The following is a 144,179-nucleotide window of genomic DNA, read 5'->3' as shown; positions in this document are numbered from 1 at the left end:
ACAGTTCTTAGAGTCTCTGTCCCAACTCACATATTCCTCAGAAACAACCAACTCAATTCTAAAATGTCTTGCTCTACATAGTAGCACAATCTGTTACTAATGTCATGAACAAAGCACATATTTTCTATTCTATTCTATTCTATTCTATTCTATTCTATTCTATTCTATTCTATTCTATTCTATTCTTCTTTTCTGGAATGGCTGCATTGTTCTCTCCATATCAGAGGTTAAAACTGGGAGCAGACAAAGACTAGGTCTGAAAGTGTTCACCAGCCTTTATTTATATAGAGCAGTATGCAAGGTTGTTGTTTCCAAGCCCAAATCCAATTCCCTGATGTGGTGGGTTGAAATTAACCCCCAACTAATTTGAGAGAATTACCCCCCAAAATCGAATTGCCAGACCAGCTCAATTGGAAGCAAATTAAGCTGTATTTGCAAGCAAAATGACAATCTAGAAGTATGAAATGCAATGAATATATACAAAATATACTATATTTACATAGGTTTGCAATTTATAAACAACATAAGAATCCCCCTGGACCAATGGATGTACCTTGACCTTAGTAAGGCTTTTGACACTGTACCCCGTAGCACACTTGTGAGCAAGCTCAGGAAGTGTAGGATAGAAGAACAGACAGTGAGGTGGATCAAGAACTTGTTACAAAATAGAGTGCAAAGAGTGGTGGTCAGTGGTGCCAAGTCCAGCTGGAGAGCTGTAACTTGTGTGGTCCCACAAGAATCAGCACTGGCTCCAGTCCTGTTCAAAATCTTCATCAATGACATTGATGAGGGGACAAAGAGTCTGCTCAGCAAGTTTGCTTATGATACCACACTGGGAGGCTTGGCTGATACACCTGAAGGCTGTGCAGCCATTCAGTGAGACCTGGGCAGACTGGAGAGCTGGGCAGAGAGGAACCTAATAAGGTTCAACAAGGATAAGTGCCCATGACAGTTTTAGGCTGTGCCTTTAAAATTTAGCTGCAGACTTTGAGCAGAAAAGTAGAACAATATAAATAAATGTTATTGGGTGTAGAAAGGAAAACAAAAGATGACTCTAAACAAATTCATTGGGCAAAATGTATGGGATAGATGCAGCTGTACCATAACAGTCTTTTACATTTCACTTCCATTCCCATTCCTTGTCTTTCTCTCTGGCTTGGCTGTTCTGCTGGGGAGATAAATAATACTTCTGGCTGGCCTTGAAGATAAGAAGTAGCATTCTTTCCTCTCAACTTCTCTTTTTTTTTTTTTTTTTTTTTTTTCTTCTGGTACAGGCAGGGGGGAGGTTTACTGGGGGCAGCAGTGGAGCAGCTTACCTGCTCTCTGGGCAACCAGAGGGCTGCCAGGGAGGTTTCTGTGTTGTTTGTAATTGTAAATATCTGTACAATATTGTAAATACTGTATGTTTTGTACATATTCATTGCATTCAATTGTACTTGGTGCCATGGTCTAGTAGTCAGGAGGTGTTGGGTGACAGGTTGGATTTGATGATGTTTGAGGTCTTTTCCAACCTTGTTGATTCTGTGATTCTGTGTTCTGAGTGTAGTTTTTGCTTGTAAATACAGCTTTCATTTGCTTCCAACTGAGTTAGTCATGCTAAGTTAATGTGATGGGAAACTTCAGCCCACTATGGTGCAGAGTTCTGCAGATGAAGGAAGAAAGAACTGCAGTAGTACAGGTTAGGAACCCTGTGCAGAAGGACCTAGGAGACCTGGTAGATAAGAAGTTAACCATGGGTCAGCAATGTGCCCTTGTGGCCAAGAAGGCCAATGGGATCCTGGGGTGCATTAAGGGGAGTGTCCAGCAGATCAAGGGAGGTTCTCCTCCTACTCTGCTCTGCCCTAGTGAGGTCCCACCTAGAATATTGCATCTGGTTATAGGCTCCCTGGTTCAAGAAGGACTGGGATCTACTTGAGAGAGTCCAATGGAGAGCTACAAGGATGATTAGGGGACTGGAGCATGTGTCTTGTGAGGAGAGGTTGAGACACCTGGGGCTGTTTAGTCTGGAGAAGACTGAGAGGGGATTTAATAAATGTATATAAATACATGAGGGTTTAGTGTCAGGAAGGAAGGACACCCTCTTCTCAGTTGTGCCCTGTGATAGGACAAGAGGCAATGGTTATAAACTGTATCACATCAAATTCCACCTCAACATGAGGAAGACTTTACTGCAAGGTTCACAGAGCAATGGAGCAGGGTCCCCAGAGATGCTCAGGAGTCTCCTTCTCTGGAGTCCCCTTCTCTGGAGACTTTCAAGGCCTGTCTGAATGCATTTTTGTGTGACCTGTGCTAGATTCTATGGTCCTGCTCTGCAGGGGGATTGGACTTGAAGATCACCAGAGGTCCCTTCCAACTCCTAGCATCCTGTGATCCTGTGATCTTATGACATTACAACATTTTAGTTTAAAATCCAACATTTGAATGACAGTGTTTAAGATGATAGAGAACTGGCATATTTTAAAAGATGTACCAGTAGAAATGCTTTGTCTTTTTTTGTGGTTCTTTGGTGCAACTGTGTGAAGCCTGTTGAATTCTACCGATTCAGCCATGCAGAATATTGCCCAGCAGACACAACCAAATTAATCCACTCATATATTCTTTAGAGGCTCTAGTTTGAAGTGAATTAATTTCCTTTGCTACCTCACAATATGCCCTGTGCATATCAAAAATATCCTTTGAAGATTTTAAAATGAGTAATGTTCAGTACCCCCCCCAACAAACCTTTGATTCGAGGTATGTGGATATCACATTTCATGATACCAAGTCAATAGGAAGTCTTTGAAATGTCTAGAAGGCAATTTGGGACAGTTAGGTGATCAGATTTGTTTGAATCACCTGAGGGAGCCCATTAGGATCTGGTATATAAGAAACCAAGGAATTATCTTAACTTGATTCTCTGTGTTAGACCCTGTATATTCCCCTTACTGTCTATGAATGTGTCACTTCACTACCCCCTAGTTCCCATGCACACTAGTCTCATGCTGTCTTTTTAGCACATCTTCCCACCAAGAGTGCAGAGACTGTTTATTCAGAGGGTTGAGGTAAAATATATTTGTGATTTAGCTATATTTAGCTGGTGGTAGACCACAAAATGGGAAACTGATGCCAGGAGGCACCACTTGCCATGCCTGGCAGCTTTTATGAATACAGAAACAAGGATATTTGCATATTTATTTCCTAGAACTTTATATTGGATGGAAAAAGAACTACCAGCTTTCTAAACTTAGCACAATGCATTCTTATTTTACAGCTGGGACATTATACACTAGGAAAAGAATTTTATTTCTCTTTTCAGTACCTGTATGTTTATTCTGCAGAGCAAACACGAAATATCAGGGCATTGCTGTAGCTGTTTAACATCCTTATTTGATACAAGTGCATTTGAAGACTCTTGATGATTAATATAGCCACACTGTGCCTCTTTCATCTTAGAGGATGTTGGTACATTTTAATAAGAACAACATATTATGAAGAGGCCAAATCTGTAATAAATCATTTCATGATAATTGCACTAGGTAGCAGTCAGTTATTTTTAGAGGCTAGGAAAAATGTATAGAGATTTTTACTACATTAGGAGTTGTCAGAGGGTGAAGAGAAAAAATTCATTCTTGAAGAATGCAGTGTGAATTAAATTTTGTTCCAGGCCTCAATGCTGTGAGAAAAAAGTAGATTCAAAACAGTACCTACAGGACTCATACATATGTGACACAGACCACAGATTACAGGAGCATAGATGAATGCTTCTGTCAGCAAAATACTTTATTTTTCTGTCTGCAGATAGTCAGGATAGCACAGCTGCAATTTGGCAAGTAAGCATTAATAATCAGAAAAGCAACTTCCATTTATCTTATTGCAGTCTGAAGGCTCCCAGCATTATGAATGAGTAGACCTATCAAAATGCCAAAACAGAGATGAGAATGAAGCTTCCGCGTGCAATTTTGGCCTTCACTTAGCAGAAAGCTTGCATAAGATTTAGATGGTATCACCACTTATATTTTAGTTCCTTCCCTTGAAATAAAAGGCCAATGTCTTTTTGAGGTTCATGCTGTGATAAAATAACACTAATAAAATAATCTATTCAAAATAACACCACCAACGCAAGAAGATTTCCTTCCATCATGACTTTTTTTATTTCCATACATAAAGCCAAGTTCTGCTAATCTTCTGCTAGGAAGCCACACCAGGCATTAAGCAAACAAGCCACATTTGCATGAGCCAGATTTTTTTATATTAGTGTGGATCTGTCAAAACAATGCTGAATCCATTCCTCCAGTAAAAACGCCCCTCCAGAAACTTGGCCAGAAACTTGGAGTATCTGTCTCTTTGGGAAAATCATTTTGCCTCTTGTGAATGCCATTATATCCTACTTAATTATGAGAGAAAACCAGATTTATTGAATACTGATAAACATTCATTTTGCCAAAAATTATTTTGAGGGTGATTTAGAGAATGATAGCACATAGCATTACATATTAAAAATAAAAAAGCCAGAAATTATGCTTTTCACTTTCTGTTCCTTTCTGTACTAATTTTCTGTCATAAGTGACATATATCTCAGGACTTGCTGGAGTGTTCTTGAACAAAACATCTAAACTCCTTATGGTGACCTCCTTCCTTATTCAGAATTTTCATAGAATCATAGAATTGTTAGGGCTGGAAGGGACCTCAAGGATCATCTAGTTCCAACTCTCCTGCCATGGACAGGGACACCTCACACTACATCAGGTTGCACAGAGCCACATCCAGCCTGGACCTCAAAACCTCCAGGGGTGAGGCTTCCACCACCTCCCTGGGCAACTTGTTCCAGTATCTTACCACCCTCATGGGGAAGAATTTCTTCCTAACATCCACTCTGAATCCACCCATTTCTATTTTTGTTCCATTCCCCCTAGTCCTGTCCTTACCTGACACCCTAAAAAATGCCTCCCCAGCTTTCTTGTAGCCCCGCTTACAACACTGGAATAAGCCTGTGAGAATTGGTCCTATCATCTGTTTATGATGCACAAAGTATTTTCCCTCATTTGATTAAAATAAGTTAAAAAAAATACCATCCTAAACCATCACCACCAAGCTGGCAATATACAGCTGCTATGACACTAATAGAAAATTTACTGTTTTAATGATGTGTACATTTTCTTTCAGGAGTAAATTTTGCAGTAAGTTGGCATATTTTTGTAAGCAAGCTTCATGCAACATAAAGGTATGTAAATTCTTCAGAAAGTGTCTGAGATTAGTTTTGGTTCTGTTTCACACATTGCATTTTTCAAAGGCTGAATAGTCATTCATCTAAAGAAATCTGAACATGAACAAAAATAATAATAAAGAAACCCCCACTATTAAAAGATGCTGTTATGAGGTTATGACTGTGAGAGTTCGACTTTCATCCTGTTTCACACTGATCATTGTCTTGAAGGTTGAATATGGTTTTATTGGAAGTTGTTGGAAAGACCTGAACAAAAGGACAGAGATTTCAAAAGGCTGCATTCCTCTAATTTTGTAAGCCAGTATGGACAGCCACAGAGGAAGATGTTCATGACTGTCTATCTCACTGACAACAGCTACTTCTGTTGTGAAGCTTAGCGCTAGGAGATTCAGAGGCCAGTTTAACTGTCACAGATACCCAAGATACCATGATAAGGGCTCTGCCTGAGTAGGATGCACCCTATAACTGCTGTATAAATGTAGCATCTCTGCTCATGTGAGTCTTCAGGAATTTATAGATATTTACTCTAATATTCCTATAACTTATTAACCAATAGGAAGAGGAATCAAGGAAACAAGTTTTTTTTTTTTCGGATTTGCTCTGCAACCTATAAAGGTAAAATCATATAGATTGTGTGATGCACACTCAAGGTGGTCACTTGTGCATGTTCTGCAAGTGAAATTATTGCAAGTGTACACACCACAAACCATTAGCCATTTTGGCTGGAGAGCTTATTGGGACCGGCACCGGGACCGGTGTGCTTGAGCTGAGATCTTTCTCTTTTGGTTTCTTTTCGGGGCTTTTTGGGTTGGAAGGACCCCTGGCAGATGGTGAGGACTGGTAGAGTCATCTTCTCATGTGCCTGCTCAGGATCCTGTCACCAGATGCAGGAATTTTAAAACCTGGAGGGGCTGAGCGCGCGACATCATTTTGGCTGGAGAGCCTCCTTGCCCGACTGCATGTGCCGGCTCAGCTGACAGAGTACAGAAGCCTTTGTGGTAGCTCAGATAAATTATAGTAGTTAGATAGAGTATTTATTTTTAACAACTAACAATAAAACCCCTGAACCATGGTAACAACTTGGCCAAAGGCTATTAGAAAACCAGTAGGTACCCAGACAGAGCTGGTGCACAAGCACGCAGGTGTCCAGGCTGCTAGCTGCAGAGAGTGCTGGAGCCTGGCACTTGGAATGGAGGGGGAAGGAGACAACACCTGTGTCAGGTGTGACCAGGTGAATTTTCTCCTCAACCTGGTGGCCAAGCTAAAGGATGAAGTGTCAAGGCTCAGGCCTATATGGGAATGTGAAAGGGAGTTAGGTATGTGGGAGCAGGCTTTGCAGACCTCCCCTGTTGAGGGAGGCGTCCCCGGAAACAGGGTACAGGGATGGATACAGGTCCTTGTTAGGGGAAGCAAGGGCAATCCATCCCGGCCCTCTTCCCCTCCCCTGTTGCCCTTGCACAATAAGTATGAGGCCCTGCAGGCTGAGGGCAATGTGGATGAGAGGGCAGAAGGGGAGCCATCTAAGAAAATGCCTAAGGCAAAGCAGTCCCCACCAACCATAAGGACCAGCACCATAAAGAAAAAGAGAAGGGTTATAGTTGTTGGAGATTCTCTCCTGAGGGAAACAGAGAGACCCGTATGTCATCCTGACCCACCCCATAGGGAAGTCTGCTGCCTAACTGGGGCCTGGGTAAGGGACATCACAAGGACACTCCCAAAGCTAATCCAGCCCACTGACTATTACCCATTGCTGGTAATCCAAGCTGGAAGTGACGAGATTGATAAGAAGGGCACCAGGATGATTAAAAAGGAATTCAAGGCCCTCAGACAATTAATTGATGGGACAGGAGCTCAAGTGGTGCTCTGCTCACTTCCCTCAGTGGCAGTGATGTACACTGAGAGGAACAGGAGAACCCATGCCATCAACAATTGACTCAAAGGATGGTGCCAGCAGCGGAATTTTGGGTTCTCTAATCAATGGGCAACTTTTACTGCACCTGACCTGCTGGACCTTGATGGGGTGACTCTATCCAGCCAGCATGGATTTAGGAAGGGCAGGTCCTGCCTGACCAACCTGATCTCCTTCTATGATCAGGTGACCCATCTGGTGGATGTGGGGAGGCCAGTGGATGTAGTCTACCTGGACCTCAGCAAGGCCTTTGACACTGTCCCCCACAGCAAACTCCTGGCCAAGCCCATAGCTTGGGAGGGAGCACACTGCGTTGGGTTAGGAACTGGCTGGAGGGCCGAGCTCAGAGGGTGGTGGTGAATGGTGCCACATCCAGCTGGCAGCCAGTCAGTAGTGGTGTCCCCCAGGGATCAGTGCTGGGCCCTGTGCTCTTTAACATCTTTATTGATGATCTGGATGAGGACATTGAGTCCATCATCAGTAAATTTGCTGACGACACCAAGCTGGGGGCAGGAGTTGATCTGCTGGAGGGTAGAGAGGCTCTGCAGAGGGATCTTGACAGGCTGGACAGATGGGCAGAGTCCAACGGCATGAGATTGAACACATCCAAGTGCCGGGTTCTGCACATTGGCCACAGCAACCCCATGCAGAGCTACAGGCTGGGGTCAGAGTGGCTGGAGAACAGCCAGGCAGAGAGGGACCTGGGGGTGCTGGTTGACGGTAGACTGAACATGAGCCTGCAGTGTGCCCAGGCAGCCAGGAGGGCCAATGGCATCCTGGCCTGCATCAGGAACAGTATGGCCAGCAGGAGCAGGGAGGTCATTCTGCCCCTGTACACTGCACTGGTTAGGCCGCACCTCGAGTCCTGTGTCCAGTTCTGGGCCCCTCAGTTTAGGAAGGATGTTGACTTGCTGGAACGTGTCCAGAGAAGGGCAACAAAGTTGGTGAGGGGCTTGGAGCACAAATCCTATGAGGAGAGACTGAGGGATCTGGGGTTGCTTAGCCTGGAGAAGAGGAGACTCAGGGGTGACCTTATTGCTCTCTACAACTACCTTAAGGGAGATTGTAGACACGCGGATGTTGGTCTCTTCTCCCAGGCAACCAGCACCAGAACAAGAGGCCACAGTCTCAGGCTTCACCAGGGGAGGTTTAGGCTGGAGGTTAGGAGAAAGTTTTACACAAAGAGGGTGATTGCCCATTGGAATGGGCTGCCTGAGGAGGTGGTGGGGTCACCATCACTGGAGGTGTTCAGGAGGAGACCTGATAGGGTGCTTGGTTGCATGGTTTAGTTGTTTAGGTGGTGTTGGATGATGGGTTGGATGCGACGACCTTGAAGGTCTCTTCCACCCTGGTCTATTCTATTCTATTCTATTCTATTCTATTCTATTCTATTCTATTCTATTCTATTCTATTCTATTCTATTCTATTCTATTCTATTCTATTCTATTCTATTCTATTCTATTCTATTCCATTCCATTCCATTCCATTCCATTCCATTCCATTCCATTCCATTCTATTCCATTATTCCTTATATTCTATCTAAAAAGGGCAAGACGATACTAGCATTCGAGTTGGCAGGGTTCATTGGGAGGGCTTTAAACTAGGTCTGAAGGGGGCAGGTAAGGAAATCAGTCTCTGTGGAGAGGAGAGAGAGGGACATAAATTAGGGTTAATTGAGAAATCAACACTGCAGCTGAAGTGCATATACAGCAATGCACGCAGCATGGGTAACAAACAAGAGGAACTGGAAGTCTTGGTCCACCAAGGAGACTATGATATAGTTGCTATTACAGAAACATGGTGGGACGATTCATACAATTGGAGTACTGCACTGGGATCTTACAAGCTCTTTAGGAGAGACAGGCGAGGGAGAAGAAAAGGAGGGGTGGCCCTGTATATTAGAGAATCCTTTGATGCCTCAGAACTTGAGGTTGCAGATGAAAGGATTGAGTGCCTGTGGGTTAAAATCAGAGTAAGGCCTAACAAAACTGACATCCTGATTGTAGTCCACCCAACCAGGATGAAGAGGTTGATGAAATATTCTATAAGCAAATGGAGGTTGTCTCAAGATCATCAAATCTCATCCTTGTGGGTGACTTTAACCTGCCAGACCTCTGCTGGGAACTTAATTCAGCAGAGAGGAGGCAGTCCAGAAGTTTCCTAGAGTGTATGTAGGACAGCTTCCTGATGCAGCTGTTTAGTGAGCCTAGCAGGGGTCAGGCTCTGCTTGATCTGCTGTTCTCAAATAGAAAAGGGATGGTGGGAGATGTGATGGTGGGAGTCTGTCTAGGGTTCAGCGACCATGAGATAATGGAGTTTTCGATATACAGGGTGTGGCCGTTTGATGCTGTGCCTTTAAGAAAGGGGCACACTGGCTAAATGTTTGTAAAATATTTTGGTATTCTAAACAAATTTCATTGGCCAAGGATTGTGGGAGGTCAGATTGGACCCGGGGGAGCTGGGAACTTTCTCTCAGTCTTCCTTCCTTTGCTGTCCCTTTCGGCTGGATCTGCTTCTGGGCTTCTTGCCAAGAGATAAGAACTAACTCCTTCCCTGTAACAGGCCTGTCCGCTTCTTCCCTTGTCCTGCTAACCATCCTCGTCTCTTCTTCTACCTCTTTGGGGGAGAAGGGAGGTAGGGGGTGAAGAGGGCACAGGGGGAAGCCCCCTCTGTGGGGGGTCTGGTTGCTGGTTGAGTTCATTTGCTGTATATTCCTGTATATATTGTAAAATACCTGTATTTGTTGTGTTACACAGAATCTGTTTCCTTGTAAAATATACTCTCATTTCTCCGACTGGGTTTAGCCGTGGTCTCTTTCTCAGTGGGGGAGGGAAAGCAGAGCCTTTCCTTTCAAACCACCACACAGGGAAATAAGGAGGAGCAATAACAGAACCGTCACCTTGGACTTCTGGTGGGCAGACTTCAGCTTATTTAAGCAACTGATTGGGAGAGTACCCTGGGCAGCAGCCCTCAAGATCAAAGGGGTCCAGGACAGTTGGACCTACATCAAACAGGAGCTCTTGAAGGCACAGGAACAGGCTGTGCCCACATGCTGAAAGATGAGCTGCTGGGGAAGGCGACTGGCCTGGATGGGCAAGCAGCTTTTGAAGGAATTAAGGGGAAAAAAGAGGCTGTATCACCATTGGAAAAGGGGGGGAGGTAACTCATGATACGTTTAAGGACATTGTTAGATCGTGTAGGAGAAAAATTAGGGAGGCAAAAGCCCAGTTAGAACTCAAGATGGCCACTTATGTGAAAGATAATAAAAATCATTTTAATAAATTTTATTAATGCTAAAAAGAGGGCAAGAAGAACCTCCACTCCTTATTGGACCTGGAGGGAAACATTGTAACTACAGATGAGGAGAAGGCCAAGGTTCTAAATACCTTCTTTGCCACAATTTTCAACATTAAGGGATGAGGACTCTAGGATAACTGGCCTTCTGAACTGGTTGATGGGGTCAGGGGACTTGCTGAACCACTTGGATCCCCACAAGTCCATGGGACTGGATGGGATCCATCCTAGAGTGCTGAGAGAGCTGCCAGATGAGCTGCCCAAGCCACTCTCCATCATTTACCACCATTCCTGGCTCACTGGAGAGGTCCCAGATGACTGGAAACTGGCCAGTGTGATGCCTATCCACAAGAAGGGCCAGTTGGATGAGCCAGGGAATTATAGGCCTGTCAGCCTGACCTCAGTGCCAGGCAAGATTATGGAACAGATAATCCTGGGGGCAATCACTGTGCACCTGAAGGATGGCCAAGGGATCAGGTCCAGCCAGCGTGGACCTGATCTCCTTCTATGATCAGGTGACCCACCTGGTGGATGTGGGGCAGGCTGTGGATGTAGTCTATCTGGACTTCAGCAAGGCCTTTGACACCGTCCCCTCAGCAAACTCCTGGCCAAGCTGTCAGCCCGTGGCTTAGACAGCAGCACTCTGCACAGGGTTAGGAACTGGCTGGAGGGTCAAGTCCAGAGAGTGGTGGTGAATGGTGCCGCATCCAGCTGGTGGCCAGTCACTAGTGGTGTCCCCCAGGGATCAGTGCTGGGCCCCATCCTGTTCAATATCTTTACTGATGATCTGGACAAGGGGATTGAGTTCATCATCAGCAAATTTGGGAGTGGGTGTGGATCTGTTAGAGGGTAGAAGGGCTCTGCAGAGGCTGGACAGATGGGAAGAGTCCAACATGATGGCATTCAACAAGTCCAAATGCTGGGTGCTGCACTTTGGCCACAACAACCCAATGCAGAGCTACAGGCTGGGATTGGAGTGGCTGAAGAGCAGCCAGCAGAAAGGGACCTGGGGGTACTGAACATGAACCAGCAATGTGCCCAGGTGGCCAAGAAGGCCAATGGCATCCTGGCCTGCATCAAGAATTGTGTGGCCAGCAGGAACAGGGAAGTCATTGTGCCCCTGTACTCACTCTGGTTAGGCCACACCTTGAGTCCTGTGTCCAGTTCTGGGCCCCTCAGTTTAATACAGAGAATACATAGAATACATAGAATACATAGAATAAACCAGGTTGGAAGAGACCTTCAAGATCATCGCGTCCAACCCATCAACCAATCCAACACCGCCCAAGCAACTAACCCACAGCACCAAGCACCCCGTCAAGTCTTCTCCTAAAAACCTCCAGTGATGGCGACTCCACCACCTCCCCAGGCAGCCCATTCCAATAGGCAATCACTCTTTCTGTATAGAACTTTTTTCTAACATCCAGCCTGAACCTCCCCTGGCGCAGCCTGAGACTGTGTCCTCTTGTTCTGGTACTGCTTGCCTGGGAGAAGAGACCAACATCCATCTGTCTACAACCTCCCTTCAGGTAGTTGTAGAGAGTAATAAGGTCACCCCTGAGTCTCCTCTTCTCCAGGCTAAGCAACCCCAGCTCCCTCAGCCTCTCCTCGTAGGGCTTATGTTCCAAACCCCTCACCAACTTTGTTGCTCTTCTCTGGACTCGTTCCAGCAAGTCAACCTCCTTCCTAAACTGAGGGGCCCACAACTGGACACAGTACTCGAGGTGCGGCCTAACCAGTGCAGTGTACAGGGGCAGAATGACCTCCCTGCTCCTGCTGGCCACACTGTTCCTGATGCAGGCCAGAATGCCATTGGCCCTCTTAGCTGTCTGGGCACACTGCAGGCTCATGTTCAGTCTACCGTCGACCAGCACCCCCAGGTCCCTCTCAGCCTGACTGCTCTCCAGCCACTCTGACCCCAGCCTGTAGCTCTGTATGGGGTTGCTGTGGCCAATGTGCAGAACCCGGCACTTGGATGTGTTAAATCTCATGCCGTTGGACTCTGCCCATCTGTCCAGGCTGTCGAGGTCCCTCTGCAGAGCCTCTCAACCCTCCAGCAGATCAACTCCTGCCCCCAGCTTGGTGTCGTCTGCAAATTTACTGATGATGGACTCGATGCCCTCGTCCACATCATCAATAAAGATGTTAAAGAGCATGGGGCCCAGTACTGATGAAGGACATTGAAACTCTTGAACATGTCCAGAGAAGGACAACAAGGCTGGGGAGAGGCCTTGAGCACAAGCCCTATGAGGAGAGGCTGAGGGAGCTGGGAATGTTTAGCCTGTAGAAGAGCAGGCTCAGGGGAGACCTTGTTGCCGTCTACAGCTACCTGAAGGGAGGTTGTAGCCAGGAGGGGGTTTGTCTCTTCTCTCAGGCAATCAGCAACAGAACAAGAGAACACAGTCTCAAGTTGCACCAGGGGAGGATTAGGCTTGAGATGAGGAGAAAATTCTACACAGAAAAGTAATTTGTAATGTGCTGCCCGGGGAGGTGGTAGAGTCACCATCCCTGAAGGTGTTCAAGAGAGGATTTGGTGTGGCACTTAGTGCCATGGTTTAGTAGTCATGAGGTCTTGGATAACAAGTTAGACTTGATGATTCTTGATGTCTTTTCCAACCTTACTGATTATATGATTCTATGATTCTAACCCTTTTCCCCATTCTAAGAAATTTTTAACCCATTCCAGTGCTCTCACTCCTTAGCCTTGAGCTGAGGGATGCAAGACACTTATATGCTGCTAATGATTATTTAAATTTTTTATTCATTTTGTGGCTTTGAACAAAACCTCTGTTTCTTTTTTTTCCCTTTATTTGATACCTGCCTTTATGGAATATGTTGTATTCTGCAACTAGATTGCCATGTCTGGAAAATCTTTGAATCACAACATGATTGGAAGGGACAGGTAAAGGTCATCTAATCCAATCATCCTGCAATGAGGCAGGGCCATTTGCAACTAGATTAGGTTTCTCAGAGCCCCATTCATCCTGAACTTGAATGTTTCCAGGTATGGGACATCTACCAGCTCTCTGGGCAGCTTGTCCCAGTATTTCACAACCCTCATTATGAACCACTTCTTTTTCATATCTAGTCTGAATCTACTCTCTTTTAGTTTAAAATCATTATCCCTTTCTTATCACTACTAAATCAGTGAATGGACTAGGAAAATTCAGAATTCATTCAAGTTCTAAAACTAGCAAATTCTATGCAGCACTAGCATCCTTATTTGTCAAAGACTTAATGTTTCTTACATTAAATAATTTAAACAATGTAATGAAATTAAGACTCATCATGGAAAAGTGCTCAACACAGCAACAATTCAGTAGAAGTGGGCAATTGTTCTGAAAATTCACTCGACAGCAAGCAAACCCTTTTCTACTTTCTCTACTTGGCCTTGGCTGGTATCACATAAAACTGTGTCCTTTCCTGACGTATTTCCAGATTTGTGCTAGAAAAAAAGTAATAATTTATTGGCAAGCATGCTTAAAGGTTGTTACTTGCAACACCCACATTCCTTCTGCTGCATACAATCCTTTCTGTAATGATAACAAAATATTACAAACCACTCTTTGGCTCTGCAGCCACTAATTGTGACATTTTTCTTTTGCATCCGAAACCTTTGTGGTCTTCATTCTGGATGTGCTCTGCTTCACAACACTGAGAGAGATTTCCAGTTTCTTAAGAAACAACAACAACAACAACCAAAAAACACCACTGAAAAAAACCCAACACAAGCAAATGTGAGTTTCTTGCCTGGCAGATTTTCCCCCACTGAGTTCCCACAGGTCTGATTTTAAATACTGTAATATTTACCCAAATAAATGTTGTGCATTATTCTATCAAACCATTCAAAATTGATGATGAATGTTGCCTTATGTAGCCAGCCTTGCCACCCTATAGAGAGTTTTGCAGTGCCAACATCTGTGTCCCTCCTACAAGGATTCTGGCTGCAGCATGCTCTGACAGGGTCAAATCCCATGACTTTCCTCCTTTGTTCAGTGCTCGGAAAATCTTGCATGCTTAGCATCTTTTCCAACATATGCAGTGGATGTGAACCCTGCTTTTCACTATGTTTGCTGGCTTGACTTACAGCAGTCTATCCCAAACAAACAGTCCTAGGCATGAACCTTTATTATGTCAACAGCACTTTTGAAACTGAAACCTATGGCCTAAATGACTCGCCTTGAGCCTAATGAACATGTTAATCTGCTTCTCCAGACTCCAAAATTCAAGTGTTTATTTGTCCAAGCACTATGGAGGTCAAAGGGAAAAACAACTAATCCTTGGAGAACTCACCCCTAATAGACTTCTGCTTGTTCTTTAACCTTCTTCTCCACTCCAGAAAAATCAGCAAGAATCCTGTCTTCATAAGAACAGAAATACAAAATACTCACTATCCCAGGAAGGCACTGAGCAAATTCTCAAAAAGTCAGAGAAATAGTTGTGTGCTATTGCTGCAGCATCACAGAAGAGTGGCTTATTCAAGCAAAACAAAACAACAACCTCAATAGCAGTGAACGTAAGGCCAGGCCATGGGAAAGTTTAACTGCCTGGAAAGTAGACAAGCTAAACTCTTTGAATTCAATTCAGTTTAAAAAATAAAAATAATAAAAAAAATATCTATAGTATAAAACCAACTTTTGTAAGTCTGGGAAGTACAGAAAAGGCAGCAGTCCCTGATACTGAGACTCCCCGGCAATGCCCTGGGTTCCCAGCCAGACCCTTCATGTCTCCAGATACCGACAGCTTCCAAAACATTGTCTCACAGCTCTGCATGAGTGTGTCTAATACTACTTGAGTTCTGCAATGCTCAACTGATTCTCTGATCCTCTGTTAAATTGCAGTGGTAGGCATCAGTTTGGAGTACAGACTTAAGGAGATTTTACCTTCTGCTTTGGCATATTCTGCTCACATGCCCAAACAGATTCAAATCTTAATGTTTCCTAAACACAACATTGAATAGCAAACCAGGAGCAGACATGCTCCTTCTAAACCACAAATCCTGAAGAAAGCTCCTTCCTGCTCATCTACTGAGACACTGAGGTCTGCTGTGAGAAAGACCTGAGAGAAAGATTTCAGCCACCATTCACCAAAGAACTGATCAGTTTCTGTCAAGCTGCCTTTTAAGAGCTAGAGAATCATGTTTGCTCTTATACAATTGAACATTTCTCTTTTGTCTGAAAAATACCAGAATTGTAACTCTAAATGGCATCGCCTCAAAAGAGAATTAAAGAGTACAAAAGCTATCTGGCCATATCAATATTATCAAGAGAGTGATAAATGCTGATAACCATGATGACAGCTACTTGTTGCCTCAGCAATGAAGTTTAGGATATTGTCTATGCAGATTATTTACCCATGAATACTTGGGATTTCAATTAATTAATTAATTAACCAATAATAATCTGTCCTTAGAAGATTAGGATATTATATTCTGACCCCAGATCTGGAAATACTAACTCCCTAAAGGACCTTCTGATACTGACCTTTGTACAGACACAGGACAATCTGGCTAGCTGAAGAAGCTTCAACTGTATCAGAAGGTGGCATCTCATACTCAGAAGCCTTATGTTACCTTTAGGAAGAAGTTCTTCATAGAAAGAGTGATTCGCCATTGGAATGGGCGGCCCAGGGAGGTGGTGGAGTCACCATCACTGGAAGTGTTTGAAACTGGATGAGGCACTTGGTACCATGGATTAGTTTATCAGATGGAGTTGGGTGATATGTTGGACTCAATGATCTTCAAGGTCTTTTCCAACATGGTTTATTCTATTCTATTCTATTCTATTCTATTCTATTCTATTCTATTCTATTCTATTCTTTACTGTGTTTCTAAAACAATTATGGATAAGAACTGTTAGCAAAACTGATCACTTTCTTCAGTCCTTTGGGGCTTTTTGACCACTTCAAAAAAAGGAACCCCTCACCCTCCTTCCATTCCAGCAAAAAATACCTCTGGTCACTAAGGCAGTAGGGGATCATTTAATCTTTATTTTGGCAACAAAATATCTTAAAATGAGTCACTAAAGGTATACATTATTATCTTAGATAATGTAGGAATAAACAGTGGAAATCTGGTATATAAGTTAAATATGAACCTGATTTCTTTGTCACAACAGTGAGGTGCCATGTTAAGTATCACAGTATTACAGTATCACCAAGGTTGGAAAAGACCTCAAAGATCATCAAGTCCAACCTGTCACCACAGACCTCATGACTAGACCATGGCACCAAGTGCCACGTCCAATCTCCTCTTGAACACCTCCAGGGATGGTGACTCCACCACCTCCCTGGGCAGCCCATTCCAATGAGGAACGACTCTCTCGGTGAAGGACTTTCTCCTCACCTCGAGCGTAAACTTCCCCTGGCGCAGCTTGAGACTGTGTCTTCTTGTTCTGGTGCTGGTTGCTTGAGAGAAGAGACCAACTCCCTCCTGGCTACAACCACACTTCAGGTAGTTGTAGAGAGCAATGAGGTCTCCCCTGAGCCTTCTCCTCTCCAGGCTAAACAATCCCAGCTCCCTTAGCCTCTCCTTGTAGGGCTTGTGCTCAAGGCCTCTCACCAGCCTTGTTGCCCTTAAGTAGAAACATTTAGTCATCTTTATTAGCAACTGAGCTGGCAGTTTAATTGACTACCATACTGAAATATGTTACTGAACTTGCAGAAAGGTCCATGAACTTTGGAGTTATGCTGTAATTTTTATAACTGGTAAAACCCAGCTTACTATTGTGTAGTATAGTTTCAAAAAAATGTGAGTACCCTGAAAATGTTCAAGTGCACTATACAAAATTAACCACAATTCTGCAGTAGGGCATCTATATTCCTATGCTCTTTGTTGAATCTTTTTTTTTTTTTTTTTTTTTTTTTTTTAATCACATGAATACTGTGTATACTCAAACTTCTTTAGGTCCTTGGTTGATGTCATGGCAAAGTGCATACTTTTGTCTGTATTTTATGTCTGCTCTTGGCTTAAGTGCTCAGTAGAAAGTAACTAGAGACCACCATTTGAAAACGACTTCTGTGGAGTGACTGATCTGATCCTTCAGTTCAATGACTGATAATGGTTGTAAATGGGGTTTCCTATGTGAGGCACACAGAATATTTCTTTATAGTTCTTTGTTATTGCTCTTCTGTATGTTACTGGAAAGCAAGAATTCATTGGTTTTAAAAAAAAAAAAAAGGAAAGAAAAAAGGAGAGAGAGATAGAGATAGAGAAAGAAAGAACTCATACTGTGGAGAAACTTGGCTTTAAACAGGTCATGGTTGTAATCTCCTGCTCTAATAGAGATTTTCTGCCTCCTCCCATTCTATAGCTCCATGTGTGTCCCATTACCATTGTCATTTTTCAGCACTCCTTACTTTTCTCATCTTGTCAGTCTTACCTGTCTATCCTTCACTGGTTTCACAGATGGAGGACCCTGCCTCCTTTTGCCCACAGGTTTACATTTTCAAACCTGTCCACCACAGTGGTTTGGTTCCCGGCTGTAGTGGTGTGTTGGGATTTTGCAGCTTTTTGGAAGCTGGACAATTCAAACACCCACCATACATAGAATATACATAGAATAAACCAGGTTGGAAGAGACCTTCAAGATCATCGCGTCCAACCCATCAACCAATCCAACACCGCCCAAACAACTAACCCACGGCACCAAGCACCCCGTCAAGTATTCTCCTGAAAACCTCCTGTGATGGCGACTCCACCACCTCCCCAGGCAGCCCATTCCATGCACGGAGTATCCCTCTCTTGTATATGCTGTGAGGTTCTGTGAGGCCTGTGCCAGTCACACTGGCTTCAACACAAGTCTTACTCACAAATCAATCAGCTCCTCTGGAATATCAGAGACTGCTTTGGAGTGTACCTATCAACAAAAGTAAGCAGAAGAGCTGAAAACAAGGGATGGAAAATTCCACATGACTTTTTATTGAAATTTCACATTCAGCTAATCTTTCAAAATACAGTAAAAGAGTAATTGCACAGGCACAGAGTGTACAGACTTCCCAGCCAATTTTAAACAAGTTCTCACAGAACTGGTATTTGCCTTATACTTGCAGGAAATATTTATTTTCTAAATGTGTTTCTAGCTACTTTGCCAATGGGGTAGAAGTAAAAATAATTAGCAAAGATAGTTTGCGAAGGTAGAACTGATTGCTTCATCCTTACCTTTGTATGTTCATATACAGTAGAATTAACCATTTTTTTGCTCTTCTTTTCCCAGTACAGGTCAGTCACCTCTCCACTGTTCACTGACAAGAAAATTCTGTATACATCAAAATAATTTTGTGAAGCTATGTCATCTACAAGATCTTGTTCTTTGAGCTGGTGTTTCAAAATAACATGAGGATGCTGAAGACGCTCATTTGTACAAGAACATGTATAAACTTCAGCTAAACTGTTGAAGTATCTTCGTCTCTGAAAACTGAAGTTCTCTTAACCACTGACATCAGCATTGTCTGGAGTCACTAACTCAAGTATTAAAAAAGACAGTATAGATAGTGAAAGCAGCCTGATTTCAACAGCATGTTCAGCTGGACCAAGGTTTTAAATGAGTCAGCACTGAACTCCATATGCTTGCCATGAACTTGCTTGGTTCATAAGTATCTGTCAAAGAACATTTTACATACAATACAGTACAATTAGTTGAGATTACCTTCATGTAACCAGTTTTCATGGAATCATTAATTCCTCTCATGTCACTCTTTTCCTCCTCTGCCTTGACTTTCAGCATTACATGGAATCAACTCATGAAATATTCTCACTGGAGTAAATGTGTAGTCAGTGGCTGTTCAAACCACTATAATTTTCTGCTTTCAAAAGCCTCATATTTCAAGACCTCTCTTTTCTAGTGGAAGATCTCCAAACACTTTCCCATTCAATAAAACATGCTTCAACAAAGAATGGAGCATAGGCCAAGCCAGCTTTCTATCATTGCTGCTTTTAATTGTTTAAGAAATTATCATGTGGTAAACATTAAGCATCCACTTTTGCTCTTAAAATCAAGCCAAATCATCTCAAAGACATGTTCTTGGCTCTAGAAAGTTTAGGCCACCAAGTGTGTTCTGGGTTAGAAGCACAGACTATAAAATGGCCTTTAATTTGACAAGGATGGTAAAGGCCAACGTCATTAAAGAGTACGGTCCAACAAGCGTTTTTCTTACATTGATTCTCTGGAAAATAATCAAATATATTACTAAGAAGTATACTCTAACAGTGAAATTTAACTGAAGAACTTACGTTTAGAGAAGCGTTACAGATATATTATCTGGGATAAATTAAAAATATTGAAGAATTATATACTTGAAAAAAAAAAACCAACCATCAACGCACGCACACACACACACAAAAACGCAAACCAAACTGATTTCAATAGTCCTGGAACTGTTTATAATATTGCAACACATTTTTCATGGGAAAATGGAAACATGTTTCTCCACATTCATCTCTTAGGAGGTGAGAGACATAGGTTCATATGACTCAGCTGAGGACAGAGCAGGGAAAGGACCCTCAGCTGGTGAGGCTGCCCCTCCAATACTGTGTTCAGATTTGGATGCCTCACTACAAGAAGGACACTGAAGTACTGGAGTGGGTCCAGAGAAGAGTGAGGAGTATATGAGGGAACTGGTATTGTTTAGTCTGGAGAAGAGAAGGCTGAGAAGTTATTGCTCTCTACAACTACACGAAAGGAAATTGTACTGAGATAGAGGTCAGTCTCTCCTCCCTAACTGAGGTTGGAAGAGACCCCAAGGATCATCAAGTCCAAAGATCACGTGATAGAACGAAAGAAAACTTCAGGACATGATTTAACAGCTGTAGTGGCCTTAGGTTGATGTTTGGACTCAATAGTCCTAGAGGTCTTTTCAAATCAGAACAGTTCTATCATTTTATGATTCAACTGGTCAAAGTTAAATGAGCTCTTGAGATCATTCACTTTCCCATTGGAAGCTGGATTTTTTCCATTCAGATCAAATAACTTTTAAAATAATGTTTAGAGAAGATAAAGTAGTTTGCCAACTTTCCAATTTTTGTAGCTTTCTTGCTGATCTCAAGAATATTTGAAAGATCTCTATAATAGTGAAAAGGACTTGAAGAAAAGGAGTGTTACTACAGTAGGTAAATATAGATCCAAATCAAACATTAGGGCAACATGGTTAAATATACCATGACTGGCCACTAATAACAGAAGTAATCTTTGTATGGTACTTCTAATGTATTCATCTGAAATCCTAGCTTCCTGTGTGGGCAAGGACTTATTGCAAATTTGCCTTAGCTTCAACATGGATAACACTGCCAGAAGACCCCTCCCTCCACAATTGTATATGGAAATGTTTTTTACAAATATTTCCATTCCTTCTCACTTCAGGAAGTATATTCTTGCAGATAACTATTTGCAAAGTATCTTACTAGGGTAGGAAAATTGAGACAGTAAGCAAAAATATGCACTCTTCAACAAAGCAATTGACACTACCTTGTTTTTAAGTTCCTATTCCATACAGCCAACTACAGTCTTGGTTTAATTTCCATAGTAATAAACATCTTATTTTGTGAGATCGATGATCCATTTATATCAAATACTTTCCCTCTGACACTGACAATAGAAGGTGCTATTCAGGAAGAACACATGAACCTAATTGCTTGCAGTAGTCCATTTCCTCATACTTCCCTAATAATATGATTAGGGATAGTAGATGGAACATTCCTTTTGGACATATTGTCCAGGATTTATTTGTATCTCTCTGTAAACTTCAGAAAAAACATGTTTGAAGTCAGACTCTATAATTCATATGCCATTAGAAAGTTGTTTTAAGACAATCTTTCACACATATGTATATACAGACACTTTTATGTACACACATTTGTATGTGCAGTACATCCTGAACAGACTTTCACAGTATCTACATAACTCAGAGTAGAATAGAATAGAATAGAATAGAATAGAATAGAATAGAATAGAATAGAATAGAATAGAATAGAATAGACCAGGTTGGAAGAGACCTTCAAGGTCATTGCATCCAACCCATCAACCAATCCAACTCACCTAAACAGCTAAACCATGGCACCAAGCACCCCATCAAGTCTCCTCCTTAACACCTCCAATGATGGTGACTCCACCACCGCCCCGGGCAGCCCATTCCAATGGGCAATCAAGCTCTGTGTATAGAACTTCTTTCTAACATTCAGCCTAAGCCTCCCCTGGTGCAGCCTGAGACTGTGAAGCATTCTATAGACAGCTTAAGGCTGTCTCAAGATCTCCTGACCTTGTCCTTATGGGCGACTTCAACCTGCCTGACATCTGCTGGGATCTCAACACAGCAGAGAGGAGGCAGTCTAGGAGGTTCTTAGACTGCATGGAGGACAGCTTCTTATCCCAGGTGCTGCGTGAGCCTACCAGGGGCAAGGCTTTGCTTGACCTCCTCTTCACCAACAGGGAAGGGCTGGTGGGTGATGTGGTGGTCGGAGGCTGTTTAGGGGCCAGTGACCATGAAATAATAGAATTTTCAGTATTCAGTCAAGCTAAGAGGGCCAGCAAGAAGACCTCCACTCTGGACTTCCGGAGGGCGGACTTCAGGTTGCTCAAGGAAACAATTCAGAGGGTTCCTTGGGAGAAAGCCCTTAAAAATAAAGGGGTCCAGGAGGGCTGGACCTGCTTCAAGAAAGAGCTGATGAAGGCTCAGGAGCAGGCTGTGCCAATGTGCCGGAAGAGGAGCCGCCGGGGCAGACGGCCAGCCTGGCTGTGTAATGAACTTTTAATTGAACTAAGGGAAAAAAAGAGGGTGTATCATCTTTGGAAGAAAGGTGAGGCAACCCATGGAATGTTTAAAGAGGTTGCTAGGGCATGTAGGAGGAAAATTAGGGAGGCAAAAGCATATTTGGAACTTAAACTGGCCTCTGATGTGAAGGACAACAAAAAGTCCTTCTATAAATATATTAATAGCAAGAGGAAGGGCAGGGACAACCTCCACTCCTTGGTTGACATAGAAGGAAATGTTGTAACACAGGATGAGGAAAAGGCAGAGGTACTTAACACCTTCTTTACCTCAGTTTTTACTACCTGGAAAGAACGTCTACCAGACAGCTGGCCTGCAGAACTGGCAGAGGGAGCCAGGGAGCTGCATGGTTTCCCTTTGTTCCATGAGCAAGTGATAGGAGCTCTCCTCAGCAGCTTGGACCCCCACAAGTCCATGGGACCAGATGGGATCCATCCTAGGGTGCTGAGAGAGCTGGCAGATGAGCTGGCCAAACCACTCTCCATTATTTTTCATCAGTCCTGGCTCACTGGAGAGATCCCAGCTGACTGGAAGCTGGCCAACGTGGTACCCATCCACAAGAAGGGCCGGTTGGATGAGCCAGGGAATTACAGGCCTGTCAGCCTGACCTCAGTACCAGGAAAGATTATGGAGCAGGTCATCCTGAGTGCAATCACACAACACTTAGAGGATGGCCAAGGGATCAGGCCCAGCCAGCATGGGTTTAGGAAGGGCAAGTCCTGCCTGACCAACCTGATCTCCTTCTATGATCAGGTGACCCGCCTGGTGGATGTGGGGAGGCCTGTGGATGTAGTCTACCTGGACCTCAGCAAGGCCTTTGACACCGTTCCCCATAGCAAGCTCCTGGCCAAGCTGTCAGCCCATGGCTTGGATGGGAGCACACTGCGATGGGTTAGGAACTGGCTGGAGGGCCGAGCCCAGAGAGTGGTAGTGAATGGTGCCACATCCAGCTGGCAGCCAGTCACCAGTGGTGTGCCCCAGGGATCAGTGCTGGGCCCCATGCTCTTTAACATCTTTATTGATGATCTGGACGAGGGCATCGAGTCCATCATCAGTAAATTTGCTGACGACACCAAGCTGGGGGCAGGAGTTGATCTGCTGGAGGGTAGAGAGGCTCTGCAGAGGGACCTCGACAGGCTGGGCAGATGGGCAGAGTCCAAGGGCATGAGATTTAACACATCCAAGTGCCGGGTTCTGCACATTGGCCACAGCAACCCCATGCAGAGCTACAGGCTGGGGTCAGAGTGGCTGGAGAGCAGTCAGGCTGAGAGGGACCTGGGGGTGCTGGTCGACGGTAGACTGAACATGAGCCTGCAGTGTGCCCAGGCAGCTAAGAGGGCCAATGGCATCCTGGCCTGCATCAGGAACAGTGTGGCCAGCAGGAGCAGGGAGGTCATTCTGCCCCTGTACACTGCACTGGTTAGGCCGCACCTCGAGTACTGTGTCCAGTTCTGGGCCCCTCAGTTTAGGAAGGATGTTGACTTGCTGGAACGAGTCCAGAGAAGAGCAACAAAGTTGGTGAGGGGTTTGGAACATAAGCCCTACGAGGAGAGGCTGAGGGAGCTGGGGTTGCTTAGCCTGGAGAAGAGGAGACTCAGGGGTGACCTTATTACTCTCTACAACTACCTGAAGGGAGGTTGTAGACAGACAGATGTTGGTCTCTTCTCCCAGGCAAGCAGTACCAGAACAAGAGGACACAGTCTCAGGCTGCGCCAGGGGAGGTTCAGGCTGGATGTTAGAAAAAAGTTCTATACAGAAAGAGTGATTGCCCATTGGAATGGGCTGCCTGGGGAGGTGGTGGAGTCGCCATCACTGGAGGTTTTTAGGAGAAGACTTGACAGGGTGCTTGGTGCTGTGGGTTAGTTGCTTGGGCGGTGTTGGATTGGTGATGGGTTGGGCGCGATGATCTTGAAGGTCTCTTCCAACCTGGTTTATTCTATGTATTCTATGTATTCTATGTATTCTATGTATTCTCTTGTTCTGGTACTGGCTGCCTGGGAGAAGAGACCAACATCCGTCTGTCTACAACCTCCCTTCAGGTAGTTGTAGAGAGCAAGAAGGTCACCCTTGAGTCTCCTCCTCTCCAGGCTAAGCAACCCCAGCTCCCTCAGTCTCTCCTCATAGGGTTTGTGTTCCAAACCCCTCACCAACTTTGTTGCCCTTCTCTGGACTCGTTCCAGCAAGTCAACATCCTTCCTAAACTGAGGGGCCCAGAACTGGACACAGTACTCAAGGTGCGGCCTAACCAGTGCAGTGTACAGGGGCAGAATGACCTCCCTGCTCCTGCTGGCCACACTGTTCCTGATGCAGGCCAGGATGCCATTGGCCCTCTTGGCTGCCTGGGCACACTGCAGGCTCATGTTCAGCCTACCATCAACCAGCACCCCCAGGTCCCTCTCTGCCTGGCTGTTCTCCAGCCACTCTGACCCCAGCCTGTAGCTCTGCATGGGGTTGTTGTGGCCAATGTGCAGAACCTGGCACTTGGATGTGTTCAATCTCATGCCGTTGGACTCTGCCCATCTGCCCAGCCTGTCGAGGTCCCTCTGCAGAGCCTCTCTACCCTCCAGCAGATCAACTCCTGCCCTCAGCTTGGTGTCGTCTGCAAATTTACTGATGATGGACTCAATGATATATTAAAAACCCAAGTATTTCATTCTTTGGCCTTTTTCCATTTGAAATACCACCCTATTTAAAGCAGAGACAGAAGGAGTTATTTAAAAGATGCATAAATTTCACAGGTAATGTTGCCTCATCAGTAACAATAAAAGGGCATGTGTCACTACTGGCAGTTCTTAATTTGAATGCCTTTGAAATAAGATCTGAAACTGCAGTGTTGCTTTAGTGGCTGCAATTCCTGACTTGACAAGGTAGCTGAAATTAAACTCTGAAAGAGAAGTGGTTAGGAAATGCTTTCTTTTTATATGCTGATTTTTAAGGACACTGAAATTTTTACCAATATGCTTCTCTTATTTTTCATCTCCAAAGAGATTCCACACTTAGAGGACTTCCTCTGAGGAAAAATGTACACAGGAGATAAAATGTTAGATAGTGAACTAAAAGAGGTATACCTAGGGAGTATGTAAAATCTATACTGTATTTTCCTTTATTTTGCATGAATAGTCTTGTTTTGAAATGGGAGTATGTCTTGGCACTGCAGATGCTTCCTAAGACTTTCTTATTTAGTACTTATAAATACTGTTCTTTTAGCAGACCTATCTTTTAATGGAAGCAAACACTAATAACCCTTCAGATACTTAGTCTTGCAACAGTTGTACTAACTGTAATAACTATACAGCTACTGTCAAAGCTCTATATAGAGAGGGCACCAGAAAAGAAAATAATCCTCACCACAGAGAAAGAGGTCTACAAGGAGGTTCACTGAGAGGTATCCATGAACAGGCAGAAGAAGTGTCAAAAAAGGAGAAATTTCAGAAAAAGCCAGTAAAAACGCAGCACTCCAAATTACTAATATGCTTATTACCAGCAGACATTTTAATCTTATTACTCTTTTCAAGCTATATAGCTTCTGTTTCTCAAAGTGAAGATAGCCATTACAACTGAATCTAATGGCTTCCTACCACTAAACCCAGAAAGATCCTTTTCTTACCACTTTCCCCCTAATCCAAGCTGATGTTCCTACTCTTTTTCTGGAACTTTTCCACTGGTCAGCCCCTGTGGTCCTGTGTTAGCAAGATAAATCAGTTCATGGTGCAGTCAGTCATGTGCCAAAATCTTTGCAAAGACGAAAGGATGACTTCACAGCACAAGTCAAGGGAACTGGAAACAGTCACAACAGGGAAGGGCTTTTTTCCTTTTGGTGATAATGAGCCATGAAGTTGGCCCAGCTGTAACACCTCTTCAAGGGCTTTAATTCTGGAGCTGCATATTTTAGTAAGGCCTGACCCAAGCATACAAAGGTCATATACTGCTTCCTCTACCATAACTCAAAATCACAATCTAGGCTAAAAAAAAACATTAAAATATATATTTAAAATTTATGCATTCTTTTATTGACCTTCTGAGAATATGTTTTACATTCTAGCATTATTTTTTTCTTTCAGTGTCAGGAATGAGATAATGAAAACAGAAAACATAACAAAGCCTTGAGAAATAAGAGAAATTATTGGGGGTTTTGTTGTTGTTGTTTGTTTTTTCAGGATCAAGCTAATTATCATAAACCCTATGATAAAAAGCATGCTTTTTCTGTTTTCCATCACATGAAGTGAGTCAAGTGTTTTTGATGTCGCTCTTACTGAATTACATCAGGCTGGAGAAAGTTTTGCCTACAGAAACATTTGTTCATTTCTGTAGAAAACAGCTTCACAGAGCAGGAATATGGGATAAGTTTGGATTTTTCCTCTCTACCTTGTCTCTAATCTTTCCTCTGTTCTGCAGAGCCAGACTCATACTAGTCACATTACCATACAAGTATATATTAATACACAATGATGATGAGTATACAGTAGAATTGTTTCCGATTTATAGCAAACAAATTAAAATGAAGGCTATATATTTTATAGAAAATCAAATATGAGTTCATTTTTATTTTTAAATAATCTTCTTTTTTTTTTTTTTTTAATTAGCCTGGTCTCCAGATGGTGAATGATTGTTTGCTATGCTAAACTGCACTAGCCTTGTTTGCTAGGCTGAGCAGGACTAGTTTTTAATTACATCTTTAAACACACAGTGTATTGAAGTGGAGGAAATGAGTTAAAGCTAAAAATTATATATTGGATGAAGCATTTAGTATGAGACTGCAGACAATTACAAGAATGTCTGTTTCTGGACTGGAACACAATTGCTCCATTAGCTCAATGACAGAGACATGGTCTGAAAAGAGAGACAGCAGCAGTTGTCTCTCACAGCATGCTTTCCTCTTTAGTTAGTGAGATATCAAGCACAATTGAAGTGTATCATTTCACTGTCTTTACCCTAAGTGAACTCTTCGTACTAGTGGTTAAGAAAGTTTACCACTGAACACAATATATTTTGCTCTGTAATTTACTAAGTGGAAAGTGTATTTTTGAGCCAAGCATTTAATAACCTTGAAGCTTCTAGGTGAAGTTTTATGTACACACTCAGATAGTGAAACTGAAACCTCTATTTTTCTATAGGTGTTTGTGTGTGAAATCTGTGTTTTAAAGAGGTTTTTCAAATTAATAGAGTTGTATTTCTGTATTTGTGGTGAACTGAGCAGCTCCAGTTCGCAAAATCTGAGGCTCATTAAATGGTTATGTTAAGGAATGCAAGATAGGAAGGGATCTATGTAGCTGCAGACTGTAGTATAATATCTTGCTCATACAGTTGTTAAGGCTTCATTTCCAAATTGGAGAATAGACTGGACTAGACTAGACTAGACTAGACTAGAATAGAATGGAATTAACCAGGTTGGAAGAGACCTTTGAGATCATTTGAGATCTGGTTCTGCACATTGGCCACAACAACCCCATGCAGTGCTACAGGCTGGGGTCAGAGTGGCTGGAGAGTGGCCAGGTAGAGAGGGACCTGGGGGTACTGGTTGATGGTAGACTGAACATGAGCCTGTAGTGTGCCCAGGCAGCCAAGAGGGCCAATGGCATCCTGGCCTGCATCAGGAACAGTGTGGCCAGCAGGAGCAGGGAGGTCATTCTGTCCCTGTACACTGCACTGGTTAGGCCGCACCTCGAGTACTGTGTCCAGTTCTGGGCCCCTCAGTTTAGGAAGGATGTTGACTTGCTGGAGCGTGTCCAGAGAAGGGCAACAAAGTTGGTGAGGAGTTTGGAACACAAGCCCTATGAGGAGAGACTGAGGGAGCTGGGGTTGCTTAGCCAGTGATGGTGACTCCACCACCTCCCTGGGCAGCCTATTCCAATGGCAAATCATTCTTTCTATGAAGTACTTCTTCCTAATATCCAGCCTAAACATCCCCTGGTGCAGCTTGAGGCTGTGTCCTCTTGTTCTGGTGCTAGTTGCCTGGGAGGAGAGACCAACCCCCACCTGGCTACAACCTCCTTTTGGGTAGTTGCAGAGAGTAATAAGGTCTCCCCGGAGCCTCCTCTTCTCCAGGCTAAGCAACCCCAGCTCCCTCAGCCTCTCCTCATAGGGCTTGTGCTCCAAACCCCTCACCAGCTTCGTTGCCCTTCTCTGGACATGTATCCTCATTCCTTCTGTAAAAGGCTATTTCAGATGTGATGTCTCAAATCATGACTATTCCCTGGCTGCATTTGTTCACGGCCACTTCATAAACTGCGTAATTTAAGACTAGATTTGATTTTGTAATTCCATTTTACAAGTAGTGAAGATGCACAAGCTTATACACAAAAGAAGTTTCAATAGCATTAGAGGTAAAAACAAATCAGGAGCAGCTTTTAAAGAGCAATATATACACACAGCAAAAACAGGGCATGAAGCCAAGCAGTTAACTATTTAATCAGTAATTTAATTTTTCTTCCAACTCTGAAACAGAGCAGATGTCATCTGAACCCTTTTGAGTATCAGAGGGAGCAGGATGAGTCCGGGGTTTAGGTGCCCTCCCGCTTAAGCAGCTCATAGCATATTTGTTCCCCTGCGCAATAGAGAAAAGGTGTTTTATACAACCAGGAAAAAGAAATTTGTACTGATGGGACTAAGGCCAAGTTTCTTCCAGTTTTCTTCGGTTTCAGAATGCATCAGGAAAGAGAAGATTAAGAATTTGTTTATCATAATGAACTGGAAGCAGTATATCACTTCTCCAGAACTGATTAACGGGCTTTGCTGACCTTGCCATACACACATACATGCACAGCTGATCTCATCAGCCTCACTGCACACACTCCCAGGGTATTGCACAGGCAGGCATGACAAGGTCACTACTCTCCTCCTTTCCCAGGGAATGAGTTGTTGACTGAGCCACCACCCCCACCCCCCTTTTTTTTTTTTTTTTCTTTTTTTTTTTTTTTTTTTGTTAACATCAGTCTTCTACCATGAGCCAGCAAGGTGCTTTTGTGGACAAGAAAGCCAGTGATGTTATGGGGTACATTAGAAAGACCATGACCAGAAGGTCAAGGGGGGCTCTCCTGCTGCCTTACTCTCATCTGGTGAGGTTACACTTGAAGCATTGTGTCCAGCTCTGGAGTCCCCAGTTGAAGAGAGACAGGGAACTGCTGGATAAAGTCCAACAGAGTGCCACAAAGATGTCTAGAAGACTAGTGTATCTCTTTTAGAAGAAGGCCTGGGACTGTTTAGCCTAGAAAAGGGAAGACGGATAGGGGATCTGAAGAATATTTATCTAAAAGGTGGATACCAAGGGGATAGATGAGTATCTCCATCTCTGCAGACATTCAAAGTGAGGTTTGATGGGGCTCTGTGCAGCCTGGTCTAGTCAAGGATGCCCCTGTTGACTGCAGAGGGAGTTGGACTAGATGACCTTTGGAGGTCCCTTCCAACCCAGACCATTCTATGATTCTATGGGGATGGACTCTTTTCAGTGATGGCCACTGGTAGGACAAGTGCCAACAATTACTTGGAAGCTAACTACCATTTTAAAAAGATAAAGTCTTACACTGAATAATAATTAGCAAATAATGGTCCATGTCCCCTTGTCTAATGTACATCAGGGTGAGATTTCAAAGAATAGAATAGAATAGAATAGAATAGAATAGAATAGAATAGAATAGAATAGAATAGAATAGAATAGAATAGAATAGAATAGAATAGAATTAACCAGGTTGGAAGAGACCTTCGAGATCATCATGTCCAACCTATCATCCAACACTACTCAATCAACTAAACCATGCAACCAAGCATCCTGTCAAGCCTCGCCCTGAACACCCCCAGCGACGGCGACCCCACCACCTCCTCAGGCAGCCCATTCCAGTGGGCAATCTCTCTGTGTAAAACTTCCTCCTAACCTCCAGCCTAAACCTCCCCTGACGCAGCCTGAGACTGTGTCCTCTTGTTCTGGTACTGGTTGCCTGGGAGAAGAGACCAACCTCCACCTCAATAGAATAGAATAGAATAGAATAGAATAGAATAGAATAGAATAGAATAGAATAGAATAGAATAGAATAGAATAAACCAGGTTGGAAAAGACCTTCGAGATCATCAAGTCCAACCTATCACCCAGCACCATCTACTCAAGTAAACCATGGCACCAAGCATCCCATCTTCCTAAACACTTCCAGTGATGGTGACTCCACCACCTTCCTGGGAAGCACATTTCAATGGCCAATCACTCCTTCTGTGAAGAACTTCTTCCTAACATCCAGCCTAAACCTCCCCTGGTGCAGCTTGAAACTGCATCCCCTTGTTCTGGTGCAGGTTGCCTGGGAGAAGAGACCAATGCCCACCTGGCTACAACCTCCCTTAAGGTAGTTGTAGAGAGCAATAAGGTCTCCCCTGAGCCTCCTCTTCTCCAGGCTAAGCAACCCCAGCTCCCTCAGCATCTCTTATTGAACGTGTAAATCTGAGAGATAAGGAGAAATAGAGTTTACTACAGATCCCCACAGAGAAAGATTGATCATCAATATCTGTAGCCAGATTTGGTGGGTCTTTATCTCATTAGCATTTAGAAAAACCTTTACTCACAGCCTTAGAGACCGAATTTCCAAAACTGCTGAGCAGGCCCAACTGCTTGCTTACTGAAATTTATTTAATTTTTCTCCTTAATGTGTGCTCAAGAGTAGGAGCAAATTTGAAGTTTCTCTTTCACTAGAACACACAATAGCCCCTAGAGATGATTGGGGACAGTTCTGCTATGACTGCCCATTCTTTTTAAGAACCCTGGTATCCAAACTCATGGGGATTACAAGGGATTCCCTGTTATCCTGAGATTTCACAGGATATAGGAGAAAGCAAGTGAGGGGAAAAAAAGATTACAACAGAAGTAAGATGTTTTTGTGGTTTTCCCTTTTGCATGGTTAGAAAGATTCATGAGGATTGCCCAAATACCTGGCTAGGTGTATACTATCAAACAAGAGAGGACCAAAGAAAAAGCTAGAGTACTGTATTCACAGTTGCCCAATCTACTGAATATATACTTGTTAGCAGAATTTTTCCAATGTCAGCTACCACTCACACAATCACAGAATTGAAGAATGTTAGGGGTTGGAAGGAACTTCCAGAAATCATCTAGTCCAACCCCACTGCCAAAGCAGGATCACTCAGGGCAGGCTTCACAGGAATGCATCTGGGTGGGTTTTGAAAGTCTCCAAAGAAGACTTCACAACCTCTCTGGGCAGCCTGTTCCAGGGCTCTTTCATTCTCACCTTAAAGAAGTGTCTCCTTGTCTCAAGGTGGAATCTCCTGTTGTTCTTGCTTGTACCCGTTGTTCCTTGTCCTATCACTGGACACCATGAAAAGAGACTATCACCTTCATCCTGATGCCTTCCCCCCAGATATTTATACCTTCTCTTCTCAAGATGAAACAGACATAGTTCTCTGCATCTTTTTTTCACAGGAGAAATGTTCAAGTCCCACAGCCATCCTCATGGCTCTGTGTTGGACTCTATCAGGTCCCTGTCTCTCTTGAATTGGGAAGTCCAAAACTGGACACAGTGTTCTGGGTGTGATCTCATCAGGGCAGGCTAGGGTGAGAAGAGAACCTCCCAACACCTGCCACAAGGGCACGTTTCCGTCCCGTGGAGAACTTGCTGTCCCTGAGGACTTCAAGGTCTTTCTTCATGGAGCTGCTTTCCAACACGACAACCTGGTTTTATTTCTCCCCAGATGCAGGACTCTGCACTTGTCCTTATTGAACTTCATATGGTTCACCTTTGCCCAACTCCCCAGCCTGTCCAGATCTTGTTGATGGCAGCGCAGTCTGCCAGTGTGTTAGCCACCCACTCCTGTGTTTTATCATCAGCTAAAATGCCCAGTAAGAAAATGCCTGGGAGGACAAGATCCATAGGGGATCATTTTGGATAGCATGGACAAGACCAAGAGAGGTTTTCCTTCCTTCAAAAGAGTTCCCCAACAGTACCAGAGCCCCAGGGAGTATTGCAGTGAGTCAAAGAATGGCAAGTTTCCTCACTGATCTGTGTTACCATGGACTGCAATCAAGGTATGTGGCAGCCCGGGCACTTTTGCCTCTGACACAGACAAACTGTTAATTGAATAGTGCATATCCTTTAAAAACAATCTACGTCAAGTGATGAGATAATTCACAGGGAGTTACTTTTTACCTCTAGAACATCTGCCATCCTAAAAACAGTTAGTGGTAGTGTTTCATCACTTCCTTCCTACCATTTTTCTTCACATCTTTCATCAATTGAGCTGATACAGCATGTAGCCTAGTGGACAGTGTGTATGTAGAACGGTGAATCTATCTGAGCAGCTCAGCTACTGATTGGATTGTTTACCTTTCTTCTCAAAGGCAGAATGTCAGATTCCGCCTTTTCATGACAGCAACTCCCACTAACCTTAGTGATATTTGGACCCATTTGTACCAGGACTGAACTTCATATTTAAACATGCATTGTATGGTTTTGATTATCTGTTGACTCCAGCTGAATATTCTTGCTGAGTTTATTCTTTTCATATGTGTTTTCTGGATGTCCTTCTCCTAGCAATTGCATAAACATGCATTACTGAACAATTTGTATAGATCATCATTGCTCAAATTTAATGCAAGCTGGATACTGTAAGTGTGATTTTTGTGATAGATAAAAGAGCATCTTGAACTTCTATTACTTGTGGCCTAATGTTTTAAGCACAGGTCTGCCTAACCAGAGTAACAAGCACAGCAGTTTTGACCAGAGATTCCTCCAGAGCACTGAGAGTTTTCAGAGAAGGTTAACCACCATTTCAATGCTTTGTCATCTTCTGAGAAACAGTCAAAGAATTATAGTATGGTTTGGGTTGGAAAAGCCTTTAAAGATCTTCTAGTTGCAACCACTCTGCCACGGGCTGGAACATTTTCCTCTAGGTGATGTTGCTCAAAGCTACATCCACCTGACCCTGAAACTTCCAGTGATGGGGCATCCACAGTTTCTCAGGGCAACCTCTTCAGTGCCTTACCATCCTCATAGTGAAGAACTTGTTCTATCACTACATGCCCTTGTGAAAATTCCTTCTCCGGCTTTCTTGTAAGTCCTCTTTTGGTACTGGAGGGCTGCTATAATCTTGGGAATCATATCTTCTCTGCAGTGTACAACTCCAGTTCTCTCAGTCTGAAAGAGATGCATGTTATCACAAAATTAGCAACTGTCTCAGAAGACCTAGCCAGCCATGATTTCTGCTTCCAGATGATGCTTCACTTGGATACCCAGGAAAGTAGTAACACATCAGGCTTGACTATGCTCCAGAAGTGCATGTGACCCAGGCTGTGCAAAGACTAGTTCTGGTGGGAGCAGATGCATGTGGAACAACCTACATCCTTTGCAGACAGTGACCAGAGTACTGCCAACCATACCTGGCAGGCTGTCCCCACATACTCTCTGGACTGTTCAGAAATTATAAGCAGAGTTCCCTTTACTCCTGGATTCTTTGAAGACTGGTTAAAGACAAGCATAACCTATTTCTTTACTGATGCTTAAATTAAAAACTTCTCTAACTCAAGTAAACAGTTGCAACATGAGAAGTTCTTCCACTGTGAAAACAATTATATATGATAATGTGCATGATCTCCCCAGTACAATGAAACTCCTCTGTGATGTGCCTCCACACTAAACTATTGCAATATGAGTCAGTTTTGGGGTTGGGGTTTTTTCGTGTTTTTTTTTTTTTTTTTTTTGGTTTTTTTTTTTTTTTTTTTAATTATGTGTTGCACATAAAGTGTGTCAATTTTAGAATATCTTTTCCTATCATGCTCATCACTTCAGGATGTGCTTCAGTGAAACAAATATCAGTACATAACCTTTCTTCTGGATTATGAACAAGACTTTATTTTCCTATCTGGTGCCTTCCACCACCAGGAAATACACTTGATATTTTTCCCCTCCCCTCCCCTCCCCTCCCCTCCCCTCCCCTCCCCTCCCCTCCCCTCCCCTCCCCTCCCCTCCCCTCCCCTCCCCTCCCCTCCCCTCCCCTCCCCTCCCCTCCCCTCCCCTCCCCTCCCCTCCCCTCCCCTCCCCTCCCCTCCCCCCCCCCCTCCCCTCCCCTCCCCTCCCCCCCTCCCCTCCTCTCCAAACCTCTCCTCTCCAAACCTCTCCTCTCCTCTCCAAACCTCTCCTCTCCAAACCTCTCCTCTCCAAACCTCTCCTCTCCTCTCCAAACCTCTCCTCTCCAAACCTCTCCTCTCCTCTCCAAACCTCTCCTCTCCTCTCCTCTCCTCTCCTCTCCTCTCCTCTCCTCTCCTCTCCTCTCCTCTCCGAACCTCTCCTCTCCTCTCCTCTCCGAACCTCTCCTCTCCGAACCTCTCCTCTCCGAACCTCTCCTCTCCTCTCCGAACCTCTCCTCTCCTCTCCTCTCCTCTCCTCTCCTCTCCCAACCTCTCCTCTCCTCTCCTCTCCTCTCCTCTCCTCTCCTCTCCTCTCCGAACCACTCCGAACCTCTCCTCTCCTCTCCGAACCACTCCGAACCTCTCCTCTCCTCTCCAAACCTCTCCTCTCCTCTCCAAACCTCTCCTCTCCAAACCTCTCCTCTCCAAACCTCTCCTCTCCAAACCTCTCCGAACCTCTCCGAACCTCTCCTCTCCTCTCCAAACCTCTCCTCTCCTCTCCGAACCACTCCGAACCTCTCCTCTCCTCTCCAAACCTCTCCTCTCCTCTCCAAACCTCTCCTCTCCAAACCTCTCCTCTCCAAACCTCTCCTCTCCAAACCTCTCCTCTCCTCTCCTCTCCAAACCTCTCCAAACCTCTCCTCTCCAAACCTCTCCTCTCCAAACCTCTCCTCTCCTCTCCAAACCTCTCCTCTCCAAACCTCTCCTCTCCAAACCTCTCCTCTCCTCTCCAAACCTCTCCTCTCCAAACCTCTCCTCTCCAAACCTCTCCTCTCCTCTCCAAACCTCTCCTCTCCAAACCTCTCCTCTCCAAACCTCTCCTCTCCTCTCCTCTCCTCTCCTCTCCTCTCCTCTCCTCTCCTCTCCTCTCCTCTCCTCTCCTCTCCTCTCCTCTCCTCTCCTCTCCTCTCCTCTCCTCTCCGAACCTCTCCGAACCTCTCCGAACCTCTCCTCTCCGAACCTCTCCGAACCTCTCCGAACCGAACCTCTCCTCTCCTCTCCGAACCTCTCCTCTCCGAACCTCTCCTCTCCGAACCTCTCCTCTCCTCTCCTCTCCTCTCCTCTCCTCTCCAAACCTCTCCAAACCTCTCCTCTCCGAACCTCTCCGAACCTCTCCTCTCCGAACCTCTCCGAACCTCTCCTCTCCTCTCCGAACCTCTCCTCTCTGAACCTCTCCTCTCCAAACCTCTCCTCCTCACCCTGTCTTGACTGAATTGTACAAAATATGCTTTCCCTGAGTTTATTTGTTTCAATAGAACATCTTTCTTTGACAGTTTGAAAACTCTGCATGTATTATCTTCTCCCTGTTGCAATCCATCCACATGTTGATTTCACAAGAATATTTTGTAATACTGCAACAAGAGAACAGAAAAGTATCGGTAAATTTGTCTTAAGCCTCAGAAAACTGTTGCACTCCTAATGCCACCAAAGACCCTTATTTGGTCTGTCAAAAGTACCAGTACATAACATGTGCCCAAGTCAATATGGCATAGGTCTTAACAAACCAGAATCTTCTCTTTTTTGGCCAGATCAAAATGGAAATAAGGTTTTCTACAGTTTAAATTATGGCCAAATACAAAGATAGTGTTGGAAGTATGTTTCAAAACCATTATATTGCTTTGGAAATGTGGAAATTTGGAATACCATTAGTGCAAGCAGGCTGCCAGGTCTGAAGGCTGCTTATGTCAGCTTGACTGCTTGCCTGCTTGCCTGACACTCATCCAGACAGCCAAGGGGCCAGTCAGCCAGTCTTCCAGACACCCAGAGCTGCTCAGTCCCCAAGTGCTGGTGTTCTGTAGCCTTCTCTGCCAAAAGACACAAACTGAAGTTTTGTTGGCATCTGTATGGCAAAAGGAAAATTGCTTTATTTTAAAAAACTACGTTGAAGACCATTCTCACTGAGAGAAACAGGCTTCTCTCTTAAACTAAACTTGCTTCAATGTCATAGTATTGGCAAGCAAGAAGTAATTCTGGGTTTAGGGTTGAAAAAATGGAAACCTCTGGCACAGCCAGACTGCTAAGTGAAGCCCAGGATAGATTTAAATCAATATATAATAAATGTTATAGAGTAGATGTGCAAAATCTGTCTCTTTTCCTTTGGCTATCCATGCACACTTTTACTGCTTTTGTCTGCTAAAAACAAAAACAACAACAACAAAAAAAGGTAATTTGCAGAAGAGTCAGGACCTAGATTGGTTCTCAAAATACATTTTCAAAGAGGAAAAGAAATACCCACCAGAACCATCATATTCTGCCATATTTGGCGATTACATAGCTGCTACCTTAGAAAAACATTCCTAAATACTGCTGATAATACTGTCAAGTAACTCTGTCAAAAAAAAAAAAATAAACCTCTGCCAAAAATAATTTACAAGGCTATCAGTCAGCTCCTAACTTCTGTCCCAGATCTCTCTGTAATAGGCTTTAATGGTGGACTAGGGCAAAACCTACTGATTTCAGAGTTTCTTACCTGGGCAGGTCAAAACATACAGCAAGATCATAAAATACATTGCTAGAGGGAAAACACCTCACAAGTGTTATTACAGTCTTGTGTAAAGAAATGTTCCTCAGCTTAACACACATCTTTAGGCTTCCTTGGTGTCACATTTTTAATTTAATGAATGTCAGTATTAACACTGATATATTTATTATTTTTCCTTTTAAAGCAAATAGGCAGTGTAGGAAGTGTAAGGCACAGAGAGGAATATCTCTTATATTTTGGTGGAAATGGCATGAAAGTCATAGAATCATAGAAGAGTCTGGGTTAGAAGGGACTTCCAAATGTCATCTAGTCTAACCTCCTCTGCAGTAAACAGGGGCATTGTGGCAGTTTTAGTCTATGCTTTTAAAATTTAGCTGCAGATTTCAAGCAGAAAAGTAGAAAAATATAAATAATTCACTATTGGGTATAAAAAGGAAACCAAAAGATTATTCTAAACAAATTCATTGGTTGAAGTCTGGGGTATAGAAGCAGTTGTTCCATAATATCTTTCATATTTCACTTCCATCCCATTCCTTTTCTTTTCTCCTGTGGTCTTAGCTGTTCTGCTTCACTCAAGGAGACAATAACTGCTTCTGGCTGGCCTTGAAAAAAGATAAGAGCACTAACACTGCTTCTCTCTACTCCTTTTTTTCTCTTTGGTACAAAGGGAAAGGGAGGGGAAGTTTGGGAGAGGCAGTGGAGCAGTTTCCCTGATCTCCAGGGAACCATGGGGGTTTCAGGGGGATTTCCATGCTATTTTCTAATTGTAAATATCTGTATAATATTGTAAATGCTGTATATTTTGTACATATTCATTGCATTCCATTGTAGAGTATAGTTTTTGCTTGCAAATACAGCTTCCATTTGCTTCCAGCTGAGTTAGTTGTGCTTAGCTAATGTGAATGGGAAACTTCAACCCACCACAGGTATACTCAACTAGATCAGGTTGCCCAGAGCCCTGTAGAGCCTTACCTTGAGTATCTTCAAGGATGGGTCCCCAACCATCTCTCTGGGCAACATGTTCCAGTGTTCACTCATAGTGAAGAACTTGCTCCTAACATCCAATCTAAATCTATTCTTCTCTAGTTTGAAGCCATTGCCCTTCATTCTATCACTAGAGGCCTTTGTAAACAGTCTCTCTCTATCCTTCTTGTAGGCCCCCTTCAGTTTCTTAAAGGTCACTATTAGGTCTCCTCAGAGCCTCTTCTTTTCCAGGCTGAACAACCCAATCTCCATCAGCCTGTCCTCGTAGCACAGGTGCTCCAAGTCCCTGTTCATTCTCATGGTCCTCCTCTGGACCTGCTCCATTATCTCTGTGTCCATCAGACTAGGGTGTTGTGGGGAACCATGTCAAAGGCCTTGCAGAAGTCCAGATCGATCACATCCATAAGTTGTCCCTTGTCCACTGACATAGTCACTTTATCATAGAAAGCCACTAGGTTGGTCTGGTAGGATTTGTATGTAGCAAAGACATGTTGGCTGTCTTGAATCACTTCCCTGTCTTCCATGACTTCTCTTAGAATTTGATAACATTGATTATCTTACAATCAGCCTTGCTTCTCATTTTCTTGGTTTTTTTGGTTGTTCTCTTTTGTTTAGGTTTCTTCTTGATTTGCTTTATTTTGTTGTGGTTTTTTGGGTTTGTTTTTTTTTTTTTTTGTAGGGTTTTGGGTTGGAGTTTTGGGGGTTTTGTTTGGTTGCTTGGTTGGTTTTTGTGGTTTTAATGTTGTCGGTGGTTTCTGTTGTTGTTGGTTTTTTAATAAAGAAAGGAATGAAAATATACTGAAATTATTTGGACTATGTCCTTCAACATCTTCTGATGTTGTTTGCTCTATACAAAGCCACAGCAAGAGTGGACAAGAAGTGCCTGGGTACAGTAAAAACTGTAGATCTGCAAGCTGTGGAGACTCAAAAGCACCTTCAAACACCCCAGAGAAAGGTAGGAAAGGGAGGCCTTATTCTCTGTCCTAAGGATTTTTCTCCTGGGCAGGATTTCGAAATGTGAAGTTCTACACCTTCCATAAAAACTTCCACAAAATCATAAGGATGATTGCTATGGCACTGATAACTGCCAATGGCACTGGGCAGGTTTAATCAGAATGATGGCACATGTGAGACCATGAGCAAACTCCAAGACTCTGAGAAGGCAGTAAAGCAGCCACCCAGCAGCAAAGCAAAATCCATGTCAGAATTGCCTTGCTGAGCCACTCATCTCTATAACTCAGTTGGACTAATTAGCTGAGCTGTTGTACCATACTACCTCTCCAAACTGCTTCCCATTCCCATCTTGGGCTTTTTCCACTATCTTATATGTTTCTCCTGAGTTGTGGAGAAGCCCCCATTGTTGCTTCAATAGAGAAAGTAAGCTGAGAAGACAGAAAAAATATGCCGTCATCATCCAAGGGTCAAATTCTTCCTGAACTGTTTACAGTCAGCTAACATCAGGGATATATCTGCCTCCCTTTTCATCCAGCCTGGGTTTTGTGATGTTGCTGACAAGCACGTCTAGCAGTTACATAATGAATGGTCTTTCCATCATTAAAGAGAAAATTTAAAAATCATAGTAAATTTCCTTTCTGGATAAATTATTACACAAGCATGCAACTTGTTTTTTTTCCAAAGCTGAGAGATAAACTAGATCACTTCCACTTTTTTTTTTTTTCCCTAAGTCACAGTTTTATCAGCATAAAACTAATCAAAAGAAAGGAAAGTTTGTAATGTTTTGAAAAGTGCACAGCATGCTAGTGAGGCCAGTAGCTTCTTAAGCACGAACTTGCCAAAGCACAGGCGGTAGTTACCAGACAAGACAAAACAAAATCCAAACAGAAAAGCACATCTAGTTAGTAAAATGCATTATTAATAGGAACAGCATGGGAATAGCAGGCAAATCTTCATGTATAATGGACGTTGTCACTTGGGAAGTCACAGTATTTCCCACCAGAGTGCTCTTCTGTGTTATACCATACCATCATGGCAGTCAAATGCAGTTTTGTAAAGAATTAGGGTAAGCTAATATTAGAATGGAGACAGATGCAAGTCAATTTTCCTGTGTTCTAAATTGAATAGCTGTTGCCCAGGTCTGGTCTGTCCAGCCAGATCTGATCGAAACACTGTACAGCCACATTAGCAACAATTCTCCAAATTAACATAGCCCTACTCTTTTGCTTATAAGCTTCTTCATTAATGCAAGGAGGAAGATCTTTTGAGGTAGATCTTCACTCATCTGGATTGCAAATGCTTACTTAAAAATATTCCCCTTGCTTGGGATATGTGTCTTGGACATTTTTTTGCCATTGTCTTAGAGAAATTGCAGTTACCTTTTATATGAAAATCTTAGAAGCCCTCAATGTAGTTGCTACAAGCTAGATATTTCTGAAATAAAAAACTTCTATTGCATATTTATTTTTATTTCTATCACTGTTCACCTAAAGCAGTTTGGAAGTGCTGGTTTAAAAATGAGTCTACAGTGCTGTAAGGAGCCTTGCTGAGGAATAGATGTCATAATATGTATTGGCACTTTTTAACTCTCAAAATCTATCCCATCTCTGCCTTTCCTGGTCAGTACTATTGAGGGTTAATTTTCCAGATACAACAGTTTCATCAGGCTAATATTTCCTTGATGCCTATTCAGATTTACTTCGGAGTTAATTCTAATTTCTTCCTTTTTGCTTCCATTTCCTTGTCCTACTGAATGTTTTGGGTCTTATTGACAATGATACTGACTTGCAATGTTCTATTCAGAATTGACACACATATTCTTTTTCTTAACTGTAGCAGTTTCCACGACATGTGAGAGTAAAACTTCTTTACTGTGCACTCTGTTATCCCTCAATATTCCTCTGCCTCATGCCAAGTCCTCCTTTTACTTGGTCTTTTCCTTCCTGTGCCATTGCTGCACATTACAGAAGCAATCTGCTTGGTTCCATCATGTCTTTCCCAACTCATGTTTTCTGTTCCAGACTCAGTTCAGGATGTCTGGTTTCTGAGCAGCATTCTTCACTGATTTTTAATGTTTTACTCTATGCCAGGAGTTTTGTCTGACAGTGGGAGTTCCTGGGGGAATTCTGGTCAACTTGCATAAAACTAATGTGGAGATACAGAACTGAATGGTAAATTACTCTGTGTGGAAGGGAAAAAAAATGGTTGTGCTGTCACAAGCAATGGTGAGATTAATGTCATGGTACTAGACAATGCAGATTTAGTTTATGCAACTGTTCTACCTCTTTCTCTGATCAGAAGTAAAATAATTGTATTTGAACCACCAAGATTAGACTTTAATGTCAACATCTCTATAAAAGCACAGTGAGAACTGTCTGTCTTTTTGTTTGGTTGGCTGTTTCGTTGCAGTGAGTGTTTTTCTGTTATTTTGGACTATCTGTAGAGGTGAATGTATGTTCACTTTATAGCTTATGTTCTGAATATCCTCACAACACAGATGAAAGATGATTTCCCAGCTGTTCCATATTCTTAGCAAAATATTCTATACAATGGATGCCATGGATCTCTCTGCAGACCAGATAAATCACTCTTTGTCTTTATGATCATGATTAATTTTTTATTCTGTGACAGATACAAACTTGGTAGAGCACAGGATGTTTTAATGTTATGGTTATATAGCAGGCTTTCAAACACATCTGTTTAAATATTTGCCATGTAGCCCAATCTAATTCCTGTACACACAGAAAATGATTGTGCAGCTTAGATCATTAACAGCAAACTCTATCTTGCAGCTGAAAGGCAATTCCAGCATTCAGCTTTTTCAAGATAAACACATCCCAGTGGGGGATTCCATATGTTGTTTACACTGTGTAGAACACACTCTTGGGCTGAGCAGGACTACTGGAAGAATATTATCATCATGACAGGCCAATTTAGAATGATCAGTCTGATACGATATTTTCACTCTTTACATCTTCTTCTTTTCACTTTTATGGCTATGATTTTATGTACTGTGAGAAATTCAAATAAGATCATCATTAAAAAATTTTCCTCTTTTTTAAGCATATTTCACTTAATTGAACTAATTGGCATTATGTCCTCTTTTGTAAAGGAATAATATTCATATAGGCATAAAAAGTAACTATAAAAAGTATAACCATAAAAAAGTAACTATAGTCAAACATCTATGTTGCTTTTTTTTCCTGTTGACATGTCACACCAAATCAAGTAGGCAAAATTCACTGACATAATATAGCAAAGCACAAATACAGACAGATCATAAAAATGTTTAGATTGATCAAATCCCTGTGAAGTTAGAAGCTGCACAGCTCTGCCCCTGGGGCAGAGTTACTTAGTGCATGGGTAAAGCCTGGGAAATGATTGGTTGAGTAGCAACTTTACTTGAAATGAAGGCTGAGTAAAGTCCTATAGAATAGGAAATAAAATATCTTCTGGTGTGTTACCTCTGTGAGGTACTTTTTTTTGAGAGGGATTAAGAGGGATTCTCATAGTTTCCATCTCATGGCATTCTTTTATTTTCTATTTATTGCCCCATTTCAGTGGCTAGTGCATTACTTGGTTGAAATGTGGGAATAGGCTGAAAAAATATTACTAATTCTTAGTCTTTCTTCAAGCAAGAGGGGATATGAGGACTGAAATATGAGGACTAGTTAGTCCTTGATATGCACTTGAAAGAATGTCTGTTGAAAAAGCATATGATCTCTAGCGTATAAGAGATAATTAAATGGTGTCTTATCCTTCATTTTTTTCTTAGTGTAGAGATGAACACTGACAAATATTGCTGTGCTTATAACTATGTCCAGTAAACAATAGAAACATACAGTGAAAGCTACAAATCCAGGAACAAACCAGTACAAACATAACAGCACTTTACATGCACACGCTGCTCTCCCTTTGACCTCCACAACACTTTGGTACATCATGGTCCATCTTACGCTGAAGTACTCAATTATAACATCAGTCCCAGGCTGCAGCCCAGGAGTTACACCAAGACAGAGTGAGCGATGGATCAGGTATGCCAAGTTAGAAGCTACCTTAACTTTGTTTCCTTATAAAATATCTTGACATCTTTTCCATTTCATACATCAGAATTTTGCCATTGCTATTAAATGTACTGACTTAATAATACACGAGGGAATGAGCGCTGGATGTACATGTTTGAGCAATACTACCTGAACAACTCTTTCAGGTTTGAATGAAATTTTTTAGCATGTTGCTTTTCCCTACTTTGGGTACATCTTAAAATACCCATCCTGTGACATAAATGGATATATATACATTTATATATAATATCACTTGCTTTATACAAATAGGAGGACCTGCATCATTTACCTCTCCTATAACAATGCACACATTCTGCAACTGCTGCTCTTCCAATACTGCTCCACTGTTCACCTGAAAGTGAGAAGGATATCCAGATACCTGCATACTCAGTTCAAGCACAGGCAATGAAGGGGAAATTACAACTTACCATAGTCTCTTTTTCTGAGAGCCCCAAGGCAAGGCTGGAAGCAGCAGCATCACAAGAGAGGCATATGGGAGAAGCAATAGTTCCTAAATCCCAAATACAATGGAGATTCAAGCTTATGGTTTGCAAAAGGAAGAATACTATGGACAGCATGATCATGTAAATTCTTTGCCATGCTGCCACTCCCAGCCTCACTCAAATTGTAATCACATTTTGTTTCTAAATTATGAAACAAAAGTATAATCTGTCACTCTCTGAGAAGATTGCCTACATTAGTCTGGTGGCCCATGCATTGCCATCATTATGCAGTACACTGACATCTTTCAGAACCATAAACATCTCAACACTTCCAAACACATGAAGTAAGCATTTTGGTGGTGTTTATGCTTGCTTCTATAGGGAAAATGGTTAAGATGATTGGAGTGGTTTTTTTGTTCTGTTTGGTTTGGGGGGGGTTGGAGGTTTGTTTGTTTTTTGGGGGTGGTTTTTTTTTTTTTGTAATTAGTTCATCAAAATAATTTGTTGCAGAGTCCTTCAGAAATGCTTTCTGAAAGTCACATATATGGATTTGGATTATAGGTGCTTGCAAAGATTCAACATTTGTAACCTCCTAAAAAAGCCTGAAAACACCCTTAAAACTCCACTATATTGTTTTTTGAATAAATCAGCAACAGCCTAGGAAAACCACAGATTCATCATGCCCATATTTAAAACCAAGAATCATTAGCCCCAGGCAAGTTTAATTAAACTTACAGAAGAGTTTACAATGCAGAAGAAATAGGTCAGGAAGGAACAATATAAAACAAAATTACTTCTTGAAAATAGTCCAGTAAAAGCAAGACAAGCCTGAACCCAGTCATTAATGATTCCAGGGAGGAGAAGGGATGGTGAAGGGCAAAAAAGTCACAGGAAAACAAGGACATCTATTATCCGAACATAGCCGCAGTGACTTCCCCTTGATTAACTTGTGAGGAGGGATACTTTTCCACATGCAGTTTGTTGTACAAAGAAGTTAAGTTCTAGTCTAGGCCTTGTTGCACATACTAGTATTTGGCAAGAGAGCTGATTGGGACTGGCACCAGGACCAGGACTGGTGTGCTGAGGCAAGAGGCACTCCATTTTGGTTTCTTTTGGGGACTTTTTGGGGTGGAACAACCTCAGCAGTCAGAGAGGACCGGCAGGGTCGTCTTCTTGCATGCCTGCTTGGGAGTGTGACGTCAGCCGTGGAATAAGAGCTGCCAAACAGAGAGGGACCTGGGGGTGATGATTGACACCCGCCTAAACATGAGCCAGCAGTGTGCCCAGGTGGCGAAGAGGGCCAATGGCATCCTGGCCTGTATTAGGAATAGTGTGGCCAGCAGGAGCAGGGAGGTCATTGTGCCCCTGTACTCTGCATTGGTTAGGCCACACCTTGAGTCCCGTGTCCAGTTCTGGGCCCCTCAGTTTAAGAAGGACATCGAGACACTTGAATGTGTCCAGAGAAGGGCAACAAGGCTGGGGAGAAGCCTTGAGCACAAGCCCTATGAGGAGAGGCTGAGGGAGCTGGGATTGTTTAGCCTGGAGAAGAGAAGGATCAGAGTGTCTAATAGATTGAAGAGCCCTCTATTATCAAATTTATGTTACAGAATCAAATACTTATTCGTGTATTCTAAGAAATTATTCATTATTGAACTTTTAAAAAATTATAAAGGGCACAGCCTCCTTAGCATTTCCATAGGGAATGTGTATTTCAGTATCATCATTATTATGATGCTTCTTTCTGTTGATTGATAACCTTTTTAGATGGATGCTAAAACTGGACAGAACATTCACAAACTATGTGCTGCAGCTGCCAAATAGAGAATGGATATACATAACATTAGAGATTCCTGTTCACAGTTTTCAGAATCATATTTTTCCATCTGCTCACAGCTTTTCACTAGGAGGCCACTTTCAGCTGAATTAGTCACTCAAAGTCAAGTTTGCAGCACATGTCACAATTTCCAAAATTCCATATTCCTCATCTTTTACATGTGTGGCCTACATCCCTTCTATCCAATTATACAGTTTGAAATCTAATACATAAAGAACTGGAAAACTAACCCTCTTCAAACAGGATGACAGTTTCTTTTACAGATAATCCTATACTGATATTAATTTCAAGTTTTATTCCAGTTCAGTACTCCAGATCACAAAAATATTGGTAATTATTCCATGAATGATTGTATTGTGGTTGGTTACAGAATCATAGAATGTTAGGGGCTGGAAGGGACCTCAAAAGATCACTTAGTCCAACCACCATGCCAGGGCAGGACCACCTAAAGAAGGTCATGCAGGAACACATCCAGGCAGGTTTTGAATGTCTCCAGGGAAGGAAACTCTACAACCTCTCTGTGAAGCTTGTTCCAGTGCTCTGCCACCCTTGCAATGAAAAAAAAATTCCATATATTTATATGGAACCTCCTATGGTCCTGGTTACACCTGTTGCCCTTTTTCCTATCATTGTAAATTACTGAGAAGAGCCTCACTCTGTCCTCCCAATGCTTGCCCTTCACGTATTTATAAACATTAATGAAGTCACCCCCCAGTCTCCTCCAAGCTAAAGAGACCCAGCTCCCTCAACCTTTCCTCATAAGTAAGATATTCCACTTCATCATCTTTGTGGCTCTGCACAGGGCTCTTTCAAGCAGTTCCCTGTGCTTCTTGAACTGAGGAGTGAAAGAACTGGACACAATATTCCAGATGCACCCTTACCAGGGAATAGCAGAGAGAGAGAGAGGAACCTCTTTTGACCTGCTAAGCACACCCCTTCTAATAAACCCCAGGATGCCATTGTCTGTCTTCACCACAAGGGCACATTGCTGGCTTGCAGTCACCCTGGTGTCCACCAGAACCCACAGGTCCTTTTCCCTAAAGCTGCTCTTTAAAACATCAGCCCCCAACCTGTGCTGATACACGGGATTGCTCTTTCCCAGATCCAAGACTTTACACTTGTCCTTGTTGAATTTCATTCAATTTCTCCATGCCTAACTCTCCAGCCTAAGTCTCACTGAATGGCAAGAGGGGCAAGAAGAACCTCCACTCTTTATTGGACATTGGAGGGGAATGTTATAACTAAAGAGGAGGAAAAGACTGAGGTAATAAAAACCTTCTTTGCCTCAATTTTCAACAGTAGAGTTCTCTAGCTGAATGTTTTGGTGTAAAAAGGCAAAACAAAGGGAAGACAAGTCTAAATGAATTTTGTTGGTCAGATGAGAGACTACCATAGCAATATATCCCTCACATTCCTTTCTCCAGTGTCATTCTGTCTTTTCCTTTTCTTGGCCAGAGTTCATGCCACTGACACTGGGCTGGGAAAGATAAGAGGCCAACTGATCTAACAGTTGCTTTGAACTAGAGAATTCCCTTAATATCCTTTTCTTTCTTTTCTCATTTTTTTCATCTAATTAGCTTGGACAAGAAAGGGGCGGGGAGAAGAGAGGCGTTTTGAAGGGAACTCGAGGGGAAACCCCCTTGGGAGGGTCTTTCTGTGTTACATTCTTTTCTGTATATTTTTGTATATACTGTATATTTTGTATATATTCATTGCATTTCATTCTGCTTGTAAAATACAACTTTTCATTCACTTCTCTGACTGAGTTAGCTGTGCTTTATGTGGTGGGAGGATTAAACCTTCACACCATTAGCCCTTCCTAAATCCATGCTGGCTGGGCCTGACCAGGCCCAGGTCTCCAGTGAGCCAGGACTGATGAAAAATGATGGAGAGTGGCTTAGCCAGCTCATCTGGCAGGTCCCTCAGCACCTTAGGATGGATCCCATCTGGTCCCATGGACTTGTGGGGATCCAAGCGGCTGACAAGAGCTCCAATCTCCTGCTCTTGGAACACAGGGAAACTATGCAGCTCCCTGGCTCCTTCTGCCAGCTCTGCAGGCCAGCTGTCTGGAAGATGTTCTGTCCTGCTAGTAAAAATTGAGGCAAAGAAGTTGTTAAGTACCTCTGCCTTTTCCTCATCCTTTGATACAACGTTTCCATCCGTGTCCACCAAGGAGTGGAGGTTGTCCCTGCCCTTCCTCTTGCTATTCATGTATTTATAGAAGGACTTTTTGTTGTCCTTCACAGCTGAGGCCAGTTTAAGCTCCAAATGTGCTTTTGCCTCCCTAATTTTCTTCCTACATGATCTAGCAACATCCTTAACCATTCCGTGGGTTGCCTCACCTTTCTTCCAAAGATGATATACCCTCTTTTTATCCCTTAGCTCTATTAAAAGTTCATCACCCATCCAGGCTGGCCGTCTGCCCCGGCGGCTCATCTTCTGGCACATTGGCACAGCCTGTTCCTGCGCCTTCAACAGTTCTTCCTTGAAGCAGATCCAGCTCTCCTGGACCCCTTTATTATTAAGGGTTTTGTCCCAAGGAACCTTCTGAGTTAGTTCCTTGAGTAACCTGAAGTCTGCCCTCCGGAAGTCCAGAGTGGAAGTTTTCTTGCTGCCCCTCTTAGCTTGACCAAATACTGAAAATTCAATTATCTCGTGGTCACTGGCCCCTAAACACCCTCTGACCACCACAACACCCACCAGGCCTTCCCTATTGGTGAAGAGGATGTCAAGCCTTACCGTGGTAGGTTAACGCAGCACCTGGGATAAGAAGCTGTCCTGCATGCACTCTAAGAACCTCCTAGACTGTCTCCTCTCTGCTGTGTTGAGATCCCAGCAAATGTCAGGCAGGTTGAAGTTGCCCATGAGAACAAGGTCAGGCGATGCTGAGACAGACTTAAGCTGCCTATACAATGCTTCATCAACATCTTCTTCCCGGTTGGGTGGCCTATAACATACTCCAACCAGGATGTCTGCCCTGCCGGTCTTCCCTCTAATTCTTACCCACAAGCACTCAACCCAATCGTCCCTAATCTCCATCTCAATGGCATCTAGTGCCTCTCTGATGTACAGGGCCACCCCTCCACCCCTTCTTCCTTGCCTGTCTCTCCTGAAGAGCCTGTAGCTGTCAATTGCAGTGCTCCAGTCATGTGAGTCGTCTCACCATGTCTCTGTGATGGCAACTACATCGTAACTCTCCTGCTGCAACAAGGCTTGCAGCTCCTCTTGTTTGTCACCCATGCTTCGTGCATTAGTGTACATGCACTTCAGCTGGGCTGCTGGTTTGACCTCTGACTCTAGGTTATCTCCCCCAGACTCTTGCCTCAGGGGACTAGTTTCAGCCCTTTCCCCCTTCGAAATTAGATTAAAGCCCTGTCGATGAGAGCTGCCAGTTCCCTTCCCAGAATCTTTTTACCTTTGGGGGACAGGCCGTTCTCATATACTGTGACCTTTCCCCTCCTCTGGGACAGATGTACTCCATCTGTTGCCAGGTGGCCTGGTGCAGTAGAAAGTTTACCAAGATCAAAAAACCCAAAATTCTTTTGACTGTACTAGCCTCTAAGCCACTTGTTAACTATAGCTGCTGACCTGTTCCTTATGGTATTCCCTCCTGCAACGAAGGGTATTGATGAAAAAATTATTTGAGCACCTGACCCCTCAACCAGATCTCCAGGAGCCCTGAAGTAATTTTTGATAGCCCTGGGAGTTCTGGTTGCAACATCATCATTCCGTAACTGCATAACTAGTTAGGTGTAGTAGTCAGAGGGCTGCACCAGGCTAGGCAGCCTACTGGTAACATCATTAATTTGGGCTCCTGGGAGACAACAGAGTTCCCTATGAGGTGGGTCTGGGCAACATATGGGGCCCTCCATTCCCCTCAGAAGGGAATCACCAATAACAATTACCCTCCTCTTTTTTTTGAGGGAGCAGATCCTGATGCCAGGGGAAGGCTGCTTAACCTTAGGCTGCTTAACCTTAGGCTGCTTTGCCTTAGGCTGTTTATCCTCAGGGAGAACCCCAGATGGTGTGTCCTCTGGCATCAGGATCACCTCACCCTCAATCTCCAGTGCCCCATACCTGTTTTCTAAGAGCAGCAGGGAAGGTGAGGGGAGGCAAGGAGGTTGTACTTTGTGTCTTTTGAGAGGAACCTGCGTCCATTCCCCTCTGCTTTTTGGAGAACCAGCCTCTGCTGGGGGAGCCTGCAGAGCCTGCTTACTCTGGTTCATCTCTTTCCTCCTCTGGTTCATCTCTTTCCTACATTCCCTTTCATCTCTAAGACTAGCGACCTCGTCCTTCAATCTGGCTACCAGGTTAAGCAGATAGTCTATCTGCTCACACCTTATGCAAGAGTTGCCCCCAGTACCCTGCATCTCAAGTGCCAGGCTCCAGCATTCTCTGCAGCCAGATGCCTGGACACCTACCTCTTGCTTATGACACCTGCCTACCTGCTTATATTCCCCCTCAGTCTGAGTCGAGACTGATTTTTTAAAGGGGTTATTGCGGCGAGTTACCACCATGGCCAGCCCTGCCCGTGAGACCCACTGGACAAAGTTTTAGAGAAAGTAGCCGGGCTGAGATGGACCCTCCCGCGAGCTGCCGGTGGCTTTCAAAGCGCCGCGGCTGGTAACGTAGCGATCCCAAGCGGCCCCAAGCAGCAACCACATGGAGAAACTGCATCGCCGAATCCAGCTGAGTGCCGAGGTGCCGCTCACTGGTCCCGCTGCCCCTTAGATCAAAAAAGAGAGCATTTAGTCCTCCTCCGAGGCTCCGGTCCCGGTGTGTTCCCGAGAGAGCACCCGGGCTGAAAATCTCTGAGGTCTTTTCCAACCTGGTTGATTCTGTGATTCTGCGTGACCCCTGAGGGACTCCACGAGACACAGGCCTCCAACTTGACTCTGTCCCATTAACCACAGCCCTCTGACTTCTTTCCTTCAACTAGTTCCCAATCCACCTCACTACCTTATCATCCAGACCACACTCCTCAGTTTAGCTGAAAGGATATTGTGGGAGATGGTGTCAAATGCTTTCTTAAGATCAAGATAAACCACGTGCGCTGAACTACTATCATCTATCCACCTGGTTATGTCCTCATAAAAGGCTATCAGGCTGGTCAAACATGACGTCCCTTTGGTAAAACTATGCTGACTGCTCCCAGAGATCTTCTAATCCTTGATATGCCTGGAAACAGTGCTTAGGATAAGTTGCTCCATCACTTTTCCAGGGATGGAGGTGAAGCTGACCAGGCTATTGTTATCTAAACTGATTCTGGAGTGGCATTATTTTTCTTTTTCATCTCATTAAGTTAACTTGCTTTTATTTGTGTACTACCATAACCTTCCTCTGTCTGTTCTGGTGTTCACTGTTCAGTACAGACTCCAGATGGTGTCTGAGTGACTGGAAATCATGACATTGAAGCACAGGTGGAAGGACTTCAAAAAGAGCAAGAAGGAGGACCTAGGTTCTCTGACATGTATACTTCTCCCTCTGATGTAACTGTTCTATGACCAAGGTCTAGAAAATGATACTAACCTAGAAAAAAAAGAAGGTGCAGGTTCATTATTTAAATCTTATTTGCATGCAGAGTACCTAGGTACATGCTACTGAAAATGTGAATTTGAAGAAAAAGACATAGGAATGTTCATGTTGACACACAAAGATGCCTCAATCCTGGTCAGATATCAAAGAACTGCTGTGCATTAATTAAAAAATAAGTAACTCTCTAATGGCTTAGTTATTGTTCAGTTTCTATAATCTCCTTTCTACCTTTCCCTCCCTCCTTTCCTCTTATCTACCTGATTGTTTATCTTTACTTACTTCTACCCATAGCTCAATCAGTATTGGGTATCTAGCACAAAAATGAGATGTTTAGTACTGGTATTTACAATGCTTCCATCTGTCTGGAATAACAACAATGTTAATTATAAGTGATGAATCAGAGATCAGATGCCAGGCAGCAAGTTCTACTACTATTTGCAGAGCAATATTGGTATAAAGTCTAACTTGCTCATTTCCTGCCTGGTAGTAATGAGGCATCTGAACCTTGGATGAACTTTAGACTCAATGACAAAAGGCCATTTTTAGAAGAACCATCTTCCCTGTACATTAGAATTTCATAGGCTGGAATATGTTGAAAATAAACCTTTTTGGACCAATTATTCTCCAATCATATTGAAAAGTATTTTTGCAGAATAAATACAACCTAAATACCATTAATAAAGTACATTTGTTTTCATAAAAAATGGGGGGGAGGGGGAGATTTTGTCACTTTTTTAGGAATTGACAGAAATCATGTGTCTAAACTACAGCTTAAGGACTCAATGTCATCTTTCTTTTTCTTACAGAACATAAGGCTCACAAAACCCAGTTAGTTTGGTTGGGGTTGGGATAGACAAATATAAATGTTATGAATGCAGAGACCAAAACCATTGCACTTCTCCTACAAAAGCCCACGTGCTTTCCACTCATTAACATTCAGTTCAAAACACCTGCACCTAGCAGCATAACATTTCCAGTTCAAGCCTCTGACACATTGTAGTACTCTCTGTATATAGTTAAGCAGCTGCCTGCATCCTGTCGAGTTGCTGTCTGGTGGACAAGTGGTGGTATTGCACCCTTTGTTGCATTAATAGTAATTAATTCTGTAAATATTCTAATTGGATTCAAATTGTAAATACTAAACCACTTATGGGATGTATTTCACAATCGTGTATTAGAATCTGTATATAAAATTGTGATTCATAGGCTATTGATAATTTTAACAATTAACAAAATCAATTTTTATATAATTCATATTTCATAAATTAATACCCTCTTCATCACAGTGGGATGCAATTAGAGCTGCTTGCTTACTCTGTAGAAGAATTTTTTATCATGTCCTGGTGTTCCTGGAAGGAAGGGGATAGAGTTAATTCTCCTGTTTCGCCAGTATAACATGGCCAAGAAGAGGTCCTGGAACATATCCCTGCAGTGGTGCCATGTCCTGGACAGATAAACTATAGGAACCCATCTGGGAGAGGGAGGCCTGTGGGTAGAGACCAAGCATCAAGGGGTGACAGAGATCCAGAGTCCCCAACCACCACCTCTGAGCAGGGTCTTATACCCAGTGTAAACCCTACCTAGTGCAGGTGAAAGCATGGTCAGCCTTGAAGACAGAGCCTACATCCACATTGACACACTGGATGCTGCTGCCCCTGCACATGCAGCTTTCCTTCCAGGAAGCCTAATGACAATCCAGGTGTTTCTGAAAACCAGAGAACAATCCATGTTAGGGAATGCCTTCCAACATAGTCTCAACAATGTAGGAATTACAGAGGGGGAATTTCCTGGAGCATGCAGTGATTTTGTTTAACGTAAATGCTGCACCACAGAACACCTCAACTATACTCTCCCAGTATACCTCTCCCAAGCCCCAGCTGAGGCTTCAGCTCCTCAAGATTTAACACCCCCTGCACCAGAACATGCCAGGGATGTCATAAGATGTGATGAACCTGAAATTAAATCCCTACTGTGAGGGCACAGTAAATAAAAAAATAAACATTAAAACTAAGGAGTCTCAACTAGAGCTCTAACAAGTGAGCCCAACTGACCCATCCACCTGAGCTCTGCAAGTGAGAGTGAGCTTTTGCACACACATCCTTATTCTTAGGTTCATTTGCCTTCTATACATCCTCATCACCTCATCCAGACCCTAAAGTTGTGTACTGGGATCTCCAAAAAGACACCACAGACTGTATGTAACAGATCACAGAATTATAGAATCATAGAATAGTAGCTGTTGAAAGAGTCTTCTAAAGAACATCTAGGCCAGCCCCTCTGACAAAGCAGAATTGCGTGGGGCAGGCCACGGAGAAATCAATCCAGGTGGGTAACTCCACTGTAATTCTTAAACTTGAAACTAAATTTGTAATTACACAAACAAATAGCTCTATAAGTCTTATTAAACAATCAATGTTTATACCCAGTATATATATGATCTTTCAATTTTTAAATCTTCTTCATCCTTCAATTTTTATTATTTACATCTGTTCAAGATAAAAAAAGAAATAAAGACCTGCTTAAACTTTACTAGTGGAATAGAATAGAATAGACCAGGTTGGAAGAGACCTTCAAGATCATCGTGTCCAACCTATCATCCAACACCACCTAATCAACTAAACCATGCAACCAAGCATCCTGTCAAGCCTCGCCCTGAACACCCCTAGAGACGGCGACCCCACCACCTCCTCGGGCAGCCCATTCCAATGGGCAATCACTCTCTCTGTATAGAACTTCTTCCTAACATCTAACCTAAACCTCCCCTGGTGCAGCCTGAGACTGTGTTCTCTTATTCTAGTGCTGGCTGCCTGGGAGAAGAGACCAAGCTCTATCTGACTACAACCCCCCTTCAGGTGGTTGTAGAGAGCAATAAGGTCACCCCTGAGTCTCCTCCTCTCCAGGCTAAGCAACCCCAGCTCCCTCAATCTCTCCTCATTGGGCTTGTGCTCCAAGCCCCTCACCAACCTTGTCACCCTTCTCTGGACACGCTCCAGCAAGTCAACATCCTTCCTAAACTGTATGGCAAATAATTGTCTTTACCAAATGTTTTGAGTTGACTCCACCTCTGATATGTGGAATCATTTGCTACCCAAGTGATAGTTCATCCAGCTGAAGAGCTCTAAAGTAAATATATACATATCAACTAAGAGCACTTCTAAAAATTCTTTTCCTGGACACAGGCAAACTCAGGTGTTTTTTTCAATAATTTCCTGTTGATTTTTTAACTTGCAATGTTTCAATAAAATCACTTATATTCATTGTGAAAAAAAGCTTAATTTCTGCATGTCTGCATATGTGGGAGTCACATTCCCACGCATCCAAGCACACTTACCTTTGCACAGTTTGTACTCTGTGCCTCAAATATTAGAAACTGCAGCATCAGGTGGATTCCACCAGGAACAAAGATGGCAAAAAATCTTACATAAGTTAAAAAAAAGAAAAAACACACACAAAAAATTGAGTCCATACTTTGGTACCACACTGTGATAGTCTAGTGTTCTAAAGGAGGGTGAAGACATGCCTTTCACTCCCATAACAGATTATACTTCTGAAATACCTGTTTTATGGAATTGGACTTAACGCAAACAAGGATAGAGTTATGACGGCAATAATCTTACCAGTTTAAGGATTACTCTGCACAGGGAATACTACAATAGGTTGCACACAGTATATTCCCTTCATGGCTGTCTTATAATTATTTCTGGAAGAACATGGTCACTAGTGTTGGATTTGTGTCTGGCAGAGTTTTAATAGCAGAAGGGGTTACCAGCATGGCTTATGTAGGAAGCTTCAAGAACCTCTCCATGCTCCAAGTCAGAATCACCTTTGGCAATGTATGAGCCAATCAACACCTCTTTGATAACATTTAAGAGAAGAAAAACCTGCTAGGTGAGTTCTTTTGTTTTGAGAGTTCTTTTGTTTAAGGTAGAAATGGGATGAGAGATAAACAACCATGAGAACACTAAGGTCAGTGAGAAAGGACAGGGGAGGCAGGGGTACAGAAGCAGCCATTCCCCTTTGGACCATGCCAAGATGGCAAAACAATCCCTTGAAGCCCTTAGAGATCAATGGTGGAACAGAAAGTCATTTGTGACCAGCTCCCCACACTGGAGAAGGGATTCCAAGGGATGCCAACACTGGAGTAGTCCTTCACTGGGAGGAGTTCAGGGAAGACTATCTCCCATAGGAGGGCTATCTCATTGCAGCAAGGGACAGTTGGGGGAGATTTCCTCCTGGGGGGGGGGAATTTGTTTTATTTTCTCCTTCCCATCCCACCAGAGAGGGGTAGGAGTGGGAAAGCAGCTGTGAGGAGAAAGTTCTTCACTGAGAGAGTCATTCACCATTGGAATGGGCTGCCCAGGGAGGTGGTGGAGTCACTGTCCCTGGAGGCATTCAAGAGGGGACTGGACGTGGCACTTGGTGCCATGGTTTAGTCATGATGTCTGTGGTGACAGGTTGGACTTGATGACGTTTGAGGTCTCTTCCAACCTTGGTGATTCTGTGATTCTGTGATTCTGTGGTGCTTTTCTACTGGTTGAGTAAGCTTATAACACAACATCACTGACTTGGTGCCGTGGGTTAGTTGTTTGGGTGGTGTTGGATTGGTTGATGGGTTGGACGCGATGATCTTGAAAGTCTCTTCCAACCTGGTTTATTCTATGTATATGTACTCTATGTATAAGTGCAACCATCTGTCTGTAATAGTATAATTCCTTTTTTGCTTTCTTTGTTAAACATACGATTCTGTGCTCCAAAAATGAAGAGCTGACAACCGCCTTAATGTTTGTTGTTACATAAAAACAATGCAGGTGCTGCCCTTGAGCTTGCATGTATATACACGTACACTTATGCACACGTATATACACATATGCACACACACACACAATTTCTTATATAAAGTTTTAATTAAACTGATTACAAACTGATAAGAACACCACCCACATTATAGGATACTTATGCTTTTAAATAATCATGACACATGGAGGCAACAATGCATTGTACTGCTTTTCAGATGTCACCTGAACAGAAGCATTCCTGACTAGCCTGTTAGTCAGCCTTCTCCTCTGCTATGAAAGGATGTCATTGAGGTCATGAGTTTTTGTAGACCTGTTCACTTAAAAATAACAAGGTTTTATCCAAATCTCAAAGAAGCTCTGAAGAGGAGTTCCCACTAATGTCAGAAAAGGATAAATCTATCTGTAAACTTGGCAACTACTTTCACATGACACCTTGCAAATGTTTCAGAGCTTCCTTTCCCCCTTAACTTTTGTAAGAGTAATCACATTGCAATACAATGAACTGACAAAAATGTATTGAGCCAGGTGCATATGTCTTACAATTTCAGAGTCTATGACTGCACTACATTCAGGATGGAGTGAACTCTCAGAAGGTTTGATGAAATGTTGATTGTTAATGAACCAATAAGAAAATTTATATTCTTTGCATTAGCTTGAAGATCTTTATTTTTTATGTAAGTGCAACTATGCTATCACAGCCTTGATCTCTTTGAGAATTTCCACTCTGTTACAACTCAGAACATATAAATCATGTTCACTTTAGATTAGCTGTTCTAATACCAACAGCATGTTTATTTACCCACAGCTTTTTAACCTTGACATGACAGATATAGTTTAAAAAAAGAACACACAAGAAACCCCACTGTTCACTTGAAAACTTAGTGAAAATAGCAATCAGTAGAAAGATGACCTGAGGTAATGACACTTGGTTGCAAATGTCTTTCTGGGTACAGATAAAGTAAGAATTTGACCCATTTATCAGAGTTGTGATTGCATTGATAGCCCCAAATGCAGGAATCTCCCACAGGAGTGCCTTGGGTTGCTTCTACCTCTTCCCACACTCTGCCCATGCCTCTCACAGAGAAGAAAATCTTCAGGAAGAACCATGTTCTTCCTAAGATTATATTCTACAGAGGTTGATTACTTCCTAAAACTTCTGCTCTAAGATTAATTAACTTTCTGAGGACTTCTGCACCCCATTGAAAAGTGTACTCAGACAGTTAACACTAGGAAAACCAATGGCTCCTCTGCTTCCTTCTGAGAATCGCTTGAATTTTCATGGTTATACATCTAAGGAGGCAAAGTATTTACAGATACCTCCAGCATTCTCAAAACAGTCAGTATATATTATATATTAGTAGCTGAAGATGTTTTCACAAATTCACAGATCATGCTTAGTGATTACTAATCATTACTCTCCATTTAAAAGGAATCTACAAAAGATTCCCAGTAACATACTATCGGTAGCTTCTTGACCTCCCTGTTGACTCATAACCCTTACCAACAGGGATGTGTTCCCCTCATTAACCTTTGGGTGAATGCTGCAACCATCACAGAGTCATAGAATCATAGAATCAGCCAGGCTGGAAAAGACATCAGAGATCATTACCTAATACCTAACACCTCATGACTAACAAAACCATGGCTTCAAGTGCCACATCCAATCGTTTTTTGAACACCTCCAGGGACAATGACTCCACCACTTCCCTGGGCAGCACATTCCCATGGCCAATTACTCTTTCTGTGAAGAATTTTCTCCTTCTCTCCTTGAGACTGTGTCCTCTTGTTCTGGTGCTGGTAGCCTGGGAGAAGACACCAACCCCCCACCTGGCTACAACCTCTTTTCAGGTAGCTGCAGAGAGCAATAAAGTCTCGCCTGAGCCTCCTCTTCTCCAGGCTAAGCAACTTCAGATCCCTCAACTTCTCCTCATAGACTTTGTGCTCAAGACCTCTCACCAGCCTCATTTCTCTTCTCTAGACATGTTCAAGTATCTGAATGTCCTTCTTAAATTGATGGGCCCAGAACTGGACACAGTACTCGAGGTGTGGTCTAACCAGTGCTGAGTACAGGGGCACAATGACTTCCCTGCTCCTGCTGGCTACACTATTTCTCATCCAGGTCAGGATGCCATTGGCCTTCTTGGCTACCTGGGAACACTGCTGGCTCATGTTCAGCCAGCTGTCAACCAGTACCCCTAGGTCCCTTTCTTCCTGGCTGCTCTCCATCCACTCTGACCCCAGCCTGTAGTGCTGCATGAGGTTGTTGTGGCCAAAGTGCAGAACCTGGCACTTGGACTTGTTAAATGCCATCATGTTTGACTCCGCCCATCTGTCCAGCCTTCCATTCCCATCAGATGGGAATGCAAAAAGAAGAAACTACTGGCAGTGGAGTACTTCTGAGGGTACCACACCACTAGCATTTCAAAATCAGTCTTCGGACTGTGATGCATCCAACAGGGAGGTAAAGGGCTGAATACCTTCTTTATGAGGTATGAGTTAGGTTTGCGACTGCACAGCCTTGTTAAAATTTGAAATATTCTGGCCTACTCAGAAGCAGATCACCAAGACCTTGGATAACTTTGAAGAGAAAAATTATAAGACACTCCAGATGCCTCCTAGGCTAGATTCAAGATGTGAGTACTTAGGAAGATCTGCAATTTGGGCTTTGATACCCTCAGATCTCATGCATTAAGTGTCCAGAGCTTTTAGTCATATTAAGTGGGTTTAATATTGTGTCTGGCTATCTGATCTCACTGATGAACGCAAGCTGACCTTGAATGAGATACTTACTGGAATATTTTATTTTTTTTCTTAGCGTGACTGAAATCTTGGAATGCAGCTCTTTACAGTACAGAACACTTGTAGTGAGTTTAGACAGACTAGAGCTCCTACAGCTGAACCCATGATTTTGCAAAAACAGCAAAAAGAGCAAAACAAAAGTAAGGAAGGTATTGGCCTTATTTTGACAAAACTGTTGTAAAAGATAACCTTCTGGCTGTTTATGTTTATTTGAGGAAACTCGGTTTGATTTTATATTACATATCATGTGATATCTTTATTTCTTCATTCTCTAAGCTGTTGCTCCTTGAAGAAACATTAGAGTAACCACTTCTCACCTTCTCTGAGACGTTGTTTATTATCACTAGTTACAATATACTTGACTATTAATAATGAAATCTTAAAAAAGAAATTAAAAACATATTAACATAGTACACAAAAGTCCTGTCATTCTATTAACAATTCAAAGGAAAAACAAGTCAATAACATAAAAAAAAAAAGACACAAACTTTTTAAAATTAATTTGGACGTACAAAAAAATATTGACATTCTTTAACTAAGTTGCAGTTGACCTGTAAGGGTATACTCCAAGCTTTCTAAATCTGTATATCATGTTCACATCATTTCATTGTTATTTTGTTTGCAGTTGTTATACCCTGCTTGTCATAGCAACTTAAATAACTGCATAACTTGCAAAAGCCATACACTATCTGTTGTAGTTTGAGCTGGGTGCCCCCCTGGTGCATTCACTTCCTGTGTCCAGAAGTCCAGCCCAGAGGGATGGACACAGGAAATTGTGTATTTCCTACCATAATTCTTTGCACCACTATAAGATCCAGTGTGGAGTCTGGCACTTCCTCTTTCCTTCCCTCTCCGAGACTTGGTAACTGGGGGAGAGATCTCCCGGCCATGGGCCTGATTAGGCCCAAGGCCACAGGGGGATGGGCAGTCTCAGGCCTGGCCAGCTGAGACTAGCCCAGCAGAGGGAGGGGGAAGAGGGAGCCCTGGGGGTTTTGCATGCACCCTCAGGTGGGGATGGGATCTTTCTTTGTCACTGTGCTTTGGGTTTTCTGTAACATTCACTGCTTTCTATTTAAACTTTCATCACTTTTGCAATCCGTTTGTCTGAGTCGTTATTTCTCCCTGTGGTGGGGAGGGGATCTGCCCCAACCCATTACATTTTTGGCGCACCAACGTGGGGCCAACTGCAGCTCGGATTGCAAAAGATGGAGAGTTTAAATTTAGTTCTGGGCGTCGGTTTGGGTTTGGAAAGTTGGGGCTCAGGTTTTGTGTTACCGGGGCGACTGTGTGAACTCCTGTGGGCTGCAGAAGGATAGCTGGTGCGTGGCTGATGGCATGGAAGCCCCTACTGTTGCTTGGGAACAGCGAGGGGTGGTTCTTTCTGTGACTTTCTGCCCAGGGTAGCTTAAGAATGCTCGAGTAGCCTAAGAAGGCGAGACCTGCCTTCTCCTCGTTCTCTGCGGAGCGGCGGGGAGCGGAGGAGGGGCAGCGGCAAGCAGAGTGTGGTCGGCCCGCGGCCGCTGCGGGGAGCGGACACCCGCGGCGAGCGGGCAAGCGACTGCTGGAGGTGACTCGGACTCTGCATCGCGGCGACAGAGACGGCGGGGGCCGGGCCGGGCCGCGTTCAAGCGGCGGCGGTGGCACCGCCCGAGCCGGGCTGCGTTCAGGCGGCGGCGGCAGCTGTAAATCTTTCCCTGGTGTTTTCGGACGTGTTCCGAAAATGGCGCCGAGCACCTGGCTCCGCCTCCCTGCTTCTTCAGCGGGCTGTGGCGCAGCTCCTCCCTCTTCCGGGGGTGGAGGTTGTGCAGCCGGATGCTGTCCTGCCTCGGTACGCGAGCGCCCAGCCGGGGGGTGCGGAGTGCCTCTGACATGCATCCGTGTAGCTTTGGTCCGCGTGAAAGTGGTTGGCTGCGGCACCCTGGATGGATTGAAAAAGGCAGTCGTGGAGCCGGATTGTTCCGACTGGCCTGCCCCAGGGGTGGAGAATTTGCCGCTGAATAGGAGAGTAAAGGCTTGGCTGAGAAGTTGTGAGGTATTTCCAGGTGACCAGGATGTCCCAAGGAGTCCACAAGGAATTCACACTGCAGGAGAAGGACTGCGTCGCTGGGAGGTTCCATCACATGAGGAAGAACAACTGGAATGGACTGATGCTTGAGCCTGAATGAGAGACTGTTTGAGTGGACGCCCAGATGAAGATATGGACTCTGCCGGACATGTCATCAGAAGTTTTCTGATCTGATGATGTGTTTGGGTGCAAAGATTATGGTATGAAATACAGGGGTGGCATGTTGTAGTTTGAGCTGGGTGCCCCCCTGGTGCATTCACTTCCTGTGTCCAGAAGTCCAGCCCAGAGGGATGGACACAGGAAATTGTGTATTTCCTACCATAATTCTTTGCACCACTATAAGATCCAGTGCGGAGTCTGGCACTTCCTCTTTCCTTCCCTCTCCGAGACTTGGTAACTGGGGGAGAGATCTCCCGGCCATGGGCCTGATTAGGCCCAAGGCCACAGGGGGATGGGCAGTCTCAGGCCTGGCCAGCTGAGACTAGCCCAGCAGAGGGAGGGGGAAGAGGGAGCCCTGGGGGTTTTGCATGCACCCTCAGGTGGGGATGGGATCTTTCTTTGTCACTGTGCTTTGGGTTTTCTGTAACATTCACTGCTTTCTATTTAAACTTTCATCACTTTTGCAATCCGTTTGTCTGAGTCGTTATTTCTCCCTGTGGTGGGGAGGGGATCTGCCCCAACCCATTACACTATCTAAAAGAAAAGTTTGCCCTGTTGGTTTGTACAACATTTGTTGATTTTACCTTGCTACAGACATTTACTGTGTAGTCTTTCTAGGGACCATAAGAAAAACCAAAAAAAAAAAGACAAAAAAAAAAAAAAAAGACAAAAAAAGCCCCAAACCACCAAAGACATAGAATACATAGAATACACAGAATAAACCAGGTTGGAAGAGACCTTCAAGATCATCGCGTCCAACCCATCAACCAATCCAACACCACCTAAACAACTAACCCACGGCACCAAGCACCCCATCAAGTCTTCTCCTGAACACCTCCAATGATGGTGACTCCACCATCTCCCCAGGCAGCCCATTCCAATGGGCAATCACTCTCTCTGTATAGAACTTTTTCCTAACATCCAACCTGAACCTCCCCTGGCACAGCCTGAGTCTGTGTCCTCTTGTTCTGGTACTGGCCACCTGGGAGAAGAGACCAACATCCGTCTGTCTACAACCTCCCTTCAGGTAGTTGTAGAGAGTAATAAGGTCACCCCTGAGTCTCCTCTTCTCCAGGCTAAGCAACCCCAGCTCCCTCAGCCTCCCCTCGTAAGGCTTGTGTTCCAAACCCCTCACCAACTTCGTTGCCCTTCTCTGGACTCGTTCCAGCAAGTCAACATCCTTCCTAAACTGAGGGGCCCAGAACTGGACACAGTACTTGAGGTGCGGTCTAACCAGTGCAGTGTACAGGGGCAGAATGTTGTACTTACCAGTCATTTCACAAAATTCAATGGTAAAAACTTTTTCAAGTTATACCAGAATAAACTTAGACTCACCATGAGGCCTCAAAGTGATGTACATTTTAAAAAAGAGAAGCTAACAAAACAAACAAATAAATGCCCAAAAACCTAACTAAACAAAATAAGTAACAAAGGAAGATCCAAAAAATTAAATCAGCGTCCTCACCTACTGTCTTCAAATTGTATTCACTCAGTTTACTGATAGCTCTTTAACATCTACTTTCTTATCAGTCAGTGAAGCAGAGTTATATTGTACTTGGACTCCCAGTGTTTCCTATTTTGCTGCAGACGAAATATGCTCGTATGGAACTGACTTGCTTCAGTTACCTTTACATTCTGTAGCATTCTTCAGTAAATAATTTTTATAGCACCTCTCTTTCAGACAAATTTTGCTAAAGTTGCTTTCTCAATAATATAGTTTATAATATAATAATATAGTTTATATAGACAACAGTAGCTAAATTCACTCTTACACAGATATTTTTCACTTTCACACTGGGAAATGTAAGCATTCCAAAGCCTATTAGTCAGGATTTGATTAAAACAAACAAACAAAACCAACCAAAGAAAAAACCCAAAGAAACAAACAAGTTGGGGTTTTTTAATATAATTTACTCTCCACACACTAGCACAACTATCACAAACTTACTTTGATAACACAGGAATCTTAATAGTTGGGGTTTGAATTGTAATAAACTAATTTTTAATAAAACTAAATTCTATCCTTCAGGCCTAACAAGATTTATTTCTTTTGATATTGTAATTTAGTCTGTAATTTATCAGTCCAACGGTCTTAGTGAACCTCAGCGTTGAAGAAAACTGTCACTTCAAACCACGCATCAGGTCAGCTTTCTTCTTTTTCTGTTTTAACCTTAACCTTATTTTGTTTCCTCAAAAGCGTTAAAGGACAAAGACAGTAGAAATTGCATGTCAACACTATGACAATCATTTCATAATTGAAGGAGAATGGGACCAATAGCAAGCAAAATCAGACTTTAAATAATTTCTGAGTTCTCTCAGAAAATATGCTAATAAACAATGCAAATTTATCAACCAATATAAAAAGTTACTGTTTTCACTTTAAGTTAATAAGCTAAGTTTCCAAAAGTTAATCAAAAGAAAATTCTAAAACTTAATCACCATTAGGAAAACAAACAAACAAACAAGTAGAGGAAGATAATATAACATGAATTATGATGTCTAATACTAACTTTTCACCCTGCAAACAAGTGCGTAGATAAGCTACTACAGATAACCATCCTGAATTCTATATATCATAAATGATCTAGTTTTAGCTTAGCAGTTTTGAGGATGTTGTTAAATTTTTGTGCCAGTGGGAAACCTGGCAAAACTATCCTGGGAACCCATTGCAATTAATCTGCTCTCTAGGGAGAGAGGTTCTTAGTTTGACCCCAGTTTTTGAGAAAATAGCAGTTGTATCCTCTGCCAAGAAATGAAAAATAGCCATGCGCTTATTGAAGTTTCTTTATTTCGTGTCAACTTGTATTTTTCCTCAGAATGAACATAAATCTGACCTTGGGATACACTTCAAATAGTGCATGGTTCCCATCCACATTTATAATGACTTAGTTGCAAGCTCTGCTGCCCTGGCCTGGAATCTCACTAAAACATCACTAAGAATAGATTTTATGCCATGAGTAAATGTTTTGGAAAAATTAAAAAAAAAAAAAAAATAAAAAAAAAATCTACAAAGTTAATATTTATGGTAAGCAACTTGTTCTGCAGATGCTAGTTTGCCATCACTGAAGACCTCCATGAAATGTCAAGCCTAAACATGTTTTTCAATTCTACAGTAGACAGAAGACATTTAAAACTGAAAAGACAAATCTTCTAAAACTGGATCTTTAAAATCTACTAGAAGAAGGATGTGTTTGTGAAACACTGATGTGTGCACACACAGAGAGAAATTCAAACAAACTTTGAGAGCCTTTTTTTCTCAATTTTAAAGCATCTTCACTTTTAAGACTAGAATGAATTCTAGAAAATTTCCCAATTAAGATATTTTTTCATTGTTCAAATGCCAAGACTACTTCATGCAGTCCTTAATTGTTTGTATCTGAATCTTAGGGTGGATTTGATTCCTTCTGTTATCACCCCATAACTCGTTTACCAGAATTTATCTGAATTTATCTACCTATTTTTCTACAAACCCAGTCCTCTCCAATGGGTGTTTAAGTAATTGTATGTTTTACATAATTCCCTTCAGTGAAGTTCAAGACTGAACAGACAAAATCCCTAGCAATATGTGGGGGGTTTTGGGATAGAGATACAGTAAAGTCCATTTTCTTAAAGCACTTTTACTGCTATTGTATAATTCTCTTTTTTTCTCAGAGGAAGGTAAACAGGGAAAAGGTAAACAGTCCTTTCCATATCTAGGAGAAAAATAAAGAGCTGTTCAACTCTGTACCTCACTCAAGGGAAACTGCTTCAACCTGAGATATCACCTCAGTAATTATATCATTATTACCTTCCATTTCATTCAACCAGCAAGAGAGAAAAGTGCCCTAGCCATGGCTAACTTCATGTGACCACTTCACACACTTTCCACCTTACTGACTAGCCTTTTTTTGTGACTAACTGCACAGTACTATTTTATGACCACTTCCTGCTGAGGAACACCAGGTTCTCCCCTCCCTCAGCAATTGGATCTTTAGCAGTCAGTATATGCAATATAGTTTAACTAAATTAAGAGGAAGAAAATAATATCTTGCAAATTTATTCTAATACCTATCCTTCCACATTCAAGGCTTCATACCACCCATTGTGTTCAACAGAATTTAAATATCTAAATAACTTTGACATATGGCCTTACACATGTCAAAAATCTAGATGTAAAGCAGAAGGTCACAGATATACGCAGAAATTCATAGAAGTGTTGGCTGGAAGGGACCCCTGGAAATCATCCAGGGCAAGCTGCTTGAAGTTAGTCTGTGAAAAACACAAAATTGGAGGGTAGTGAGACTTGGCTGCACAAAGCCATGACAGACTCAGTAATGGAATTTTGTGGTCCTGTGTGCAACTCATTCCAGAACTGCACCACCTTTCTTTTTCCCAACAACCATTCTACCAAACAGCAATGTGTGATTACAGTCATTTGTTTCTCTCTCTCTGCCTCTTCTCAAGAAGAATACAGCTCCATTATCTTTAAAACACTTCCCTCAAGCAGCTGTTGGCTGCCACAACATTGCTCCTTTGCCTCTACTTGCCAAATTAAAACCAAACCCAGCTCTCTCAGCCTGTCATCACAGGTGATATTCTCCAGGCTACTCAAGAAAATACTTCAAACTTTGTTTCAAAGTTTCTCATTCAAACTAGAATCTGTATGAAAAAGAGACATTCCTGTGTTCAAGAATGTCAGGATTCCACTCCTTATGTGCATTTTCAGGTATTTTGTGCATGCACAATGAACAGTTGCATTTGAAGGTATTTACCTCAAGTGATTAGACGGGTATGGGTTGATACAGGGAAAAGTCAAGCTGTACATGCAGCTTGACAATAGAAAGTAACTGAAAATGATAAACTAAAATATGCACCAAATCCAGATACTCATATCTGGCAAGGCTTTATCAGTATCAATAAGGCTGAGGGATTGAGGGAATTCCAAAGCCCATTTTAGGAAAAAGATAGCTTTCAGAAATTGTTGTCCTTGCACTTTGCAGAAAGATTTGACAACCACTACAATGCTGAGACATTGCTATAGATGAGCAAAAGAGGATCCCCTAAACAACACGAGCTGAATGAGCTTCAAGAATTCAGTAGGAAGTTTTAGGCAACAGGCCTCAAAACATTAATGTCTGCTATGTAAAGTCTTTTCTCCTTTCCTGTCACTCTGTCTTCCATGTAAACAAACATTAGTTCTTCCTCTTCTCTTTGTGTACATAACCTTCAGTTTTTAAGTATTTTGTAAATTAATTGCATAAAATGAGAAAGAAAAAAAAAGGGTTGCAGAGCTCAGCACTCAAAATTTAAAGTGGCAAAAGTGAATGTCCTTGTGAATTATCAAAATATTTGTTTTACTGAGCCAGTAAGAAGTGCTTTAAACTAGAAACAACAGGGAGGGAACTATCAACAGTGCTGGACGACAAGTGATGGACAGGGTTTACAAGCTAAGGGCCTAGGATTATGTAAGTGAAAGGGACACATAATCAAAACAGGGCTTAAGTGGAGTCACCTCAAACATTTGCATGTAAGCAAGGAAATGCCTGTAAGGCACCATCGTGGGAAAAAACCCAGACCCTTTTCAGGAAATCAGCATGCTTTGGTGTCTTTCTGAAGTACTTGTGTACTTATGCATGCAGCCTGAAGAATAAACACAAGGAATTAGAGATCTGTGTGCTATTGCAGATATTGTAGCCTAACTCACATGACCCAAGAGCTGCTATGGTGAGATACAGGCTGGGAAGGGTAGGTGAGAGAGTTGCCTTTTATGTCAGAGTGCAGCAGGAATGCATGGAGCTCTGGGTGGGGATGGGTAAACTCAAATGAAAGGATTAAAGAATGGATAAATATGTGTGATACTGCGCTGGGTGCCTGCTATAGGCTCCCTGATCAGAACAAGTAGATGAGGCCTTCTACAACCAGCCAGAAGTAGCCCCACGTTCACAGGAACTGGTCTTCATGGGAGGCTTCAACCACACTAACATCTGGTGGAGAAACATCACAGCAAGGCATAAAGAGTGCAGAAAGTTCCTGAAGATCTCCAGGAGGTCATCTATGACAATTTCCTGAAAAAAGTGGAAAAAGACCAATGAGGAGAGTAACTGTGCTGGACCTCATACAAGGAAAGGTTCACTAGGGTATGTGAAGATTGAAGTGGCCATGGGATTGCAGAGGAGAGAGAGCAGGTCAAAAGAGCAGAATGAAAGTCCTGGACTTCAGGAGAGCAGAATTTGTCTGCTTCAAATATGTGCTTGAAAGGGTTGTATCTGGCAAGGCTCTAGAAAGAAGAGGAGCCCAAGAAATCTGGCTAATATTCAAGGACCCTTTCTTCAAGTTCAAGAACAATCCATCATAATGAGTGGGAAGTCAAAAAAGCCATGAGGCCTGTGTGGGTGAGCAAGTGACTCTTGGCAAAACTCAAACACAAGAAGTGTACAGAAAGCAGAAGCAGGCACAGGTAACCTAAGAAAGCAAAAGCCCATGTGGTTTTGAATCTGGTGAGCAATGCCAAGAGCAAGAAGGGTTTCTATAAGCACTTAAGTAGCAAGAGGAAGACTAGAAATATGGCAGGCCTGCTGCCTGCAGCATCCCTTGGCAACACTGGACATGGAAAGATCAAGGTACTTAGTGCCTTCCATGCAGTAGTCTTTACTGCTAAGATCAACTTTCAGAATTCCTGGAGATCAAGAATATATCAAGAAATGCTTCTCCTGGTAGAAAAGGATCAAATTAGGGAATATTTAAGCAAACTATACAGTCATAAGTCTGAATAGGATGTTCCCATGAGTGCTGAGGATTGGAGTCACTGCAAGGACAGTTATTCTTTGAATTTTCATTGCATTTGGGAGAGATATCCAGAGACTATTTGGGAGAGATATCCAGAGCATCACACACAGGATAATATGGATCACATTATGGAGGATGTTTACTATAGGTAAGAGGAAAACAATGAGGCCTTATACAGACAGCTTAAAGTAGTCTCACTATCACATGTCCTGGTTATTGTGGGAGACTTTAACCACCCTGATATTTGTTGGAAAGACAACGCAGTGAGGCTTCTTCAAGTAACACCCAGCAAAATGTGCACTCACTGCAGAAGCAGTCATAATGCATGTGCCTGACTGCCTACCCTAAGCAACTCCCTGGGTGGACCTTCATCTACATCCTTAATTGCCTGGACTTCAAGTTCCAGAGCCCCATGTCTGTTGTGTAAAGGCAGCTGGGAAGGAGAGGGAGGGAGGGAGGTGATTTGGCTGCCACTGCAAGCAGGAACCTGTTTCCATTCCCCTTGTCTCTTAGGTTCCCTCCTTTTCCCAGTGGCAAGAGGGTAGGGGATCCTCTGCTTCTTGGAAAGCCTTTATCTGCTGTCTTTGTCTCATGGATGGTGGGGTCTGGCTCCAGCAACCTATCTCACTCTCATGCTTCCTGCTTCACCTTTCAGCTCTGTTGCCAGGATAAGCAGATCATTCAGCTGGTCTCACCACATACAGGTGGTGTCTATTATGTCCTCTGGGAGCTCCATTTGGGTCCCCACATTCCTTCTGGTGAGGGCTTCTGCAGAATGGAAACCATGGCTAGTTACTCCTCTGGGAAGACTATGATCACAAGTGGAGCTGCCCTCCCTGAGCCAACAGCTGAGCCATGCCCTTTTGCCACACCATGCCCTTCTGCTGCACCACACCCTGTTTGCCCATCCTGGTCACGACACTCCCTGAGGCTGTTGTTGTACGAGAGGTTGTTGGCTACCATGTTTCTTGGCACTGCCTACAGTGAGTCAGAGTTGCCCCTTGCCCTGAGCTCATGCTCTTTGCACTGTGAGGGTGGTGGGGTGCCTCTTTCTCCCTGTGCTTTTGTCTTCACTTTTTTGCCTTGGTTTTGCCTCTTTGGGAAGGTTCATCTGCTACAGACATCTGGAGTGCTGGAGCCCATTGCCTTGCCAACTTCACTGAAATGGTGGGTACATTGGGTTTTAACTGACAATGTCACACTTGTCCCTGCCCATGCTGAGTCAGAGCTTCCTCTTGCTTGATGTGCTCCTGGGCAAGCTGCTTTAAGGGACCTGCTTGAGTGAGGGCACCTGGTTGAGATGACCTCTAGAGCTCCCTTCCAGCCTCAGCCATACTGTGATTACATCATTCTGAACGCAGTGGACAGCAATAAAACAGAGCTCTGTATCTTTCAATGAAAGCGATACTGCATGAATCCAAATCCTCTCAGGAATGGTATACAGATTCAAAAATTAAAGTTCAGATGAAAACTTGCTTTAAAGGTAGGAAAAGTGTGAATGCACAATGCTTCAAATGAATCCCATTTGCCCTCAGGCTTGTAGTTCATGGGGAAAACATTTTGTCAGGGAGTCTTTGAAACATTCTTCCTTTGTATTCCTTCTAGACTTAAACACACAGTTTTTGTTTGAGTCTGCTGGCTCTTTTGCAAATTGACCCTAAAAATCATTATTATTATTTTTAACCTCTTTCCATCTTGATTTTGTCCATCTTGTTTCAACAATGAAACTCCCACTCTGCAATAGTTATCTTCATATTTGCTCACTTTGTACCAAACACAAAATACAAGAAAGAGTAGGGGTGAAATTTATTATGTGGGCATATATTTTGTAGGTATACAGAGCATTTTTGTGGAACACTGTACATCCAGAGCATTCCAGCTAGAACAGACTGTCATGTAAGTTGATTTTATCAGCCCAGTTTCAAGAAACCAAACTGCACATGTATATTCAGAGTTTCCAAAACATTATGTCAAAAAGTCTTGCAGGGACAGGAAGGAACACTTGCATGACAGAAAGGCTACAGCACTCTGACCAAATTTCAATTCCTTGTTCCAAAGCATGGACAGCACAGTCAAAGAAAAGATTGCCAGGGTTGTTTTAACATTGCAACACAATGTATTTTCTCCAGTGTTTTCTTGGAAATGCAAAAGTATTTTGGCTGAATCGATCCAGAAACAAAAAATTAAGTGAGCCCAATATCATCTAATGGCAAATTTTAGCCTAAAAGATTAATAATTGGCCAAGTTGCAAATAAGACAAGATGAAGTATTGTAACAAGGATGCTTGATAAGTCTCAGTAATAGTCAATGCTGGTGTGAGAGATTAAATCTTGTCTCTCTTGATGTGATTCAACAAAGATAAAATCACCTTTGCTGCTTGCCCAGACAATAGCTGATGTATATTGGGCAGACACCACTGGATAACAACTCTCTGGAATGTGCATAGACAAGATCATCTCTACCCATCAGCTATGCCAGAAAGGGAGGATGGTGCAAAGGACAATGAATTCACCACCTGGACACATACCTAAAAAACTGTATAAGGGATCTGAGCAACTACTGGCTCAGAAGAAGGAAAACACCTGAAGCAATGCTGCTCTGAAGGAAAACAAAGACATTGCCATGGGAGAAAAGGACAGACACATCACCATGTAGCCTGGAAGAAGCACACCAGGAGGAACAAGGCTGGTGAGAGGCCTTGAGCACAAGCCCTATGAGGAGAGGCTGAGGGAGCTGGGATTGTTTAGCCTGGAGAAGAGAAGGATCAGGGGTGACCTCATCACCCTCTACAATTACCTGAAAGGTGGTTGTAGCCAGGAGGGGGTTGGTCTCTTCTCCCAGGCAACCAGCACCAGAACAAGGGGACACAGTCTCAAGCTGCGTCAGGGGAGGTTTAGACTCAAAGTGAGGAGAAAGTTCTTCACTGAGCGAGTTGTTTGTCATTGGAATGTGCTGCCCTGGGAGGTGGTGGAGTCACTGTCCTGGGAGGTTGTGGAGTCACTGTCCCTGGAGGTGTTCAAGAAGAAATTGGACGTGGCACTTGGTGCCATGGTCTAGTTATGAGGTCTGTGGAGACAGGTTGGACTTGATGATCCTTGGGGTCTCTTCCAACCTTAGTTATACTGTTATACTGTGATACTGCGAACCCTCTCTCTGTGTCCTAAGTTCCGCCTGCTGCCACTCATGGAGCTGAAGAGGCTGCTCAGAGAAGGATTTGGACTTTGGGATCTCTCCCTCCCCTCCTCCAGCAGAGGACAGCACAGCCAACAAGGATGACATGTCCTCCAAGCCAAAGCAGTAGCACCCTTCCTCCACAGACCCAAACCATCTTAGGGAGTGGGGGATGGTAATATAATTCCTTTCCTCTTCTCTCTCCCTCTTCGCATTCTTTCTGTTTTCTCTCTCTCCCTCCTTCTGATCCATCCACATTATTCTGTTAATGAATAGCCTCACTGTTGATATTCTGGCCTCATTTGTGCCTCTAATTTCATAACACAGGAATATTCAAAAAAACTAAGTCTCTTTCCCTCTCTGGACCAAGACAGCTGGGAATATTAACAAAACACAGTTCATATGATGGTCAGACAACTAGCAATCACCAATAACAGCAAGGAACTCCAGCCAAGACACCACGTTAAGCAGTAATGGAAACAGACGTGAATTCTTTAATTTGAAACATGTCAAAGAGTGGTTTTAGCAGTTTTAAGTATGTTCTCTGTCCTTACACTGCTCTATATAATGCTTTAGCTGCAATACTACATGTACATATAGTTGCACATATTAAGTTCTCAGCTAACTCTTATTTCCAGCAAATGCAACTATTTCAGTCTCACATTAAAGTGTGCTCTATCAAGGAAAAAAATCCACGTTCATCAATCAAGAGACATGAGTTAACAGAAATGTCTCTGGTGTTTGCATTTGTAATTACAGAAGAGTATTCAATACCAATATACTAAAAACTCTGCCCAAAGTCATACAGTATTAAGCTAAAAAATCATTCCTAACTTCATGAACTATTTGAAAAATTAAAAAAAAAAATCACCATGCAAGCATAAGGTTTGGGGCATTGGGTCATTAATTCTGCATTATTGAAAGTGAAACCACTTTGAAGAAAAATGTGTGCTTTATTTTAAAAATAAAACTTTTTTACTTTTTTCTTTTTTTTTTTTTTTTTTAAATTTTAACTTTGACAATCTGGCCTGAGGAATTTTACATGTTACTGTGGTATAGGTTTCTCAGGCAATCATACCTCATCTGAATTTCTCAGTTCATGATGAATAAGACTATCAATATGAGCTTAACTGGAGCCATTGTAATATCATAGATCAAGAATTAATCATTACTTCTCAGTAATTTGTTTTGTGGAAATTATAGGTAGGTTAATGTATAATTTGGGATCTGACCCATCAAAATATACGATTTCTGCCCTGAGCCCATCCTCCCTATGTCTACACTTAAATTCCCTACATTAAGGTCTGAGAGAATGATGGATGCTTCTGTTATGCAAATGGACAGATTACCAGCCCTAATGGTACTTTCTAGCTACAGGATATATTCCATTTGAGATTTAACAGGGAGAGAGAACAATTTAAAAGGCTATGTCCCAAATGTGGAGTTCAAAGACTATTGCATGTAGTGCTGCAAGAAATGTAACTAATCCCTGTAGAGGCACTACTGCCAGATTTATGCAACCACGAGGTTTTTAGTCTGCAGCTGGCTCACTTTGGACTATTAGCAGAGGGATCTTCATCTTCAGGGATCACTGTGCCATCAGCAGTATTCCTACATATGCACAGCACTCTTGAACAGCCAGCTATTGACTGCATAGCATGACTGTACACTGGGTACAGCACCTATCATGCACAGGCAACAAGACTCTGCAGCATACATTGCAGTAAAAGTAGGGATGCTGAGCTGATTCTCTTGTCCTTAAGTAGTAAATCCAGTTAGTTGGATGTGTGCATAGTTGGGTCCCATTACCAAGATATCACAGCCTCTTAAGGAAAAGCAGACCTGGTGATACTGGAAGACATAAAGAATAGTTCACAACAGGCCTCCATTTATAAATGCTATATAATCTCAAAACCTACTGTGATAAAGGTAGCTACAAGGATGAACTTTGGTTCCCAAATATCTGTTTGAATGCATCGTTTAGGAATGCTGTCCTGAAGGGACAAGCCCCAAAACCTGCCCTAACCCAGACAACAGGCTAAGGGCCTGTGAATGTGCAAACGTGGACATTTCCTGGGGTCCTGATGGTCCACAAAACATGTAGCATGTGTAATTTACCTTGTAACACAAATGTGAACTGTGTGTGCCCCTGGCCATATTTGGACATGCCTCATTCTATAGGTTAAGCTATCAGGTTTCTCTGTTACCAATGGACATCAATGTCTTCAGACAGTATTTAAACCAGCTGAGAAAGCACCAGGAGTCAAATGCTGCCAAAGTTTCAGCTGAAAATTTTTCCTAGCAGGCAGACTACACCTGGACCTTGTACCTGAACCAAAGCAACCAATGGTCTGAGACCCCTGCACCAGAGCACCCAAGAGGAGAGAAACCAGTTGCCGCAGAGAGTGAGCCAATGAAAGCTCTAAAAGCCCTGCACTGGAACACCTGAGAGTAAAGAACTGCCAGACTGTGAGACAATTGAAGCTCTGAGAGCCCTGCTCCAGAGCACGCAAGAGAAGAGAGGCCCCTTAGCCCTTTGCTAGCCAAGAACCACTTATAGTTACAGCATCTGGAAAGATAGCAGAGAAAGTAGCAAGCCATGAGTAACCAGCTGAGTTGTTATAGAATCCCTCCTGTGTGAATCTGCAAATTATGGCACCTGAATTTCTAATTTGAATCTCTGTATTGGGAATTATCCTATTTTTGCTTAAATCACTTAACTATCTTCATATTCCTTGTATGTGGAATACACTACCCATAAGTGAACAACGGAACATGTTACGGTGGTGTCTGAAGTTACCACCACCAGAATATTAAATATAAAATATATTTCTGTTTTGTTATTGCTGGGCTCAAAACTCACCTAACTTCAGAGACACAAATTTCCTTGGCAAAAATCCTAGAATAATTTAGGTAAAAAGGGAGGCTTGGAGTCACCTCATCCAATGCCCTTCTCAGACTAGGCCCAGCTTCAAAATTAGGTAAAGCTGCTCCAAGTCCTGCTGCATTTTTAAAATCTTTGAAAGCACACATCGTACAGCCCTACTGGGAGCCTGTCCAGGGCTGATCCACCCTCAAAGGAAAAATTTTTTGTATGTCCCCATCTTCTCTACAAACTCCATTAGGTAGTTGAACTGAGCAGTTCACTTAAGTTCCCTTGAGATAACCCAGGTTAAGCAACCCTTGTTCCCTGAGCTTCTCCTTGTATCATGCAACAAATCTCAGTGGTGTTCTGCTAGGCTTTCTCCAGATTGTCAATGATTTTCTCATAGTGGTGTTCAAAACTGGGCACAGTACTCCACATATGGCCTCAGGACTGATAAATAAAGGAGAATAATCACCCCAAAACCTGATGGCTACACTCTTGTTAATGTACTTGAGTACGGAATTAGCCTTCACAGTCACAAAGGCACATTGACCTGCCACATTCCCCCACTTTCTGCTGCATTATGATCCAGACAGTATGAAGTACAAACAATTTGGGTATCTAGCTTGGACCCAGATTTTGACACAATTAGAGAAAATAAGAATTCATCTACTTATCTTGCTCTGGAAGAGTCAATCTGGCAGACTTATTTGATACAACATGACATAAGGAGGAATTCCCCTAGTGGTTATATGACTCATGCACATGTGTTTTGAAGACGTTTGTCTCTTGTGTATGTCAGGAGTTTTGAACTAGTGCACCTTGAAAAGAAAGCACCTCACCTCTTGTTGTTCCAGGCTCAGACCTTAAGGAAAGGACAAGCATTCAATAATTTGCCTTAAATGAGATCTTTGTTGAAATAGACAATTAAATTAATAGCTCATGCTAGGTAATCTCTCCTCTAGTCTCAGTAGCTACTGCCATTTTCATATTTAAGTGAAAATATAATTGAGAAATCTCCATGAGAACTTGTTGAGAGGTTACAAATCCATCACTTCTTTTCCCTGGCTTGAAATTCAGAGCACCACTGTCCTGTGTTTGAAGTGATTAAACTTGTAACCAACCATGATGTAGAGCAGGAATGGGCTGCCCAGGGAGGTGGTGGATTCACCATCCCTGGAGGTGTGCAAGAGGGGATTGGACGTGGCACTTGGTGCCATGGTCTAGTCATGAGGTCTGTGGAGACAGGTTGGACTCGATGATCTTTGACGTCTCTTCCAACCTTAGTGATACCGTGATACTGTGATTCTGTAATTGGGGATAAAAGATGGCAAGTAAATACACCCCTAAAACCTCTAGCATTGCTTTACTTCATAACAGGAAAAGTGTATGAAAGCAAGAGCTCCTGACGATGGTTCCATTTCATGAGACTTATGAATTTGAAATATTAAACCTCTACATTGAGGAGGAAGTTACATTTAGAGAAAAGCAAAAGAGCAAAGTAAAGGTTAGTTCTTTATAAAATTTTAACTTCATAAATGTGTAAGAAAGGCTAATCAATTAAGTGAGAAAACAGTTGCAAAATGTTCCTGAATTACTTATTTATTTTTCTTTTTAAATTCCAAATAGAGTCTCAACACTAACTTTGACTACAACATGATCAACACAAGTGGTATTTGAGTGAAAGGTTTTGTTCAAAGCAACAGATAAAAAGTCTTTTGTGTATTCTGCTGAGGCTTCAGTTTATCTCAGTGGAAAATCACCAAGAAACAACGAGGAACTAAAGGAAAGCATTGAAGTATGGATTAGAATACAAGAAGGGAAGGGAAGGGCAACAAAGAACATTAGAAGGAAGCTTTCATCTCAGTTGTTAAAATTTTTCTAGATTACTTAGAAAATGTCCTGAAAGTTCATCTGTATACCAGTTTTTCTTATGGATTCTAATCCAAACTAGTGGGGACAACATTCAGCGCATGTCTCTTGACATTAGGCCCAGCTCTGGCGATAATCATTTGATAATGGTGGAGAAGGGTTCTTACACCCACTGAGCACCTGCAACCTCAGCTGATGTCAGTAGATGTTTGCAGAACTGTTCTTGGTCTAATTCTGTTCTCCTCTGTAGGCAGACAAGGGGCTTCCTACAAGTATTTTGCATCTCCAGTCTTAACTTAGCCTTCAAAGCACATGAAAAGACAAGACAAGACAATAGCAACACTTCTATTTGGATATTGCTTCTCAGTTGTGTGCTGTGTATGTTAAGGTAAAGGTTTTTAGAAACCTCCAATGATGGTGACTCCACCACCTCCCCAGGCAGCCCATTCCAATGGGCAATCACTTTCTCTGTATAGAACTTTTTCCTAACATCCAGTCTGAACCTCCCCTGGCGCAGCCTGAGACTGTGTCTTCTTGTTCTGGTACTGGCTGCCTGGGAGAAGAGACATTCGGTTTCAACAGTCATTAGCATAACATAAATATGTTGAGTGTATTAACCTTCAATTTGAGGGTGGATGGCAGAGTCTTGATCTGAATGTCCAAGGGGCTGCTATGCCATGAGTCCATATTTTAAGTGTGGGTGTTTCTCACTGTGCATTGGTTACTACTACACAGAGGTAGGCAGCTGAATAAACTGATAGCTGTCAGTATCTGGGAACTCAAATTACAAAGATGAACTTGTAGGGTCTTGAGTTTGGCCTTCATATATCAGGATTTATGGTTTGACTTGAAGGCAGATACCTTTTCACTTCGGGACTATGTCTGGATATGCCAAACGGGCTCATCTAGAAACAGTGCTTTCAGGAAAAAAATGTTCCAGACATTTGGAAGAAGGCATTTCTGCCCAAGTTTTCAATAGCTTGGTAGTGGGTGTCCAAGCTTTGGCCATGGAACAGAGAGTCACACCAGTAAAGCATGTCTCAGAATTTTCCCAGCTTCAGGATTTTTTATTTCCTAGAATCCCATCTTTGCCCAAGGCTACTGACATTTTTAGAGTGCCAGATCCTATTGGCTAAATTAATCTGAGGCAAATATATTAGGCCTGCAGATGTATTTGTCTGCTGTAGTCAAACCCATCTGATGAACTTGGGGGTTTTGGAGGAATTTTAAGGGCTTCTTTGTGTGTAGCCAGTGCAAGGATTAGTTCACCAGGCCAAGATACCAACACCTGCTAACACACTAAGTTAGCTGGTCTGATGAGAGCATTTATAAGAACACCTCTGATCTTTCTCTTTAAAGAACAAAAGTAGTTGTCGTCTGCAATTCTGCATGAAACTGAGGGACAGAGAAAGAAGGGACAACAGAAATGATCTGGCAGAGAACAATGCAAACTGTGCCTGAAGTGAAAAATCAAAATTCTGACAAAGAGAATACAGGGTAAGAAGGATCCATTTTCTGGTCAAGGTCCCACAGCATTCTTCTTGCTGGACCAGTTCCAAGTGCAACCAGAAGAAAGGAAAAAAAAAAAAAATAAAAAAAAAGGAAATGGAGTGAAGAGGAAATTTACAGTTATTAATACATTTGAAGCTTTTTTGACCTACCACTGTACCTGCGAACAAATCAGACTTTTGAAGTCGTTCTGGCTTATGTAACTAAATGCAAATTTTTGTGGCTTACAGAAAAAAAAAACAAACCAGCAATAATGTAACAGGTTAATTTCAAATTCATAGGAGGAACCTAGTCTATCTAAGAGTTCCCAAGTTGTGGTTCCTGCATGAGTAGTCACTGAGTTTCTTATCTCCTTGAATTATTTACCAAAAGTCTTTTCGTACGTAAACAAGTTTTCTAAAATTAGCTTTTTAATAGCTAGCTTTGTTCCTGAAGTTATGTCTCTGTAAAAACTCACTATTGTATTATAAGCAAAGAGATGCAATGCATGCAAATAGGATATGTTAGAAATGAGGTTTATAATGCAAACAAATAAGACAAGTTTCCTAAAATAACTCCTCGGAACACTGACAATATCAAGTGTCTGTCCATCATACTAGCTTTCAATGCTATGTGATTATTCTAACTTGGCCAGTTTGTTGAATAAGGCTGGAGGCCTTTTGCTTCATTCAGAGAATTGCTTACAGCACAAGTTAAACAAGAAAATATCTGCATTATCTGGATTTTAAAAAAAAAAATCTTTCTCTTTTTACAATTAATTAGAGACTACCACTAATTTTTACAGGCTAGCAGTAATTAAAGTAAGTCTCTCAAATACAATGAAAGCTACAGCCACCACCACAGCTACGTCAAATGCAGGATCTGTGTTGATTTGCTTTGTGACATCAGGTCTTCATCCAGATCTCCCTGTTCAGCCTGCTGAATTCAACCCTTCAGCTGCATGTGAATACTTCCCTTGTCCCTGGAGGCTAACATAACCTACCACCCCTGCACCCAGCTGGAGGAAGGGAGGGGAAGTCATGTTTTGTTGTTGCCATTCTATGGAGGAAAATAATCTGTGAGAACAGTGTGATATGAAGTTATCAGCTCAGATCAGCTTTACAGAAATCTAGCATGACTTAAGGTTCTCCACTCCCTCATAAACCATTTAAACATAAGAGCTGTTTATGACTTCTCAGTGTTGCACATGACCACCTCAAGCCATAGCTCAGCCATTAGGCTTTACCTCAGCTCTGTAGGTCTGGCTGAAACCATACTTGACAATGGGTCTCTGGGGAAAATGGGGCCTCTGTAATTTGGTTTCCTTGCTCAGGGTTAGTGCTAGCTTACTTCCACAACAGCACAAAAGGGTGCTGTGTTAATTCAGGTACTCAGACAGGAAATACAACCAACACCTTCTCACCAGTAATTGTGAGAAACTCTGATTCTTCCTCCTCTGTGAAGCCTTCAGGTACAATAGTACACTTCTATCCACCCAAGAAGGAGTCCTAGCCCATTTTAATTTACTGATGAAGATATGACTGATGGGAAGAGATAGCGTAACCTGCCCTTGCTCTTCTTCCCTGATTTCTCCCTTCCTTATCTCCCATAAATTCAACACAATCCACTCCAACATTTCCCCCCACATTCATAAAAAGCAAAACAAAAAGTTCTTTCTGTATTTTGTCCTTAGCACTGCTTTCCAGGCAGTTAGTCACCCAGTATTAGTTGATACGTTCCATTCTACTGTTGGTTACTAACACCATTATGCTCACCGCCATGTTAAGCTAGTATGATAGGGGTAAATTCAATGGCAACTAAGTTGTCATTCTTTTGTTTCCCATAAGCCAATTGACATTGGTCACTTAATTCTTCCTGGACTTAGACTGAATAAGAACTTTTCTGGGATGCAATGCAAGGCCTTCTTTCTTCCCCTGCCAATCCTGTTCCCTTGAATCTGTCTTACCCTTTTACAATAGACTGCAGCAATTATCTGCAGTCTGTATTTGGACAGTAGTAAAAGAACTTTATTGAGGAAACAGTGCAAATTTAATGGCTGAGGAGGTAGACTATTCTAAGCCACATTTTAAACTAGCTCCGTTTGTCTACCAGCAGAATGTCTTACCTGCAACTTCCGTTCATCTTTATTTCAGTATAGATGTTTTTTTCAGTACTAGCAGATACGTGCTCTGTAAGACCTGCAAAGGAACAACAGTGACATCTATTGGCTAAAGTAAACCCAAGCTCAAACTGTTAATTACACAATTATTCTTAATGGGAAAATGTGTTTGACATGTCATTCTGATACATTTTTATGTAATCTGTAATTATCAGTGGTTTAGAAGTGTCAAATAAATTAAACTAAGTTCTACATTTTCCCCTTAAGTCTTTCCTGCTAAATGATCAGTAAGCTAGGAGAGAAGCATACAGACTGTCAGGTATCTACCACTTGCTAGAAATCTCTTTTTCTGAACATTGCAAAGCTGAAAACTGTAAACCTCAAGTAAATACTGAAGCTATATAAAAATATTTATGAGATAAAATTATATGTGGCCTTTCTAGCTTGATGAGTACAATCCAAACACTAGACACAAACTCTCAGCTGAACCAAGGAAACTGAACCCCTACTTCTTGCTTTTTTCCTTCCTCCTGCTTTTTTTTAAATACTTCTCCCTTAACCAGAAGACAATTTATTAACTTCAGTAGCTTTACTAGCAAATGGCTCTAAGCTGCTCATAGCTTAAGAGGCTGTTGACATCAAAGCACATCACACTTGAGGAAAGTTCTAAGGATAGAGGTGGTATAAATTTGCCCAATTCTGCTGGCATACTCAAAGACAGCATGAACCATTTTGGATGCAGAGTTGTGCTGGGAACTCGTGACTAGGAGGTTGCCCACCATGGTACTCAATTATTTTTTTCATGCTGCTATTCCGCAGGAGAGAAGCCTTATTTTTAAAGATGGCTTTTCAGAGATATGGTTCTCTTTTCTCAGAGGAAAGATTTTAAAGTTGCTGATATTAAAATACACAGTATTTCTTTGCAATCAGTTATAAATCAGCCCATAGCACCCTCCATCATTTATCTTCTTCTTTTCTATGCTTCATAGCCTCATCCATTTTTATCAGTGCCAATACGAGCCCTACGAGGAGAGGCTGAGGGAGCCGGGGTTGCTTAGCCTGGAGGAGACTCAGGGGGGACCTTATTACTCTCTACAACTACCTGAAGGGAGCTTGTAGACAGATGGATGTTGGTCTCTTCTCCCAGGCAGCCAGTACCAGAACAAGAGGACACAGTCTCAGGCTGCGCCAGGGGAGGTTCAGGTTGGATGTTAGGAAAATGTTCTATACAGAGAGAGTGATTGCCCATTGGAATGGGCTGCCTGGGGAGGTGGTGGAGTCGCCATCATTGGAGGTTTTCAGGAGAAGACTTGATGGGGTGCTTGGTGCCGTGGGTTAGTTGTTTGGGTGGTGTTGGATTGGTTGATGGGTTGGACGCGATGATCTTGAAGGTCTCTTCCAACCTGGTTTATTCTATGTATTCTATATGTATTCTATGTAATATCATTTTTTTTCTTCCTGGTAGCATATTAATATACTGTAGGGTTAAAATACAAAATGCAGTCCTCACAACATTATGCCCAAGTGTTAAAGTCAAATATAATGCAATTCTTAATTCATTTATAATAATAAAGGTGGTTTTAGCCACTTTTATAGATTTCTTAGATTCCTTCTATACAACTGGACTCCCCACAGAAATACTATTTACTTCTCTCTTCCCTTTTTTTTTTAATTTTTTTTTATTTTTTAAAAAAATTATCCTCTTTTTTTAATTTCTTTTTTTTTTTTTCCCCAATAGGTAAAACCCTGCTAAGGTTCATTTCAACATTCCACATCATTGTTTTAAATAAAAAAGGATATCCTCAATCATCATGCAAATTAATATTCTTTCCTCTTTTTCTCCTCCAAACACTGAATAACCCTTAGGTTAGATGCCTCTCTGTCTTGCTTCTGATAATTCTAATTTCTGAAAACACTGGGCTAGCATGCAGCACCATAATCTCCCTGCTGTTTACCCTCTGGTTATTTATCATGATTTTTGAGCACAATTTAACATACATTTTTGAGCAGGCAGGTCATTCCTGTTATTTACTATGTCTTAGCTACTTTTTACTGCTTTATCTTTTATTCTTATAAGAACTTTTACTGCTTCTTTCCTGTTGATGTGTCTGAAGAGCTGTTGTCTGCTTTGGCTTGCAATCAATTCTTTCTCACTTGCCATCAATACACACTACCTTGTTTATCCAAGTGTAATATTGGGTTGCCTTGGAACTGGCAAAAGGTTTGTACAGCATGCTGTTACTCTACAAAGAATACAACAGATCTATTTGGAATACAAAAGTTAGTAAGACGTGCTGACAAACAAGAGCTTGGTAAAATATTTGGCTATAGTTCATACAAGCATCAAGAACATTCTTATTCTTAACACAGGGTTTAAAATGCTTAGATCTAGAGCTGGATTCTAATAATATGCTACCAGTTTCAAGCAAGCAACTAATTAAAGATTTCCTACTAAAACCTTGTCAGCTGCTAACATGGGCTCAGCAAATTCATCTGAGTGCAGAAAAAGGGAAAGCATGCTGTTTGGAAAGCTCCATTAATACAAACCAATCTTCCAGCAGAGATTAAATAAATGTTCTGCTTATTCACTTCAGGTAGATGAGACAGAAGGGTTCACAGTATTCAACAGGAGCCTAGAGGAAAACAGCACAGTAGAAGCATAGAAACAAAGAAAAGAATTAAAGACTCACAGCTCCATTTCATTTGGGGATTTTTTTTTTTCCTAACAGGTGTGTTATATTAAGTGTCTCATTTAACAGAAATCAGCAAATATAAATCAATACTTAGACATCTGCAGAAACAGACTAAAGCTTGTTGAAAGCTGGGCTAGGAGTACAAAAATCTAGAAAAGCAGTTCAGGAATTGTGTCTTTTCCTTTCACAGAATCCTGACAATTATTAAAAAATGAATAAATATTATGTTCTGTCCTGCCCAGACCTGTTTGTTTAGGTCCACAGGTATCCCAGCTCATATCAGTTAAGCATGTAAGACAGGCATCTCCCAGTTTGTGCTTTTTCTCACCAGCCACATGAAACAACTTAATGATTTGCACAGCATTATTTGTATGAGTGGTCCATTACACGGGAGGAAAATACTGTTCATAGGATCATAGGATGTTAGGGGTTGGAAGAGACCTTTAAAGATCATCAAGTCCAATGCCCCTGCCAAAGCAGGACCATAGAATCTAGCACAGGTCACACAGGAACACATCCAGGTGGGTCTTGAAAGTCTCCAGAGAAGGAGACTCCGCAACCCCTCTAGTCAGCCTGTTTCAGTGCTCTGTGACACTCACAATGAAGAAGTTTCTCCTCATCTTGAGGTGAAGCCTCCTGTGCTGTAGTTTATATCCATTACCCCTTGTCCTATCACAGGGTGCAAATGAGAAGAGCCTGGCCCCTCCCTCTTGACCCCCAGCCCACACATATTTGTAAACATTTATTAAAGCCCCTCTCAGTCTTCTCTTCTCCAGACTGAAAAGCTCCAGGTCTCTCAGAATGTACCTCATAAGGCACATGCTCCAGCCCCTTAATCATCCTGGTAGCTCTCCATTAGACTCTCTCCAGTAGAATCTTGTCCCTCTGTTTATATGTTCCTTACTAAGTGGTCTGCTGAAAGTGTTGATTTGATTTAAGCTTGTCAGTAAGACCGACCACTGCTCAGAAAGGGACAGATGATAAGTGATGTGCTCTAGCTGACCACGTTCAAGCTACACTAATGTTTGACCCTGGTCTGAACCTGGATGTGGCTGAGGATCTTTACAAAACAGACATATTGAGGGGGAATTCACTCTCACAACACCTTCTCTCTGGAATTTATTTATTCAGCACCAAACATCAATAGGCTGCTCAGATAAGGAAACAATATTCAAAACATCCTTCAGATGCGTCATTTCAGCTTTGCATTTTTACTCAAGAATGCAGTTTGCTAACATGGGCATGCTGCAGTGATAGATAAGTAGCGCAATGAAACATAAGGAGATTCACCATGCAGCATAGTTCAGGTTGGACTCAATGATCTTTGAGGTCTCTTCCAACCTTAGTGATACTGTGATACTGTGATAGTCTCCTGTGCCTTTGTGCAGTACCCTCCATTGCAAGTGTGGGTAGAGATTTCTCCAGACTCCAGAACTATCAATTTTGGAGCACATGAGTCTGTCTTTAAACACTTGAGCAAGAATGCTTTTCTGAATCAGAGCCAGAGGGATCAGCCAATATCTCAAAGAAGTCTGAGGAAACTCTCCTAGTTAAGAGAAATATACTTTAAATTTATTTTTAATTTTGCTGATGTGCTTTTTCACTGATCTGCTTTCTGCTTAGGAGGATATTAAGAACAAGATTTTTATTTAATGAGTTCATCTGATCTGTCTCTGATCTCTCAGGCTACACTATTAATCCCTGGTATGAGGAAAAAAAATACATTTTTCAGCAACTGGATACACTATTAAAGATGAGATCATGCAACACTGCAAAGGAAAACCACAGATGTTCTCTAAACTACATTCAATTATATAAAAGGTGGGAAAAGGCTTCCTGATTGATATACAAGCAATTGAATAATGGTACCTCAATGCTATTGCACACCAATATTTCTGTAAACACAGAAAACCTGAGCTGGGGCCCAGGAACTCATCAAAAGGGTTTCTTAGAGAGGTCAGCAAATACTAAAATAGGCTCTTGGACATTGTTGAGTAGAACAGAGCATCTGTTACATTTGGTCTTGGGTCTTCAAACAGCATGTAGGAACATGATTCCTACTTGATCCCTGTGGAATGAGGAATCAAAAGAGTCAATACCTTAAAGAATATTTCTCAGATTATTTAATCTCTCAGGACGGAGTTGAGGATTTATTTCAGGAAAGAAGACTTTTATAGGGCCTCTCCAGCGATCAAAGCCTTCAGATGCAGAAGAACTGAATGAAAAAATCTCCCTTAGCTCAAGGGCACAGGGACCACTTTTCATTATCCAGTGTTTATCATTTTGCTATTTCATTAGCAGTTACTTGTGTTTAAAGCACTAGGCTTTGGGAAATTTCCTCATTGGGAAACTGGAAATGGGTAGAGCTGCTTCATCTCATCTTGCAAAAAGAAATGTTAGGAGCAGTTACTTGAAGCATGAAGTAAAAGAACATGAACTTCTCTTCTCTGTTCACCCTCCAGATTTCCAGCAATTTATGGCCAAGGAAATCCTGTATCTATGCCTTAATGGAAGGAAATTATATTATTGGAACTAACTACTTTTTAAGTCTGACTTTTTTGCCTTCACAACCTTCTGTTTTGTGAGGTCCTGTAACTTACTCACAAGTGGTGTGAAGCAAACTGCATTTCTTTGTTCTAAACTTTCTACCATGTCTGAAGACTATTCTTTAAGCAGCAAGAAGTTGCAAGAGACAGCATGAAAAAGGTAAACTGGCTTCATGGGCTCCATTATCATCTTCACTAGCTGTGATGGATGCACTCCTCCTGTTTGAAGCAAATTTTGGACCAGGCAGATGCTTAGCAAGTAGGCCTAATGAAAGCTAAACCTGTTGTATGAGGCTCTCAGTGAGAACTCAGCACTAAACAAACTAACTAAAAATTATTTGGCTGGAGACTAAACTGATAAGCAAATGGAACTATGTTACCGCAGCAGAAAATCTGACTACAAATCTACCACTTTGCAGTATAAATATCTGAATCTCTTGATCTTTCCTTCCATAACATCTGGTGGCAATTTCCCCTTGAGCACAGATGCCTCTCAAGGTTACCTCTCAAAGACAAGCGTAGTATTGACCAGCAACCCATCTGTATTTACTAAATATTTTACAAGCCTAAATTTACCAGTTAGAACTCAGCAACTCAGTACTAGATCAGATCTGTCCAAATGATCTCTGGCTCTTCTCCTACAATATTAGCTGCTCTAAATAAGTCTCCATAATATGGATCTCATCTCAGGGGTTTTGCTAACCACAGCCTTAGGTATTTACATCTAGACAGCTTCTCAGAGGCCCACTCCTGCAGAGCCTAGAGCATCAAAACTCTGTGCTGCGCTGCTCTCTACTCCTGCAGCAAAGGCTGACTGCACAGTCAACCAGCAGCCAGTATAACTGTAGCTGCATTAGCCTCAATCCAAAACACCCATTAGCAAGTGGATATGGATTTGAACTTATCTGTCAGATAATTCAGCTTTCAGACAAGCCCAAGGCATATGCTTGGCACACATCTAGCACTTCTCTTGTGAAATCCTGCTTCCTTGACATTTCTCTCCCCACAGACAGGTTCTGTTCATAAGCATACCAAGACAAACATCATCCCATGTAACCAAGGACTAGCATTATTTGCACTGATGTAACTGAGATCAAAGTGTGTCCTTCCCACACACCACCAAATCAAAGATCTGGTATGGTTTATTTTTATATGGTGTCAACTCTTTGGAGTCAGAGTCATTACTATTTACAGATGTCAGAACAAGAAAGTCTAAAATGAGGATGTTTGACAAGGTCACAGGAAAGAGGATGATTTGCATGTTTATGTGCCTAAGAACAAGTTTGTCTTTATTTCATAATGAATGCCCTGTCAGCTATGCAATGGTTGATATAATGAATAGAAGATACAGAGGCTGATGGTCAGTACAGAAGGTATGTGACCATAAAAATGGAAAGAACTCCAGATGTCAATTAGATGAACTCAAGCGAGTTCAAAAAGAGTGGGCAATTAAAAGCAGCTCATGCATGTTCACTCATACAGAACACTTACACAAAAAAATCATCCTACAACAGATAAACTGCAAATCCTGGCAGTGAAGAGCTGGGGTTTTTTCCAAGCTCATTTCTCTGTCTACTGCAGTTCTGTCAGGCAATTTGAGCTACAATACAAAGGTTTTAAGATATTGATGTCAGGGCTTCATAGAGTAAGTGAAAACAAGTTCTTCCATTGACATCAGAGATTAAATATTTAATCTACAGGGTGTTGGTACTGGCCAGTTTCCACAGTATCATAAGCAGGCCTACCAGCAGACTACCCCTGCTACAAGCTCCTCTGCTCATGTGAGCTGTTAAGCCCACACAGTGGCAGAGAGGCCAGTTAACACATCCATTGAATTGTACCTTTTTTTTTTTTTTTCCTGGTGATTTCTCACTTTATTGTTTTGACTGAAAGCAACCCAGACATCATGAGCAAAATGGTAATGTTTATGGTAATGTTTCAGAGTTCCTTCAGAGGAAACAACATTTGGGACAAGACTACTAGGTAAAACTTACATTTATGGAAAGTATAAATAATCATAGAATACACAGAATACATAGAATACGTAGAATAAACCAGGTTGGAAGAGACCTTCAAGATCATCGCGTCCAACCCATCAACCAATCCAACACCACCTAAACAACTAACCCACGGCACCAAGCACCCCATCAAGTCTCCTCCTGAACACCTCCAATGACGGCAACTCCACCACCTCCCCAGGCAGCCCATTCCAAAGTGCAATCACTCTTTCTGTATAGAAAGAGCCTAAACCTCCCCTGGCGCAGCCTGAGATTGTGTCCTCTTGTTCTGGTACTGGCTGCCTGGGAGAAGAGACCATCATCCATCTGTCTACAACCTCCCTTCAGGTAGTTGTAGAGAGTAATAAGGTCACCTCTGAGTCTCCTCTTCTCCAGGCTAAGCAACCCCAGCTCCCTCAGTCTCTCCTCGTAGGGCTTGTGTTCCAAACCCCTCACCAACTTTGTTGCCCTTCTCTGGACTCGTTCCAGCAAGTCAGCATCCTTCCTAAACTGAGGGGTCCAGAACTGGACTCAGTACTCGAGGTGCGGCCTAACCAGTGCAGTGTACAGGGGCAGAATGACCTCCCTGCTCCTGCTGGCCACACTGTTCCTGATGCAGGCCAGGATGCCATTGGCCCTCTTAGCTGCCTGGGCACACTGCAGGCTCATGTTCAGTCTACCGTCGACCAGCACCCCCAGGTCCCTCTCTGCCTGGCTGTTCTCCAGCCACTCTGACCCCAGCCTGTAGATCTGCATGGGGTTGTTGTGGCCAATGTCAGGAAATCAGGTTCCTGTAGGACTTTCAAGAAATTTCACAGAGTGCTAAGCAGCAAACAGTTCTTCAATTTTAAAGGAAAAAAAAAAAAAAAGAATGGGGGAAATGTTATCACTCTGAAATTGTTATCCTGTCCTTACAGCATAATGGAATTGATTCCTTCATATCAGAAACAAGGTAAGGACATATTTATGCTTTTATAAATATATATATATATAATGCAGAACAGAGCCTGTTCAAGCTTCCCATTTAGAAACCAGAACTTGAGCTCATAGGATAATATATCAAAGTAGACAAACTAAAAAAAGTTCCTATGAACATTGGTATTACAATAAGTGGGAAGAATAGGGGAAAAGTTACCAGGGCACTCCAACTTCAGTAACAGCCAAAAGCAAGTGTTTTCTGTAGGACAGCAATGATGCATGATCAAAGGCAGAAGCAAATGCAGGAAATGAGGCTTCACTGATTACAAGATGAGTTGCTTGTGTTCAAGGGAGGCAACTTCAAATCTAACCAATACATTAGAAAGCTCTTCAACTCCTTTCATATATCACACATACTTCATTTTAGTCTTAAAGCTCCAAGTCAGGGAAGAACACTTAAGAGGATCATGAATAAGCTTGGATCAGAAATTTAATGGGGAATTTAGCTACCACATGATAGGACTTCAACAAAGACCTTCATAACTTTGTTGTGTACTCCATTGTTTCAGGATGCTATGGATACACACCAAAGCAATGGAAAACAGTATCTCTTTTAGACTGTCTGCATCCTCCCACTAACAGGCTTCCATCTAAATGAGAAATTATATGGCTGCTGCTGTCATCATACAAACTTAAAGGCAACTTTCATCTCAGTAAATAAGTAAATATCCCCTTAATTTTTTTATATTTCCTTTACAAAGATTCAAAGCAGATCTCCAATGCTATTCTTACTGAATTACATTTACAAGGCCTACTTAAGATATAGGATGCAAACAATGGATTAATTCAGGCGAAGAGTACTACTTTGCTCATTGTAATATGTCTAGTAAATCATGCTTACGGAAGGGCTAAGAAATGCTACAGTAGTCCCTTCCACACACACACCCCCAATGCCCACACACACAAAAAAATTGGTTGGTAGTTTGGGGGTGTTTTTTTTCCTCCTCTCAGCCTCCAGCACTTTGCGGTTCTGGAGCCTGAGCTGGAAGCACTGTATTTGTGCTTTTAAAAGCAAGAGGTTTATTTCTGTGGTTAGGAAAATACTTCTGTGTGCAATTTTTTTCAAAGCCACTCATCAGAGGAAAGTTTGCAAACATCCATTGCTGCCCAGTATTAACAACAAGAGAGCAGGCTTCTTGGGTAAAAAATCTTGGTGTGGGAAAGTGATTCCTCTGTTCCTAAGAACTACTCTTTTCTTCAGCTTACAAATAATATCATTCGTGCATTTCCCCTCTATAATCTTTCTTTGTAGTACTTCTAAACTATCAAGAGTTATAAAAGAGATTATTTTTTGCAACAAAAATTACTTTTGGGGAAACACACATGAAAAAGAGCAACACTACCTACCGCTCTGTAGTGATTTTCTTGGAAGATCAACTTTCATTCAAAAGTGAGGAATATATGTGAAATAATTTTTCAAGACCATAAGAGTCCAGTTTTGGGGGGAAGAGTTGTAGCTCATTTTGGTTACAAACTGAACAAAGGGCTTGGCAGTTAACTTGGCTATTGATTCATGACTGTCTTTTGTGGGTTTGTTTGTGGGTTTTTTTAATTTATTTTTTTAAATTATCTCATAGGCAGACATAGAAGGAGAACAGTTGGACCCCAAAACATTTATGAAAAAGAAGAAAGCTGCCTTTTGCAAGATCCAGCACATTGGCTGCTTCATACAAGAGAGATCTGAAGAGGAAAGTATCATGCACATATGATACACAATGTCTGAAGTCAGCACAAGCCAAGCAAGCATAGTGGCATTTCGCCATTAAACAACTGCTTTCCCCATAAAAAGTATTTTTGTTGTTCCTTACTGGAATTTGCCCCCCACCCTAGTAGCCCAGGAGATCCCGTTATTACTTGAGCATCAGGGCATATTGCCAGGTCCATTTTCCCAGGCTTTTCTAAGAGAGGTTAGTTCCTGCTCTCTTTGAGTCCTAACAAGCAGAAGATAAAGTGTATCTGTTTAAAATGATTAACCACAGGGTGTTTTATTATTATTATTTTAAAGCTTAGAGTTATCAAAACAAAGTCCAGAATGGATTTCTTTAGTTTTTAATTTTTTTATTTAAGATGCTGAGGGATGTTTTCCTCATGTAACACAAAAGGTCAGACTACATGACAGCAGTTCATTTTGACCTCAGCTTCTACAAACCCAAAAGTTGAATCAAACTCATATCTAACACCAGTGGTGGATAATTAGAGAGTTGCCTACCCAACTGCTTGGTTATAACCATACCATTTACCACAGAAGCAGGCACTTTGCTCCTCTTACCCTACACCATTCCCTAGTGGATTGTACTAATTTGATGTTGAAATGCATACATTATTTCAGCGTGAACTGCCATGCATTATCCACCACAGGGTTGTGTCATCCAGTAGGGCTGTTCCCTATCTGCAGTGAACATTACCAGATAAAGTATGCTATTTATTTAGATCTGGAGGAAAAAAAAACCCAACCAAACAACACAACCAAAAATCCATCCAAACAAACAAACAAAAAAACCAAACCAAACCTAACCAAAGCATGCTATATTAAGTTCACCAACACTCAACGTAAGGGTTGGATGAATGCCTGTTACATTATTTTGTAGGCCAGTCAAGACTGGAGAATATGTTGCAGCAAACTTCTTGATGAAAGAAAAACAAAAACAAAAACAAAACAACCCCCCACAACATTGCTGTCAGCCTTCAAATTAAAATCCACTCTAACAAGATGGTATTATCAGCAGAGGCAGTCTCTGAAATACCAGTCTGTGACATATTTGTCAGTTAGCAGTCCAGTTTGCTAGCAATTTAGGCATTAAGTACTAACAAAATACTGACCTAAAGAGAAAATGAGCCTGAAGGAGGCAAAGATTCTTGGCATCTCCCATTTGTAATATGTTAGTGGTATTATGATTCAATTAGTTTATCCTCATTGCATTCAGCCAATGAGCTAAAAGTATTAATATAGCATTTCAAGATGTACTGCTATAGCTCAAACTGCTGTGAAACTTGCCATGCTGATTTAATCATCATGCTGCTGTGATCTGTTGAAGACATTGCATAATCCTTAACTGGCGTTTGAAGGCATGCAATGTAGCAAGATCTTTCAGGAAGTCTTCCAAACACGTTATAGTGACTCAGATCTGCACTTCTAACAAAGCTGACCATTAAGTAACCACCCAGGTTTCAACTCTGCACCAAGCAAACAGCAATAACTGCTTTAGGAGTCATGGGGTTTTTTCCCCCCACAAAATAGATTTCAGGAGCTGGTAGTGCTTGAATCTTCATTGTTTGATGATACACATGTTCACTTTTAGTAACATTCTAGTAAAAAAAAGTTAATATTGTTAAAGAGCTGAAATAAAGTCCTTTGTTATAATTAAAAGTATTATCTGTCTTAAGAGGTTTTGGGGTTTTGTTTTGTTTTGTTGGGTTTTTTTACCCTATGACCCAATGGGCCATGTTAAAGAGCTGGTTTTAGCAGGATTTTTAAATTTTAAAATCACCTGAATGCAATTACAATTTCAAGTATGACTTTGGATGACGAGCCAGCGCTATATTTTGTCCAATGATATTGTACTAGGTTTGTCTGGGAAAAGCCTTTGCAGGTCATTTGAAATATTTGATTCCCTTTTAGGTTGCTAGAAGTATCCCTGGCTTTCTTCATCATTTCCTAACAATGCAAGTAAGCAACAGGGTTTACACTCTGGTTGACAGCCCCACTCTCTGTGCCTTATGGTTGAATTCTCTCTTGGCTATTTCATATTGCTAGGCAGCAAATCACAGAAACTTTAAATTACAGAATTCTTATGCTTCATTCACATTGAAGTATTTTGCTCTAGTAATAAGGTCTACTGTTTGACACTACAAATCATTCCCAGTTCTCAAACATACTATCTCACTGATTCTTACTGAATCATATCCAGTGGCTCCAATTGTTTTTCATTTTTATGTGCTACTGCTCTGCCTTTAAGTCAATCTGTCAAGCATTCACACAAAATCACAGAATGTTAGGGGTTGGAAAGGGACCTTGAAAGATCATCTAGTCCAACCCCCCCTGCCAGAGCAAAATCAGCTAGAGTAGGTCACACAGGAGCTCATCCAGGTGGGATTTTAATGCCTCCAGAGAAGAAGACTCCACAATCTCTCTGGGCAGCCACTGTTTTGTCACCTTCACAGTGAAGAAGTTTTGCCATATGTTCATGGAGAACCTCCTATGCTCCAGCTTTCACTCATTGCCCCTTGACCTATCTTTGTGGCTCTGTGCTCTTTCAAGCTGTTCTCTGTCCTCTTGAACTGAGCTGCCCAGAAATGGACACGCTATTCCAGATGTGACCTCATTCTTTACAAAGAAACCAAAGACTGATGCACATAAACATGACAAGGATGCACGCTTACCTTAATTTTATCCCTAGGAAAACAGTTTGATTTTAAGGCATTAAAAACTCTGCAAGTCAGTTGTGTTACCAGAAGAATATCCTGTTCTCTGTGTCCCTTTTATTTCTTTAAAAACTCCATCCCAGCAAGTTTGGCTCTCTATTTTTTCTTTTGATTTGCCTAGAACAAAAGTAGCCATTGGCACTACAGTGCAATGCCCTGGACTAATATTCTTCAGTTTTCATAACATCCAACTGTATTGAAAAAACAGTGTGATGTCACTTCATTTTATGAAAAAATTGGAAGCTGAATGTTTGTAGGAACAGTGACTGCAGCAACAGCTTCAGCCAAGTGCAGTGATGGCTGAATCACACAAGACTTTCTGCAGAACATCATTATCTAGGCATGCACGTCCCAAATCTCTCCATTTGTCCTTCTCAAATAGGTCCTGCTAGATGTGCCAAACTGTGAAATTGAAGTGATAAACCTGTGTTCTATGGAAGTTCATAGTGAAGGAGACAATGAGGTAGAAAATGCATTTCCTGAACGTTTGCAGCCTCACAATTTGCAGGATCTGAGTTAGTGTGGTGGGTTGAAAATTCCCCCCAACATAAAATTCCTAGACAATCTCAGTAGGAAACAAATGAAGCTGTACTTACAAGCAAAATTGCAATCTAAAATGAAATGCAATGAATATGTACAATATATACAATATTTACAATATTTTCAGGTATTTACAATTTATAAACAGCACAAGAACCCCCATGGCAATAAAAACAAGGGGCTAATCACAGCTTCCCCTTTCGTGCTCCTTTCCCTACCCCACTATACATGATAGAGGAGACAGAAGAGCAGAGAGTCACAACAAAAAGCACAGCCAAGGTCAGCAAAAGCCAGCAGAATCACCAGCCAGAGTGGAGGAAGCAAAAGGAGAGAAAAAGTTAGTCTACACAACCATTTTATGTAAATAATATGTCCAATGGGGTTATTTAGAGTTTGTCATTATTTACCTTTTCACATCCAATAGTGAATGATTTGCATTCTACCACTTTCTGTTCAATATCTTGAAAAATTTCCAGGTACAGCCTGAAACTACCACATTTAGGAAAGCCCTTCATATTCTGGGTTTTATTCCCTTTATCTAAATGAGATCAGAAGGCAAAATTTGCAATGCACACACAAACGTATCCCATCACTGACACTGGCTCTTAAAGAAATAGAATAGAATAGAATAGAATAGAATAGAATAGAATAGAATAGAATAGAATAGAATAGAATAGAATAGAATAGAATAAACCAGGTTGGAAGAGACCTTCGAGGTCATCGTGTCCAACCTATCATCCAACACCACCTAATCAACTAAACCATGCAACCAAGCATCCTGTCAAGCCTCGCCCTGAACACCCCCAGCGACGGTGACCCTGCCACCTCCTCAGGCAGCCCATTCCAGTGGGCAATCACTCTCTCTGTGTAAAAAATCTTCCATTGAGGGACTATTCACCATTTCTGTCCTACTCTGAAGCAGGTGAGAAGAGCAAGTTTGTCCAGAGATCAGATCAGAATCTTCTTCCTTTCTCAGAATGGAGAGGAAATAAAGCTGCTGTTTCTGAAAATATTTGTAGGCAGCCTACTTCAGAAAAGAATTTCACTTGGTTTACATATGAGTTCTTCCAGCATATTACCTAATTCTCTGGTGAACTGAACACATCAAACTCAACTTGACTCTCTGATGTAATGCTTTGTATCACCATTCATTTCAATGATCATTATAAAGGAGCATAATTACTCTATCTAGTTCAATTAGGAAAGAAGAAACATGGAGTAAACTATGAAGACTGGACTGAATGCACATAGAGCTGAATGGAAGGATATCACTATGGGTGCACCAGACTGAGTCATCTTTTTCCTGTCTACCTACCACCACATGAAAATTCACAAATTTCCAGCACAGTAATTTTAGCTGATCAAATTCTTGACATAAATATCTGCAAGCAGAGACAGAAAAACTCAGAAGAGCTACAAAAATATCGTTTTTGCAACAGCTCTGGAGTTCTCTATGACTGTTACTAATAACAGATCAGATGAGCCATAAACCAAAAACCTCCAACAGTGGACATCCAGAACCTGTTTGGATTTGTGACATAATCTGGAACTGCATTGCTTTCCTACTGATTTTTTTTTTTCCTAAACATCTAAGTAGAAACTGCCAAGCTATAATTAACAATCTCCATGCTACTTTATGTGTCACCACCATGTTTGGTTTTGTTATCTGTGTCTAAGAGGGGCGCTATCAGATCACGCCTTAGTATCCGCCTCACCACATTGAACAAATCCATCTCCCTCAAACTCTAATGTGCTCCAGACCTCTTTCTAACTTACTTCCCCTGTTTCTATAGAAACAAAGACCCAAAGCTGGGCATTATTTTAACTGGGCCTTACTAACAGTGAGGGTAGAGCCAGAGAATAAGAATTTTAACTCCCACAGACCCACAATGGCAGGGGGGTCTGTGCTTACATTACAGACCCATTGGAGAGGATGAGGAGCTTTGATGCCTCTCCTCGTCCTCAGAGATATATCAGTAGAGCTTCTTTCCACAGACATTGATCTCTCCTGAAATATATCATTAGAGGCAAATAATTAACTATTTCAGATGTTGTACATCCCTTTTTGTTCTTCTCTTTTCTTCACAGAGATACCACTGTACAAATTCTTTTCGCCTTCTAGCATGAAAAATCCATTCCCAGGGAACTAAAGGAAACAAATTACTGTCAGTTAGGATGTTGCAATTCCTAACAGCAGGATTCAGCATCAAGAAGTAAAGAACAATTATTGGAACATCAGGACCTAACTAAACATCTCAGTATTTGGCAAGGCATCCTCTGAACCAACAATGAAACAGGCATACATAGTGTGCATATACTGGGTATCTATAAAATATAATTTGAGCAGTGGTTTAGGACTTTGAATTTCAGTAACATTATACTGTGATTTAATATAGATGCAGTGATACTTAAGCTTATTTTCTTTTTGATATTGTTGGTTTTGTTTGAGTCATTTGTTTTATTAAAGCATGTGTTCCTTCATGCTTTGCATGGGTCTTCACAATAGCTCAGGACATTTTTTTTGACTGACTAGATCTTTATCAGTTGCTCAGTGAGAAATAAAAGTGCTGACCCAGAAAACAGAATATGTCTCTTGCCGTTGAGCGCAGCAGGAAAAAACCCTAAAGCTATAAATCCCATTTGCAAGATTCAGAGGTCAGCCTGCACTCTTGGCTAGCTCAGAATAGCTTGAATTGGCTTCTGAAGTTTGGCCTTTCTCAACAGAAGGGGCTAGATTTTGCTGGAAGTAAAATTTTGGTGCTTCTTAAAATGTAGGAATATGGAGTCTTTTGAATACAAGAGGTCAGTGTACTCAGAGAAATCAGTCAGTTTTGAAACTGTAGTTATTAAAGCCACACAAACCCTGGCTTTGATGAATCAGGGGAGGAAATTAATTAACACATACAAGTTGTGAATTCCCCTACTGAAAGAATATGTAAATGCAGAAACCATTTGAAATACAACTAACAAAAATCTTACCTCCATCACTGACTTTTCCATGTATCATCAAGTTTAACACTTTTTTTAATATTTAACCATATATAATGTTTGTACAAGCCAGAGGTCATTAACCAGCAGCCACAGTGTTTCAGATCTCCAGACCAGATGAGACTTCTCAGAAGGAGTCACTGACCCTGCAGCTCTGCTACCCTCTCAGGAGACAAAATCCTCTTATTGTAGCCTAACTTATCATGTGGAAGAGACTTCTAACACCTCCTGCCTTTTTATAATGAAAAAACACAGCCCTTGAAATCTGGCCAGCTCTTGCCTTCTCTAACTTTGTGCTACAGATAGGCTGGCATCCAGACCTGAGGCAGAGAAAGAAGTTGCCCAGGGAGGTATTTGAGGTCCCACCCCTGGAGGTATTCAACACGAGGCTCTACAGGGCTCGGAGCAACCTGATCTAGTTGAGAACGCCCCTTCTTACTGCACAGGGGTTTAGATTAGATGACCTTTGGATGTCCCTTCCAACCAAGACCATTCTATAATTCTATAGTTACACTCTAAGCTGAAACCTTTTCTATGTTGTCTATTCAGTTACAGCAAAAGACAGATTGAAAACTTGCTTATGAGCAGGTCTCAGATCAGGCTTTCCTAGATCACCTTCCTCCTTGGATCACCTGTCCCATAGCAGCAGAATCCCAGGGCCCTATCTGTAGCCTTAGCTCCAGACCATGGGCTAGCATACCAGCTGCTCCTCTTACCCTGACCCCTAAAGCAGAAAATCAGCAGCTTCCACAGCAGAACATCTTTCTGACTGATCTATCATTTTCCCTTGTCCAAACCAAAACCGAAATAAAATACTATAGTCTACCTTTTCTGATCTGCAAGGAACTAGGGACTATCTTCTCTCCCAAGCTGAGCTGAAAACAGCAGTACAGCTCCACCACCAGCCAACAATGTTGCCATTCATGCTGAAACAGCTCCTGCCTCTGTGGTTCTGCTTCTTTCTTTCCCAGGTCCTCTCTTCTCCAAAGAAAATATGAGATGCAGTAGCTGCAGCAATGCAAAAGGAAAAAGGCCTCCACTTAGCTGAGCTGTTCTCTACCCTTCTCTTGCAGGGTAGTGATGCTCAAGGACATTTTCTGTATCTTCCTTTTTCAGAGAAGTCAGAAGAAATCAGTAACATTTCTCTTCAATCCAGGCCTTCTGAAGACCCTCTCCCAGCTGGATCTAACAGGACTAAGTGGCTTTCAACTGGTGCAGATTAGCTTGAGGGGCAGCTGCTGATGGCCAGCTCCTTCTGCAGAGCCAGCCAACCTTCTAGGTCTCAACAGCACCAGGCTTAGCACAGCTTGTGTGGCTACTGATGCCAGCAACAAATATTTTCTTTAACATGACAGGTAAAGATAATCAGCAGCACATTAAATCAGTCATCCTTAAGTAGCACAGACAGACACATACCTCTCCAATGTATGACCAGCAGCAAATGTTTAGGTGACCAACTAAACCTTTCAAAACAAAGTGTTTCTAATTAGAATTATTAAGCAACAAATAATAGCAAATCTTCTGCAGGAGTCATCTCTGAAGTTGCTTTGCTCTCCCAGCTTTCATGGACAACAAAACTTGGTATTTCTTCCACCCTGTTTCCATCAGAGATGTGGTTTACACAGGCAAAAGCATTACTTAAACCAGTTCCCAAGAGGAACAAATTATGCAGTACAAATTATTATTTCCATAGGCATAGCTCTCCACATTATTTGCCTTCAGAAAAATATACACTGGAAGCAAAGTTTTAAGCACGTACTGCATTCCAGTTTCCACCAATTCAATCACTAGCTAAGCAATGCTAGAAGAGAATCAGATTTACATGGTCTGAGCAGCTCAGCTGGTCCACCAGATTATCAAATCTGATTTACCCTGTTTCAGTACTCCTTAAAGACCAGAAATAATTCATTACAGCTCTAGCATTGTCTTTACCTATTCCTTCTGCAACATGTCACTGGTACTCACTTGTTGGCTCTATGGGACCAAAGCAGGTGCTAAAGGCAGCCTTGAAAGCCCCAGGTTTCTCATCATGGTTTTAGTTAAGCAGAGCATGGAAAAGTTGGTGAAATCATTGCTTTCCTGTCCTTCAGAAAACACACTTGAAGCATCCTAATTTATCATAAGGTCTCTTACTTTAAACTGAATCACCGTTTTTGTCTTGCCTCAAAATACTGCACTGCAAGTCGCAAATGAGAACTTGCAACTCAGCTGCCTATACATTAAGGCTGAGCAGCCACTTTGACCTTGTTATCCCATCGACCTCTGGAAGGCATCTCCACACATGAATAAGCACACTAATACAGCATTTTAGAAGTGGACACATAGAGAAGAGAAAAGCAAATGTTATGGCAGTCCCTGACATTTGTCACTGACCGATTGACATCCATGACCTAGGATTTGTTTCTTCACCTTCACATTAGTGATAGTATTAGTTGAATGGTAGCATTCTCTAAAGTGTTAATTTTTCTTTCTTTTAGATTTTAATGACAAACTTACTATATTATTTCTTGCTTTCCACATATTTTTTTTTCTGTTACTGATCTCATGGTTCTCCAAAATTAGAACTCAAGGTTCTGCAGGAGATTCCAGTACATTCAATCTACTATATATCTGTACTATCATCAGACACATTTGTGCATGCCCTTGAAATTTCTCAGGACTGGACTGAATAGTTTTGTGTAACCTTATCTGACACAGCTGACCCTACCTTTAGCTAGATGTTGGACTCAAGATCTTCTAATATCCCCTTCACCCTCAGCTATTTTGTGATTATATGCCTTTGAATTATTATTGTTGTTGCTGTTTGATTGGGGGTTTTGTTTGTTCATTTGTGGGGTTTTTTGTTGGTTTTGCTTTGGAGTTTTTTGTCATAGTCATTTCTATTACATCTGAGTGTCTTTGCTAGTGCATTAAGCAACATGAGTAACATCTGTCACATATTATTTGTTTCCTTCTATCTCCCCAAGGGAGGAGTAAGGAAGGGTCTGATATTGGTTAAGTGATATTAATTTGTATATTTGTTTGTTTAGCATGTGTGCTTTTATGTATTTACAAAAAAAAAATAATAAATAATAATGCAAGGTCAGAGTAATGTTCCATGAAATCAGAGGGCATAATGACCACAGTGGTCTTCAATAACAGCACAAGTTCCTCAAACTTGTTTCTTTGTGCTATCGGAGCACAGCTGGTTGTGGTTTTTCTCCCGAACTTCTTTGCCTCAGGCTAAGGAATGCTTTGAATAGGAAGAACAGTATCTTAAACCTGATTCAGAATTCTTCAGCCACAGGGAATGAGATTTGCCATATCTGTTAAAAACATTTTGTCAAAATTTCACCCATGAAACTTAGAATGAGTCAAGGATAGTTATGTTTTACTCTTGTTAAAAATATGGGCAGCTCTTCTGTGAAAAAGCCTTGTAACCTCATTCTTAGAGATACTGCTGAGGAAGCTGTCAGTGTTGTATTCAAAACAGATTTGTTTATTTCTCTGTTTCTGTGAAACCACACCCATATCTGAGAAAATTTAAGTCTCTGAAGAATCTTAACTCATATAAACCCAGCAGTAACTATGAGTTTTCTACCTGTGCCCCACAGTCTTATTTACAGAATCTTTCAGGCTGCAAAAAGACCCTCAGGATCACCAAGTCCAGCCAATAACCCTACTCTACAAGGGTCACCCCTAAGCCATACCCCCAAGCACCACGTCCAAATGACCTTTAAACATGTCCCGGATTGGTGACTCAAGCACCTCCCTGGGCAGCATGTTCCAATGCCTGACCACTCTTTCCATGAAAAAAATATTTCCTAACGTCCAGTCTAAACCTACCCAGTTGTAGCTTGAGGCCATTCTCTCTCATTCTATCACTAATTACCTATGAGAAGCAACCAGCACCAACCTCTCCACAACAGGTAGTTGTAGACAGCAATGAGGTCTCCCTTCAGCTTCCTCTTTTTCAAACTAAACAGCCCCAGCTCCTTCAGTAGCTCTTCATATGATTCATTCTCCAGGCCCCTCACCAGCTTTCTTGCCCTCCTCTGCACTCATTCAAGTATCACCACATCTCTCCTGTATTAAGGTGGCCAAAGCTGAATACAACACTTGAGGTGTGGCCTCACCAGAGCTGAGCACAAGGAGAAAATCACTTTCCTGCTCCTGCTGGACACAGCATTTCTGATACAAGCCAGGATGCCATTTGCTTTCTTGGCCACCTGGGCACACTGCTCATGTCCAGTTGGTTGTCAGTTAGAAGCCCCAGGTCCCTTTCTGCCAGACAGCTTTCCAGCTAGGCTTGCCCAAGCCTGTAGCATTGCTTGGGATTGTTGGCAACCAAGTGCAGGACCTGGCATTTGGCCTTGTTAAAGCTCATCCCATTAACATTGGCCCTTTGATCAAACTTGGCTATCTAAGACCCTCTGTAGAGCCTCCCTACCCTCATGCAGATCAACACTCCCACCCAACTTGGTGTCATCTGCAAACTTACTGATGACACACTCTATGTCTTCACCAAGATCATCAATAATGTTGTTAAACAGAAATGGCCCCAACACTGACCGCTGAGGAACACTACTTGTGACCGGACACCAGATGGATTTAATTCCATTGACTACCACTCTTTGCACCTGGTTACCCAGCCAGTGCTTTATCCAGCAGAGTGTGTGCTCACCCAAGCCATGAGCAGCCACTTTGTCCACGAAAATTCTGTGGAAAATTGTCTCAAAGGCTTTTTGAATGTCTCATGAGAAAATATCCATAGCCTTTGCCTCATCCAATAGTCGGGTTGTCCTGTCCTAGAAGGAGAACATGCATTCACCAGAACATGCATTCACCATCATCATCAGTCAGGAGTAGAAGGCTTCTCCCAGCACCCTGGGGCAAAGAAAAAAGCAATGTTTCTTCTGGGCACACTATATCCTCTATTACAGAAAAAATTGATATGGAAGCTGATTTAAATGCCAAAAGAACATTCAAAGCTGCTAAAATGACAACAAATGGGACTGCAGATTCTTTGGTTTTCACCTGGAAACAGGGAAAGAAGGGCTGGGAGGCATGCAACTTGGGTGAAGCTCAGAAAAACATAATGTAATCCTTGGCTAATTTTGCATTTGCCTGTAGGAGAAAATTATTTTTAAGAGGCCTTCAGTGTCAAGCACATATTGCTATATATCATCTGCCTAAGCTTATAAAAACATTTGCAAAAATTTGAATAGTTGTTTTGTGATTACTTTCAAATCTTCAGTGAAAATGTTGAATCTGACTGAATTTACACTGACATAGACCTTTCAGAAACAGTTTGATACTCTAGCAGGTAGATGGTTTGTCAATTGCTAATCAGTTTATTGTGTGTTTGACTAATACTCAACAGGACTTTAAAAATTGTAATATAATGTATTAAATAAATCAGTATCTGCATCAGAAGAAAAATAAAAGTTCCATACCAAACCTTAATTCTGGCTTTTCCTATTATTTCTTAATCATTTCCCAATAATTCTTCATTATTGTTATTACAATTTACCATGCCTTATTAAGAAACAATAGGGAAGTTATTATCTTTGGCTCATTTCCTTTCAACAGAGAGAGAATCCTTTAAAACTTGTGTTTGCCATTCTCTTTTGTTGGTCCTTCAATAAGCACAGAGGCACAAAAATAGTCATATCAGATTCTTAGAGACATTTTAAGATTATGATTAATACAAGTACATGTTATTGTCAGTCTTGATCTTGGTAGAGAGGCTATGAAATGGTTGGTTGGTTGGGTTTTGTTTTTTACTGACCAAATAACTGCTAGAAATCCAAGCTGAAACATTTTCTTGTTTTACCATGCGTGTAACTACTGCTCTGAAAGACTCAGAAAAGTGTTTTGAGAGTAGCATCAGCCAAAATACCTTTCAAAACCCCTCAATCAACCGTATGCAGCCACTGGATTAAGAAAAGCAAGGAGAAACAATTGTCTCAGTTTGTATTTAACCTGAGAAATTTTCATTTGTTTTTCTGTAGGGTATCTTATAATAGAACACTACTAACATTTTAAAGACTAAAGAAATAAAGAGCAAGAAAGTGCCATTTAAAAAGGAAATCCAGGCAATTTACAGTAGTGAAGGAGAAGCTGAAATCCACAATGAATGGAGCCAGCATGCAATGATCTTGAAGATCTCTTCCAACCTGGTTTATTCTATGTATTCTATGTATTCTATGTATAAAATAAGGAGCAGGAAGCCACGGTCAGATGGAAATTCAAGAACCTATACTGGTTCTGAGGCTCAGTTTGGAGACCACTAGAACTTCAGGACAGGAATGATGGGACCTCTCTTGTTGAATCTTCTGTACTTCTTAAAATTAACAAATATCACAGTAGTAGGAATGACAGCAAATGACAGCCACAGTGATTAAAGATGTGAATTCAGCAGAGGTTGAAAACAAAACAAAACAAAACAAAATAAATAATTAAAGCCATGGACCAGAGGATATTGCTACACAAGCATATGTGATAAATGTTGGTGGTTATGAATGTTGGTGATTAGAAATGTCTGTGCTAGCACCTGAAATGATGTGATTGTTCTCTAAGAGACCAGCATAATTATGCTTTACTTTTTAGTTAGAGTTATTATTTTCATCTGTCCTATACTGATGTGCATCATGGTAATAGCCATGATGCATGTCCTCAAGCAATATTGGCTGATTTAGGCATACTGTGGCTTTTTCAATGACTGGTTGCCACTGATTTTATTTCTGACATAGTTCCATAGTCCACTGTAAGGATCACTTGTAAAATAATCAACTTCTGTTTATCTGCACAATGATCCCTCATAAAAGTCAACATCCATTAATATAAATGCTAGAAGAGAATGAGGTACAGGTACTGTAAGGTTCACATTCATTGCCTAGGCTATAGTATGAACTACTTGTACTCTTTGGCTAAGAATACTCTGGATCTCCATTCTAAGGTATATCATAGGCTGTCACTGGTATTTGTATGAAAAGATAATTTTTCTGGTATTTCCTCCAGTTCTTTCCACCTCTAAATTTTTTTTCACTGAAGCCACATTTAAGTCACATCACATTCAAAACATTAATTTCTGAGGGTGTTATGTGTGTAAATGTGGTAATAATACTATTTTTTATTGTCTTTTTCATAGAATTGAAACACAGAACAACAACAAAAAAAAGGTTAGTTTTAATCAGTTTTATCCCAGACAAAATATGGAAGCATTTTGTACAAGGCCAGAAAAGTAAATAAGCAATTTTCTTTTCTTCCTTCTAGAGATTTAGAAAAGATGGAGTTGTTCTTATTGCTGTTACTAACATGCTGAGAAAAGACTTGAATGCAGTTTTCTCCTTTCTCAGCTTTGAAACAAATGGTACTGAGCAAAACTTTTTTTGGATTTTATAACATTTCAAATTTTCCCAAGCTTATGGGGCAAAATATGTCATGCATTATTATCTGAAGCACCAGAAAGTAATGAGAAACCACTCTCTAAATCGCAGAATCATAGAATGGCTTAGGTTGAAAGGGACCTTAGAGATCATCTGCTTCAAACTCTCAGTCTTGGGGGGGCTGCTTCTCAACTAGGCTTGGCAACTCAAGGCCTCATCCAACCTGTCCTTGAACACACAGAGGGAGGGATCATTCACAGCCTCCCTGGACAACTCATTCCGGAATCTCTCCACACTTACACCAAAGAACTTCTTCTTAAGATCCACTCCAAACCTACCCTCTCTTTCTTTAAATCATTCCCCCCCTGTCCTATTGCTAGATAAATTCCCTTATGAAAAGTGCCTCTCCAGCTTTCCTGTAGGATTTCTTCAGGTATTGGAAAACAGCTAGAAATCTCTATAGGGTCCTCTTTCCTCCAGGACAAAGAATCCTCTCTCCCCCAGCCTGTCCTCATAGCAGAGGTGCCCCAGCCCTTGGATAATCTTTGTGGTCCTTCTCCAGGCCTGTTCCAACAACTTTGTGCCCTTCTTACGATGGGGAAACCAGATGGTGTTAATGTTTGTTTTCCTCTTGCGTACATAGGTACCTTCACTTGTTTTTTGTGTAATTCTGGGGTGTGGCCCAGTTGACACACTGGAGTGAAAGGATGACATCCAGAGAGACCTGGACAGGCTTAAGAGGTGGGCCCAAGCCAACCTCATGAAATTCAACAAGGCCAACTGCCAGGCCCTGCACCTGAGTTGGGACAATCCCAAGCACAAATCCAGCCTGAGTGAGGAGTGGCACAAGAGTAGTACTGAGGAAAAGGACCTGGGAGTGCCAGACGATGAAAATCTCAATGTGAGCTGACGATGGTCATCTGCAGCTCAGAAGGCAAATGCATCTTGGGCTGCATCAAAAGAAGTGTGACCAAGAGGACAAGAGAGACAATTCTGCCCCTCTGCTCTGCTCTTGACAGACACCACCTTGAGTACTGCATCCAGCTCCAGGTCCCGCAACATAAGAGAGACACAAAGCTGCTGGAGCTGGCCCAGAGGAAGCCAGTAAGATGACCAGAAGGCCAGAGCATGTCCCCACAGGGACAGGCTGAGAGAACGTCCCAGCCCAAAGAAGAGAAGGCCTTCCAGTGACTGAAGGTGGGGAGGGACCCCTTATAAAGCCCTGTAATGATAGAATGAGAGTGAACAGATCGAAGCTTGAGGAGGTGAGACCTAGAGTGGAGATTGGTGAGGGTGATGAGATGCCGAAACAGGCTACCCAAGGAGGCTATAGATGCCCCCTCCCTGGAGGTATTGAAGGCCAGGTTGGACAAAGACTCGAGCAGCCCAGTCAGGTGGAAGGCATCCCCACTCACAGCAGAGAGGTCGACACCAGACAATCCCTTAATCATAAATAATATATGCTAATGTCAATTTGTACAACTTGAAAAACGAAATATAGGTATAGTCCATACTTGGACAAAGGTAAAAACACAAGGAAACTTTCCATAGAAGCAGACATTATTAATATGTCTGCTTGCTCTGATGTAGTAAATTGTGTTACAGTGAGTAATAAACAAAGGAATGTAGAAGCTGAAGATCAGTTCCACATTACAAGCTGCACTGTGTGTTTTTACATTAATTTCATACCTTGTAGAAACCATTTTAGAGAATATATTTCTAATACCGTGAACAGAAGCCCAGAATTGATGGGATATGAATAAAACCGAAACCAGTGGTATTATTAAGGTTACTCACATCAGAACAAAACAAGGTTTTGAAAGTGTAGCCATAATAGAAAGAGGATGTTAAATTTGATTCTGTGGGAAATGTTGTCAACTGACCTAGTCCTGTATCCCATCTTACATTAACTGTAGGTCATGTTCTGAAAAAAAACACAAAAAAATTTCAAATTCTTCTCACTGCCATACTTAACAGTTACTTCGTTTTTAGTTCATTCAGGAATTACTTAACAGACATCATATATAAATAGGGCACCTGGACCAAATATTCTTTTGAAATATTTATGATTTATTCATTCAGAGCTCCGAGTGATGTCTTAGTTGCGTTCAAAAACAAGGGATGATTTTAATATTATTACAATAGCAGCAATATGTTAGCATAGTCATATTTATATTGTTTATGACTCTAAAACAACATTGAAATAGCTTTATTTCACCATCTACTAAGAAAGCACAGGGTAAAAATATACTGGACTGTGTGTCTCCCCTCTGATCATCCTATAAATTGCTTCCACAAAAAAAACCCCACTCCTATGCCCATTCTTCTTATCCATGAATCTTCTTATTTGACATTATCAAGTACCACAGTAGGATCACAGAATCATAGAATGGCAGGTGTTCACAGTATTCACAGTATCACCAAGGTTGGAAGAGACTTCAAAGATAATCAACTCCAACCTGTCACCACAAACCTCATGATTAGACCATGGCACCAAGTGCCACGTCCAATCCCCTCTTGAACACCTCCAGGGACAGTGACTTCACCACCTCCTTGGGCAGCCCATTCCAATGGCTAACAACTCTCTCAGTGAAGAACTTTCTCCTCACCTTGAGCCTAAACTTCCCCTGGTGCAGCTTGAGACTGTGTCCGCTTGTTCTGGTGCTGGTTACTAGAGAGACGAGACCAGCCACCTCCTGGCTACAACCTCCTTTCAGGTAGCTGTAGAGAGCAATGAGGTTTCCCCTGAGCCTCCTCTTCTCCAGGCTAAACAACCCCAGCTCCCTCAGCCTCTCCTCATAGGGCTTGTGCTCAAGGCCTCTCACCAGCCTCGTTGCCCTTCTCTGGACACGTTCAAATGTCTTGATGTCCTTCTTAAACTGAGGGGCCCAGAACTGGACACAGTACTCAAGGTGTGGCCTAAGCAATGCAGAGTACAGGGGCACAATGACTTCCCTGCTCCTGCTGGCTACACTATTCTTAATGCAGACCAGGATGCCACTGGCCTTCTTGGTCACCTGGGCACACTGCTGGCTCATGTTTAGGTGGCTGTCAATTAGCACCCCTAGGTCCCTTTCTGTTTGGCAGCTCTCCAGCCACTCTGACCCCAGCCTATAACTCTGCATGGGGTTGTTGTGGCCAAAGTGCAGCACCCGGCACTTGGATTTGTTGAATGCCATCCTGCTGGACTCTACCCATCTGTCCAGTCAGTCGAGGTCCCTCTGCAGAGCCCTTCTACCCTCTAATAGATCAACATCTGCTCACAACTTGGTGTCATCTGCAAATCTGCTGATGACTGACTCAATCCCCTCATCTGGAAATCACCTAGTCCAACCCCTCTGCTAACACAGGTTCACCTAGATCAGGTTGCACAGGAATGTGTCCAGGTGAGTTTTGAGAGTCTCAGGAGGGGGAGACTCCTCAACCACCCTGGGCATCCTGTTCCAATGCTCTGTCACCCTTAACAAGGTCTCTCCTTAATTCAAGTGAAACTCCTGTGGTCTAGTTTTTACCTATTGTCCTTTTTTCACTGGCCACCACTGAGAAGAGTCTGGTCCCATCCTCTTGGCCTCCACCCTTAAAGTATGTATATACATCAGTAAGATCTCCTCTCAGTCTTCTCTTTTTCAGCCAAAAGAGCGCCAAGTCTCTCAACCTTTCCTCATAAAAGAAGTGGTCCAGTCTCCTCATCATCCACATGTTTCTCCATTGGATTCCCTCCAGTAGATCCCTGTCCCTCTTGAACTGTGGATCCCAGAACTGGACACAGTACTCCAGGTACTGCCCCACCACTTGTGACGAACTTTGAAAATCTTGGTTTCTGTTCCCAAAATGTGCTCTTGAATCTGCTCTTTTCTAAATGGGAGTAGTCCCATCCATTCAGAAAGTGGACCTCAAGAGCGTAAAATATGGACTTACACTAATGAAAAAGGAAAGAAATCCTGATAACAAAATTGTAAAGATTAATGTATATTCTGCATTGTTCCTATCACCATCACATCAAAGTAATTGCAGAATGCTTTCTCTGACCACAAGCACATGGCATTACACAGAATGAAATGACAGGTATTGGTTTGACCAAATTACAATTTCTTTGCATTCTAGTAATTAACATAAACTTTTCCAAAAGCATTCAGTGTTACTGTTGGTTGTACAAGTTATCATGGAAAATCTTGAATGTACAGAGATCTCAGACTTTTTCCTGAAATATTTCCTACAAATACTTCGGTCTGCTGATAACATTAAGATAATCTACAGTTCAATTACAATAGACAAAGAACATTGCAATCACCACCATTAGTTACACATAAACTACTGTGTTAGATAGAATAATTATTTCTCTCTGTATCACCCAGACTAAATATCCTAAATCCCAAGATAGGTGTTCTGAAATCTTGATCTCCTTGGTGGACACAGAGGGGAATGTTGTAACAAAGGATGAGGAGAAGGCAGAGTTACTTAACAACTTCTTTGCCTCAATTTTTTCTAGCAGGACAGAATGTCTTCCAGACAGCTGGCCTGCAGAGCTGGCAGAAGGAGTTAGGGAGCAGCATAGTCTTCCTCTGTTCCAGACTGGGGTAGTTGGTGATCTGCTTAGCCACTTGGATCCCCACAAATCCATGGGACCAGATGGGATCCATCCCAGGGTGCTGAGAGAGCTGGCAGATAGAATACATAGAATAAACCAGGTTGGAAGAGACCTTCAAGATCATCGCGTCCAACCCATCAACCAATCCAACACCGCCCAAACAACTAACCCACGGCACCAAGCACCCCATCAAGTCTTCTCCTGCTGCTCTCCATCATTTTTCATCAGTCCTGGCTCACTGGAGACACCCCAGATGACTGGAAGCTGGCCAACATGGTACCCATCCACAAGAAGGGCCAGTTGGATGAGCCAGGGAATTATAGACCTGTCAGCCTGACCTCAGTGCCAGGCAAGATTATGGAACAGGTCATCTTGAGTGCAGTCACACAGAACTTGGAGGATGGCCAAGGGATCAGGTCCAGCCAGCATGGGTTTAGGAAGGGCAGGTCCTGCCTGACCAACCTGATCTCCTCCTATGATCAGGTGACCCGCCTGGTAGATGTGGGGCAGGCTGTGGATGTAGTCTACCTGGGCCTCAGCAAGGCCTTTGACACCGTCCCCCACAGAAAACTCCTGGCCAAGCTGTCAGCCCATGGCTTGGATGGGAGCACACTGCGATGGGTTAGGAACTGGCTGGAGGGCTGAGCCCAGAGAGTGGTGGTGAATGGTGCCACATCCAGCTGGCGGCCAGTCACTAGTGGTGTGCCCCAGGGATCAGTACTGGGCCCCATGCTCTTTAACATCTTTATTGATGATCTGGATGAGGGCATCGAGTCCATCATCAGTAAATTTGCTGATGACACCAAGCTGGGGGCAGGAGTTGATCTGCTGGAGGGTAGAGAGGCTCTGCAGAGGGACCTTGACAGGCTGGGCAGATGGGCAGAGTCCAAGGGCATGAGATTTAACACATCCAAGTGCCGGGTTCTGCACATTGGCCACAACAACCCCATGCAGAGCTACAGGCTGGGGTCAGAGTGGCTGGAGAACAGCCAGGCAGAGAGGGACCTGGGGGTGCTGGTTGATGGTAGGTTGAACATGAGCCTGCAGTGTGCCCAGGCAGCCAGGAGGGCCAATGGCATCCTGGCCTGGATAAGGAACAGTGTGGCCAGCAGGAGCAGGGAGGTCATTCTGCCCCTGTACACTGCACTGGTTAGGTCGCACCTTGAGTACTGTGTCCAGTTCTGGGCCCCTCAGTTTAGGAAGGATGTTGACTTGCTGGAATGAGTCCAGAGAAGGGCAACAAGGTTGGTGAGGGGCTTGGAGCACAAGCCCTATGAGGAGAGATTGAGGGAGCTGGGGTTGCTTAGTCTGGAGAGGAGGAGACTCAGGGGTGACCTTATTGCTCTCTACAACTACCTGAAGGGAGGTTGTAGTGAGGCAGAGGTTGGTCTCTTCTCCCAGGCAACCAGTACCAGAACAAGAGGACACAGTCTCAGGCTGCGTCAGGGGAGGTTTAGGCTGGAGGTTAGGAGGAAGTTTTACACAGAGAGAGTGATTGCCCATTGGAATGGGCTGCCCGAGGAGGTGGTGGGGTCGCCGTCGCTGGGGGTGTTCAGGGCGAGGCTTGACAGGATGCTTGGTTGCATGGTTTAGTTGATTGGGTAGTGTTGGATGATAGGTTGGACACAATGATCTCGAAGGTCTCTTCCAACCTGGTTAATTCTATTCTATTCTATTCTATTCTATTCTATTCTATTCTATTCTATTCTATTCTATTCTATTCTACTCTACTCTATTCTATTCTATTCTATTCTATTCTATTTTTTAATATGGAAGTTTATTCTTTTTTAACTTTTGTGGTGTCATGTGATAGACAACTTTCTCAAGCTTTTACTTTGCCAATATAACAAGTCGAAATGTATTTATTTTTTGAGAAGAACATCATCCCTACCTAATGCAAAGATTCAAGCATATCACCTTTGTCTTAAAAATGCATCAGTCTTAAGACTGTCAATACAGTTTGAGCGCTTAATGATTTAAATTCCAATGGTTATGTACATAAGAGTATTATACTTTTGATAGAGATTTTTGTCCCAAAATACATGATTTCAAGACTGTATCTTCTCCTGAGTTACTGACTATATGCATACTCTCACCTGAATATCAGGGAAACCCTGATAGCTACGCCAAAGAAATGATCCTGAGTGATGTTCTGTCTTCTCTCATAGAATTATTCCACTAATATTATTCACCACACTAACAGGAAATGCAGCCAAACGTGGGAGGACCTCTGGACCATCTGGAATTCTGTAGCACAACCAATCAAAAGCTGATGGGACTGTTACAGAATTTGAAATTCCATAGGTATGCATACCAAACAGCATGGATTTCTTTTTAATCCATTCCAACTTGAACCATGGACACAAAATGAGATTGGGTATGTGTATGTACATACCTATATAAAGCACCAATGTGACCTGAATTGATGAATACACGTGACATAATTTTGGTTGTGCTCATCCATTGAGCATCAGTTACACTAACAAAGTGACACAAGTCTGTATTAGCTTAATGTCAGCATTAGGCTGCTTCTGCTGCATTGAAAAATGTGGCCTGTTAAAAATCAAGCACTCTTGCTATAGGTGCTGCTTTGCGCACATTTCAGCATGCCTGTTCAAAGAACTGAAACCTTTTACAAGGGGATTTACGTCTCCAGTTAATGATAAGCAATCCCCTCTGACGCCAGCAAAACACCAGTTTGGCTGTTAGACTAACAAAAGTAACATTGGGTTATGTGCTTAATGATCTGGAAATGCATTCACTTTGCACTCCACTTGCAATACAAACATTAAACAGCCATCTAGACCCGTACTTTTAGATGGACATTTATCAAAATAAATGCTAAGCAGAGATTAAACACAATTTATCTTGTCTTTATTAGACACTGTCTTTTTTCTTATTTGTAATGTTCTTTAGCTCCTAGACAAAACAATATAAGGTCTAAGATAATGGGAAAATGAGTAAGTGGATTTAACAATAATAGGAAGTACCTGGAGAAAGGGAACACACTGTATTAACTCAGACATTACTTAATGAAACGAAAAGCCATGTAATCCGCTTGAACTGAAGAGTATAACTCAGATGGATTTTCTAAAAGTTAAGAGAAAATATGAAACATTTTCTGAAGAAATTGTGACACCTCTGGTGAAGCTGAAAAAAAGAGTCAGCATGTTAGGGAATAAACAGAGCTGATTCAGTGACTTGTCATGTCATGCTGGGTACGCTGAGTAAAAGCCCTGAAGTTACCAGAAGTTTTCCAGGTGTGATGCTCATGAGATATTGCTCAAGCCAGGGATTAGTAGCACCGTGTGCTGAAATACTCTTTTCCATCTCATCAAATATTCACCTTCCTGAAATTCACTTGCCCCCACCATCTGTGCTTATGTAAGCAGACAGTTCTTGCTCAGCCATGCCACTGGGAGGGTTTCCACTGACTATTTCTGTTTCCTAGATTAGATAAACAAATTTGTCATCTTCACTGTCACACATTCAACAGAAATAATTCCACATGGATTATGACAAGTTTAAACTTTAAGAGCTATAACTGTCTGATGTCTTCTAGCCATATGCCTCAAAATGGTGCTTTTTACATTAATATAGTATCAGTAAGTTTGTTTCAGTAGCGTGTCACACAACAGGTACTATAATGTCAGGATTTAATCTGGTATCATAGATGAGTACCATCTAGCAACATCAGGTCCTTTTACTACTATAGATACTTCTGAGAGATGTTTGAAGAAACCAATCACTGTAAATTGTCAGTAAGATTTCACAGAATAGAATAGAATAGAATAGAATAGAATAGAATAGAATAGAATAAGCCAGGTTGGGAGAGAACTTTGAGATCATCATGTCCAACCCATCATTCAACACCACCTAATCAACTAAACCATGCAGCCAAGCACCCCATCAAGTCTCCTCCTAAACACCTCCAGTGATGGTGACTCCACCACCTCCCCGGGCAGCACATTGCAAGGGCAAATCACTCTCTCTATGAAGAATTTCTTCCTAACATCCAGGCTGAACCTCCCCTGGTGCAGCTTGAGGCTGCGTCCTCTTGCTTTGGTGCTGGTTTCCTGGGAGAAGAGACCAGCCCACGCCTGTCTACCCTTCAGGTAGTTGTAGAGAGCAAGCAGGTCTCCTCTGAGTCTCCTCTTCTCCAGGCTAAGCAAACCCAGCTCCCTCAACCTCTCCTCACAGCGCTTGTGCTTAAGACCTCTCACCAGCCTCATTGCCCTTCTCTGGACACATTCAAGTGTCTCGATGTCCTTCTTAGATTGAGGGGCCCAGAACTGGACACAGGACTCAAGGTGTGGCCTAACCAGTGTGGTGTACAGGGGGAGAATGACTTCCCTCCTCCTGCTGGTCACACTGTTCCTTATCCAGGCCAGAATGCCATTGGCCTTCTTGGCCACCTGGGAACACTGCTGGCTCATGTTCAACCTACTATCAACCAGGACCCCCATGTCCCTTTCTGCCTGGCCCCTCTCCAGCCACTCTGACCCCAGCTTGTAGCACTGCATGGGGTTGTTGTGGCCAATGTATAGAACGCAGCACTTAGATGTGTTGAATCTCATGCTGTTGGACTCTGCCCATCCGTCCAGCCTGTCAAGGTCCCTCTGCAGAGCTTTCCTACCCTCAAACAGATCAACTCCTGCCCCCAGCTTGGTGTCATCAGCAAATTTACTGATGAGGGACTCAATGCTCTCATCCAGATCATCAATAAAGATATTAAAGAGCATGGGGCCCAGTACTGATCCCTGGGGCACACCCCTAGTGACTGGCTGCCAGCTGGATGTGGCACCATTCACCACCACTCTCTGGGCTCAGCCCTCCAGCCACTTCCTAACCAAGGGCAGAGTGCTGCTGTCCAAGCCACGGGCTGACAGCTTGGCCAGGAGTTTGCTGTGGGGGACAGTGTCAAAAGCCTTGCTGAAGCCCATCCACAGCCTTGCCCACATCCACCAGGCGGGTCACCTGATCATAGGAGGAGATCAGGTTGGTGAGGCAGGACCTGCCCTTCCTAAATCCATCTGGCTGGGCTTGATCCCTTGGCCATCCTGCAGGTGTGCTGTGATTGTCCCCAAGATGATCTGCCCCAAAGTCTCGCCTGGCACTGAGGTCAGGCTGACAGGTCTGGAATTCCCTGGCTTGTCCAACCAGCCCTTCTTGTGGATGGACATCATGTTGGCCAGCTTCCAGTCTTCTGGGACCTCTCCAGTGAGCCAGGACTGCTGAAAAATGATGGAAAGCTGCCCAGCCAGCTCATCTGCCAGCTCTCTCAGCACCCTAGGATGGATCCTGTCTGGTCCCATGGACTTGTGGGGATCCAAGTGGCTGAGGAGAGCTTTAACTACTTCTTCCTGGATCACAGGGGAACTATACTGTTTCATGACTCCATCTGCCAGCTCAGGAGGCCAGTTGTCTGGAAGACAATCTGTCCTGCTATTAAAATTTGTGGCAAAGAAGGTGTTAAGTACTTCTGCCTCTTCCTTATCTTTTGTTACCATGTTTCCATCTGTGTCCAGCAAGCAGTGGAGGTTGTCCTTGCCCCTCCTCTTCCTATTAATATATTTGTAGAAGTATTTTTTGTTGTCGTTCATAGCAGTGGCCAGTCTAAGCTCTATATGGGCTTTTGCCTCTCTAATTTTTTTCCTACATGACCTAGCAACATCCTTAAACATTCCATGGGTTACCTCACCTTTCTTCCAAAGATGATACACCCTCTTTTTTCCCCTAAATTCCTTTAGAAGCTCATTGCCCATCCAGGCTGGCTGTCTGCCCCTGCAGCTCATCTTCAGGCACATTGGCACAGCCTGTTCCTGCACCTTCAGGATTTCTTTCTTGAAGTAGGGCCAGCCCTCCTTTGTTTTTAAGGGCTGTTTCCCAAGGTACCTTCTGAATTAGTTCCTTCAGTAACCTGAAGTCTGCCCTCCGGAAGACCCTAGTGGCGGTTTTCTTGCTGCCCCTCTTAGCTTGACTGCATATTGAAAACCTACCATTGAGCCCTGTGTGTGCTGATGTTTCCTTCTTGGCTCTTGCATCTTCCCCAGCACATGGCTTATTATGCCCTACCTCCCCTAAGTACCAGTGGAGTTGTCACACCACCTCTCAAGCATCCCAGGCTTCTTTACACTGAACCTGGTTTTTCCCCTTCCCCACTTCAAATCTAGTTAAATGCTTGTTTAATGAGCCCCACCAACCCCTGTGATATAAACCTTCTCTCCTTTTGAGAGAGATGCACCCCATGTGCTGCCAGCAGATGCCTGGCATCATGTGAGATGACCCATGGTCAAAAAATCCAAAGTCCTATTGGAGGCACCAGGCTCAAAGCCAAGAATTGATCTGGTGAGTCCTTCTCAGTCTTTCTGGGTTGGTCCCTGCAACTGGGAGGATAGAAGAGAACACTACCTGCACTCCCACTACCTTGACCAGTTGACCCAGGGCCCTGAGGTCTCTTTTGATAGCACTCAGCTTCCTTTTTTCAAGGTCATCATTACCTGTCTGGAAGGTTAATAATGGGTATTAATCAGAAGGGAATCACCTATAACAATGACTGTTCTCTTTTTTTGTTGATAGAAGATATTTTTATGCTAGGCCTTGGTTACCTTAGTCTTGGGAATATTTCTAAGCCAGATGGTTCACCTTTCTCATTGTCTGTCTGCACTTGAAGGACATCATGCCTCTTCTGCAAGGGCACCTGAGGGGCTGGAGGAATTACTGAAGCAATACTCCTGCCACACCAGGCAGGAACTTGTTGCCACTCCCTGCTGCTGAGGGTGAGGTGGGAGGTAGGCAAGGCAGGAGTTTATTTACTGCCTTGACCATGGACTTGCCTCCACTCCCTCCTTTCCCTTAGGTTACTGCCTTCAGTCTGGATGGGGAAGGCCACAGGGGGTACTTGACCTTCAAGACTATTTAATAGGTGTTCCTGACCCTTCTTCAGGCCTGGCTCCACTAGCCAATCTCATCCCCATCTTCCCGAATGTTCCTAAGCCTATCAACTTCATCTTTCAATCTGTCATCCTCACTTTGAAGCTCTGCAGCACAACGCAGTAGAAATTCTACCTGCTTGCAGCGTGCACAGCTCCCCGCTACCAAGGAGAGTGTGAGGCATTCACTACAGCCAGCAGCCTGAGTCATTGCATCCTCCTGTGGGTGTTGTGTCTACGTACCCACCTCCATCTTGGCTGGCATCAGAAGCATGATCTTCTTCTGCCTGGTAGAGAACATTATATTTTGACTGAGATGGTTAAAAGTAATTTTTTTTTTTAATATTTTTTTTTTCCATCTCCTTCAAATCATTATTATGGCAGTTTCTTGCGTGGTTTGGACTTGAAAACTTTAAAATAGAAGTTTCTACTCTAAATATTCTGCACCCACTCAAGAAATTAGTCAACACTCTCATCACTTACCAAGTCTCAGCCCTGAGACTACTACTACAGTGATAGTGCTGTACTCAAGCACAGGTATCAGAACCTACCAAGTGTCCCAGAGTTGTAACTTGGCTTGTGATGCAGCTAATGAAATACCAGCAGAATTTATAATCAGGAATTAATGTCTCATCAATAATAAAGCCAAAAAACTTTTCTTAGTTTCTCATTAGAAGTCTAAATTTACACTGTTGTGAGCATCAGAAATGCTAAAGCTTGCTTTTTGTAGTCCAGGTAAGGCCATTGCGTACTCACTCGAACTTTGGTTTGCATAGCATTTTATGTCTCAAGTTGCTTGTTTCATGTCCTGCCAAATCAGATGAACAACTGAAACTGCCCAGGCAGACAGCTGTTTGTGCAAGACATTGAGGTGGAACCGGCACCTTAAGGCTGGGATTCATGTCTCTGATTTGAGATGTCTGCAGCATAGATTATGACTTCTGAGACAGCTGTCCTCAACTCTCAGGTGGAGTGATTCAGCTGACCTATTTCTAGATATCTGCTTCAGGGTAAGATTACTTAAGTTCCAGAAGTGTTGTCTGTCCCTCCAGTGAGTGTAAAGGAAGCACTAGGTGTCTAACCCAGTGAAAGATGTTGACGTGTTTTTTTTTGCCAGCAAGCATTCTGAACTCAACTCTTCCACACATTCCCATTTAACAAAATATGATGACAGGAGCTACCACTTCGTTTCCCCTTCTCTCTAGAACAGGTCACACTCACATTCAGTTACTCCTGCACTGAGTGTAGTCCTTTCTCCTAGACTGAAACAGATCTCCAGAAAAGCAGCTAGTCTCTTCTGTTTGTCTACAATACTCAGAGTTGTTGTTATTGATCAATATCTTCCATCGCTGCCATAAATTCTTTGCTCTTCCCCGTCTTCATCTCCTTTTACAATTAAATGGTTCATGTAGTAACAGGTAAAGAAAATGTAGCTGCTGTATTTACATCCCATGTTTTAGCCAATGGCATACCTGATCTCCAATATTCTACTATTTATATACGTATGCACTTTTAAGTTATAAACAGAACCTAGTTAATATGCTGCTACTGATCTCATTAACATTTGCCAGCTATGTTAATGTTACTGTAATATTTTGGTAGGAAAACAATGTAAGGTTTTTAGACCAAACACAAATAGCTACAAAAGCCTAACATCTATGCTTATGTAATTCTATCTGTTCTTACATTCATTCCCTTCTCTGGAACTTGTCAATGAGTACTCACTAGTCATTGTTCAACTCAGGTATAGATCACAGAATCACAGAATGTTAGGGGTTGGAAGGAACCTCAAAAGATCAGCTAATTACCTCCCCCCCCCCCCCCCCCCCCCCCCCCGCCAGAGCAGGATCACAGGATCAGAGTAGGTCACACAGAAATGTATCCATTGTGTTTTGAACGGATACTATGGAGAACAGATGTACAAAGACTAGGAAGAGTGCAGGCTCATCTGCTTGGACTAGGAGCATACAGACCTGGATGGGGTATGCTGGGGCACCAAGTTCACTTTCTTGTAATCGATGGCAATCATGACATGTAATCCTCCTACAATACTGAAGCATATTTGTCAGATTCTTTATGGACCGAAAAGAAAACAAAGCTAAATCTAAAAGCCTCAGTTTCAGAAACAACTACCCTGAACTTGCCATTTGGCAAGAGAGCTGCTCGGGACTGGCATTGGGACCGGCATGCTCGAGCTGAGGCGAGCTGAGAGAGGCACTCTATTTTGGTTTCTTTTTGGGGCTTTTTAGGGTGGGAGGACCTTGCCAGACAATGAGGATGGGCAGGGTCATCTTCTCACGTGCCTGCTTGGGAGGGTGACATCAGCTGCGGGAAATTTAAACACGGAAGAGCATAGCCGTGTGACCGCCATTTGGCAAGAGAGCCTTCCCATTCGATTGCAGACAGTGGCATGTGCCAGGTTGGCTGACAGAGTATGGAAGCCCCTGTGGTATCTCGGGTAAAATATAGTAGTCAGGTGGAATATATATCTCTAAAAACAAACAATAAAAACACCTAAACTTAATTTCACCTACCTGAAGAGATCCAGTCATAGTAACAACTCAGCTGAATGTTACTAGAAAAACGGTAGGTACCCAGACAGAGCCAGCACACAAGCATACAGGTGTCTAGGCTGCTAGCTGGAGAGAGTGCTGGAGCCTGGCACTTGGAATGAAGGCAAGGCTCATTGGGAGGGCTTTAAACAAGGTTTGAAGGGGGTGGGTGATGAAACCAGTTTCTCTGGAGAGGAGAGAGAGGGACATAAACCAGTTAGATGAGAAGTCAGCAGCCCAGATGAAGTGCATGTACACCAACGCATGAAGTATGGGTAACAAACAAGAGGAACTGGAAGTCTTGGTCGACCAGAAAGACTACGATATAATTACTATTACAGAAACATGGTGGGACGAGTCACACAATTGAAGTACTGCACTGGGGGGTTACAAGCTCTTTAGGAGAGACAGGAGAGGGAGAAGAGGAGGAGGGGTGGTCCTGTATATTAGGGAATCTCTTGATGTCACAGAACTTGCAGTTGTGGATGAAAGGACTGAGTGCCTGTGGGTTAAAATCAGAGTAAGGCCTAACAAAACTGACATCCTGACTGGAGTCTGTTACAGATCACCCAACCAGGATGAAGAGGTTGATGAAATATTCTATAAGCAACTGGAGGCTGTCTCGAGATCATCAGCTGTCATCCATGTATGTGACTTTATCCTGCCAGACATCTGCTGGGAACTTAAATCAGCAGAGAGGAGTCATTCCAGAAGGTTCTTAGAGTGTATGAAGGACAGCTTCTTGATGCAGCTGTTGAGTGAGCCTACCAGGGGTCAGGGTCTGCTTGACCTGCTGTTCTCAAATAGAGAAGGGTTAGTGGGAGATGTGATGGTAGAAGGCTGTCTAGGGTCCAGCAACCATGAGATAGTGAAGTTTTCAATATGCGGGGAAATAGGGAGGAGCAATAAGAGAACCCTCTCCTTGGACTTCTGGAGGGCAGACTTCAGCTGTTGCTGCAGGGGAGGACCACCCAAAGCAAGCGGACAAGTGATGGTTCCTGAAGCCTGAGAAGGCGAGCAGGGACTTCAGCTGGAAAGCCATTCTCAAAGGCTCTGAGAATGCGCTCGTGGCTTTGGCTGAAATAACCGTTTGGATGCCCAAAGGGCTGGACTTTGATTCTGCATTGCGGCAACAGAGACAGCAGGAGCCGTGCTGGGCTGCGTTCAGGCAGCAGTGGCAGCTGTAAATCTTTCCCTGGTTTTTCAGACATGTTCCAAAAATGGTGCCTAGCACCTGGCTCCGCCTCCTCTCAGTGAGTTGTGGTGCAGCCGCTCCCTCTTCCGTGGGAGGGCTGTGAGCCAGATGCAGTGATGCCTCGGTACGCGGATGCCCAGTGTGGGGTTGATGTGCCAGCGATGTGCATTTGTATAGCTTCAGACTGTGGCTGGAAGTGGTCGGCTGCGGCTCCCTGGAGGGGTGGAAAAAAGTGGTCGTGGAGCCTGATTGCTCCGACCGGCTTGCCTCAGACATGGAATAAGCCGCTGAGTAAATGCAAATGCAAATAAAAGCTTGGCTGAGAAGTTGTGAGGTTCTTCCAGGTGACCAGGATGTCCCAACAAGTCCATGCTCTTTTGTCCCCCCTGCCACTGCCTAGGTAAAATGGTGTGAGTTGCCTCCCTTGGGCCTGCCCAGACCTAAGACTGGGTTGGGGGCGGGGAGGAGGAAAGAGCCCTGGGGGGAGGTTGGGTGTACCTCCAGGTGGGGATGGGACATTCTTGGGTATGTTCTGGGATCTCTCTCTTTTGTCATGGTGCTTGTGGTTCTCTGTAAAACTTTCTTTTTTTTTTTTTTTTTTTTGTTTTTCCATTTAAACTTTCCACCATTTTTTGCAATCCATTTGTCTGAGTCATTATTTTTGCCTGTGGTGGGAGAACTAGTCTCCCAAACCACAACAGGATTTAATAAATGTTTACATATATATGAGGGCTGCATGTCAAGTGGGAGGGGACAGGCTCTTCTCAGTTGCACCCTGTGATAGGACAAGGAGTAATGGATATAAACTACTGCACAGGAGGTTCCACCTCAACATGAAGAGGAACTTCTTCATTGTAGGTGTAACAGAGCACTGGAGCAGGCTGCCCAGAGAGGTTGTGGAGTCACCTTCTCTGGAGACTTTCAAGACCCACCTGGATGTGTTCCTGCGTGACCTGTGCTGGATTCTATGGTCCTGCTTTGGCAGGGGAGTTGGACTACCAACATCCTGAGATCCTGTGATAACACCATAGGAATTGTGTTTCAGAGCTATATTGTACTGTTTGATTAGAAGCCTGTGGAAAGATATATTTCTTACAATGCTACATACTCCTCTAATCCATGTTGGCATTTTATCTTTCTTTTATACATTCGTTAAGAACATGAAAGTGCAATTCTTTTTGTTTGAGGTGCTAATACTGTCCTGAAATGTAGGGAGAATATACCAGGAAAAGCATGCCTAAATAGCATCTTGTGAACATCTTCATGGCCTAGACTTCCAATCCTAAGAGCCCTGAAGCCATCATCAGTACTTGGAGAAGATACATTATGAAAAAACACTTGTAGAAAAACACCACACTCAGAAAAAGGAGAAAATTCACCACAACCCAAGAATTACAGTGTTAAGAAGGAAGTTTTATTACCAAATCTAATCTGAGGCTTAGAGTTTAAATAATATGTTATTTTCAATTTATGTATCAACTGCTAAAGTTTTAGTCAAAGAGATACCATAGCATGCCAGTTTATTAATCCATCTGAGTGGGGAAAAAATAATTATACATATATATATATATATATATATATATATATATATACATGCTGCTCTAGGCCCTTCTTCCAAGATTAATCCTGGTTATATCAATTGGAATTCATCAAGGTCATTGGTTTTGGTACAGATTTTTAGCTGAGTAAATGATACCAAAAACCTGAGATCTTCTAGAATGTAACATGTCCAGAGAAGGGCAACGAGGCTGGTGAGAGGCCTTGAGCACAAGCCCTATGAGGAGAGGCCAAGGGAGCTGGGATTGTTTAGCCTGGAGAAGAGGAGGCTCAGGGGAAACCTCATTGCTCTCTACAACTACCTAAAGGGTGGCTGTAGCCAGGAAGGAGTTTGTCTCTTCTCTCTAGTGACTAGCACCAGAACAAGAGGACACAGTCTCAAGCTGCACCAGGGGAAGTTTAGGCTCGAGGTGAGGAGAAAGTTCTTCACTGAGAGAGTCGTTTGCCATTGGAATGGGCTGCCCAGGGAGGTGGTGGAGTCACTGTCCCTGGAGGTGTTCAAGAGGGGATTGGACGTGGCACTTTGTGCCATGGTTTAATAGTCGTGAGGTCTGTGGTGACAGGTTGGACTTGATGAGCTTTGAGGTCTTTTCCAACCTTGATGATACGGTGATACTGTATAAGTGATATTGGATCTTACAGCATATCATCTCCTGCTCTGTAAAATTTACCCTTGGTTAATTTCCAGAAGGGCAAGAAAGCATCCAATAAAGATGATCATTAAATGGAGAAGACAAGAAATAATATGAATGAAGGAAGAAACAAAAAATAAGACAACTAAAATTAAGATAAAAGATCTGATAATTGTGCAACAAAAGTCATGGGTCTGAGGAATAACAACTACAAAAAATGACAAAGAGGGATTGGTTAGTCACTAGCATCACAGTATGAAGTAAAGCAGACTTTGTAGCTATCAGTATTTCAGGCACCGCCCAGCTTCTCCTTTGTGCCACTCCTAATTCCTAATGCAATCCCATCAAATATAATTCCAGATAAAGAGCAGCTTCAAAGCTGAGCATGAGGATGTGATGAAAACTCAGACACAGCTAAATGCAGATTCATCTACCTTACTGCTATGACACACTTCAGTAATATCTTACTGAACTCACAGGCATCATGTATTTTCTTTATATCTGGTAAACTAGTATCAGATAAGAAAGCTGCTTGAGTTTTGGTTGTTGTTTTTCCTTGTTTTTTATTTGTTAATTTTCCCTGAATGTTTTCAAATGTGATATTATTTTCTTATGCTTCTGCATGTTCATGATTCTTCATAATCTTCACAGACCCAACCTATTCTCAGACTCACAGCTACGACAGGAAGTGGTTAGAAGTCACATTTCACATTTACTTAGAACCACTAAATCTGATGCTGTGTATTTCAAAACTGAAAGAAACACACTGTCACTCTCATTGTCATACATCAGCAGCAGAGGCAAATCAGACAGCCTCCAGAAGTGGGTATCTGAGAGCACATAACAGCAGAGCAAACACATAGTGATCTTTCCCATGAATAGTTTCCCAGGCAACAAACTTGAAAATTTCCTACACGTTTATAAATACTTTTAGTATCCCTGACAACATGACAGTTCCTTATTTGAACAGTCTATTAAGAGTGTTGACAGCTGGGAAAGAGGGTGTCAGCTTCAGATTAACCAGAATTGTTTATTCACAACTTTTAGCTTGCTATCTTTATAGCACACATGAAATGTCTGTCTGACTCAGCATCTCCCTTTCAATTAAAGGACTGATTTATTTATGTACGTGACCAACTTTGCTCATATGAGGAAGAGCACATAATGGAAGATAGGCAATATTATTTCTTTTGTAATTTTATGTCTTCAGTGTGCTCTCAAGTAAAGATAAATATCCTCTTTGTTGGTTGTTTTTTGGTGTTTTTTGTTTTCTTTTTACTTCACATTCTTATTACAATGGCATGCAGCTGTAAACTTAATCTAATTGGTGCATATAAATTGAAGTAGATTAACAATGGTTGCATTGAATCCAACAGGAGATATTAGATATGATATGGACCAATGACACAACTGCATCAGAGCACCCCCATACACTTTAGAATCAGTGTACGTGTTTCCAGGAAGAAGAGAACAACTCATCTGTAGAGTACCTTTGAGCTTTGACATATTGGTTAGAGAGAGGCAGTGGATTTAAATCTTTCACATTCAAATAGATGTGGATCCAATGCTCCCATACTAACAGCATCTTTGCAAATCCAGCCTAGAGTTTCATTATACATATGTAAAAAAACAAAACAAGACCAACTCCCCCCCAAAAAGACTATCAAGAGAATACAGAAGAAAATAACTCAGAAGCAGTCCCTACTATATTAAAAAAATTAAAAGTTTCTAAGTCCAGAATAACATGAATTTATGGCATCCTGTATTTTAAACAAACAAACAAACAAACAGAGTAATCTGTGAACTATGTAATAAGCACTTCATTACTTCAATTAACATTCCTGGCATTGAGCTAAGGAATGTGTTGAACCCTGTGTATTATCTAGCTATGAGACAAGCTCTAAAAAACACTGTTCTACAATAACAATAAAAATACAAAGATATCTTAACTAGGTGTTCTGTTTGAAATAGTACATGGCCTGGAGATATTTAATTAACATAATTATGTCAGGCTTTAGTCAAAACCAGTCAGACTAAAAAGAGATGAAAACATTACCCTGCCAACTCAAAGAAGAGTGTATGCACCCTGAAGATACGGAACATCTGATATTTGTGTTTGTATACAATATAATGATCTCTGGAGCTGGGCGGTATATTTTTGCTCATGGTGCTTCTCTTCTGGGAGGTATGCATTTATATTTAATAAAAAATAGAACAATAAATATCTAATTCAGCAGCACATTTTCAACTAAGTAGAAGCTGAACTAAGAGATGAAGGAGTTTTATATGGAGAAATGTATATGTAGAATTTCCACCTTTTGAAATGAGATTTTGAAATCTCTCTTAACAAGTAGATTCTTAAGATATATAACTGCAGCTTCAAAAGTAATCAGTTAAGTGTACAGCTTTAAAGATGGGAATAGGACGGAGAAATTTCTATTATAAAGGTGTCCCATTTTACTCCTCAAAGTCAGTCTAGACAAGAGTTTTCTGTCTATTGATATGTTACAACTCCAGCTCTGTCCTCTGAGCAACAGTGTATCTTCTCATGTCACACTAATTATTAAAATTTGTTTGTCAAAGATAGAAAATCAACCCAGAATTACAACCCAAATGTCAGGAAGAAAAAGGAAAAATAACAGTGCTGAAAAAAATCAAACAGTAGGCATTCAGTGCTTTTCCACCCTAAACATACACAATTCCTATTCAAACAGCCTTTCCAAAACCCTCTGAGGTTTATATTAATGGTTCTTTCATATTTGTAAAAATATGTATTTGTAATCCAAAGTGTAAATTGTTTAAAATACCAAACTGACTTGTCCTTTGGACTGTTACATGATCTGTAGAAACCACAAAAAGGGATTTTGTTCTTGGATTAAGAAACAATTCTAAACCTGCTAGAACAACAATGTACTTTGCATGCCCTTTAGTCTTTTGTGCTCTGAACTACCAATTAAAGCCATTTCTTGGGTGTTTCCCACAGGGATAGGCCTACTTTGATTATAAAGAATTTGCAAAGCTATGGAAATTCACATGATTCAGCATTCAGATTATTCGGTTTAACTACTTCCTTTTTTTTTGGATTATTACAGTTTTCTATACTATGAAAATGTTAACTACTTTTGCCAACTCAAGATTATATTTTCTTGGGTTTTATAGTGGTTGTTGGAACAGAATACACACCATTGTTGCAGCACACTGTGGTCTTGTTAATATTTCAAGGCAGCATATTGAAATACAGTGTCACCAGAGGATGTTACAAGACCTTTTCTAGTTATAGTAAACTGAAGAAATGTAGGATTAATGTTGAACATCTCAGACAACATGCAAACAAAATCATAACCCCTCCTTTGTAAAACTTCCCCTCCTTGTATAAACTATATTGAAGTAACCCAATAGAAACCAATGTTTTTATATTTCCATGTGAAAGCTGTTTTCAGAAAACATGTTGCTGGTTGACAAGCAGCTGAACATGAGACAGCTGTGTGCTCAGGTGGCCAAAAATGCCAGCAGCATCCTGAGCTGCATCAGGAAAAATGTAGCCAGCAAGTGTAGGGAAATAATTGTGACCCTGTACCCAGCACTGCTGAGACCACACAAGAAAAACTTCTTTCTCTGTAGCATGTCCAGAGAAGAGCAACAAAGATGGTGAAGGGTCTAGAGAACAAGACCTCTGAGGATCAGCTGAGGGAACTGAGGTGGTTTAGTCTGGAGAAGAGAAGGCTGAGGGGAGACCTTATTGCTCTCTACAACTACCAGAAAGGAGGTTGTACTGAGGTGGAGATCATTCTCTTCCCTCTACTATTAGGTGATAGAACGAGAGGAAATGGCCCAAAATTGTTCAAAGAAGGTTTAGGGTTGGATATTAAGAAAAAATTCTATATTATCAGTCATTGGAAAAGATTTCTGAAGGGAGATGGTGGCATCACCATCCTTGGAGATGTTCAAGAAACGTGGGCATGGCAATTTGTGACACAGTTTAATGGTCATGATGGTGTTAGACCAATGGTTGGAATCAATAATCTTAGAGGTATTTTCCAACCAAAACAATTCCATGATTCTATGTAGGACTTGGTTCTGCACTGTACTTCAGTCACATAGGTGGTTTGATTTTGTAGTTTAAGCTCCAAACTGACTATCCACTGTCTTAATTCCAGGTCTTATCCCAGTAGTACATGTCTCACTGACTTCTAAGAGAAACAGAAAAGACAATTCTAGCCTTTTCATTAGATCTTTAGAACAACTCTACTCAAGAGATGTTATGGTTATGTAGGAATTTCTGGCCTTTTCAGAGACAGCAGGCAAGTTCCACTTTCTTTGTTATACAAAAAAACCAATGAGTTTTGAGGCCAGTATAAAACTTGTTTTCATTCTGAAAATAGTGAAAATAGTGAGAAAGGTTGCTAATCCCAGAGGGGCTAAGATCATAGAATTACAGAAAATTAGAGGTTGGAAGGGACCTCCAGAGATCATAAGGTCCAACCCCCCCTGCCAAAGGAGGATCACTTAGGGTAGTCCACACAGGAATGCATCCAGGTGAGTTTTGAAAGTCTCCAGAGAAGGAGATTCCACAACCTCTCTGGGCAGCCTGTTCCAGTGCTCCGTCACTCTCACTGTAAAGAAGTAAAGTTCTTCCTCGTGTTGAGGTGAAACCTTCTATGTTCAAGTTTGTATCTGCTGTTCCTTGTCTTATTACTGTGCAGCACTGAAAAGAGCTTGCCCCCCTCTACATGACACCCACACCTGAGACATTTATAGACACCGATGAGATCCCCTCTCAGTCTTCTCAAGACTAAACAGCCCCAGGTTTCTCAATCTCTCTTCATACGGAAGATGCTCAGGTCCCCTAATCATCCTTGTGGCTCTTCATTGGATTCCTTCCAGTGTGTCCCTGTTTCTCTTGAACTGGGGAGCCCAAAATTTGACACAGTATTCCAAGTGTGGTCTCACTAGGGCAGAGATGTCATGAAACTGGGAGTTTTGTGGAAACTGACTTAGATATAGAATAATTATCACAGTATCACAGTGTCACAGTACCTAAGGTTGGAAGAGACCCCAAGGATCATCAAGTCCAACCTGTCCCAACAGACCTCACAACTAGACCATGGCACCAAGTGCCACATCCAATCTCCCCTTGAACACCTCCAGGGACGGCGACTCCACCACCTCCCTGGGCAGCCCATTCCAATGACGAATGACTCGCTCAGTGAAGAACTTTTTCCTCACCTCGAGTCTAAACCTCCCCTGGCACAGCTTGAGACTGTGTCCCCTTGTTCTGGTGCTGGTTGCCTGGGAGAAGAGACCAACCCCCTCCTGTCTACAACCACCTTTCAGGTAGTTGTAGAGGGCAATGAGGTCACCTCTGATCCTTCTCTTCTCCAGGCTAAACAATCCCAGCTCCCTCAGCCTCTCCTCAGAGGGCTTGTGCTCAAGGCCTCTCACCAGCTTTGTTGCCCTTCTCTGGACACGTTCAAGTGTCTCGATGTCCCTCTTAAACTGAGGGGCCCAGAACTGGACACAGTACTCAAGGTGTGGCCTAACCAATGCAGAGAATAGGGGCACAATGACTTCCCTGCTCCTGCTGGCCACACTATTCCTAATACAGACCAGGATGCCATTGGCCCTCTTGGCCACCTGGGCACACTGCTGGCTCATGTTTAGGCGGGTATCAATCAGCACCCCCAGGTCCCTCTCTGTTTGGCAGCTCTCCAGTCACTCTGACCCCAGCCTGTAGCTCTGCATGGGGTTGCCGTGGCCAAAGTGCAGCACCTGGCACTTGGACTTGTTAAATGCCATCCCATTGGACTCTGCCCATCTGTCCAGTCAGTCGAGGTCCCTCTGCAGAGCCTTTCTACCCTCGAACTGACTAACATCTGTTCCCAACTTGGTGTCATCTGCAAACTTGCTGATGACTGACTCAACCCCCTCATCCAGATCATCAATGAAGATGTTAAAGAGGATGGGGCCCAGCACTGATCCCTGGGGGACACCACTGGTGACTGGCCACCAGCTGGATGTGGCACCATTCACCACCACTCTCTGGGCTCGGCCCTCCAGCCACTTCCTAACCCAGCACAGAGTGTTGTGGTCCAAACCACGAGCTGACAGCTTAGCCAGCAGTTTACTGTGGGGGACGGTGTCAAAGGCCTTGCTGAAGTCCAGATAGACTACATCCACAGGCCTCCCCACATCCACCAGACTGGTCACCTGATCATAGAAGGAGATCAGGTAGGTGAGGCAGGACCTGCCCTTCCTAAATCCATGTTGGCTGGACCTGAGCCCTTGGCCATCCTTCAGGTGCGCAGTTATTGCCACCAGGATAATCTGTTCCATCACTTTCCCTGGCACTGAGGTCAGGCTGACTGGTCTGGAGTTTCCAGGTTCCTCCATCTGTCCCTTCTTGTGGATGGGGACCACATTGGCCAGTTTCCAGTCATCTGGGACCTCTCCAGTGAGCCAGGACTGGAGGAAAATGATGGAGAGCGGCTTGGCCAGCTCATCTGCCAGCTCTCTTAGCACCCTAGGATGGATCCCATTCGGTCCCATGGACTTGTGGGTGTCCAAGTGGCTCAGCAGGTCCCGAACTAATTCCTCATGGATTTCCAAGGCATTACACTGCTCCCCGACCCCATCACCCAGCTCAGGAGGCCACTCATCCTGGACTCCTACCTTGCTGTTAAACATCGAGGCAAAGAAGGCGTTCAGGACCTCAGCCTTTTCCTCATCTTCGGTCACCATGTTCCCCTCCAGGTCCAGTAAGGAGTGGAGGTTCTTCTTGCCCTTCTTTTTAGCATTGATATATTTGTAAAATTGCTTTTTATTATCTTTCACAGAGGTGGCCAGCTTCAGTTCCAACTGGGCCTTTGCCTCTCTAATTTTATTCCTACATAATCTAACCACTTCCTTGAACATACCTCGAGAAGCCTTCCCCTCCTTCCAAAGGTGATACAGCTTCTTTTTTTCCCTTAAATCCTCCAGGAGCTGCTTGTCCATCCAGGCCGGTCGCCTTCCCTGCCGGCTCATCTTTCAGCACATGGGGACCGCCAGTTCCTGTGCCTTCAAGAGCTCCTGTTTGAAGTAGGTCCATCCCTCCTGGACCCCTCGGTTCATGAGGGTTGGTACCCAGGGAACTTTACAAATAAGTTTCTTAAAGAGGCTGAAGTTTGCCCTCTGGAAGTCCAAGGTGAAGGTTCTGTTGGTGCTCCTCCCTATCTCCCTGCATATTGAAAACTTCACTATCTTGTGGTCACTGCACCCTAGGTAGCCTCCCACGGTCACATCTCCCACTAGCCCTTCCCTATTGGAGAGCAGCAGGTCAAGCAGAGCCTGTCCCCTGGTAGGCTCACTTAACAGCTGCGTCATGAAGCAGTCCTCCATTCGCTCCAGGAATCTTCTGGACTGCCTTCTCTCTGCTGAATTAAGTTCCCAGCAGATATCCGGCAGGTTGAAGTCCCCCACGAGGACAAGATCTGATGATCTTGAAACAGCCTCCAGTTGTTTGTAGAATAATTCATCAACCTCCTCATCCTGGTTGGGTGGTCTATAACAGACTCCAACCAGGATGTCAGATTTGTTGGGCTGCCCTCTGATTTTAACCCACAGGCTCTCAATTCCCTCATCTTCCACCTCAAGTTCTGAGGCAGAAAGTGTCTCCCTAATATACAAAGCCACCCCTCCTCCTCTTCTCCCTCGCCTATCCCTCCTAAAGAGCCTGTAGCCCCCCAGTGTAGCACTCCAATCGTGCCTGTTGTCCCACCATGTTTCTGAGATGGCAACTATGTCAGAGTTGCCCTGGTGGATTAGGACCTCCAGCTCATCTTGCTTATTGCCTAGGCTGCGTGCATTGGTGTACATGCACTGCAGCTGGGCTCCTGAGCTCTCAATTGACCCTACCTTGTGCCCTACTCTTACCTCTGCAGAGGGACCGATGTCTTCACCCACCCCCTTCAGACCTAGTTTAAAGCCCTCCTAATGAGCCCTGCCAACTCTAGTGCTAGGACTCTCTTGCCCCTTCTAGATAAATGCACCCCATCAGGACCCATCAGGTCGGGTGCCGTAAAAGTAGCCCCATGATCAAAGAAACCAAAGTTCCTCCGCTGGCACCATTCCCTGAGCCACTTGTTGATGGTGTGGGTTCTCCCGTTCCTCCCAGTGTACTCCCCTGCCACTGAGGGAACTGAGCAGAACACCACTTGTGCGCCTGCCCCATCAATCAATTGTCCAAGGGCCCTGAACTCCTTCTTAATTGCCCTGGTGCCCTTCCTGTCGATCCTCTCCCTCTCCTTGTATTCCAACTGCCAGGCTGAAGCACTCTCTGCAGCTGGCAGCCTGGACTCCAGCATGCTGGAGAAACAACTCTGTCTGGGTAGATGCTGTTTTTCTACCCTTGGTCTGAGTAATGACCATGGTGCAGTGTATGAGTGAAAACAAAATTTATTTTTTTTTTTTCCCCAAGCAGCCGAAAGGCTCTCGGCTACCGAGCCAAACTGGCGCCGCGCGCACAGCCCGCCCGCGATTTAAATCTCCCGCGGCTGACGTCAGGCACTAGCTCCCGTGCACGCTCGCGAGAGCACGAGCCCGCCTCAATCCCTGCCCCCCAGGAGTCCTCCCGACCCGCTAAACCCCGAAAGCAAGGCAAAAAGCCGAGCAGAAACTCACAAAGCGAGCGGTGCTGTCCCGAAGGAGCGGTTGTTGCAAGCCCACAGTTTTCAAAGATTTTTATATGTGCTGTTTAAAAAACAGATTGCCCATGTGTTTCATATTGTTCATGGTGCTGCAATTCAGCTTTAGTGAACTCTTTGCACATGGATGGTAGGAAAAAGAGTTGACTGCATAGTTCTTTTCGTACTTTGCTTCTTCATTTTCTCATAAACATCTTCCACCAAATAATCCTTAACTTTCAGTCCTACTGTCCTTCTGTTTCTTTAAAGATCTGTTGTTAAATAAAATTAGTATGATCAACTAAATTTACAAAGAGAAGACATGGGAATAGTATTTATGAAGAACTGAATGCTTGTCTTCAGATTAGAGTTCTCATAATGCAGAAGAAAAGTAGACAAGGGTCTAGGCCGCATACACAATTGCAAGAAGAAAATGCATTACTGTCTGCTAATAAATAAACAAACATATCTTTTATTTGCTTGCACTAAAATTGAAAAAAAAAAAAAAAAAAGAAATGGAGTTCATGACCATAACAGAGCAGTTAAAATTGCACTGAAATTTCCTGATGTTAGCAATATTATGAGTGATCTTTTTATATGTGAGCTGAGGATTCACAAAATATATATGCAAATGAGATTTCTTCTTATTTCTCACAGGAAGAGAACAGTACATTTTCATCTAAATATGGGAATAAAAAATATGAGAGAGAGAGTTTAGAGTAAAACCAAAAACATTAAGAGTTTGAACTTACTGGTTGGTTAAGTCAGCACTTACCTCCTGTGAGTGATACAGAATGGTAAATCTACATCCCTAGACACTGGTTATGATTAACACTGCATAAAACTTGTATTCATTTTGTTGCCAAAAGGGAAGTGATCATGTCTAATTGCAAGAGAGGACCTCAAGAAGACACACAAGAGCTTCTAAGGAAATTTCGAGTAAACATTAAGATAACATGAACCAGGTTTAGAAAGACAATTTGGCTCTTAATGCTATTGCTAATGTTTGAAAATAGCATTTGTGGCTACCAGTACACTCATCTTTTAGTCTGTGCATTTCTTTTCAAAAGAATGTCAATTTCCTTTTAAAATACGTTGTTCCTGACTTAGCCAAAATGTCAATACCCTTGAAAGAGTTCACAATGACAGGAGGAAGCTAAAGAAACAGAGAAAAGACAAGTTTTCACAGATAGCCAGGAGCTTTGTGTTTCCTGGGTCAGGTGGGTACAAACTTGTGAACATAAGTTTGATGCAGAAACTGTCTAGCTTATATCTAAATAAATTACTTAGCATAGCCTTGCTGTTGTTGTTGTTAAAGTCTAGGAGCCTCATTGTGACTCCTGATCTGGGGTAGACCACAAAGATATCAGCATAAATCCTAGTAACTGATGTTTTGAAGGATTTTTTTGAGCAGGTGATTAGATAACCTCCACTGCTATTTTTAAGGACACATTTCTAGCCTATATAAGGTTTAGGAAAAAATCTTGAACATATGATTCAAGAGTAGCTCTAAGTTAAAATCACAAACCAACCAAGCACACAAAAAACCCCCTACCCCAAAACACATAGAAAACCCCCCAAACAAACAAACAAAAACCCCAAACCCCACAAGTAAGTAAACAGAAAGAACTAACCAAGCTTAGCTACACAAATTACTGTTTTCAAACACTGCAGAGGATTCCTGAGATTTGACTTGGAACCTGGAAGGCTTTTACAATAGGATGTTTGGGGTAAACTACCATTAGGTACTCACTACGAGTTAGGAGATTAAATGAAGCAGGAAAGTCTGATACAGAAGCAGACCTTAATCCTGCATATACCTTTGGCAGCTAGAATACTTGCTTGGAGATATAGCTAAATTATATTTTACTGCACCATTTGGAAATGCTTCCATAAAAGCATAAGGGGAAAGCTCCATTCCTATCTCCTTCCTTCAGGTTCATCTTGTCTGGCCAGAGTTGTAAAGAGAATTTTTAAGAAAACTAGATCTTAGATTCATATAAGCATAGAATTTCTTCAGTTGGAAAGGACCTCTAAGTTCATTGTGTCCAGCTGTCAACATGTGCTTGGTTTGAGCTTTAACTGGAGTTTAAAAGCTCAAATGGTAACAGATTGAGATTTCCCTCCCTCCCCCCACCTTCCCTCTCCTCCCCACCTTTCCTAGTAATGTAAAACAAAAGAATCAGGTAGGGAAAAGGAGAGGTAAATTCACAAAAGGAATAGTCTGGAATCTGTTTGGAAGTAAAAGAGGTAAATTTCTAACAAAATATGTATAGCAATTACAGGAAGCGTTCACAAAGGTAAGGGATAAGGATAAATAGAAAAATATACAAACCCAAGCCTATCTGTAAAAGGAAAAGGAACAATAGTATGTGGAAATACATTATCTGGATATGCATCGCTATACTTTAGAAGACCCAGACACCAAGAGAGGATACAATATCATTTTTATCAATTAAAATGATAAAGAAATGTAAATAATACAGCAGAAACTTTAAAACAAAGTTTACTTCAAGAACAAGTGAGAACACATAACTACAGTTTTGCAGTGCCTATTTTACTGTTTTCCTTTGAGTACAAATTAAGAGATAGAACAGTTGACACTGAGGTTGTGACATATGCTGCAGCACTGACACAGAGAGAGAAATGACATAATCAGTTCCTGCATGGTCACATATATTCAAATCTATTTCTTTCTAGAGTTTTGCTACTGTATTGTAGCAAATAGAATACAATACATGACATGGACCCACACAGGCATTGATGACTGTCCTGAAGGGTCAAACCCCCAAACATTCCCTAGCCTGGACAACAGGCTAAGCATCTGCTAATATGCATCCTTAGACAGTTCCTGGGGTACAGATGGTCAAGGCAATGTATAGCACGTGTGATTAACCTTGTAAGCACCCATGAATGTGCAAAACTGGACACTTCCTGGGGTCCAGATAAACATTTAGCACTTGCAACTAACTTTGTCATACAGCTGTGAACTGCATGTGCCCCTGGCCATGTTTGGATATGCCCCATCCTAGAGGTCCACTTATCAGGGTTTCTGTGTTACTGAAGGGCACTAATTATCTTGGGACAGTATTTAAACCAGCCAAGAAGTCAAGCAACTTGTCTTGTTCTCACCCAGACAGAAGAAGAGCTGAATGCTTCCTGAGTAGCAGCTGTAGAATCTGCTCTAGCAGACCAACAACTTCAACCAGGCCTTGCACCTGGACCAAGGCAGAAAGGGGAAAAGCTCCAAGGGAACTGAACCCCAAAAGAGGCTGCAGGCCATCAATCAAGCACACAAGTGAGGGGCCCCCTAGCCCTCTCTGAGCCAAGGGCAAGCTCCAGACTGTGACTGGGCAGACAAGAGAGAGGCCCCCTAGCCCTGTCTGAGCCAAGGACTGCTCAAATCATAGCCACAGCATCTGGGAAGATACCAGACAGAGGAGCAAGTCGTGAGTACCTGGCCAATCTGCCACAGAAGCCGACTTGTGGGAAAACCACAGATCACAGCACCTGTATTTCTGATTTGAATTGCTGTATTGGAAATGGTAGGTCTGTGCTTAAATCATTTACCTGTCTTTATATGTGCACCATAACTGAATAATTGAACCTGTGAATATATTTTGTAAATAAGTTACAGTGGTGGTTGAAGATACCACCACCAGGTAAACATTAATTATAAAATATATAAAAATATACATTTTAATTACAAGGACCTTCACAGCCAAATATCAATTCCATTTTGTCTATTTTAGTATAGGACTTGATTAGAGAACTAAGCAAGGTGGAGGGGGGGAGAATGTAAATGGTGATGAGTGGGAAGAAATGGCTATTCAGGAGTGAAAATGGAGGAGTAATGCTAAGAAGTCGGGTAGTATTTAGTAAAAAAGAGTTATAACAATGATGTCAGCACACAGAGCATGAGTTAGGGAGAAAAGGTAGAGCAGCTTTTAAAAATTAGGAGAACCTGCTCTCAAAATCCTGAGAGAACTAGCCAAGAATATCACACTTAAAATAGTTTAAAATATACTTTTATAAATATGTTTTACTAAATAAGGGATACATTAACAGCTAACAGGAAGTTATTCACAACATCAGGGAAATGACCTAAATAATTATCACCTGATTAATCCAGGTGACGTAAGAGATAAATTAATATAAAATGCAGAGAGATAAAAGATGAAAGGATGGGAATATAATTACTACTTGCTAACATCATGTTATATAAAATAGATCTTGTTGAATGAAACTTCTTTTGCCAAGAAGACTCCAGATTTAGTTGAGGAGGCAACATGCTTGGTGTTCACTAAGCTGTTTGACTCAGTACTGCACAACATTCTGGTTAAAAATAACACTGCAATATGTTTACCATGCCAATTAAGCCCTTTAAGAAAGCTGACTGATAGGCATCAAAGTAGCTGTCACTGAGAAATAAACAAAGAATCAAGATGTTTTTACTTGACTACAATGACTGTGGTTCTCCAATGATAATCAGACCTTTTATTTACAATCTGGATGTAAATGCAAAAGTTTCTGCCAATAAAAGCGTGTTCTTACAAAGATGGGTGCGCTGTTAGCAAGGTTGAGCTACAACCCAGTAATGCTACTTGCCAAAGTGCAAACCACCCTGTCACTCTGAGACCACAAACGTAAAGGAGTCTTATAAATAAGATTAAGAGGCTGTTGGCCAGAATCACAGAATGCTGGATTACAAGGACCCCAGGGTTCATAAGGTCAGATAGAAGGTTTTGTTCTGTGGCTCTGCACGTTTGCTCTGATACTGTAATGTTACTCTCCCCACAGCAACTGAGGCATGTGTCAAGACACATCTCTTCATTGTTGCAACATGGCTTTTTACATCAAAATGAGCTCTTGCAATTAAGGTTGCTTTTCAGACTGTCACATGATAGTAAAATATCCACCAGTTCCCTGTCCTTTCTCAGATCAATCTAAGGAATTTCATGTATCACTTCCATTAAAATTCCAGACTGTTTTGAAAATTCAGAAGTTCTGCACATTAGCTGTGTACCTGAGTCACAGTTTGAACTTTAAAACTTGTATCTGTAACTATCCTATAATTATGACCATATTAAAGTATGTCAGGCTTTAAGGGCACGGTATTTTTACCACAGAAAACAGTGGGTTTTATAGATGGCCTCTTGAGATGGTTGATTCTACCTTTAATTTCCAGAAGGATAAAGCATTACAGGAGGAAGAAAACAAACCACATATATTGTTTCTTAGAGGTCAGTAAAAGGAAAGGCAAATATGCTTTTCCAGACTTGGTTATTATGTACCATTTCTGACTAGCTGCCTCATGCTTACAACTAGACTAACTCTTCTCCCACAGGTCATATCTCCTTACTGCAAAGTGAGGCATTAGCTATGTGAACACAAGACTTTGGCATTTGTCTTGTCTAACTCTTTGTAAACCAAACCTTTCTAACTGCTGACTCTTCTGAAAAAGCAGTGGATCACTTGGGATAATGAGAATGATGCCTGTGTTTTATCAAGCCTATTTTAGAAAAAGCTGTATTTGCTGTCCGTGTCATATAGCTTGTAGAAAATAAGCTTGTGTGTGGATCTCTTGCCTGAGTTGTTATTTACAAAGTAAAATGTTATTTCAAGAGGTGAAAGCTTATATGTCTTTATTTCCTTCAGGTTAATCTCCTGTGTCAGTCTGAATCTAGATTAATTGTATTTTACAATACAAAGTATTTATCCATTTGTTCTACCTTCTGCTCTGAGTCATTCAGACTAATGGACATTATGGCAGAACTGGACAGCTGCATCTGACAATACTGCTTCAGGAGTCTGCCTCTTTTTTTAAAACAAAATAGAGACAGCAAGGGATAAAACTGAAAATGGGGGAAAATCACCACCCTCATGATAGAAAATGGTCACCAGAACTAATATTTAATGCTAATAGGTTTCCTTTATATACAATGCTTTAAAAATCCAACTATCTTTAAAAATGCATTGCTGACAATTTTCATATCATTAAATAACAGATCTTTAAAATCTATTTTCAAAAAGCAAATACCATAGTACATTTTAGTCAGCAAGGAGTCATATCAATTATAATAAAGAATTTCAAATATTGTACATTTGAAATATTCTGCCTCCTCTCTGGGAAGAGACATGGATGAAAAAAATTGACTTAAATGACTTCCAGCAAGAAGATGGTGAGCAAGCAGCACTAGCTAGTGAGAGAGAAGAGTTTTTCTGTGCTTCACCTATCATGTCTATCACATTGTAGTCTTAAGAACTGTTAACTGGAGACATTCAGAAATTTTGACATAAAAATTCAGCATTTTGATGAACTTTTCTAACTACCCGGGGTCATTTATGTATGAGGCATTATTTTGTTGAGAAATATATCCTACCATCATACTGTAGAGCAAGTTCTAATCATCATACAGAATAAATTCACTTGATGGCCACCTTGTGGCTGTTAATTTTAGTGGAGAAAATATTTATGTGATCATTCTGCCTTATTCTGCATAGAGCAGCTGTTGATCATGTGGTTCATCTATGATGGAACTCCCAGCATTACTTCCCCTTTACAATCATCAAGCTTGGGTTTCTTGTTAGCTAAATGATTGTATGACTCTGTACTATCTTTGGTGAACACACATGTTCATTGAAACAAATTTTTGATCACATTGTTTCACCTACAGAAAAAAATTACCACCTCTCAGTCTCCAGATTTTTACATCATGTATGAGATATTTCTAACCTTCTCGAAGAAGACAGGCAAAGATGTAGAGAAGCATGAACAATGTATATTGGAATGTAAGATTGGAATGACCTATTACAACAGGATTTATGCATCTTTCTGGTCACTCACTGTCTGTGGGATAATTGGCAGGGAAAGTAGTTTTGAAATTTGGGCAAGATCTTGTAGATGCAGCAAAGAGTTTACAGGCAACAGAGTCCAGGACAAAAATCCATACAGAATGTAAAAGACAATTCTCTCATGGATAAAAAACACTCTGTTATGTCTTGCATGGATTTACATCAATAAGGGCTAAATCACAATGGGGGAGTTTCCTGGCTGAACAAAGTCTTCTCTCCCTTCTACAGTTCTTTTCCTTCTACAGTTCTCCTTACTACACAATTACTTGGTATTAACAGCGTAACACTTGTGCTTGCAATGACTGCTGGGTTATAGAAGAGAAGGAAGTAGAGAAACATATGAGATGAAGAATATCAAGTGAGATTTAAAGAGGAGTGATTTTCATAGAATCTTATGTTTGGAAGGGACTTTAAATATCACCTAGTTGCAATACCCCTGCAGTGGACAGAGACACTTCTTATAGACCATATCGCCCAAGGCCCTGTCCAAACTGGCTTTGGACGCTTCCAGGGTTATTGTCCCCACAGCCTCTCTGGGAAACCTTTTTTACCGTCTTATACCACTCATAGTGAAGAATGTCTTCCTAATGTCTAATCTAAATCAGCACTCTTCCAGTTCAAAGCTATTACCCCTTGTCCTATCCCTCCAGATCTTTGCAAAAAGTGCCTCTCCAACTGTCCTATAGAACCCCTCAAAATACTGGAAGGCTGCTATAAGGCCTGCTGGAGCTTTCTGTTCTCCAGGCTGAATAATCTCAAACCTCTTCTTTGTGGCACTTCCCTGAACTCAGGATGTTCCATGTCCCTCTTGTGTTGGGAGCTCCAGAGCTGGACAGAGTACTGCAGAACTTCAGCACATTACTGTATTATTTCGTCTTCTTTTATTGTAGTCTAATGTAATAGATTATCTTCTTCAATATAACAATAAGATGTTCCCAAGACATTTCTATTACTTAGTCTGTTTAGATAGATAATCACTTCATTTTCTCAAATTGTAAATTTTTGATAAGTTGCTCTCTCCACAACTTGAAAAAGTACTGAGAAAAGGTATTGTAAAATAAATCTCATCGTAGGCTTTATCCTTTACTCCTTAGAATAGTAATTATGAAAATCTTTCCTGTCTATGACACAATCAGTGTTTCCATTTGATAAGGATGTGATACCTGATGAATCCCAGCTGATGTGCCCTTTTTTGTAAATAACAAATGTTGCATATAAAAGAGTCTGAGTTAAGGTCTAAACAAAGATTGAAATGAAGCACCTAGGAGATCAGTGTGGCCTTTCTTTTTTTCATGAGATGATGGATTTCTCTTTTGCCACAGCATTACCTTATAATATTGTGTATTTCTCATCAAATTTCCTTTCCTTTTGGTACTCAGACTGTAGTAATAACATTCTGACAGGCTGCTCTGTCTCAATCTTGAAAATTTGTTTCCTTAGAATTTTATAAAGGGATTCACTCTTTTGACATATGCATTTATTCAGTTGAGTTATACAGATTTTCTGGAGTAATCATAGACTCAGTACTAGATGATGCACCATGTATATTGTGGATCTTTCTACACCTGACTGGAATTTGACCTCAACTGGCTTTGTTTAACACTCCTGAGCAGTTCTTAGGTCTCTGGTGCCTCTTTCTGCATCAGGTTTCTTCTGCATTTCAGACATACAAAAGAGATGTTTCCCACAGGATAATCACAATTGTTACACTTCTACAAAGCTAAGATTTAAAGATGTATACTCAGCATGATCAGGTTTTCAGGTGGGCTAAACATTTAAAATTCCATAGTGCCTGGGCATTCTTATAGTCTGGGGACAATCTAAACAAGTTAATTTGAAACACTAGAAAGAGGCCAAAGAGTTATTATTTCTCCCAGCTTTTCATAAAAATGCTATGGAGTGTGCATGTCTTAAACGGCACGTAATGGCATTGTTTTTACTCATCATTTTAGAGAAATGCCATCATTCTAAGTGTGCTACTTATCATATTCGGTGAACAATTTTAAAAGTATGCAGTTGCTGGATGATGTGTTTCAGAGTTCACTGCAGCAGAAATTTACTGCATGTATCCTTCATTTTTCATGTTTCAGTGCTGATTTTAAAATAAAAATCCGATTATACACTCAAGTTTTCCAACATTACATTTTAAACGCATTTGAAGCTACTTAATGGTTATTTTGGGGTTTATTGTTATTATCTTTCACAGGACATGTTACCTTCTTAAGACATAAATAGTATCACTCTTATGGTATCTTGCTTACTTTGGTCCACCGAAACTGGAATTCATAGACCTTATGCATATGCTACAAATTCTCTCTTAGGAAATGAAAAGGTCTTTGAATAAGCAGCTGAGTCAGATGGTTTGAATGTTAAATGTGTAGCATGTTCATTATTGTCAATTTAGACTTATCTTTGAGGAGACAGTTCCAGTGAGGAGCTACTTGGCATTTTAATTTTCTTTTCTCTGTATATTAGTCTACGTGGTGCAAATGGTAAACACTTAAAATAACACGATGAAGAAGAAATGGACAGGCCAAGAGATTAGGAACATTATACATGAGGGAAGTGGATTGCTAGTGACCCAAATTTTTTATCATCCTTTACAGCCTGTATAAAGTAAATTTGCTCTTCCCACCTTCTGCACATTCCAGAACCACAGCTGCAAGCAAATAATATGGTGTGTTTTCCAGATGAACAGGTCTGAATATTGAGCAATCAGAAGTGCAACATGTGGAGCAATCCTGGCAAGGCTGTGATAAGCTCAACATCCAGCCCCAAAGGATGCCAGTGGCAGGGAGTTTACCTGTTAATGCCAGAGGCAGACTTAGACCTTAACACATGTACACTACAAGCAGTTCAGTTTGACAAGGCTACAGGTAGAAAAAGTTTAGTTGAGAGTGCAAGGGAAGCATTAGGAGGCGTGAGGAGCATCTGACAGCAACCAAAGCGAGGGGACTAGTGAAACAGCTGTGTGGAGTTAAAGCTGTGTGTTACACAACACAACATATGCATGTCAACATTAGAAATGAGAAGAAATTTTCCCATCAAGGACTCAGCAAAAGGTGTAACAAAAACAAACAAACAAAAAGCATGCAGCAGTTCTCAACTCTTGAAGAGATGGAGTGTTGATTGCTCAGGGATAGAAAGGTACTGCAAAGAGATCTGGACAGTTTAAATTGACAGGCAGAGGTCAGCAGAATGAGGTTTAGTCACAACAGCCCCAAGCAATGCTACAGACTTGTGGAAGACTGGCTTGAAAGCAGCCTGGTAGAAAAGGTGTGGAGGTGCTGGTGGATGGCCAGCTGAACATGAGCCAGCAGCGTGTCCAGGTGGCCAAGAAGACAGGTGGCATCCTGGACTGTATCAAAATCAATGTGTCCAGCAAGAGTACAGAAGTAATTGTGCCCTTGTACTCAGCCCTGGTGAGTCCACAGCTTGAGTACTGTGTTCAGGTCTAGGGATCACAGTAAAGGAAAGACATTGAGGCCCTCAAGTATGTCCAGAGAAGAGCAACAAGGCTGGTGAGGGGTTTGGAGGGCATGTCATATGAGGAGCAGCTGAGGCAGCTGGGGTTGTTTATTCTGCAGAAGAGAAGGCTAAGGGGACGTCTTATTGTTCTCTACAACTACCTGAAAGGAGGTTGTAGTGAGGCTGGTGTTGGTCTCCTCTCCCTAGTAGTGGGGTTTAAGCTATGCCAGGGGAGGTTCAGATTGGACATTAGGAAAATCTTACTCAGAGAGTGGTGAGGCACTGGAACAGACTTGCCCAGGGAGGCAGTTGCCATCACCAGAGGTATTCAAGAAATGTGTAGCTGTGGCGCTCCAGGGTATAGTTTAGTGGTCATGGTAGTTGAGTTACAGTTGGACTTGATGATATTAAAGGTCTTTTCCAACCTTAATGGTTCTATGATTCAACCAGAACAAATAGGTTGTAACAATGAATTCTTTATCATAGTGTAAAGATTCAGGAATAATCCTGATCTTTGGGGACAGAAAAGAATACATACAGACTTTAGGGAATCAATGGCACAGCACCAGTGAGGAGCAGAAGGAAAGTTTCAGTGACACTAATACCACAATTGCTAAGGACTTCAAAGGGGCTAGGGGTGGCCTATAGTCCAATCTGAATCTTAGACAAGTGTCTTAGGAAGGAAAAAGTGCTGTTCATATCTCCTGATGGTGAAATTGCTTTACCATCAGCTGTCAGTAGCAAGACATGGTCCTGGAGTGCACACTGCAAAGAAAGACTTAGTGTGCTGAGAAACTCAATTCTAAATATCAACTGATATATCCAAAACCTCCCCATACTAAAAGGTATTATGAATATGAGAAATGCTACACTCATCTCTGGTTCACTGAAAGGGGACAGGATGAGGGCTGAATGTAGCTACTTATTAAACATGAGATAATAACATTTGCTGCAGATTGAATTAGGATCCTGAGGACACTGGCAATCTAAGTAACTTAATGTGATTTCCTAGTATGAAAATGCAAGGTATTCCTAGGATTTAAGGCCAGTATTTCTGGTGTCTTGATTTGCTTTTCTTGTTGTTGTTTTCTTTTTCTTTCTGCCTTGTAAAAAGGTAGATAAGAAGGAAACCACAAACACTAATACTCAGTTAAATTCTAAGTTCTTACTACCATGGAATTTAAATTAAGAAATAAGAAAAAAGTACAGAGAACTTTCTTAAGGGTAAAAGTTTATCCTCTTAATTCTGTCCTTGGAGAAACTGTGTTGAGTCATCTTCATTATGGCACAACAGAACATTACTTCAGACCTAAAATGATTATTGTTATGAGTCAGTTCATCAATTGTTTTAGAGCTAAAGTCATGTTCCAGCATTGTTTTAATGCAGTAGGCTTAACTAGCTGAGGAACTGGACAGGATAGTTTGACAAGGAGAGAAATGTAGCTCTCATAGATATTTCTTCTGAAAAAGAACAATTACAAGAGCCATGTGTTTTCCAGCTTTGTGTTGTACCTAAGAATCACAACTCAGTTAAACAGCTCTCTCTCCCTCTCAGTTGAAACAGGGTTTAGAATACACAGAATACATAGAATACATAGAATAAACCAGGTTGGAAGAGACCTTCAAGATCACCGCGTCCAACCCATCAACCAATCCAACACCGCCCAAACAACTAACCCACGGCACCAAGCACCCCATCAAGTCTCCTCCTGAAAACCTCCAGTGATGGCGACTCCACCACCTCCCCAGGCAGCCCATTCCAATGGGCAATCACTCTTTCTGTATAGAACTTTTTCCTAACATCCAGCCTGAACCTCCCCTGGTGCAGCCTGAGACTGTGTCCTCTTGTTCTGGTGCTGGCTGCCTGGGAGAAGAGACCAACATCCGTCTGTCTACAACCTCCCTTCAGGTAGTTGTAGAGAGTTTCCTGTAGTTTCCTGCCTACAAGAAGAACCCATGGTCAGAAGTATAGTTTTTATCAAAAATCTATATTCATATTTCCACTATGTGTCTCAAATAAATCCTGTAGCAAACTTTGAAAGTAAGCATTGGGAAGTAACAGATTCTAAGAAAAAGATCCAACACTATACAGTACTTTGTCACTGGCATTTAACAGCACACAGCAAATGTCAGCAGCTAAGGTAACTGAGAGTTACAACTTCATGAATAATGACATGTAATCCTGAAAGACAGATTGGACTCTTCTCAGGTATGAAGCCTTGAACAAATTCTAATTTGCAAGAGGGCTCCAAGGCAGGAAAACAACTCTTGATCTCAGTCCTTAAAAAGTGGCCTTTTTATTTTTCAAACATACATGGAATTCTGGCCATGTTTTGCTGGATTTGAGGAAGATCCCTATCAAGCTGATGACGTTTAATACTCCTGTTTCTAAAATTTTAGAATATTTTAGCAAAAACATACATTTGCCAAGAAACTTGCCTGAAGAAGGGAACAAGAAAATTGGGTGTTTCCTAAAGAACTTGGTACTGCAAATGTTAGGCAACAACCACAAACAATAAAAGCATGGGAGAAAGAAGACTGGATGAAAGAGTATAACATAAACAAAATATTAAAAGGCTGTGAGTTTCCAAATAATGCACATGGGACTCTTTATAGGAATTCAAGTAAAATTCTGAATTAGAATTTCAATTTCTACCTTTAAGATAATGCATTCCTTCAAAACGGACTACAGAGACCGCTGGACGTTCCCCGTTTGCAGTTTCCATTGCAGATGGCTAAATGAGGTAATTTTATGTAAAAGTTCACACTTCCCAAATTCTTGACATAATATTCAGCAAAACCAGGAGCAACTCTGCTCATTCAGAACTATACTCCCATTCTTATTATACCAGTAAGATTGTCTTTGCTACTTCATTTCAGTAATCTGATTTTTATCTTTGATAGTAAGTCAGATCCCATTCTCTTCAGCCTCTTTTGCATTCACTTCAAAATGGGATTTTCAAAGTTATTTCCCCATGAGTAAATTCCACTCCTTGCCTGCAAATCTCCACATACCGGGTGTGTCTCTGGGTGAGGCTGAAGATTAAAACAGGACCTAAGGCAGCAAGGTTGAGGCAACAGGATTGTGTTGCTTTAGCTGAGGTCAGAGCACCACTCTCTGGACAAATATCTGCAGCATTCTTTTCCCACCACGATAGTTATTCCTGTGTAATCTTTCTTCAATATACTGTAACATGTCCAGGATTACGGAAGAGATGTTGTGTGTTCAGCACTGCCTACTTTTCTGCCAGATCTGCTTCCTTTGTGCAGCAATAATGTCAAGGAAGATTTTGTTGTGACTTGTAGAAATTGTGACTTGTAGAAATTGCTGTCTCAAATTAGCCAAACTTTTTCTGTGTGTTTAATTCTGTGAGAACAATTGTATCATCTGAAAGGCTTGGCAGTTTCAGTAGAAATTCAAGAGAGAAAACAATTCTTTTTCCTCTCACCCTTAAAGAGGGACAAATTGTCATTAGTTGAACTGAAATACTTTTTGTTCTCGGACTGATCCTGTGAGGTATTAAAACCAGATCCATCTACAACTATACTAGTTGAATGGTATGTTTCTAGTATTTTCCTACATATATATACAGTAAAGTAGACTTCTCCAACATTATGGCTTAGTTGCCTTTTTTTTTATTATTTATTACTTGCTATGAGAAAAATTAGAGGATAAACAATGAGGGAATGGCACAAAGTAGACTGCAATTCAGTTCAAAACAGGTTTTCTGTGAAATGTGATTTCTGCTTCACAGTATACAGTTACTGAAGTTCTTGAAGGCCAGGCAGTCCCATGAGTACCACAGTAGTGTTATGAAACAGAAAGTCTCCATTCAAGGATGAAAAACATAGAGGTGGGATGATGTGTCATAGGTAGCAATACATTACAGCATCATGAAGAACCTGTAATATGAAATACATAAGAGAACAATATAGAATTCAATTAGTGCACCATAGTTCAATTCATAGGTGATATATGGTAGTTTGGGAACAAAAGAAGGTAATGGGCTGTACTTTTTAGTTGCTGAAAAATCCTATCATCTCATTAGTCAGTAACACAGAGGGATAACAGTTCTCCTTCTCTAATGACCTCACTCAGAGTGTAACACAGGCAAAATGTTGCACACAGCAACCTTAAAGCTGAGCTCAATGGATGAACAGCCAGTAAGCCTGCTGGAAGCAAAGAGGTGTCATGTGCAAGCAACAAAGAAAACCTATCTCTCTCATCTAGCTCTAAATTAATGTGTACCTTTGCCACAAAAAAATTAATAGACAACCAGCGTGTGAATATGACAGCTAAGTAACCCAGGACTTGGGAAAGTGTGGCTGGAAAACTGACTGGCAGAAAGGGACCTGGGGGTGCTACTCAACAAGCAACTGAATATGAGCGAGCAACCAGTGTGCCCAGGTGGCCAAGAACGCCAATGGCATCCTGGCTTGTATTAAAAATGCTGTGTCCAGCAGGAGCAGGGAGTTGATTGTCTCCTTGTACTCAGCTCTGGTGAGGTCACACCTTGACTATTGCGTCCAGTTTTGGGCACCTCAATACAAGAAAGATGTGGAGGTGCTGGAGCAACTGCTGGAGAACAACAAAGTTGTGAAGGGCCTGGAGAATAAATCTTATGAAGAGCAACTGAAGGAGCTGTGGGCGTTTAGTTTGAAAAAGAGGAGGCTGAGAGAAGGCCTCTTTGCTGTCTAACTACCTGAAAGGATATTGTGGAGAGGTTGGTGCTGGTTGCTTCTCACAGGTAATTAGTGATAGAAAAGAAGGAATGGCCAGAATCATAAAGTTCTGACTTAAGGAAATGGAGCAGTTAGTCAAATACAGCAGAATGCTGTAACTGATTAAAGTAGATGAGATTAAAAATATTTTTAAAGTACAAGCCAGTGCTAGTAATTACCACGTAGAGACAACCAATCATCTCTTAAGAGATTGTAGAATATGCAGAAGTTTAGCTTCTTCTTTTGGAGAAAGGCAGACCATGGTAAGGTATCTATTAATCATTTTTATTGCATTAAGCTGACATTAAACATCACTTTCACACAAGTTGCCTTCAGAGCAAAATGAGTAACAGTAATGGTATAATATGTCATGAGTATAAGTGATAGCGTAACAAGTCTTGTCTCATTCTTCTTTAATTGAGACCAGGTAACAAATAAAGATGAACTTGTGCAAATACCACAGAATAACATATCCCCTCCCACACTGAAACTTTCCTACTTCAGTCACAGAATCCTTAGAAATATTAAAATCCTGACTGGATACAGACCTAAGCAACATGCTCTAGCTGTTGAGCATGGGGAATTACACCAGAAAATCTTTTCAAAGACTTCTTTCAACTCAAAGAATTTGTCACTCTGTGAAAATATGTTTAAACCTCACTCTCTGGTAAATTCAGTTTTTATGTTCAGCACAATTCTCCTATTCCTAATCACAGAATGTTAGGGACTGGAAGGAACCTCAAGACATCATCTAGTCCAACACCCCTGCCAGAGCAGATCACACAGGAACACATCCGCATGGGTTTT

The sequence above is a fragment of the Dryobates pubescens genome, chromosome Z (genome assembly GCF_014839835.1).
Source record: "Dryobates pubescens isolate bDryPub1 chromosome Z, bDryPub1.pri, whole genome shotgun sequence".
NCBI classification, from domain to species: Eukaryota; Metazoa; Chordata; class Aves; order Piciformes; family Picidae; genus Dryobates; species Dryobates pubescens.
Note: the sequence above shows the minus strand (reverse complement) of the source record.